This window comes from Somniosus microcephalus, unplaced genomic scaffold, assembly GCF_052327205.1.
Source record: "Somniosus microcephalus isolate GS21.2 unplaced genomic scaffold, FLI_Smic_1.0 unresolved_chr1, whole genome shotgun sequence".
Taxonomy (NCBI): domain Eukaryota; kingdom Metazoa; phylum Chordata; class Chondrichthyes; order Squaliformes; family Somniosidae; genus Somniosus; species Somniosus microcephalus.
Genome location: NW_028225179.1, coordinates 164,923,775 through 165,045,670, shown reverse-complemented (window position 1 = coordinate 165,045,670; position 121,896 = coordinate 164,923,775). Strand labels below are relative to the sequence as shown.

General features: G+C 47.5%; 1 protein-coding gene across 1 annotated transcript; it reads left to right on the top strand.

The window, feature by feature from the left end:
* Nucleotides 1–556: 556 nt before the first annotated feature.
* On the top strand, nucleotides 557–82,075 carry LOC147096471 (cytochrome P450 2K6-like). Its single transcript, XM_085975262.1, has 9 exons — nucleotides 557–792; nucleotides 22,374–22,536; nucleotides 25,175–25,324; nucleotides 42,402–42,562; nucleotides 46,897–47,070; nucleotides 64,756–64,897; nucleotides 65,226–65,410; nucleotides 73,727–73,868; nucleotides 81,135–82,075. Exons 1-9 carry the CDS (start codon nucleotides 595–597, stop codon nucleotides 81,314–81,316), a joined length of 1,497 nt encoding a protein of 498 aa, XP_085831388.1. The 5' UTR covers nucleotides 557–594; the 3' UTR covers nucleotides 81,317–82,075.
* Nucleotides 82,076–121,896: the final 39,821 nt, after the last annotated feature.

Genomic DNA, 121,896 nt, shown 5'->3' with positions numbered 1-121,896 from the left:
CCTAGAAGGACAAGGCCAGCAGGCAATGTTCCCTGTATGCGGCCCATTCAAAGTCCGTGAATGAGTTTTCTTTTTCAGTTTAAAAGCCAGCTCACCGGCTGCATGGGACGTCTTACAAAAGTGGGGCCACTTCAAGTTAACCCGCAATGTTTAGACCAGGTAGTTGTGGAAGAAAATTCTCCTGATTCAATTGTACATGTTATGTAATGCCACAGAAACCATTTGCTGGTCAATAGCAAATACAAGGGGTAATTTCAACAGTCTACTTTGCCACTGAGAGTCTCAGCTCCAGATCTCAAAAAATTTGGCATATACGTCCTGTGATTTTCCAACCATCAGGTGCGCAATCAAATTCCCGACATGTGGGAATAGCTTTCCACCGGCCACATGGACTCGTAGAATTGGCCCTATAATTATTGTTCAGTCTTGTTGTCAGTTGTACAGCGAGGTGTGAGTGAAAGAGTTAACAAGTGAGCAGTGCAGGAGAAGGAGGCGGATCCTGCTCTTCAAATAGTTGTGACCACTGAACTGAGCTGGCAAAGAGCTAAAGGGTAGTTGCAGGGTTTGTTGAAGTTGCAGGTTAGTCTGTTCACAATGAATCTGTTGAACATATTCCCTTTGGGCTCCACCTCACTGCTACTGCTAATCGTTTTGGCTTTCCTTGTGATTGTCTTCATCAATGGGTCGAACACAAAATCTTCATTGAACTTGCCTCCTTCTCCAACTCCTCTTCCATTGATCGGCAACCTGCACCAACTGGACCTGAAGAATTTTTACAGATCTCTGGTGAAGGTAAGAGAGAAAGGATTATCATTCACCGAAGATTGGTGCAAGTGTCTGAGTAACACAGAATAAATATATACTGTAACCCAAAATATTCACTGAAGATTGCTGCGAGTCTGAGTAACAGAGTAAATATATAACCCATAATATTCACTGAAGATTGGTGTGACAGGTTGAGCGACAGAGTAAAAATATAACCCATAATATAGAGGTGCCATTATACTACTAGGTGTATTCTATAGGCCACCAACTAGTGGGAAGGATATAGAGGAGCAAATTTGCAAGGAAATTACAGAGAGGTGCAAGAACTATAGATTAGTGATAATGGGGGATTTCAACTATCCAATATAAACTGGGATAGTAATAGTGTATTTGGCAGAGAGGGGAAAAATTCTAAAGTGTGTTCAGGAGAACTTTCTTGATCAGTACATTTGTGGCCCAATGAGGAAGGAGGCATTGCTGAATCTGGTTCTGGGGAATGAGGTGGGTCAAGTGGAGTTATTGTCAGTAGGGGAACATTTAGGGAATAGTGATCATAGTATCATAAGGAATAATGTTTTCATTTCAGATTTCCAGCATCTGCAGTATTTTGCTTTTGTAATACAGGAAACTTTCGATTTACCAACACCTAAATAACCGGAAATCTCGGTTAACCGGCAAAATTCAGGAGTAGGTTCAGGTAACTTTTATTACTTGCCTTCCTCCGTTTGTTGCTGTGCAAGGGTGTGGCTGCAGCTGTTGCTAAGCTACAGAGATGCTTGCAACTTGTGGCCATTGTTCTGAAGCTGTTGCTAAGCAGGGTTTGTTGCTTTATACGGAGCTCTCAGCTCCGTATCTTTTACTATAGCTTTCGGTTATCCGGAATTTTTGATGAGCCGGCACCACGTCGGTCCTGTCCGTGCCTGATAAAAAAAAGTTTCCTGTAGTATCATAAAAGGACAGGGAGCAATCTAGAGTCAAAATACTTAATTGGAGGAGGGCCAATTTCAGTGGGTTGAGAACGGATCTGGCCCGGGTAAATTGGAATCAAAGATTGGCAGGCAAAACTGTCATTGAACAATGGGCTGCCTTAAAAGAGGAAATGGTTCGGCTACAGTTGAGATACATTCCCATGAGGGGGAAAGGTAGGGCAACCAAAGTCAGAGATCCCTGCATGACAAAAGAGATAGCGAGTAAGATAAATCAGAAAAAAAGGGCATATGACAGATGTCAGGTTGAGAATTCAAGTGAGAACCAGGCTGAATACAGAAAGTTCAGTGGGGAAGTGAAGAAGAAAATAAGAGGGGCAAACAGGAAGTATGAGAATAGACTGGCAGGTAACATAAAAGGGAATCCAAACATCTTCTACATGCATATAAATAGTAAACGGGTAGTAAGGGGAGGGGTGGGGCAGATTAGGGACCAAAAAGGAGACCTACCCATGGAGGCAGAGGGCACTGAATACTAAATGAGTACTTTGCATCTGTCTTTACCAAGGAAGAAGATGCTGCCAAAGTCGTAGTGAAAGAGGAGGTAGTTGAGATATTGGAAGGGATAAAAATTGATAAAGAGGTACTAGAAAGGCTAGCTGTACTTAAAGTAGATAAGTCACTAGGATGCTGAGGGAAGTAAAGGTGTAAATTGCAGAGGTACTGGCCATAATCTTCCAATCCTCCTTGGATACAGGGGTGGTGTGAGAGGACTGGAAAATTGCAAATGTTACACCCTTGTTCAAAAAAGGGTGCAAGGACAAACCCAACAATTACAGGCCAGTCAGCTTAACCTTGGTGAAAAGAAAGAAAGACTTGCATTTATATCGCGCCTTTCACGACCACCGGACATCCCAAAGCACTTTACAGCCAATGAAGTACTTTTGAAGTGTAGTCACTATTGTAATGTAGGAAACGTGGCAGCCAATTTGCGTACAGCAAGCTCCGACAAACAGCAATGTGATGTTAGGGAAATGAGTAAAAAACATACAATAATAATCCTGGGCGATTTCAACTACCCTGTTATTAATTAGACAGAAGTGGTAGGTAAAGAAGCTAAGCGAATGGAGTTCCTACAATGTGTACAGGACTCCTTTCTAACCCAATATGTAAAAAGCCCAACAAGGGAGGATTCACTATTGGATCTAGTAATGGGGAATGAACCAGAGCAGATAAGAGAAGTAAAAGTAGGGGAACATCGAGGTCACCATCCTGACTTGGACCTGTATCGCCGTTCCTTCACTGTCGCTGGGCCAAAATCCTGGAACCCCCTTCCTAACAGAATTGTGGGTGTACCTACACCATATGGACTGCAGCGGTTCAAGAAGGCGGCTCACCACCATCTTCTCAAGGGCAATTAGGGATGGGCACTAAATGCAGGCCTAGCCAGCCAGCGACGCCCACATCCCATCAATGAATAAAATTTTTTTTTTTTTTAAATAATGATCATAATATAATATGCTTTAAAATAATAATTGAGAAGGACATAAGTATGATGAAGACCAGGGTAATAGATTAGAGAAAAGTTGATTTTGAGGGGCTGAGAATAGAACTTGGTAAGATAAAATGGACAACGATATTGGCAAACAATGACATAGAACAGCAATGGAAAACATTTAAAATGGTGTTCAACAGAGTCCAGGAAAAATATATTCTGCTAAAAAACAAGAACAAGCTAAATACTAATGAGACACCATGGATGAATAAAGCCATAAGGGAAAAATTGAGGGTAAGGAACGAGGCATACATTAAGTCCATGGACAGCAGGTGAGAGCATGATAAGGGAAAATACAAAGAGATTAGGAAAGAAATCAAAAAAACAATTAGGAAGGCAAAGAGGGACTGTGAAATTAAATTATCAAGGACATAAAACAAAATAGTAAAATATTTTACAGGCACATCAATACAAAAAGGAAGGCCGGGATGGGAATAGGGCCACTAAGGGATGGACAGGATAATACCACAGGCAGTGATAGAGAGATGGCAGAAATATTAAATAATTACGTTGCCTCAGCATTTACCAGGGAGATAGAACAGGTGGACATGACATTGGATCATGAAATTAGTCATGAAGTAACTGCATTTAAAATAAAAAGAGGAGGTATATTAAATAAACTAATCAAACTCAAAGAGGAAAAAAACCCTGGATTACATCTGTGCATTTTAACAGAATCTAGGGAAGAGATAGGCATTACTACACATATTTAATAATTCATTAGAAAAAGGTGTAGTGCCACAGGACTGGCGGATAGCTAACGTCATACTTATATTTAAGAAGGGAGATAGAACATGTTCAGGGAACTATAGGCCAGCCAGCTTAACATTGGTGGTAGGAGAAATAATGGAATCCCTACTAAAGGAGAAAATAGAAGAACATCCAGAAGCCAAAACTATAATAATGGATAGTCAACATGGATTTCAAAAGGGAAAGTCTTGCTTGACCAACCTCATTGAATTTTTTGAAGAGGTAACAGAGAGAATAGACAAGAGTAATGCAGTAGATGTAAGTTATCTAGATTTCCAAAAGGCCTTCGATAAGGTACCACATAATAGACTAATGAATAAGGTCAGTGAATGTGGAGTCGGGGACAAGTAGCAGAATGGACAGCTAGCTGGCTTCAGGAGAGAAAGCAGAGAGTAGGGGTAAAGGGTAGCTTTTCACAGTGGCAGAAGGTGGGAAATGGTGTTCCACAAGGATCAGTGCTGGAACCACTGTTGTTCACATTTTACATCAATGATTTAGACGTTGGAATCAAAAGCACAATTTCTAAATTTGCGGATGACACCAAATTTGGGGGGGGGTAGTTAATACTGAGGAGGACTGCAACAAATCACAGGAAGGTATTAATAAACTTGCATAATAGGCATATAATTCACAAATGAAATAAAACACAGATAAATGTGAGGTATTACATTTTGGTAGGAAGAATAGGGAGGTCACTTATTACTTGGAGGGTGCGAGTCTGGGTGGGGTAGAGGAACAAAGGGACCTCGGAGTACAAATACACAAATCACTAAAAGCAGCGACACAGGTTAACAAGGCCATGAAAAAAGCAATCCAGGCATTAGGGTTTATTTCTAGAAGGATAGAATTGAAAAGTAGTGAAGTTATGCTAAACTTGCATCGAACCCTGGTTAGACCACACTTGGAGTACTGCGTACAATTCTGGTCACCATGTTATAAAAAGGATGTAGAGGCAGTGGAGAGGGTGCAGAGAAGATTTACAAGGATGATAACAGAAATGCGAGTGTATACATATCAGGAAAGGATGAACGGGCTGGGTCTCTTTTTGCTTGAAAAAAGGCTGAGGGGTGACCTAATAGAGGTCTTTAAAATTATATAAGGTTTTGATAGAGTGGATACAGAGGGCTGGATTTTGTCATTGGTGGCCTCTGATGTCAGGCGGGATAATTTAGCGATTTTGCCCTAATTGGGCACTTGATTCCCAGCGAGTGCGCACCCCTGGCCCAATGAGTCTTTTGGCCCAGAAACTCGCCTCTGATGACGTCATTTATGCAGCTGCATTTAAAAACTGCAAGCAGCCTTGGTTCATTTTCTGCCTTAGAACTTATATTAGCGATTCTTCTAATGGTTTTGTGCCCCCGATATGTCTACTTCAAGGTCAAAGGCCGCACCCCGGTTTGATGAGGACTCCCTCCGAGCTCTGGTGGAGGGAGCCAGAGCTCAGAAGGAGGTGTTGTTTCCTTCCTCTGGGAGGAAAAAAACCTCCCCAGCAGACCAAAGCTGTGTGGCTGCAAGTGGCTCAGTAGGTCAGTTCAAGATCAATGTACAGCAGAACCTGGCTGCAGTGCCGAAAGTGGTTTAATGACCTTCTCCACACAGGAAAAGTGAGTATAACATCACCATGACCATCAATCTGCTCCCCATCGCCCCTCATGACCAGCACTCTGCATTGTCAACCTCCTCCTCCACATCCCACTTTACCCTTACATCCCTTGCACCCATAACCATCCCTCTCTATGTACACATTCACTTAACTATTCGACTATGTTGCCCTCACACTCCCTATCACTGCTATGCTATGACAACAACTTACAACACACGGGGGGGCCCTTGGTCTTGGGACCTCACTCCATCTTTGTGTCCTTCTAAGCATCTATGCTATGGACTCTCTACACTCACTCCATCATTCTCACTCAAGCTTCTCTTGTGTCCCTCATTGCAGGAAAAGAGAGCCCACAATAAGAGGGAAAGGGCGAAGACAGGAGGAGGGCCACCCTCAATAGCCCAGCTCACCAGCGCTGAGGAGGTGGCCCTAAAGATCGTGGGAGCCGAGGAGGATGTGCAAGTGGGAGACGGACAGACGGGCGCATCAGAGCAAGCTGGTGACAGAATAGTTTTGCATCTCACATATTGACATTGCATGAGTGACTGATATTGCTTCTGATGCTCAAACAGATTGATTTATGATCATCTGCACAATTCTGTGTGCATGCAACGTTTATATCACATGTCCAACTCATTCCTTTACTCCCACACAGGACCATCGACATCCCCCCTCCCCACTGTCCAGGAAGAACAGCCTGAGCCAGAAGGCTCCTCAGAGGAAGCTGCAACCTCTGAGGGCGCAGCGTCAGCAGAATTAAGCGCACCCAGCACCAGCGCAGACACTCACACCTCGGTGGGACCTTCGCGGGATAGAGTAGTGTTGTCACCTGGTGTATCACAGCTCATAAGTGAACATCAGCAGATGGTGGAGACAGGGACAGCAGTGGAGAGTCCTCGTCGGAGACCGCTGGGCGCTCCCAGCTCGGCTCAGCTGCATGTCGACCCTGTGCCTCCGAGTCCATCCAGGAGAGCGGTGATGGAACTCCAGGAACAGGTGCAGGAGTCACTGGCAGGTTTTGTCTACAGGGTCGCTGCAAGTGTGGAAAGGATGGAGGAGTCCATTGCTAACATGAGCCTTTGTGGAGGCATTGGCACATGAATGCATCACCACGGAAAGGATGGCAACCTCCATGGAAAGGATGGCTACGGTAGAGGAGAGGATGGCTACGGCCATGGAGGAGCTAAGTCGCCATAGACAGCGGCTTCCTATCACCCTGATCACCATCATGACAAATCCAAGTCGCCCTGAGCCCTCAAATTGGAACTTCCATTTGCGAAATGACACAGCCCAGAACTTCAACAGTTTGCCATCACTTCATTTTATAACATTCACTAAAAGGATGGCATGTAACAATTAAACACAATAAAACACCCAAGTGACTACCCTTGTGACTACTTGTGCTTTATCTTCCTCTTACGCGTGCTCCTACGTGGTGCTTCCCCTGTAGCTTCAGCAGATGTAGAGGCCCCTTGCTCACTTTCATGCTGCTCCTGTCTCGACACCTTTGGTGGGCATCCTCTGGGGTTGCGAGCCTGTGAGGGCTCGCCAACAGTCTGCTGCTCCTACGGCTGTGCAGGGGATGAGACGCCCATCTCAGTTGGGTGAGGATTCTGGTGGGGCTCTGACCGAGGGCTCCGCAGTGGCATGGTCGTGTGAGTGCTTGGAGAGGAGCCCCCACTTCCTTGTTGTCTACCACCAACATCCCTCATGGGTCAGCCCCACTTTAGAGCTAGCAAGTGGCTTGACAGCACCTTGCTGCACTTCAGGGGCGGACCCGTTTCTGCACTGGCAGTCCTACTCCACAGGACTTCCGTGAAGCTCTGGTTTCAATAGCTGTCCATCGCTCCTCCAGAGATGTCAGTCTATTCTGAACAATCACCTGTTCACTAAAACAGACCTGGTCATTTATCTCACTGCTATTTGTGCAAATTGGCTGCTGTGTTTCCCTACATTACAAAAGCGACTATACTTCCAAAGTACTTCATTGGCCGTGAAGTGCTTTTGGACAGCCAGAGGAGGTTAAAGGTGTTATAGAAATGCAAATGATTTCATGTTTTTTTCTTTAATCCTGTGGTTCTGATTCAAAATAAACCTTTTCTCTCCACATTAATGATGTTTTATCAACTACTCATCGCCCAATATAACTTGATCGAGTTTTTTGATGAGGTATCAGAGAGGGTTGATGAAGGCAATGCAGTTGACGTGGTGTACATGGACTTCCAAAAGGTGTTTGATAAAGTGCCACATAATAGGCTTGCCAGCAAAGTTGAAGCCCATTAAATAAAAGGGACAGTGGCAGTATGGATACGAAATTGGCTAAGTGACAGGAAACAGAGAGTAGTGGTGAACGGTTGCTTTTTGGACTGGAGGAAGGTACACAATGGTGTTCCCCAGGGGTCAGAACTAGGACCACTGCTTTTCTTGATATATATTAATGACTTGGACTTGGGCACTATTTCAAAATTTGCAGAGGACACAAAACTTGGAAGTATAGTGAACAGTGAGGAGGACAGTGATAGACTTCAAGAGGACATGGACAGGCTGGTGGAATGGGCGGACATGTGGCAGATGACGTTTAATGCAGAAAAGTGTGAAGTGATGCAATTTGGTAGGAAGAATGAGGAGAGGCAATATAAACTAAAGGGTACACTTCTAAAGGGGGTGCAGGAACAGAGAGACCTGGGGGTATATGTGTACAAATCATTGAAGGTGGCAGGGCAGGTTTAGAAAGTGGTTAAAAAAGCAAATGGGATCCTGGGCTTCATAAATAGAGGTATAGAATACAAAAGCAAGGACTTATGATGAACCTTTCTAAAACACTGGTTCGGCCACAACTGGGGTATTGTGTCCAATTCTGGGCACTGCACTTTAGGAAGGATGTGAAGGCTTTAGAGAGAGTGCAGAAAAGATTTACAAGAATGGTTCCAGGGATGAGGGACTTCAGTTATGTGGCTAGATTGGAGAAACTGGGGTTGTTCTCCTTAGAGCAGAGAAGATTCAAAATTTCTTCCAAAATTCTATACATTCTGTAATGGTTCCTGCAGATTGGAGGATAGCAAATGTAACCCTGCTATTTAAGAAAGGAGGGAGAGAGAAAACGGGGAACTACAGACCTGTTAGCCTCACATCAGTAGTTGGGAAAATGCAGGAATCTGTTATAAAGGATGCAATAACTGGGCACTTAGAAACTAATAGTAAGAGTGGGCAGATTCAACATGGATTTATGAAAGGGAAATCCTGTTTGACAAACCTATTGGAGTTCTTTGAGGATGTAACTAGTGGAGTAGACAAAGGGGAACTGGTAGATGTGGTGTATTTGGATTTTCAGAAGGCCTTCGATAAGGTCTCACACAAGAGGTTGGTGAACAAAATTAGGGCACATGGAATTGGGGGTAATATTCTAGCATGGATTGAGAATTGGTTAACAGACAGAAAACAAAGAGTAGGCATAAATGGGTCTTTTTCAGGATGGCAGGCTGTGACTAGTGGGGTACCACAAGGATTGGTGCTTGGGCCCCAGCTATTCACAATCTATATCAATGATTTGGATGAGGGGACTAAATGTAACATTTCCAAATTTGCTGATGACACAAAGCTAGGTGGCAGTGTCAGTTGTGAAGAGGATGTGAAGAGGCTTCAAGGAGATCTCGACAGGCTCAGTGAGTGGGTGAGAACATGGCAGATGGAATATAATGTGGATAAATGTGAAGTTATCCACTTTCGTAGAAAAAACAGAAAGGCAGAGTATTTCCTAAATGGTGAAAGATTGGGGAATGCAGATGCTCAAAGGGACCTGGGTGTCCTTGTACACGAGTCACTGAAAGTGAATGTGCAGGTACAGCAAGCCATTAGGAAGGCAAATGGTATGCTGGCCTTCATTACAAGAGGATTTGAGTACAGGAGTAAAGAAGTCTTACTCCAATTATATAGGGCCTTGGTGAGAACACACCTGGAGTACTGTGTACAATTTTGGTCTCCTTACCTAAGGAAGGATATACATGCCATAGAGGGAGTGCAACGAAGGTTCACGAGATTGATTCCTGGGATGGCGGGGCTGTCGTATGAGAAGAGATTGAGTAAACTAGGCATGTATTCTCTTGAATTCAGAAGAATGAGAGGGTATCTCATTGAAACATACAAAATTATTACAGGGCTTGATAGGGTGGATGCTGGGAGAATGTTTCCCTTGGCTGGGGAGTCTAGAACCAGGGGCCACAGCCTCAGGATAAAGGGTAGGCCATTCAGGACTGAGATGAGAAGAAATTTCTTCACACAGAGGGTGGTGAATCTTTGGAATTCTCTACCCCAGAGGGCTGTGGAGGCTCAGTCATTGGGTGTATTCAAAACAGAAGTCGATAGATTTCTGACTAGTAAGGGCATCAAGGGATATGGCGATAGGGCCATGATCTCATTGAATGGTGGAGCAGGCTCGAAGGGCTGAATGACCTACTCCTGATCCTAGTTCTTATGTTCTTAAGATTGAGAGGAGATGCGATAGAGGTGTTTAAAATCATAAGGGGTCTAGACAGAGTAGATAGAGAGAAACTGTTCCCATTGGCAGAAGGGTTGAGAACCAGAGGACGCAGGTTTAAGGCAGAAGATCCAAAGGCGACACGAGGAAAAACTTTTTTTACGCAACAAGTGGTTATGATCTGGAATGCACTGCCTGAAAGGGTGGTGGACGCAGATTCAATCGTTGCTTTTAAAAGGGAATTAGATAAATACCTGAAGGAAAAAACTTTGCAGGGCTATGGGGAATGAGCTGAAGTGCTCTTGCAGAGAGCTGGCATGGGCTTGACGGGCCAAATGGCCTCCTACTGTGCTGTAACAATTGTATGATTCTATTCATTGAAACTTTCTGAGAGTCTGAGTGACATAGTAAATTTATATAACCCAAAATATTCACTGAGGATTGGTGTGAGACTCTGATTAACACAGAATAAATATACAAACCATAATATTCACTGAAGATTGCTAAGAGTCTCAGTAACTCAGAGTAACTCTATAACCCATAACATTCACTGAAGATTGGTGTGAGAGTCTGAGTAACACAGAATAAATAAATGACCCATAATATTCACTGGAGGCTGGTGTGAGACTGTAAATGAACAAATATATAACCCATAATGTTTACTGAAGATAGTCATGAGAGTCTGAGTAACAGAGTAAGAATATAACCCATAATATTCACTGAAGATTTGTGAGAGCCTGAGTAACAGTGTAAATATATAACCCATAATATTCACTGAGGAGTGCTGAGCATCTCAGTAATGCAGAGTAAATATATAACCCATAATATATGCATAGACACACCATATTCTTAGATCATAGAAACATAGAAACATAGAAGATAGGAGCAGGAGTAGGCCATTCGGCCCTTCGAGCCTGCTCCGCCATTCAACGAGATCATGGCTGATCATCCAAACCCTAGCACCCGGTCCCTACACCGACAGCCATCCCACACAAGCCCTATCCCCGTAACCCCAGATCATATTGTTCAGGCTAAAGAAACTAAAAGGAATTTATTTACAAGAATTAGGATTACACAGAAAAAGACATATCAAAATACTGATAATGCCAGTATTTATCAAACAACAAAGGTTAAACCAGTCCATAAACTGTATGAAATGTAAATCTCGTAACTTTCATCAACCTCCTGATAAGCTATCTGTATGTAGGTGAGGCAATGTTCCTGATTTCAATATCACATCTGGGCCAACTGTTAACTGAAATGAAGATGTGGCAAAAAGCCTGCTGATTGTAATCTAACCCTAGTAACTTCTGAACACAGAGCTGTTAGTCAATCAAATTGGGAGGCACAAACGTACATCTTGCATATAGAATTACTTGACAAAAAAATGTCTACATCCCATCTGGGCCTCACATATCCATGAGCGCTTTCCTCAGTATGTGAATGAAACTGGCAAGGCTGAATTTATTGTCAAATTTTAAACATTCCTCAGATGGTGGGTTTTCTTCTTGAATGTCCCTGTAGTGATAGAGCTTCCACAATGATAAATGCACTTTCCTTTTGGGAGTCCAGTCTGACATGCACTTCTGCTTGGAGTTCTGTCTGCTACATGCATTTCCCCTACACCTACCCAGTGCATTTTGTCCACCTGGGCCTTGTACACTAGTGGGTGTTGCTTGGCATCATATTAGTTGCCTTTGCCCTTTGGACAAACCCCCAGTCAGGTCTTCCCGTTGACAATGGCTGTACAAGCCTATAGTATTATTGTCTAGTAAGTGCAACCACCCCACCAATGACCTTGGTCTGCTCCCAATGAATGTGCCAACTACATGATCCCTGCAGTCTCTCCTTGAGCAGGCAAGACAGACAAGGCTATTGCGTTGAGCATAGGGAGCACATAAATGAAATTTACTGACAACACAAAAAATTGGTGGTTAAACATACAGGCCTAGAAATTAGGTATAGCCCCGCCAGGTCTTTAGCGCCCGAAATTTAGCGCTCGGCCGGATTCCCGTAGCGCCCACCTGAAATTCAGTTGCGCCGCCCCAACACGGAGGCGGGCGCTATTGGAGGGTTTGGCCGCCTCGTTTGGGGCGAAGAATGTCAGTTTCAGGCGTCCAGCTGCCGCTGCGGCACCCGATGCGGTGCGGCAGGCTGGGGTACTGCAGGCCTCCTCCTTCTCTTAAGGAGGAGCTGCCTGCAGCCGTGAGATCGCCGCTGGATTCCCCCGGCAAATGAGCCCGGCACCACGGAGAAGTGCCGGGCTCGCGGGAGTGACACACCAATGCCGCGGGGGGGTGGTGCAGGAGTCCGGGGAGGGAGGTGCGGCCAGGCGGCCACCGGGAAAGCGGCCGGCCGCCCCTCCACCTTTATGCGCCGGCCTCTCGGAGCTGCAAGGCACCGTTTTGCAAACGCTGTTTGCGGCCGCCACGGGAGAGGCGGCCGCAACTGAATTTGGCGGTCGGACCGGAATTGCATTGGAACCGGGGCGCTGCGCACACCAATGACGTCATCGGTGCCGGCGCAGCGCTACCGGCTAACGTCGATGTTATGGACCAACTGAATTTCGGGCACGAAAAAACTTCCGGCGCAAACCACTCTATAGCCCATAAGTGGGCGCAAACGCGACTGAATTTCTAGGCCACAGTATGGAGGAGTGTAAACTACTTCAGAAATGCATACAAAGGTTAGTGATAGGTACAACTTAATGTGGAGAAATGTGAGGTAATACATTTGGGGGAAAAAGCAAAGAATGGAAATTTATGGAAAGATGCTCATGAGGATGGATGAGCAGAGAGACCTACAGCTACAAACACATTTGGCGCAAAGTTCCTTGGGGCCTCTCCCACTCCGCCAACTGTAACTTTGGCAGAATTTCGGTGAAAACTCTGTTAATGTGCGATTATTTCCCAAAAATATGAGTGCCGATAGATGAAGCCGTAAAAAACATTGCAGGTTTTATGAATAATGGTATATAATGCAAGAGTAAAGACGTTAGGCCATGAAGTGAATATTGAGTGCAATTTTGGGGGTGCCATTATGGAAATGACACTAAAGCCATGGAGAGCGTATATTGCGAATTTCCCCAGGATGATGCCAGGGAGGAAAAATTATAGTTAAGAGGAGCGACTTGAGATACTGGAACCATTTCACCATTTCAATTGGAGCAGAGAATGCAAAGCAGAGATCGAAGGAAGGTTTTTAAATTATGAAGAACTTTGAATAGGTAAACAGGGAAAGACTATTTCCACGGATTGGGAAGTTAGTGATGAGGGGTCCACAATTTAACATTGTCACTATGGGAGAGAGGAGAATTGTTTTTTTAAATTCGTTTATTGGATATGGGTGTCGCTGGCAAGGCCAGCATTTATTGCCCATCCCTAATTGCCGTTGAGAAGGTGGTGGCGAGCCACCTTCTTGAATCGCTGCAGTCCGTGTGAAGGTACTCCCACAGTGCTGTTAGGGAGGGAGTTCCAGGATTTTGACCCAGCGACGATGAAGGATCGGCAATATACTTCTAAGTCAGGATGGTGTGTGACTTGGAGGGGAACTTGGAGGTGGTGGTGTTCCCATGCGTCTGCTGCCCTTGTCCTTCTAGGTGGAAGAGGTCGCGGGTTTGGGAGGTGCTGCTGAAGAAGCCTTGGCGAGTTGCTGCAGTGCATCTGGTAGATGGTACACACTGCAGCCATGGTACGCCGGTGGTGGAGGGAGTGAATGTTTAGGGTGGTGGATGGGGTGCCAATCAAGTGGGCTGCTTTGTCCTGGATGGTGTCGAGCTTCTTGAGTGTTGTTGGAGCTGCACTCATCCAGGCAAGTGGAGAGTATTCCATCATACTTCTTATTTGTGCCTTGTAGATGGTGGAAAGGCTTTGGGGAGTCAGGAGGTGAGACACTCGCCACAGAATACCCAGCCTCTGACCTGCTCTTGTTGCCACAGTATTTATGTGGCTGGTCCAGTTAAGTTCCTGGTCAATGGTGACCCCCAGGATGTTGATGGTGGGGGATTCGACGATGGTAATGCCGTTGAATGTCATGGGGAGGTGGTTAGACACTCGTTTGTTGGAGACAGTCATTGCCTGGCACTTCTGTGGCGCGAATGTTACCTGCCACTTATCAGCCCAAGCCTGAACGTCGTCCAGGTCTTGTTGCAAGCGGGCATAGAGTCATAGAGTCATAGAGTTTTACAGCACAGAAAGAGGCCCTTCGGCCCATCGTGTCTGCGCCGCCCATCCATCCCTGTCCAGTCTAATCCCATTTTCCAGCATTTGGTCCATAGCCTTGTATGCAATGGCATTTCAAGTGCTCATCCAAATGCTTCTTGAATGTTGTGAGGGTTCCTGCCTCTACCACCCTTTCAGGCATTGAGTTCCACATTCCAACCACCCTCTGGGTGAAAAAGTTCCTCCTCAAATCCCCTCTAAATCTCCTGCCCCTTACCCTGAATCTATGCCCCCTTGTTATTGACCCCCCTACTAAGGGGAAAAGTTCCTCTTTGTCTACCCTATCTATGCCCCTCATCATTTTGTACACCTCAATCAGGTCCCCCCTCAGCCTTCTTTGCTCCAAGGAAAACAACCCCAGCCTGTCCAGCCTCTCTTCATAGCTGAGGCGCTCCATCCCAGGTAACATCCTGGTGAATCTTCTCTGCACCCTCTCCAAAGCAATCACATCCTTCCTATAGTGAGGCGACCAGAACTGCACACAGTACTCCAGCTGTGGCCTCACCAGCGTTTTGTACAGTTCCATCATAACCTCCCTGCTCTTATATTCTATGCCTCGGCTAATGAAGGCAAGTATCCCATATGCCTTTTTAACCACCTTATCTACCTGTTCCGCTGCCTTCAGGGATCTATGTACATGTACACCAAGGTCCCTCTGACCCTCTGTACTTCCTAGGGTCCTACCACTCATTGTGTATTCCCTTGCCTTATTTGTCCGTCCAAAATGCATCACCTCGCACTTTTCAGGGTTAAATTCCATTTGCCACTTTTCCGCCCATCTGACCAACCCGTTTATATCATCCTATAGCCTGAGGCTTTCCTCCTCACAATTTACCACCCCACCAATTTTCGTGTCATCTGCGAACTTACTGATCATACCTTTTACATTCTCATCCAAATCATTTATGTAGATCACAAACAACAAGGGACCCAGCACCGATCCCTGAGGTACCCCACTGGACACAGGCTTCCAGTCACAAAAGCAACCTTCGACCATCACCCTCTGCCTCCTGCCACTCAGCCAGTTTAGGATCCAACGCGCCAAGGCACCCTGGATCCCATGGGCTCTTACCTTCTTGACCAGTCTCCTATGCGGGACTTTGTCAAAAGCTTTACTGAAGTCCATGTAAACCACATCCACAGCATTTCCCTCATCCACCCCCCTAGTCACCCCCTCGAAAAATTCAATCAGATTTGTCAGACATGATTTACCCTTGACAAAGCCATGCTGACTATCCCCGATTAATCCTTGCCTCTCCAAGTGGAGACTAATTTTGTCCCTCAGAATTTTTTCCAATAATTTCCCTACCACAGATGTTAGGCTCACTGGCCTGTAATTCCCTGGTTTATCCCTGCTACCCTTCTTGAATAATGGTACTACGTTAGCTGTTCTCCAGTCCTCTGGTACATCCCCTGTGGCCAGAGAGGTTCTGAAAATTTGTGTCAGAGCCCCTGCAATCTCCTCCTTTGCCTCCCACAGCAGCCTGGGATACATCTCGTCTAGGCCTGGGGATTTATCCACTTTTTGGCCTGCTAAAACCGCTAGCACCTCCTCCCTCTCGATGCTAATATGTTCAAGTATGTCACAGCCCCCTTGCCCGATTTCTATGTCTGCATCGTCTTTCTCCATAGTGAACACAGATGCAAAAAATTCATTTAAAACCCCGCCTACATCATCTGGCTCTACACACAGATTGCCACTTTGGTCCCTAATGGGCCCTACCCTTTCCCTGGTTATCCTCTTGCCCTTAATATACTTATAAAACATCTTAGGATTTTCCTTTATTTTGCTCGCCAGTGTTATTTCATGGCCCCTCCTCGCCCTCCTAATTTCTTTTTTAAGTATGCCCCTGCATTTTTTATACTCCTCTAGGGCTTCTTCCGTCTTTAGTCTTTTGTAACTGCCAAAAGCCCCCCTTTTATTTCTAATGCATTTTTGTATATCCCTTGTCATCCAAGGTTCCCTTTGCTTGTTGGTCCCACCCTTGACCTTTACAGGAACATGTTGGCGTTGTACTCTCTCTATTTCCCTTCTGAAAGTCTCCCACTGTTTTGATGCGGATTTTCCTATAAGTAGCTGCTCCCAGTCCAATTTGGCCAGATCCTGCCTTATCATATTAAAATCGACCTTCCCCCAATTTAGAACCCTTATTTCCGGGCCGTCTTTGTCTTTTTCCATGACCACCTTAAATCTCACCGAATTGTGGTCACTGTCGCCAAAATGCTCTCCTACTGACACTTCCACCACTTGCCCGGCTACATTCCCCAGAATTAGGTCCAGTACCGCCCCCTCTCTTGTAGGACTTTCTACATGTTGGCTCAAAAAGCTCTCCTGGATGCACTTTAAGAATTCTGCACCCTCTAAGCCTTTCACACTCTGACTATCCCAATTTATATTGGGGAAGTTGAAATCCCCCACTATTATTACCCTATTATTTTCGCACTTTTCTGAGATTTGCCTACATATCTGTTCCTCTATCTCCCCCTGACTGTTTGGGGGCCTATAGTACACTCCCAGCAAAGTGCTTGCCCCCTTTTTGTTTTTAAGTTCTACCCATATGGCCTCATTAGAGGAACCCGCTAATATATCATCCCTCCTTACAGCAGTAATTGACTCCTTAATTAATATTGCAACACCCCCTCCCCTTTTACACCCCCCTCTGTCTCGCCTGAAGATTCTATACCCCGGAATATTGAGCTGCCAGTCCTGACCCTCCCTCAACCATGTCTCCGTGATAGCAACAATATCGTACTCCCATGTGTTCAACAACAACTTCAGTTCATCCACCTTATTTGCAAGACTCCTTGCATTAAAATAAATGCCTTCCAGCCCTGCCATATTCTCTTTTGCCTTCACATATTTGCTTTGCCTTCCCAGCTGACTTGTTTTTCCCTCTGTATTTGGCTGTAAATCACCCCCTACTATAGCTCCACTCTGTACCCCATCCCCCTGCCAAGTTAGTTTAAACCCCCCCCAGCAGTGCTAGCAAACCTCCCCGCAAGGATATTGGTTCCCCTCTGGTTCAGGTGTAAACCGTCCGACTTGTACAAGTCCCACCTTTCCCAGAAGCAGACCCAGTGATCCAGGAAACTAAAGCCCTCCCCCCTGCACCATCCCTTTAGCCACGCATTCATCTGTTCTATCTTCCTATTTCTATACTTACTAGCACGTGGCACTGGGAGTAATCCAGAGATTACAACCCTTGAGGTCCTGCTCTTTAATCCTTCACCTAGCTCCCTAAATTCTTGCTGCAGGACCTCATCCCTCTTTTTACCTATGTCGTTGGTACCAATGTGGACCACGACCACTGGCTGTTCACCCTCCCCCTCCAGAATGCCCTGCAGCCGCTCAGTGACATCCTTGACCCTGGCACCAGGGAGGCAACAAACCATCCTGGATTCACGTCTACGGCCACAGAAACGCCTATCTGTTCCCCTTACTATAGAATCCCCTACCACTATTGCTCTCCCACTCTTTTTCCCCCCTTCCTGGGCAGCAGGAGCACCGCCAGTGCCAGGAAGTTGGCTGCTGCTGCCTTCCCCTGGTGAGTCATCCCCCTCAACAGTATCCAAAGCGGTATACTTGTTTGAAAGGGGGATGTCCGCAGGGGTTCCCTGCACTACCGGCCTGCCTTTGTTGCTCCGCCTGATGGTCACCCCCTGTGCTGCCCTACAATGGACTGCTTCATTGTCTGAGGAGTTGTGAATGTTGCTGAACACTGTGCAGTCATCAGCGAATATCCAAATTTCTGACCTTATGTTGGAGGGAAGGTCATTGATGAAGCAGCTGAAGATGGTTGGGCCTAGGACACTGCCCTGAGGAACTCCTGCAGCGGTGTCCTGGGGCTGTGATGATTGATCTTCAACCACCACAACACAAATGTTAGGAGCAATTTCTTTACACTGAGGACTGATGCAACAGGGAATACTTTGCCACAGGGAATGGTTGAGACAGAGACCATTGCAACTTTCAAAGGAAATTAGATAAATTGTTTGTAGCAAATGTAAATGTTAATGGAGAGAGAGTGAGCAATGAGATTTGTTTTGGATTGATACAGATTTATAGAGAGAGAGCGGAACAGTGTGATTAATTTTGGAATGCCATAACACAGACATGATTGGCCAAATATCCTCCTTCTGGTCTGTAAATTTCTATGATCCTATGAGGGGTGAGTGGTGTTTGTCCATTATCTACCTCAGTCAATAGAGGAACATTGAGTGGCCAGAGCAAAGGTCCATAACAGCACAGCCAATTATTCTGTCCATTAACTTAAATTCAGACAGGCTCCATTAGGAAAATGTACTCCTCCCCACCCATCGCCCTGTATTTTCCATTCCAAAATGATCCCAAAGCTCCAGCACTGGAATAGGGAAATATGCCCACACTAAGAAATTTTGCACTGTCTGAGGCTGAAGCACAGTTTGCCACCTTGGTGTCATATCTGACCCTGAAATGAGCGTCCGATCACATATCTGCGGCATAACTAAGACTGCCTATTTCCACCTCCGTAACACCGTCTCCACCTCGCCTCAGCTGATCTGCTGCTGAAACATTCATCCATGCCTTTGTTACCTCGAGACCTGATTAGTTCAAAACACTCCTGGCTGGCCTCCCACGTTCTACCTTACGTAAACTTGAGGTCATCCAAAACTCGGCTGCCCATCGCACCAAGTCCTGTTCACCCATCACCCCTGTGCGCGCGGACCTACATTGGCTCCTGGTTAAGCAACACCTCAATTTAAAAATTCTCATCCTTGTTTTCAAATCCCTCCATGGCCTCGCCCCTCCCTATCTCTGTAATCTCCTCCAGCCCCGCAACCTCCCGAGATAACTGCGCTCCTCTAATTCTGCCCTCTTGAGCATCCCTGATGATAATCGCTCAACCATTGGCGGCCGTGCCCTCTGTTGCCTGGGCCCTAAGCTCTGGAATTCCCTCCCTAAACCTCTCCGCCTCTCTACCTCTCTTTCCTCCTTTAAGACGCTCCTTAAAACCTACCTCTTTGACCAAGTTTTTGGTCATCTGCCCTAATTTCTCCTTATGTGGCTCGGTGTCAATTTTTGTCTTATAATACTCCTGTGAAGCACCTTGGGACATTTTACTAGTTAAAGTATATATACAGGTTGTTGTAGTTGTTGTTGTAGTAGCCTTTGCTGCCTATTCTTCTTTGTCCTATTTACGGAGGTGAATTTCAGTGGAAGAACTGAGGGAACTGCAGAAAGACGGACTGAACTGAAATTCACCTACACAGTGTTTCACCATCAATTCAAAATAAACCACATATATCAGCCCTTCTTTAAATTTTGGAATACTTCCATAATTTATTCTGCAGAGTTGTTATGAGTTGGATTAACTGGTTTCTTCACCCACTGGTCTCATGGGCAATATATCTTTTTCTATCAGTTCTTGGGTATGTCAATGATGTTTCTTCCTTTCCTCTTCATCATCACTGTGCAAAGAACCCATTGTGTTGCTGGTCTTTCTCTGTTACCCCACTTCAGTTTCCTCATGTTGCTGCTGTTTATCTTTTTCATCCACCTGTGCAATCCCTTCTTTCTCATCATACTTCTGCTGAAATCTCCTTTGTCTGCTCCAAGTTTCTATTTCCCTCAGCCTTATTGGAAATAAGGGGCTAGATTTTCAGTTGCTTGCGCCAGCAGTTAGCGCCTTAAGAGAAGTGATTTTCGGGCGCTATGCGTGTAGCGCCCAGGCGCAGCGCAGTTTGCGCCCCGCCCCAAATTAAGTTGCCCGTTAGCGCCGGCGCAAAGTTTAGCGGCCGCCCGGATGCGCGCGCAGAAAATGACGTCACATCCTCGTGCAACACCCTTTGGCCGCCCCGAATCCAAACTTCAGTCGGACCGCCCCATTGTGCGGCTGGCGTCCAGAGCGTTTGTAAAATGGAACGCAACACACCCTGGGGAGTGCAAATTAAAGGGCACTCCTCCTGCACTATAAAAGGCTGTCTGCATGTGTTGTGTGGAAGGATCCAGTGTGTTGTTGTGAACGGTGTATTTATGTCCTCCTCCTCCTCCTCCTCCTCCTCCTCCTCCTCCTCCTGTTTCCCCCCCCCCCAGACTCTGCCTTTGAAAAAAACACATGCACCCTTCCCCTTTAAGAGCTCACTAGCACCAGAGTGTCTGCCGTGCGCTGCGCCCGAGCTCGGGTGTTGCGCTCTGCACCGCCGGCTTAGCGCCTAAAGATAGTAGTGGAACGCCTCTTTTAGCGCTCCACCAACCTCTTAGGGCGAAGCCACTGAATTTCCGGCAACGGGGCGCTACTTTGGGGCGGGCGCTAACTTCGGGCGGGCGCTAAGGTTAGCGCCCCAAAACTGTCTATACTGAAAATCTAGCCCAAGCTGTTTTAGCCTTTTAAAGTGCTTTGAAGTGATGCACTCCCTCTTCCCTCATCCTCGCTTTCCTGCCCCCACTGGCGTGCTCTTTCATCAGCTTGCTGCTCAGTCAATTCTGGCAATGTTTCGGCTTCCAGTTTCAGCACCATGCAATCAGTTTCTGAGCTTGTGTTCCTGTCAACCGTTGCTTGTTTTTAGTATTTTACTTTACCTTAAACTTTACACAGTCTTGGGATGATATTTATCCCAGTTTATCTGCCAGTGATTGGGATGGTTCAGGTCATCTTCACACAAATTTATTCATGTTTGCAGCCAAATGCGTTTTTCATACGCAGACCTGTGTCTGCTATGATCTACAGCTTACACTCTTACCTGTAAGAGTGAACTTGTGTAGTCTGCTGTAAGCTTAACAACCAGCCTTTTGCTGAAGTAGTCCACACCAGAAGATTGCAAAGGCCTGCCCACCATGTTTTTCTGATAGGCATAAAAACACCACATTGTCAGATCACGTTATTCAGGTTCAAACTAAGAGTCAATTTGAATTCTTGAATTAGCATTACATACAGGAATCTCTTTGGTATCCGGCACCGACAGGACCGGCGTGTTGCCGGTTAATCAAAAATTCCGGATGACGGAGAGGGTTATCTACCGAGGCTATTTTTAACAAAGAAAAATTTTAAAAATCAAGAAATGTGCAGTATACAGTAATTGGGTACTCACCTGCAGAACGTGGTGTTAAATGGATGGTGGAAGATGCTTGATTAAGTACAGTACTGCCAATTGAGGGTAATGCAATGCAATGACTGCCAGCAGCGTGGGAGACACACAGTACCCCTGTAAAATGGTGGATCAGAAGAGACTACCGGCAGCGCGGGAGACACACAGTACCCCTGTGAAATGGCGGATCAGAAGAGACTACCGGCAGCACGGGAGAGTCAGACTCCTGTTACAGGGGTATTGAGGTGTTCCGACTCCCGACAGCGCCAAGAAGCCGAGTAGTGGCAGTTTGGAGAACTACCCCCACTGACTAACTCGGCCACCGCGGGAGACTCGGACTCGGCAACATTGCCGGTTATTGAGGTGTTGTTTTCGGAGTGAGAATTTTGCCGGTTAATAGAGAATTCCAGTTATTTAGGTGCCGTTTCAACGAGAGTTTCCTGTAGAAGGTAAATAATAATAATGCTTGTTCTTATAAAAAAAAGATGCTTCCATTCCCTCCGCTCTCCTCTTACGTATTCAGAAAATGAAGCAGTAAATACGAGAAGCACGTCAGTGCTAGAGGAATGGGGGTTCATGCAGGGAAATATGGAGGGTGAAGATCATGGATTTAAGGGTGATAGAATTGGGGCCAGGGTGCGATATGAAGATCAGTTCAAGAATGTTAAATTTGATTCTCTAGGGTACAGGGAACCAGTAGAAGCTTGGTAAGGGAAAATGTGATGGGGAGGGGAGGGACTTAGCATGGGTGAGAATATGGGCTCCGTTCCATTGCTCAGTGAACAACAGTGCAATGAGCAAAGATTAGTTTTCTCTCTGTCAGTGCAATGGCCCGGCACAGCATCAGTTTCATTTTGTTTTGAAAGCACTCCCTTCATTTTATGTTGCCCGCACAATTAACACAGAATATATTGCATGCCCACCTGATGTGCATCCTCCATATAAATTAACTAGGAAATCTCCCAATGTACAAAGAATATTAAAAATGTATTCAATTTTTCCACTTTGTGTTTAGCTGGCAAACAAATATGGCAGCATATATACAGCTTTTTTGGGATCGCAGAAAATCGTGGTACTGGCAGGATTTGGGACGGTGAAGGATGCACTGATTGACCAGGCTGATATATTTGCTGGAAGATACGTTACACCAATCAATGAAGCAACCACTGAAAAATTGGGTAGGTCCATGATATTTTGGTTCACTCTTCAATTTGTATTTTATTGTGCCTTCCCCTAACTTGTCATCGTTCTACTTTTACTTTTTTCCATTGCATTGTCCAGGGGCTCTGCACAGTGGTAATCATAACCTCCATTCTGATGCAGCCATTTACTGTACATGTTGGCCCTGAACTTCGGGTCTCCACGGGTGAGTCCGCACGGGGTACTCACCCGTAGGCCCAATGGAAGTCCCGGTTTCGTGCATGCACTGCGCACTGCGCACTGCGCTGGAAACCGGCACTTCCATTCCCCTGAAAGCAGGGGTTCAGAGGTCGAACGCGTGCGCGGGAGAGGCAGCACGTGCGCATCGAACTTACATTTTTTTTTACAGGTTTTCCCGGGAGGGTAAGTCTGCAGAAGTTAGACATGTAAAAAGCAGTCGCAAGGCCTGCTTTTTACAAGGTAAGTGGTGAATTAATTAAAATTAAAACATTTTTTCCACAGGTTTATTATTTTTAAATACTTTAAAGAAAGGTAAGTTTATTTCTAGCCCCGTTAGAAAATAAAATTATTTTTTCAAAAATTTAAATTGTTTAAAATAGTTATTTCATGTAATTTATAGTTTATTTAAAAAATGTGTTTTTTTTAAAATGTATTTGAAGATTTAGTGATGTTTTGGGGCCCGTAATATTTCTAAGTTTTGACAGCACTTCCTGTCAAACTTATGAATGGAGCATTCCCTGCTCCGATTGGCTCCCCATGGCCCACGTGATCCCAGGGGACGCATCGAACTAACTGCGCCCCTGGGATACGCAAGCACCGCGCGCTGGCAGTTGGAGCAGGCCCAGGATCGGAATCCCACGCGGGCCCACAGCACAACGGCCGGTGCGCTAGGTAAGTGCAGGTCGGGGGCTTGCACCCGCGGGAAGCCCCCGACCCGAATTTCTGGGCCTTAGTTTATACTGATTAACATGTCCTCTAAAATATGAGGTAGAATAATGTCAGAGAAACACATTCAGCAATAATATGCGAATATCCCACAGTAATTTCATGGCCAATGCTCTTATTTCAGGATTTTTAAACAGTAATGTATCACCACTGAACCAGGAGCTCATTGCATTAAGGCCTTGTCTATAACCATATTTGCACAGAATAACTCATACAATGTTTATAACCTATAAATGACGGTTTCTGATAATAACTTACAAATGTTTAACACGCTGGACTGACTTTCCTTAATACACTCAGATGATATTCCTTCATGTGCTTGTATGATATCCCGCAACAAAGTTACATGATAATGCTTAACGTGTTCCTCTGGCATTCCCTAAAACACTCACATAGGCCTAGAAATTGGCCTGAGGCGCCCAAGCGGCGCAAAGTTCGCTTGTGCGCTGGAATTTGCGCCGCGCTCGCCGCATTAGCGATCGCCGCAAATTCAGTTGAAGTGCCCCTAGAGGGAGACGGGGCGCGGCTCGAGGCGCTCCGCGTCCCTCTTAGGGCGCTGGAAGTGAATTTCGCAGCGCTACATGCCGCAGCGCCACACGCTGCGGCACGGCACGCTGCGGTACTGCAGGCCTCCCTCCCCCTGTTAAGGGGGAGCCCCGATCGCGAGTGCCGGCAAAAGAGCCCGGCACCAAGGAGAAGTGCCGGGCTCTCGGGAAACAGCTGGCAATGCCACGGGGGGGGGGCGACCAGGAGGCCGGGGACGGAGGTGCTGGCAGGCGGCCGCCGAAAAAGCGGCCGCCCCGCACCGCCACCTTAACTTGCGCCTCTGCCGGCGCAGCAAGGCCCATGAACCGGGCGCGGGTAGCGAACGGCGCTACAGCGGCGTTCGCTACCAAATATCGCGATCGGGGCGCGAATGGGGCGCTGTGCACACCGATGATGTCATCGGTGGTGGCGCAGCGCAAAAGGCTAATGCCACCATTAACGCCCCTGCTGAATATCGCGGGAGGCGCAGCCAGTGGCGCTACAGCCACTGACTGCCTCTTTAGGCGCTAACAGGTGGCGCTACTCACCCAATTTTTCCCCCATAGTGTTTATTAATATATTTTGCATAACTCATTAAAACTCAGAATACATTCCTAAATACCAAGGGATGAAATTGCTTATTGCTGACAGATGACAGTACTTAATGCGCTCATGTCATTATTTGTAATGTTCTGATGGCATTCCTTAACATGTTGGGATGGCATTCCTTACATGCTAGGATAGCAATCCTTAATATGCTGGGATAGTTTTGCTTAACTTGCTAGGGTAGTTTGTTATATTCCTTAATATGCTGGGATCACATTTCTTAACATACTAGGATATCATTCCTTAATATGCTGGGATAGCATTCCTTAATGTGCTGGGATAGCTTTGCTTAATTTGCTAGGATAGTTTCTTATATTCCTTAAATGCTAGGATCACATTTGTTAACATACTAGGATATCATCCCTTAACATGCTATGAAAGCATTCCTTAGATGCAGGAATGTCATTCCTTAATATACTGGGATGAAATTCCTTAACATACTGGAATAACATTCCTTAATATATGGTGGACTGAGATGTTAGTTTCTGATAATCACAGAATAGGTTTGTCGTTTGATCTCTAACGTGTCGGTTGTTGCCAGAGCAACCAGATTAACCATTATTTTTGGTACAATTGTAGGTATGGTTTTCTCTGAGGGTGAAATGTGGAGACAACTGCGCAGATTCACATTATCAACTCTTCGTGATTTCGGAATGGGCAAGAAATCAATTGAAGAGAAAATAATCGAGGAAGCAGTATTCCTGGTCAATACATTTAAATCTTACAATTGTGAGTTTAATCTCTTTAATTGGTTGCATCGCAATTTACACATCCACATGTTTCAAATCTCACTCATCAGGGTTGTGCTTTGTTTGATTTACATTACCAGGAATATTACAAAGGGCCAAGAGAGAAGGTGAGATGAAGCACGAAGTAGAGGTTAGGTGGTGCAAACTGGGCTTTAAAGACCAGGAGGGGGAAAAGACTACAGAAGACCAAGAATTCAAAGTTTTAAGGCCCTGGGAAAAGATGAAATTGGACATGGGAGGGACAGGAAAATCAGGTGGAATCGCTTTTGCCGTCCATTGTACCACACGCCCAATATTCTGTTCTATTGAAATCAAAGGAACTGAATATCGGGCGGGGCATATAACAGGCGACCAATGCAATATTGTTTGTTTGGCATCACCACCCTTGTCCAATTTCACCACCAATAAATTGGAGTGGGACAGGGGACCCTGAGTCTGGATTTTAACACAGAGATGGTGCAAGGAAGAGAGGGATCTTTAGGCTGGACTATTTGGAGCATAAGAAGGCAGATATGAGGAACAGTAAGCACAGTTATGAAAATAAAATGGAGAGACATACGTAAGATTGTAGGAGTACATAAAAGATACAACACACAAACAGGCCATTCAGCCCAACCAGTCCATGTCATTGTTTACCCTGCATGCAAGCAAATACTTTTAATCACATTTACCCGATCTGTTCCCATATCCTTTCAACCCTTTTCCTTTATCCACATATCCAATCTAATCTTGAATGTCATCATTTAGAAAGGCACGGATTAATCAAGGACAGTCAGTATGGATTTGTTAAGGGAAGGTCGTGTCTGACTAACTTGATTGAATTTTTTGAGGAGGTAACAAGGAGGGTCCATGAGGGTAGTGCATTTGACGTAGTCTACCTGGATTCTAGCAAGGCTTCTGATAAGGTCCCACTTGGCAGACTGATCAGAAAAGTAAAAGCCCATGGGATCCGAGGGAAAGTGTCAAGTTGGATCCAAAATTGACTCAGTGGCAGGAAGCAAAGGATAATAGTCGACGGGTGTTTTTGTGACTGGAAGGCTGTTTCCAGTGGGGTTCCGCAGGGCTCAGTACTAGGTCCGTTGCTTTTTGTGGTATATATCAATGATTTAGACTTCAATGTAGGGGGCATGATTAAGAAGTTTGCAGATTATACAAAAATTGGCCGTGTGGTTGATAGTGAGGAAGAACGCTTTAGGCTGCAGGAATCTATCAGTGGACTGGTCAGGTGAGCAGAAAAGTGGCAAAAAGAATTCAATCCAGAGACGTGTGAGGTAATGCATTTGGGGAGGGCTAACAAGGCAAGGGAATACACTATAAATGGTAGGACACTGAGTAGCGTAGAGGAACAGTGGGACCTTGGAGTGCATGTCCGCAGATCCCTGAAGGTAGCAGGACAGGTAGATAAGGTGGTTAAGAAGGCATATGGGATACTTTATACTTTATTTGCCAAGGCATAGAAGAAAAGAGCAGGAATGTAGTGTTTGAACTGTATAAAACACTAGTTAGGCCACAGCTAGAGTACTGTGTAAATACTGGTCACCTGGGGGGCGATTTTCCCACTGGAGGCGAGTTTCGGTTTGGGTGGGTTTAAAACCCGCCTCCACTGATAGTTTTCAAAAAATTGCGATTTTTTTTCCCCTGATTGGCCACTTGATTTCAGAGGTGTGGGATGCCCTTGGTCAATTAGTGTTTGGGGACTGAAGCCCGCCTCTGCTGACATCACTTTTCCAGTCTGATTTTATGGCTTCTTGCTGCCTTGGCTCATTCCACAGGATTTCTGCCTAGGCTGCACCACCTGCAACATATTCTGAGAAACCACTATGTCCAATTTCAAGGCAAGGGCCTCCCCGAAGCTCTCGGATGAGGCGCTGCAAATGTTGTTTGAGGGGGTGACAGCTAGCAGGGAGCTGCTCTTCCACTCATCTCGGAGGAAGAGGCCTCCCAAAGAAACCAAGGCTGTGTGGGTACAGCTGGCAAGGGATATAACTTCCAGATCTGTGTGCAGTTTGGGAGAATGTTTCTGTGTATTGATGAAATGCCATCCCTGTTGGAAAGCATTAAAATGGTTTGATGCCAAAATGTTGGCGTTATGACATCTGTTCTTTCATCTTAAGCAGCTCCACATTGAGGGCTCCGCCACACTTGCGTTGTCAGGTTGGTGGCCTGAGTGAAAGGAAACCAGAGAGTCATGTTCATTGTCAATTATGTCTTAGGATGGAGCCAAAGATATGTGCCAACTTGGGCAACCTATGCGAATCTGGCCAGGATAAGTTCATCCCTTGCATCCCGGGCAGCCATGTGCTCGCGTGCTGCCGCTGCTGCTGGTCGATACACCGGCACTCTGACCTCCTCCTGATCCACTTCCTCCTCCTGCTCCTCCTCCTGCTCCTCCTCCTCCTCCTCCTCCAGATTCCCCTCCTCCTCCTCAGCCTCCTCCTCCTCATCTGATGAGGGCTGGAACTGAGCCACTTGCTCCTCAGGAAGCTGCAAGCCACAACATTGTGCGATGTTGTGCAGTGCACAGCAAACCACGACCATTCTGGAGACCCTGTATGGTGTCTACTACAGGACTCCACCTGATCGGTCAAGGCAACAGAAGCGCATCTTCAACAACCCAATGGTTTGCTCGATGATGGACCTGGTCGAAGTGTGGCTGGTGTTGTAGCGCTCTTCTGCCTCGTTCGCTGGCCTCCTGATCGGCGTCATTAGCCACTTCTTCAGGGGATAGCCTTTGTCACCAAGGAGCCATCCGTTAAGTTGGTTTGGCAGATTGAAAAGCGGAGGAACACTAGAGTGCTGTAGGATGAAAGAGTCATGGGAACAATCACAGAACTTGGCATAAACATGCAAGAACTCCTTCTTGTGGTTGCACACCAGCTGTACATTGAGGGAGTGGAAGCCCTTGAGGTTGACAAAGATAGCTGGGTTGTGATGGGGTGTCCTAAGGGCCACATGTGTGCAATCTATGATGCCCTGCACCATTGGCATGCCTGCCATATTTGCAAAGCCAACCGAACAGGCGGTTATACTTGCTTGATCCCTTGAGAACTGGATGTAATTGTGGGCCTTAGCAAAAAGGGCATCGGTAACCTACGTGATGCAACTGTGGGCGGCTGACTGGGAGATGCCGCTGATGTCTGCTGATGATCCCTGGAAGGAGCCTGAGGCAAAGAAGTTGAGTGCGGTGGTGACTTTGACAGCCACTGGTAAGGGGTGTCCACCCATTCCTCTGGGCACTAGGTCTTGCTGCAGCAGGCCGCAGATCTCTCGGACAACCTCTCGCGAAGTCTCAGCCTCCTTTGGCAGTGCTGCTCACTCATGTTGAGGTAGCTCATCCTCTGTCTGTAAACCCTCTGTCGGGGGTATCTCCTGCGGCGAGGTGCCTCGATGCGCTGGTGCCTTCTGCCCTGTGCAGCTTCAGGTGGCTAAGCAGGAGGTTGGGGCTCCTGCTGCTGTTGCTGCTGAGCTGCCTGAGCAGGAGGTTGGGGCTCCTGCTGCTGTTGCTCCTGAGCTGCCTGAGCAGGAGGTTGGGGCTCCTGCTGCTGTTGCTGCTGAGCTGCCTGAGCAGGAGGTTGGGGCTCCTGCTGCTGTTGCTCCTGAGCTGCCTGGTTCTGCTGCTGCCTTGGATGCTCCTCATCCTCATCTGAGGTCCATGGAGAAAGAAAACGAATGGTTCCAATGCTGCTTTCAGATGCCGCCATTGGGGAAGCGCTCATTGCAAGCGGGGAAAGGGTCTTCCAAGGAAGTCCCACAGTTGATAGATTCAAGCTGCAGCACCTCCGACTTCGGAAGGCCTTCTAAAAGTGCTGAAAGACCTTTTAAAGCAAAGATCTGGCACCTGCAAGTAATCCCTGATGAAATAAATGATGTATCGTTGGACCTGCAGCTGTGAGGAGATCACCCACGAGTCAACCCACCAGGTTTAGCTGGCATGGTTTAGGAAGGTTGTGGAACATGCCGAAATGCTCGAAAAATCACGAGGGCCACTCAAAATAGGCTGAGAGAGGCCCTTAACAAGCATTTAATCATCTTAACTAGTGCTATGGCCAGCTGGAGACGGGACTGTTTCCCGTCCTCCAAAACTGGCCCTGGCAAAATCCTGTGGAGGCGGGTCCCGAACCCGCCCTGATTGTTTCTCATTTTCCCGCCTCCAAACCCACCTCCTCGCCCCCCTAGAGTCATAGGGGGAAAAATTCGGTTGGTTTGCGCCTCCCATTAGTGCCTTAAGAAACATAGAAAGATAGAAACATAGAAGATAGGAGCAGGAGGAGGCCATTTGGCCCCTCGAGCCTGCTCCGCCATTCAATGAGATCATGGCTGATCATTCAAATTCAGTACCCTGTCCCTGCTTTCTCCCCATACCCCTTGATCCCTTTAGCCTTAAGAAATATATCCAACTCCTTCTTGAATATATTTAATGAACTGGCCTCCACCGCCCTCTGTGGCAGAGAATTCCACAGGTTCACCACTCTCTGGGTGAAGAAATTCCTCCTCATTTCAGTCCTAAATGGCTTACCCCTTATCCTTAGACTATGACCCCTGGTTCTGGACTCCCCGGCCATCAGAAACATCCTTCCTGCATCTAGTCTGTCCAGACCTGACAGAATTTTATAGGTTTCAATGAGATCCCCTCTCAATCTTCTAAACTCCAATGAGTATAAGCCCAATCGACACAATCTCGCCTCGTACGTCATTCCTGCCATCCCAGGTATCAGCCTGGTGAATCTTCGCTGCACTCCTTCCATGGCAAGAACGTCCTTCCTCAGGTAAGGCGACCAAAACTGCACACAATACTCAAGGTGTGGTCTCACCAAGGCCCTGTACAACTGTAGCACGATATCCTTGTTCCTGTACTCAAACCCTCTTGCTACGAAGGCCAACATACCATTTGTCTTCCTAACTGCCTGCTGCACCTGCATGCTTACCTTCAGCGACTGGTGCACAAGAACACCCAGGTCTCTTTGCACTTCCCCTTCTCCCAATCTATTGCCATTCAAATAATAATCTGCCTTCCTGTTTTTGCCACCAAAGTGGATAACCTCACATTTATCCACATTATAGTGCATTTGCCATGTTTCTGCCCAATCACCCAACCTGTCCAAATCGTACTGGAGTTTCACGACATCCTCCTCACAGCTTACCCTCCCACCCAGCTTTATGTCGTCTGCAAATTTGGAGATATTACATCCAATTCCCTCGTCCAGATCATTAATATATATTGTGAACAGCTGGGGTCCTAGGACCGATCCTTGCGGTACCCCACTAGTCACTGCCTGCCGCTCGGAAAATGACCCGTTTATTCCAACTCTTTGCTTTCTAGCCACCAACCAGTTCTCTATCCAAGTCAATACCTTGCCCCCAATCCCATGTGCCTTAATTTTGCACGCAAATCTCTTATGTGGGACCTTATCGAAAGCCTTCTGAAAGTCCAAATACACCACATCCACTGGTTCTCCCTTATCTATTTTACCAGTTACATCCTCAAAAAATTCCAGATTAGTCAAGCATGATTTACCTTTTGTAAATCCATGTTGACTTTGTCCGATCCTGTCACTGCTTTCCAAGTGCTCTGCTATTACATCTTTTATAATGGACTCTAGCATTTTCCCCACTACCGATGTCAGGCTTACCAGTCTATAATTCCCCGCTTTTTCTCTACCACCTTTTTTGAATAGTGGGGTAACATTAGCTACCCTCCAATCCATGGGTACTGTTCCAGAGTCTATCGAGTTCTGGAAGATGACCAGCAATGCATCTACTATTTCTAGGGCCACTTCCTTAAGTACCCTGGGATGTAGATTATCAGGCCCTGGGGATTTCCCGAACACCATTTCCCTACAAATACTGATTTCTTTCAGTTCCACCCTTTCATCAGACCCTATGTTCCCCGGCATCTCTGGGAGGTTATTTGTGTCCTCCTTTGTGAAGACAAAACCAAAATATGTATTTAGTTGGTCTGCCATTTCTTTGTTCCCCATTATAAATTCCCCTGATTCTGACTGCAAGGGACCTACGCTTGACTTCACCAATCTTTTTCTCTTCACATATCTATAAAAGCTTTTACAGTCAGTTTTTATGTTCCCTGAAAGCTTACTCTCATATTCTATTTTCCCTTTCTTAATTAATCCCTTTGTTCTCCTTTGTTGAATCCTAAACTGCTCCCAATCCTCAGGATTATTGCTTTTTCTGGCCAATTTATATGTCCTCTCCTTGGACCTTATGCTATCCCTAACTTCCCTTGTTAGCCACGGTTGAGTCACCTTTTTTGTTTTATTTAAGAGTACGCTAATGGGGCGCAAAGCAACTAGCACGTGTGCGTGGCGATGTTTGCGCCGCTCACAAAATTAACTGGACATTTTGCGGCGGTGCTAAACACTACCGCCATGATCTCCTGCGCCTGCAGATCGTGACGTCAGTCGAGTGTGCAACGCCCCGGACCGGATATTGAGTGGCGCCCCCTGTCTTACCACCTGCCACTAGCAATGACAGGTTGAGGGGAGCGTTTTGCAGTCTGGGAAGGGACTGGGGGAACGCTATTTAAAGGCGACCGCTTCCTACCTTTTTTTGTTGGCGAAATTTTTGCACCACGCATTCCTCGTGAGAGAGAGAGACTGCAGGAGATGTTCAAAGCTGTGTTGAGGAGTTTTGGGTACTGAGCAGCACTTTGCAGGTTCTTTCTGACTTGATCTTCCTAGCATCGATTTAGAAGAGAATATGGGGGCTGCACTCTGAGCTCTTTCCCTGGGCCTCTCCATGGTTCTTTCTAACAGATTTGATATACAGGTCTCTCCAGGCCGAGATTCAAGGCTGCAATGAGTAGGGTGTGGATGGAGAGCAAGATCGACCCTCCCCTTTAAGAACTGGCAGGTGGCGCCAGTGCGTCTGTGTTCCATTGCTGACTGACATCACATGAGCTTCGCCAGCGCTCTGAGGTAGCGCCTCGCTCCTCGGCCTTTGCGCCTTAAGACAGATGTGTAGCGGCTGATTTAGCGCTCCAATCACCTCCAGGGGCGATAGAAGCCAAGTTTGCAGTCGGAGGCGATAATTAGCGCCAGGTGCTAATCTTTGCGCCCGGCCGATAATTGCGCCCAAATGGGGCGATACTGAATTTCTCCCCCATAGAGTTATACAGCACAGAAAGAGACCCTTCGGCCCATCGTGTCCGCGCCGGCCATCAAACCCTATCTATTCTAAGCCCATTTTCCAGCACTTGGTCCCTAGCCTTGTATGCTATGGCGTTTCAAGTGCTCATCTAAAATGCTTCTTGAATGTTGTGAGGGTTCCTGCCTCTACCACCCTTTCAGGCAGTGAGTTCCAGATTCCAACCACCCTCTGGGTAAAAAAGTTTTTCCTCAAATCCCCTCTAAAACTCCTGCCCCTTACCTTGAAACTATGCCCCCTGGTTATTGACCCCTCTACTAAGGGGAAAAGTTCCTTTCTATCTACCCTATCTATGCCCCTCATAATTTTGTACACCTCAATCAGGTCCCCCCTCAGCCTTCTCTGCTCTAAGGAAAACAACCCCAGCCTGTCCAGTCTTTCTTCATAGCTGAAGAGCTCCAGCCCAGGTAACATCCTGGTGAATCTCCTCTGCACCCTCTCCAAAGCAATCACATCCTTCCTATAGTGTGACGACCTGAACTGCACACAGTATTCCAGCTGTGGCCTAACTAGCATTTTGTACAGCTCCATCATAACTTCCCTGCTCTTATATTCTATGCCTCGGCTAATGAAGGCAAGTATCCCATATGCCTTCTTAACCATCTTATCTACCTGTCCTGCTGCCTTCAGGGATCTATGTACATGCACACCAAGGTCCCTCTGACCTTCCTATGGTCCTACCATTCATTGTGTATTCCCTTGCCTTGTTAGTTCTCCCAAAATGCATCACCTCACACTTTTCAGGGTTAAATTCCATTTGCCACTGTTCTGCCCATCTGACCAGCCCGTCTATATCATCCTGTAGCCTGAGGCATACCTCCTCGCTATTTACCACTCCACCAATTTTCGTGTCATCTGCGAAATTATTGATCATACCTCCTACATTCATATCTAAATCATTAATGTACACTACAAACAGAAAGGGACCCAGCACTGATCCCTGCGGTACACCACTGGACACAGGCTTCCAGTCACAAAAACAACCTTCGACCATCACCCTCCTGCTACTAAGCCAATTTTGGATCCAATGTGCCAAATTGCTCTGGATCCCATGGGCTGTTACCTTCTTGACCAGTCTCCCATGCGGGACTTTGTCAAAAGCCTTACTGAAGTCCATGTAGACTACATCAACTGCACTACCCTCATCCACACACCTAGTCACCCCTTCAAAAAATTCAATCAAATTGGTTAGACATTATCTCCCCCTGACAAAGCTATGCTGACTATCCTTGATTAATCCTTGCCTCTCCAAGTGGAGACTAATTCTGTCCCTCAGAATGTTTTCCAATAATTTCCCTACCACTGATGTTAGGCTCACTGGCCTGTAATTCCCTGGTTTATCCCTACTACCCTTCTTGAATAATGGTACTACATTAGCTGTCCTCCGGTCCTCTGGTACCTCCCCTGTGGCCAGAGAGGTTCTGAAAATTTGTGTCAGAGCCCCTTCAATCTCCTCCCTAGCCTCACAGAGCAGCCTGGGATACGTCTCGTCAGGGCCTCGGGATTTATCCACTTTTAAGCCCGCTAAAACTGCTAGTACCTCCTTCCTCTCAATGCTAATTTGTTCAAGTATATCACAATCCCCCTGCCTGATTTCTATGCCTACATCGTCCTTCTCCATTGTGAACACAGATGCAAAATATTCATTTAAAACCCCACCTACATCTTCCGGCTCTACACACAGATTGCTGCTTTGGTCCCTAATGGGCCCTACTCTTTCCCTGGCTATCCTCTTGCCCTTATTATACTTATAAAGCACCTTGGGATTTTCCTTTATTTTGCCCGCCAGTGTTTTTTCATGCCCCCTCTTCGCTCTCCTAATTTCTTTTTAAATTACACCCCTGCACTTTCTATACTCCTCTAGGGCTTCCACTGTTTTTAGTCCTTTGTATCTGCCAAAAGCCTCCCTTTTTTTCCTAATCCATTCTCGTATATCCCTTGACATCCAGGGTTCCCTGGGCTTGTTGGTCCCACCCTTGACTTTTATGGGAACATGTTGCCATTGTACTCTCTCTATTTCCTTTCTGAATGACTACCACTGCTCTGATGTGGATTTTCCTACAAGTAGCTGATCCCAGTTCACTTTGGCCAGATCCTGCCTTATCATATTAAAATCGGCCTTCCCCCAATTTAGAACCTTTATTTACGGTCCATCTTTGTCCTTTTCCATGACTACCTTAAATCTCACCAAATTATGGTCACTGTCACCAAAATGCGCTCCTACTGACACTTCTACCACTTGCCTGGCTACATTCCCTAGAATTAGATCCAGTACCGCCCCCTCTCTTGTAGGACTTTCTACATGCTGGCTCAAAAAGCTCTCCTGGATGTACTTTAAGAATTTTGCACCCTCTAAGCTTTTCACACTCTGACTATCCCAGTTAATATTGGGGAAGTTGAAATCCCCTACTATTATTACCCTATTATTTCTACACTTCTCTGAGATTTGCCTATATATCTGTTCCTCTATCTTCCCCTGACTGTTTGGGGGCCTATAGTACACTCCCAGCAAAGTGCTTGCTCCCTTTTTGTTTTTAAGTTCTACCCATATGGCCTCATTAGAGGAACCTGCTAAGATATCATCCCTCCTTACTGCAGTAATTGACTCCTTGATTAATACTGCGACTCCCCCTCCTCTTTTACACCCCCCCCGCCTCTGTCTCGCCTGAAGATTCTATACCTTGGAATATTGAGCTGCCAGCCCTGCCCCTCCCTCAACCATGCCTCTGTGATAGCAACAATATCATACTCCCATATGTTCATCAACACCTTCCATTCATCTGCCTTACTCGCAAGACACCTTGCTTTAAAATAAATGCCATCCAGTCTTGCCATACTCCCTTGTGCCGTTACATATTTGCTCTGCCTTCCAGATTGACTTGTTTTTTCCTCTTTATTTGGCTGTGCATCACCCCCTACTATAGCTCCACTCCGTATCCCATCACCCTGCCAAGTTAGTTTAAACCCCCCCCAGCAGCACTAGCAAACCTCCCCGCAAGGATGTTGGTCCTGTTCCGGTTCAGGTGCAACCCGTCTGACTTGTACAGGTCCCACCTTCCCCAGAAACAGACCCAGTGATCCAGGAAACTAAAGACCTCCCTCCTCCACCAACTCTTTAGCCACGCATTCATCTGCTCTATACTCCTATTTCTATACTCACTGGCATGTGGCACCGGGAGTAATCCAGAGATTACAACCTGCTTTGAGGTCCTCCTTTTTAATCTGCTACCTAGCTCCCGGAATTCTTGTTGCAGGACCTCATCTCTCTTTCTACCTATGTCATTGGTACCAATGTGAACCACGACCTCTGACTTTTCGCTCTCCCCCTTCAGAATGCCCTGCAGCCGTTCAGTGACATCCTTGACCCTGGCACCAGGGAGGCAACATACCATCCTGGAGTCACATCTGCAGCCGCAGAAACGTCTGTCTGGACCCCTCACTATTGAGTCTCCTACCACTATTGCCCTTCCACTCTTACTCCTCCCTCCTTGAGCAGCTGAGCCACCCACAGTGCCGTGAACTTGGCTCTGGCTGCACTCCCCAGAGGAACCGTCACTTTCACCGTTTTCCAACGCAGAAAAACGGTTGTTGACTGAGATGCACTCTGGGGCTTTCCTGACTACCTGCCTGCCCCCCTTCTTCTGACTGGTGGTCTCCCATTCCCTCTCTGACTGCACTTTCTTATGCTACGGGGTGACCACGTCTAAAAACGTGCTATCCACGTAACTCTCAGCCTCGCGGATACACCGCAATGCCTCCTGCTGACACTCGAGCTCCGAAAACCGGATCTCAAGTTGGCCAAACCGTTGGCACTTACGGCACATGTGGTCATCCTGACTGCAAGAAGCCTCTAGGAATTCCCTGATTACAGGAAAGATGTGATTGCATTATACAGGGTACAGAGGAGATTTACGAGGATGTTGCCAGGACTGGGGAACTGGATTGGATAGGCTGGGATTGTTTTCTTTGGAACAGAGGAGGCTGAGGGGAGACTAATCATCATCATAATCATAATGAACTTTATTGTCATTGTTAGTGCACAAGTGCAGTACAACGAAATGTAGGCTTGCGGCTCCTGAGAGTGTACATTTAGATTAAGACATTTAAACATTCAACATACATTTGGCTTGTAATACATTAACATAAACATAGCCATAATAAAGTGCATTGGCAGATGTGCAGGCTTTAGAGTTTATTTGTGGAGTTCAGTAGGATGACGGCCCTGGGAAAGAAGCTGTTCCTGAATCTGGTCGTTCGGGTGCGAATGCATCTGTAGCGTCTCCCAGATGGCAGGAGGGCGAACAGACTGTGGCTGGGGTGGGTAGGGTCTTTGATGATGGACCGTGACCTCCGTAAACAGCGTTTCTGGTATATGTGCTCTATGGTCGGTAGCCGGGTGCCGGTAATGCGTTGGGCAGTTTTGACTACCCGCTGCAGGGCTTTCCGGTCATAGTAGCTACAGCTGCCATACCATACTGTGATACAGTTCGTCAGGATGCTCTCTATTGTGCAGCGGTAAAAGTTAGAGAGGATCAGGGGTGACGGGTTACATCCCTTCAGCCTCCTTAGGAAATATAGGCGCTGCTGGGCCTTCTTCACCAGAGAGGAGGTATTGAGGGACCAGGAGAGGTCTTCCGTGATGTGGACTCCGAGGAACTAATTGAGGTGTATAAAATTATGAGAGGCCTAGATAGCGTGGATAGGAAGGACCTATTTCCCTTAGCAGAGAGGTCAATAACCAGGCGGCAGAGATTTAAAGTAATTGGTAGAAGGATTAGAAGGCAGTTGAGGAGAACCTTTTTCACGCAGAGGATGGTATGGGTCTGGAACTCACTGCCTGAAAGAGTGGTAAAAGCAGAAATCTTCATTGCATTTAAAAAGTACTTGGATATGCACTTGAAGTGCCATAATCTACAGGGCTACGGACCAAGAGCTGGAAAGAGCTAGGATTAGGCTGGATAGCTCTTTGACGGCCGTAAATTTCGATGATTCTGTGACTTGCTATCGCATAACACCTTTGGCACCGGAAATATAATTGAAATATTTAGCAGAACTGGGTGCACCTGTAAGAAACCCATCTCCTCAAATGTTAGTGGAGATTAACTCCAATGCCATAAACTCTGAATTCCTTTGAAATGAATTGATGGATTCTGCTTTGGTTTACGGTTGAGAATTTCACATTCTAACCACTGCTCAGTTGGATTTCCAACAGGTCCTCTTGGTGATCAGAAGGTAGGAAATGACCTTAGCAGTGAAAGTGCAGATGTGCACTGCATTCAACTTGTTTAAAAGGAGGACATCACTTCTCTGGGGCAAGTAGCACAGAATGAGGAGTAGGGAAGCACCACCCCACCCACCGACCACCAACCCCCCCCGCCCGCCCCCGCTCACTTACATTATATCAAAGCTCCTAAAAAAGAAAAAAAGTCTTTCATTTATACAGTGCCGGTCACGACCGTAGGATGTCCCAAAGCACTGTACAGCCAATGAAGTTCTTTTGAAGTGTAGTCACTGTTATAATGTAGGAAACGCAGCACAGCAAGGTTCCCAGAAACAGCAATCTGATAATGACCAGATTATCTGGTTTATAGTGATGTTGATTGAGGGATATATATTGGCCAGGACACCATGCATTTCTTGAAAATAGTGCCCTGGGATCTTTTACGTCCACCTGAGAGAGCAGACGGTGCCTCAGTTTAACGTTTAATCCAAAAGATGGCACCTCCAACAGTGCAGCCCTCCCTATGGCGACAGTGACCATAATTCGGTGAGATTTAAGGTGGTCATGGAAAAAGACAAAGACGGCCCGGAAATAAGGGTTCTAAATTGGGGGAAGGCCGATTTTAATATGATAAGGCAGGATCTGGCCAAAGTGGACTGGGAGCAGCTACTTATAGGAAAATCCACATCAAAAAAGTGGGAGACTTTCAGAAGGGAAATAGAGAGAGTACAACGCCAACATGTTCCTGTAAAGGTCAAGGGTGGGACCAACAAGCAAAGGGAACCTTGGATGACAAGGGATATACAAAAATGCATTAGAAATAAAAGGGGGGCTTTTGGCAGTTACAAAAGACTAAAGACGGAAGAAGCCCTAGAGGAGTATAAAAAGTGCAGGGGCATACTTAAAAAAGAAATTAGGAGGGCGAGGAGGGGCCATGAAATAACACTGGCGAGCAAAATAAAGGAAAATCCTAAGATGTTTTATAAGTATATTAAGGGCAAGAGGATAACCAGGGAAAGGGTAGGGCCCATTAGGGACCAAAGTGGCAATCTGTGTGTAGAGCCAGATGATGTAGGGGGGGTTTTAAATGAATTTTTTGCATCTGTGTTCACTATGGAGAAAGACGATGCGGACATAGAAATCGGGCAAGGGGACTGTGACATACTTGAACATATTAGCATCGGGAGGGAGGAGGTGCTAGCGGTTTTAGCAGGCCAAAAAGTGGATAAATCCCCAGGCCCGGACGAGATGTATCCCAGGCTGCTGTGGGAGGCAAAGGAGGAGATTGCAGGGGCTCTGACACAAATTTTCAGAACCTCTCTGGCCACAGGGGATGTACCAGAGGACTGGAGAACAGCTAACGTAGTACCATTATACAAGAAGGGTAGCAGGGATAAACCAGGGAATTACAGGCCAGTGAGCCTAACATCTGTGGTAGGGAAATTATTGGAAAAAATTCTGAGGGACAAAATTAGTCTCCACTTGGAGAGGCAAGGATTAATCGGGGATAGTCAGCATGGCTTTGTCAAGGGTAAATCATGTCTGACAAATCTGATTGAATTTTTCGAGGGGGTGACTAGGGGGGTGGACGAGGGAAATGCTGTGGATGTGGTTTACATGGACTTCAGTAAAGCTTTTGACAAAGTCCCGCATAGGAGACTGGTCAAGAAGGTAAGAGCCCATGGGATCCAGGGTGCCTTGGCGCGTTGGATCCTAAACTGGCTGAGTGGCAGGAGGCAGAGGGTGATGGTCGAAGGTTGCTTTTGTGACTGGAAGCCTGTGTCCAGTGGGGTACCTCAGGGATCGGTGCTGGGTCCCTTGTTGTTTGTGATCTACATAAATGATTTGGATGAGAATGTAAAAGGTATGATCAGTAAGTTCGCAGATGACACGAAAATTGGTGGGGTGGTAAATTGCGAGGAGGAAAGCCTCAGGCTACAGGACGATATAAACGGGTTGGTCAGATGGGCGGAAAAGTGGCAAATGGAATTTAACCCTGAAAACTGCGAGGTGATGCATTTTGGACGGACAAATAAGGCAAGGGAATACACAATGAGTGGTAGGACCCTAGGAAGTACAGAGGGTCAGAGGGACCTTGGTGTACATGTACATAGATCCCTGAAGGCAGCGGAACAGGTAGATAAGGTGGTTAAAAAGGCATATGGGATACTTGCCTTCATTCGCCGAGGCATAGAATATAAGAGCAGGGAGGTTATGATGGAGCTGTACAAAACGCTGGTGAGGCCACAGCTGGAGTACTGTGTGCAGTTCTGGTCACCTCACTATAGGAAGGATGTGATTGCTTTGGAGAGGGTGCAGAGAAGATTCACCAGGATGTTACCTGGGATGGAGCGCCTCAGCTATGAAGAAAGACTAAACAGGCTGGGGTTGTTTTCCTTGGAGCAAAGAAGGCTGAGGGGGGACCTGATTGAGGTGTACAAAATGATGAGGGGCATAGATAGGGTAGACAAAGAGGAACTTTTCCCCTTAGTAGGGGGGTCAATAACAAGGGTGCATAGATTCAGGGTAAGGGGCAGGAGATTTAGAGGGGATTTGAGGAGGAACTTTTTCACCCAGAGGGTGGTTGGAATGTGGAACTCAATGCCTGAAAGGGTGGTAGAGGCAGGAACCCTCACAACATTCAAGAAGCATTTGGATGAGCACTTGAAATGCCATTGCATACAAGGCTATGGACCAAATGCTGGAAAATGGGATTAGACTGGACAGGGATGGATGGGCGGCGCAGACACGATGGGCCGAAGGGCCTCTTTCTGTGCTGTAAAACTCTATGGCCTAGAAATTGGGTTTTGGCGCAGCAACGGCTTTAGCGCCGGAAGTTAGTGCCGGAGCTAAGTCGCGCTGGTCGGGCCAAAAATTCACTACTTCTGCGCCCAAACGGCTGCCGGCGCTGCTGAAAGCTGTTAGCGCCTGAAAACTGGCGCTATGCGCTGAATTTCGGCGCTATTCCGGCGCTGCGGCGCCCGCTGCGGTGCGGCAGGTTCGGGAAGTGCAGGCCTCCTCCTTCCCTTAAGGAGGACCTGCCTGCACCCGGCCGCGGCCCGCGATAATCTTATTAAAAATGAGCCCGGCACCTCGGACAAGTGCCGGGCTTGCTTCTGTTCCGGGGGGCGGGGGGGGGAAGTCCGGGGAGGGAGCTGCGGCCAGGCGGGCGGCGGGAAAGCGGCCGGCCGCCGCGGGGCCTTTAATGCGCCGGCGCAAACTTGTGCAAGGCACCTCTGCCAGAACGTTGCTTGCGGCTGCCACGGGCGAGGCGGCCGCAAGTCAATTTCCCAGTCCGGGCGGGTTACCATGGCAACCGGGACGCTGCGCACACCGATGACGTCATCGGTGCCGGCGCAGCGTTACCGGTCTACCACGGCAGAAGGGCCCCAGGCAATTTAGGCGCCGGCGCCAATTGCAGCGCTAGGCCCTCTAGCGCCACAAAATCGGCGCTAAGGGCACTGAATTTCTAGGCCTATGACTCTATGACTCTATGACTCAGTACTGCACTGCCCTGGAGTGACAGCCTAGATTTTTGTGCTCAAGTCTTTGGAATGAGTCTTGAACCCACAATCTTCTGACTCAGAGGCGAGGGTGCTACCAACTGACCCACAGCTGTCACGGCAAGATTGCTAAGCCCCTCTGTGGAGAGTTTTGAACGGCAGCCACACGACCACATGGCGAACTTGGGGACTGGGTCGCCGCAAGACCTACTTCCAGACTTTCTGACCCTGCACACGGGCTGCATCCATAGCATCCCATAATGTCACAGCACAGAACCAGGCTGCGTAGCCAGTATTGCTAACCATCAGCCAGTGGGGGTGAAATTCAACTTCAGCGGATCAGCTGCCCGTTATACACCCCATCCTATTTACCTTTCGATTGATGGGTGTATAATGGGCGGCTGATCCACAAGTTGTATAATCTATTTCACCAGGCTGATACCTGGGATGTCAGGAATGACGTATGAGGAGAGATTGGGTCAATTGGGCTTGTACTCGTTGGAGTTTAGAAGAATGAGAGGGGATCTCATTGAAACTTATAAAATTCTAACAGGACTAGACAGAATAGATGCAGGAAGGATGTTCCCGATGGTCGGGGAGTCCAGAACAGTCTAAGGATAAGGGGTAAGCCATTTAGGACAGAGATGAGGAGGAATTTCTTCATCCGGAGAGTGGTGAACCTGTGGAATTCTCTACCACAGAAGGCAGTAGAGGCCAATTCATTAAATATATTCAAGAAGGAGTTGGATATATTTCTTAAGGCTAAAGGGATCAAGGGATATGGGGAGAAGGCAGGGACAGGGTACTGAATTTGGATGATCAGCCATGATCGCATTGAATAGCGGAGCAGGTTCGAGGGGCCGAATGGCCTACTGCTGCTCCTATCTTCTATGTTTCTGTAGTAACCTGGGAGGTTATGAGTAACCTGATCCACCAGGTGGTGCTGTGGCAATTGCTCTCCTGAGTTAAGTCTGATCTGTACTGTGGTACTCCTTGTTTATGCTGCCTCATGGCAGAAGCTTTTATGTGCAAGGGTTGATTAAACCATGCTAAGGAGTTAACCTGCGTCTGTCTCCATCTATTGCCAGCTCAAGATACCACAGTTTCTATGTTTGTCCCAGAACTGATTGAAGCTCAGAATCATTTATTTCAAAACCTCCTCTTGTTTCCAGGTCAGCCTTTCCAGCCAAACAGTGACATGGACACTGCCACTGCTAATGTCATAGCCATTATGTTGTTTCGGCAACGATTTGATTCTGAAGATGAAACACTCAAGAGATTTATGAAACTTGTGCATCAAAATAACAACATCAATGGGAGCCGAATGGTTCAGGTATGTCTCATTGTGTCATCATTTTCTGGGACACAAGAGTCATAGATAGAGTCATAGAGTTATACAGCACAGAAAGAGGCCCTTTGGCCCATCGTGTCCGCGCCGGCCATCAAGCCCTGTCTATTCTAATCCCATTTTCCAGCATTTGGTCTGTAGCCTTGTACGCTATGGCATTTCAAGTGCGCATCCAAATGCTTCTTAAATGTTGTGAGGGTTCCTGCCTCTACCACCCTTTCAGGCAGTGAGTTCCAGATTCCAACCACCCTCTGAATGAAAATGTTTTTCCTCAAATCCCCTCTAAACCTCCTGCCCCTTACCTTGAATCTATGCCCCCTTGTTACTGACCCCTCTACTAAGGGGAAACGTTCCTTTCTATCCACCCTATCTATGCCCCTCATAATTTTGTATACCTCAATCAGGTCCCCCCCCAGCCTTCTCTGCTCCAAGGAAAACAACCCCAGCCTGTCCAGTCTTTCTTCATAGCTGAAGCGCTCCAGCCCAGGTAACATCCTGGTGAATCTCCTCTGCACTCTCTCCAAAGCAATCACATCCTTCCTATAGTGTGGTGACCAGACCTGCACACAGTACTCCAGCTGTGGCCTCACCAGCGTTTTGTACAGCTCCATCATAACCTCCCTGCTCTTATATTCTATGCCTCGGCTAATGAAGGCAAGTATCCCATATGCCTTTTTAACCACCTTATCCACCTGTTCTGCTGCCTTCAGGGATCTATGTACATGCACACCAAGGTCCCTCTGATCCTCTGTCTTTCCTAGGGTTTTACCATTCATTGTGTGTTCCCTTGCCTTGTTAGTCCGTCCTGAACAACTAATTGTTCCAAACTGATACTAATTGAAACTCTGGAAATTTAACAATGACATTTACATCAAAGTCTAAGAAAAGACAAAGGAATTCAGTCCAGCTCTGGTCCCACATGGGATTCAGGACCTTATTCTAATAGGATAATACAATGGGATTCAGGACCATATTTTAATAGGATAATACAGTGGAATTCAGGACCTTATTCTAATAGGATAATACAATGGGATTCAGCACGTTATTCTAATAGGATAATACAATGGGGTTCAGGACCTTATTCAAATAGGATAATGGGCCAGAAATTCAGGTCCCCATGGGTGAGTACGCGCTGGGTACTCACGCGTAGGCCCAACAAAAGTGCCGGTTTCGTGCATGCACTGCGCATGCACGGGAAACCGGAACTTCCGTTCCCTTAAAGGAAGGGGTTCACGTGTCGAACGTGTGCGCCGGAGAGGCAGCGCGTGCGCCTGGAGCTTCCGTTTCTTTTGCCAGTTTCTCCGGGAGGGTAAGTCTCCAGCAGTTACACTTGTAAAAAGCAATCGCAAGGCCTGCTTTTAACAAGGTAAGTGGTGAATTAAGTAAAATTAAAACATTTTTTCCACAGGTTTATTATTTTTAAATACTTTAAAGAAAGGTAAGTTTATTTTTAGCCCCGTTAGAAAATGTAATTAATGTTTTCAAAAATTAAAATTATTGTTTAAAATAGTTATTTTATGTAATTTATAGTTATTTTAAAAATGTGATTAAAAAAAAAATTATTTGAAGTTTTAGTGATGTTTTGGGGCTGAATTGTATTCATCGTTTTGACAGCTCTTCCTGTCAAATCTATGAATACAGATTCCCTGCTACCATTGGCTCTCCATGGCCCACGTGATCCCAGGGCACGCTTCGAACTAACTGCGCCCCTGGGATACGCAAGCACTGCGCGCCGGCAGTTGGAGCAGGCCCAGGATCGGAATCCCACGCGGGCCCACAGCTCAACGGCCGGCGCGCTAGGTAAGTGCGGGTCGGAGGCTTGCACCCGCGGGAAGCCCCCCGACCCGAATTTCTGGGCCAATACAATGGGATTCAGCACCTTATTCAAATAGGATAATACAATGGGATTCAGGACCTTATCAAATAGGATAATACAATGGGATTCAGGACCTTATTCTAATAGGATAATACAATGGGATTCAGGACCTTATTCTAATAGGATAATACAATGGGGTTCAGGACCTTATTCTAATAGGATAATACAATGGGATTCAGGACCTTATTCTAATAGGATAATACAATGGGATTCAGGACCTTATCAAATAGGATAATACAATGGGATTCAGGACCTTATTCTAATAGGATAATACAATGGGATTCAGGACCTTATTCTAATAGGATAATACAATGGGATTCAGGACCTTATTCTAATAGGATAATACAATGGGATTCAGGACCTTATTCTAATAGGATAATACAATGGGGTTCAGGACCTTATTCTAATAGGATAACACAATGGGATTCAGGACCTTATCAAATAGGATAATACAATGGGATTCAGGACCTTATTCTAATAGGATAATACAATGGGATTCAGGACCTTATTCTAATAGGATAATACAATGGGATTCAGGACCCTATTCTAATAGGATATTACAATGGGGTTCAGGACCTTATTCTAATAGGATAATACAATGGGATTCAGGACCTTATTCTAATAGGATAATACAATGGGGTTCAGGACCTTATTCTAATTGGATAATACAATGGGGTTCAGGACCTTATTCTAATAGGATAATACAATGGGATTCAGGACCTTATTCTAATAGGATAATACAATGGGATTCAGGACCTTATTCTAATAGGATAATACAATGGGATTCAGGACCTTATTCTAATACGATAATAAAGTGGGGTTCAGGACCTTATTCTAATAGGATAATACAATGGGATTCAGGACCTTATTCTAATAGGATAATACAATGGGGTTCAGGACCTTATTCTAATTGGATAATACAATGGGGTTCAGGACCTTATTCTAATAGGATAATACAATGGGATTCAGGACCTTATTCTAATAGGATAATACAATGGGGTTCAGGACCTTATTCTAATACGATAATAAAGTGGGGTTCAGAACCTTATCAAATAGGATAATACAATGGGATTCAGGACATTATTCAAATAGGATAATACAGTGATATTCAGGAACTTATTCTAATAGGATAATAAAATGGGATTCAGGACCTTATTCTAATAGGATAATAAAATGGGATTCAGGACCTTATTCTAATCGGATAATACAGTGGAATTCAGGACCCTATTCAAATAGGATAATACAGTGGGGTTCAGGACCTTATTCTAATACGATAATACAATAGGATGCAGCAACTGATTCTAATAAGCTAATATAATGGGATTCAGCATCTTATTCTAATAGGATAATACAATGGGATTCTGCACCTTATTCTAATAGGATAATACAGTGGGATTCAGGACCTTATTCTAATAAGCTAATATAATGGGGTTCAGGACCTTATTCTAATACGATAATACAATGGGATGCAGCAACTGATTCTAATAAGCTAATATAATGGGATTCAGCATCTTATTCTAATAGGATAATACAATGGGATTCTGCACCTTATTCTAATAGGATAATACAGTGGGATTCAGGACCTTATTCTAATAAGCTAATATAATGGGGTTCAGGACCTTATTCTAATACGATAATACAATGGGATTCTGCACCTTATTCAAATAGGATAATACAGTGGGATTCAGGACCTTATTCTAATAGGATAATACAATGAGTTTCAACAACTTATTAAAATAGGATAATACAATGAAGGACCTTATTCAAACAGGGTAATATAATGGGGTTCAGGACCTTATTCTAATAGGATAATATAATGGGATTCAGGACCTTATTGTAATGCAGTGACATAAATAGTAAAATGATAGTGATATTCTTGTGGAAGCAGAGGGCATAGCTCAGCTACTAAATGAACAACTTATTTCAATACAGCAATATGATAAAATAGAGCCTCTATCAGCAGTTCAGCCATCTGAAGGGATAGGGGCTAGAAATTCGTCTCGGGTGGTAGAGCAAAGCAAGCAGTTTCACACCAGACTGCCCAATATTCAGTTCCATTGAAGTCGGGGCGTATAACAAGTGCAATACCACCCGCTTTACGCTATCGCCCAAGGCAAATTTTTACTCCGTAGTTTCCTCATGCAGTACAAAAGCACAGCAGAGAAAAAGAAACCAGTTACCGTTTGGGTTCAGTAGAGGGAGCACAGAAATTATGGTTGAATTTTCGACAATTTTTGTCTATAAGAGATCATTAATTTTTACCTTTAAATAATTCTGGAGTTTGATTTGGAGTTTCTCTGAATGCTGTGGGAAACTCTGCACCAACTCATTCCTTTGAGAGGCAACATCAAGTTTAACTTTAGCAACCGAAACATAGAATTGTGAATGACCGTGAAATAGTGCGGCTGGTTTACTAATTGAAATACTTGGTTGCATTTTGCAGATAACTAATGCATTTCCGTTTCTGAAATTTCTACCTGGATACCACAAGAAAGTCATTGAACAGTCAAAAGAACTGAAGTCACTTTTGACAACTGTAATTGCAAAGATTCGCGAAGAGCTGACTGAAAATGACACGAGGAATTATGTTGAGGCTTATCTGGTCAAACAGCAAGAGGTACCATGGTTATTCAGACCCTCCTTTGTAAAACAGTACTGAATGATTTATGGGATCCCTTTACATTGCACATGTGTGAGTGTCTGTAACTGGAATCGGCAGCCCTTTGTGCACTCACTTCACAAAGAAACGTGAAACCGTTGCTCAAATATTATAGGGTGTTAGTTATCCCCCATTGTTTACCCATTTCTTAAACATCTCCCATTATATAAAAACTGTTAATATGCAATTTTTCCCAATTTCCAGCACTTGTATTGATCTTATTGCAGGTTCTATAAGACACTACAATAATGTACCCGCATTATTCAATGCTCCTATCCTATACAAACATCTCACCTTGTCTCCTGTGCAGAACACCATGGACCAGTATATTTAGGTAACATTTAAAGGGCGATTTTAACTTCGCCCGTTCAGTGGAAACCATTTAAATTGCCCGTGAGACTCACCCGTTGATGCCCTACACCAATCCTGCAGGCTACAATATTAAATGCTATTGTAACCAGTGGCCTGAGCGAGAAGTGGTCTTCTTGCCAGTTCCACCCAGCAGAATGAGGAGCCAGGGCCAGAAAAGGCCAAAATTGATGACTTTTGACTCTCCCTTTGGGGCCAGGAGGAGTAGGAGAACCCCACTGGGCCCCACAAGGAACGTTTAGGGCCTAGAAATTGGTTTTCCCCTGAAATCGCATGCGGCGATCGCGATCCGCTGGCAACCCGCTCCCGCTCAGAGGACTGCAGGAAGCACACAAACTTCGTGCTGCCTGCTGATTAGCATGATTGCAGCATTCAGCCCAGCGCTGAATGCGCTATTGAATGGCTGAATGCTCAGCAGGGGTCCCAAATTTGTGTGAGGTTAGCACCAATTAAAGCTAGCCTGCACTACTTAAAGGCAGTCTGCACCTCTTAAAGAGGAATGACGTATGAGGAGAGATTGGATCGATTGGGCTTATACTTGCTGGAGTTTAGAAGAATGAGAGGGGATCTCATTGAAACTTATAAAATTCTGACAGGACTGGACAGACTAGATGCAGGAAGGATGTTCCCGATGGTCGGGGAGTCCAGAACCAGGGGTCACAGTCTAAGGATAAGGGGTAAGCCATTTGGGACAGAAAAGAGGAGGAATTTCTTCACCCAGAGAGTGGTGAACCTGTGGAATTCTCTACCACACAGGGTGGTGGAGGCCAATTCATTAAATATATTCAAGAAGGAGTTGGATATATTTCTTAAGGCTAAAGGGATCAAGGGGTATGGGGAGAAAGCAGGGACTGGGTACTGAATTTGGATGATCAGCCATGATCGCATTGAATGGCAGAGCAGGCTCGAGGGGCCGAATGGCCTACTCCTGCTCCTATCTTCTATGTTTCTATGTTTCTATGTTTCATTCTGCCTGCAGCAGCTCATTGAACTGGCTCGTGAAAAGAGTGGGGAAAATCTATCAATAATGGCACAACAGGGGACAGAGGGTGCACCAAGATTCTCCGATGCAGCACTGGAGGCCTTGGTGCAGGAGGTCAATTTGAGGAGAGAGGTCCTCTTTCCACAGGGGGTCAAGTGGCCCTGCAGGCAACAGACAAAAGTGCAATGGGAGCAGGTAGTCAATGTGGTGAATGCCAGCAGTGTTCCCCTGAGGATGTGGACTCAGTGCAGGAAGTAGTCACGGTCAAGGTCAGTGAATTCATCTTCAAATGCCATTTCCCACCATCTGCACCACTAGCCTCACACACTGCTCAATGCACCACACCCCCATCATTCACCTACCAACAATCTCTACCAAACACGACTCATACCTCACATTCACAGCTTCACCTCACCCTCACACACTTACCATTGCGGCAAGCCTCACACCCACATCTCACAGCTTGCACACACTGCCAGCTATTCAACTATGGCAGGCACATCAACCAAACACATTGTACCACACTCACTGACACACTTCCCTTTCTCTTACAGGAAAAGGTGGCGCAGAACCAGTGCCAGTAGAACCTAATTGGCGAGGGACAGGCTCACCTGCATCACCTCACCCCCTTGGAGGAGATGGTGCTGGCCATTCTTGGGAGGGGTATGGCTGAGCCCGTGGCCAGCGGCAGGACTGAAAGAGTACAAGATGTCAGTATCCTCATTCGTTATCCTCCTTCTCAATTCCCACTTCCCCCTCATCCCACAATCTCTTTTGATTTACAAGCTTCACATGGTGTAAGCATGCACCTCTTGCTTTCCCCCTCCCTTCACCACAACCCTAGACTTGTGCCTGTCTCATTTTAGATACCCAAGAAATCCAACCAGCCCAGCCAGTGGTTGTACAAGAAGTTTTTTTTTGTTCATTCCTGAGATGTGGGCATCGCTGTTAAGGCCAGCATTTATTGCCCATCCATAATTGCCCTTGAGAAGGTGGTGGTGAGCCACCTTCTTGAACCGTTGCAGTCAGTGTGGTGAAGATACGCCCACAGTGCTATTAGGAAGGGAGTTCCAGGATTTTGACCCAGCGACAATGAAGGATCGGCGATATACTTCAAACTCAGGATGGTGTGTGGCTTGGAAGGGAACTTGAAGGTGGTGGTGTTCCCATGCACCTGCTGCCCTTGTCCTTCTAGGTGGAAGAGGTCGCGGGTTTGGGAGGTGCTGCCGAAGAAGCCTTGGCGAGTTGCTGCAGTGCATCTTGTAGATGATACACACTGCAGCCACGGTACGCCGGTGGTGGAGGGAGTGAATATTTAAGGTGGTGGATGAGGTGCCAATCAAGCGGGCTGCTTTGTCCTGGATAGTGTCGAGCTTCTTGAATGTGATTGGAGCTGCACTCATCCAGGCAAGTGGAGAGTATTCCATCACACTCCTTACTTGTGCCTTGTAGATGGTGGAAAGTCTTTGGGGCGTGGGAGAGGAGAGTGATGAAGAAGAAACACAGTCACTCGATCTGACACTCACAGCCACCAACTCAGATACTGGCACTGTGTGGAGTTTAGAGGGTAGCTTAGAGGTGTGATCTGCACGCGGTGAGTCACTGGGCAAGAGTGGGCTGCGGCCAGGGCAGGGGAAAGGGTAGCGCAGGTGCCAGTTCCCCGGCGGGTGAGGTCACACATGACTTGTGCTGCAGAGGACTCAGATGGGGACTTCGATGGGGTGGCATACCGAAGAACACTGATGGGAATGCATAACAAAATGCAGGGTGCATTGGTCGGCCTGCCAGAAAGCCTGAGTGCAATATCAAGGAGCATGGGGGAGTCCGGCACCAACCTTGCACAGGGCTTTGCGCAGAGCTTGGAGCCCATCCTTTCCATATGGAAGGGGTGGGCAGATCCATTAGTGCGCTTGTGGAACCAACCGTCATGCAGCGTCTGCTGGCTGATGTCTCAAGCTTCCATTGCAGCACAATCAGAAGAAGGTTAAGAAGGCAAATGGTATGTTGGCCTTCGTAGCGAGAGGGTTTGAGTACAGGAACAAGGATGTCTTGCTGCAGTTGTACAGGGCCTTAGTGAGACCACATCTTGAGTATTGTGTGCAGTTTTGGTCGCCTTATCTGAGGAAGGATGTTCTTGCCATGGAGGGAGTGCAGCGAAGATTCACCAGGCTGATACCTGGGATGGCAGGAATGACGTATGAGGAGAGATTGGGTCGATTGGGCTTATACTCACTGGAGTTTAGAAGAATGAGAGGGGATCTCATTGAAACTTATAAAATTCTGACAGGACTGGACAGACTAGATGCAGGAAGGATGGCCTAGAAATTCAGTCGCGTTTGCGCCCACTTATTGGCTATAGAGTGGTTTGCGCCGGAAGTTTTTTAGCACCCAAAATTCAGTTGGTCCCTAACATCGGCGTTAGCCGGTAGCACTGCGCCGGCACCGATGACGTCATCGGTGTGCGCAGCGCCCCGGTTCCAATGCTATTCCGTGCCGATGGCCAAATTCAGTTGCGGCCGCCTCGCCCGTAGCGGCTGCAAACAGCGTTTGAAAAACGGTGCCTTGCAGCTCCGAGAGGCCGGCGCATAAAGGTGGAGGGGCGGCCGGCCGCTTTCCCAGCAGCCGCCTGGTCGCACCTCCCTCCCCGGACTCCTGCACCACCCCCCCGCGGCATTGGTGTCTGACTCCTGCGAGCCCGGCACTTCTCCGTGGTGCCGGGCTCATTTGCCGGGGGAATCCAGCGGCGATCTCACGGCTGCAGGCAGCTCCTCCTTAAGAGGAGGAGGCCTGCAGTACCCCAGCCTGCCGCACCGCATCGGGTGCCGCAGCGGCAGCTGGACGCCTGAAACTGACTTTCATCGCCCCAAACGAGGCGGCCAAACCCTGCAATAGCGCCCGCCTCCGTCTTGGGGCGGCGCAACTGAATTTCAGGCGGGCGCTACGGAAATCCGGGCGAGTGCAAAATTTCGGGCACTAAAGACCTGGCGCGGCGATACCGAATTTTTAGCCCGATGTTCCCAATGGTCGGGGAGTCCAGAACCAGGGGTCACAGACTAAGGATAAGGGGTAAGCCATTTAGGACAGAAATGAGGAGGAATTTCTTCACCCAGAGAATGGTGAACCTGTGGAATTCTCTACCACAGAAGGCAGTAGAGGCCAATTCATTAAATATATTCAAGAAGGAGTTGGATATATTTCTTAAGGCTAAAGGGATCAAGGGGTATGGGGAGAAAGCAGGGACAGGGTACTGAATTTGGGTGATCAGCCATGATCGCATTGAATGGCGGAGTAGGCTCGAGGGGCCAAATGGCCTACTCCTGCTCCTATCTTCTATGTTTCTATGTAAGCCACCCTACGTCTGAGTGCTGCAGTGGAAGCACAGACTGAAGTAATGCAAGCTCAGCTTGCTGCCATGCAAGCTCAGACTGCTGCCCATCGTGGCTGAGTTTACCAGTGTGCAAAGGGGCTTGCACGGTGTCACAGCATTCCAGCAATCTGTCCTCCAACAGGTGGCTAAGAATGCTGAGGCACCGCCCCAGGGGAGTGGCAGTGGCTCCGTAGTGGACGAACCTGCTGTCCTCTCTCAGGATGACTGCATTTGTCAGCCAACTAGTCCAGACTGCTGCCGCCCATGCTGTGGTGGTGCAGTCCACAGGTGGGCCTTCTAGGCCCAGAGGTGCTCAAGGTCCTCCTGCAAGGCCATCTGCAGTCACCCCCACAGGAAGGCAGATTATTATCTGAATGGCAATAGATTGGGAGAAGGGGAAGTGCAACGAGACCTGGGTGTCCTTGTGCAGCAGTCGCTGAAGGTAAGCATGCAGGTGCAGCAGGCTGTTAAGAAGGCAAATGGTATGTTGGCCTTCATAGCGAGAGGGTTTGAGTACAGGAACAAGGATGTCTTGCTGCAGTTGTACAGGGCCTTGGTGAGACCACACCTTGAATATTGTGTGCAGTTTTGGTCGCCTTATCTGAGGAAGGATGTTCTTGCCATGGAAGGAGTTCAGCGAACATTCACCAGACTGATACCTGGGATGGCAGGAATGACGTATGAGGAGAGATCGGGTCGATTGGGCTTGTACTCACTGGAGTTTAGAAGAATGAGAGGGGATCTCATTGAAACTTATAAAATTCTGACAGGACTAGACAGACTAGATGCAGGAAGGATGTTCCCGATGGTCGGGGAGTCCAGAACCAGGGGTCACAGACTAAGGATAAGGGGTAAGCCATTTAGGACAGAAATGAGGAGGAATTTCTTCACCCAGAGAGTGGTGAACCTGTGGAATTCTCTACCACAGAAGGCAGTAGAGGCCAATTCATTAAATATATTCAAGAAGGAGTTAGATATATTTCTTAAGGCTAAAGGGATCAAGGGGTATGGGGAGAAAGCAGGGACCGGGTACTGAATTTGGATGATCAGCCATGATCTCATTAAATGGTGGAGTAGGCTCGAGGGCCGAATGGCCTACTCCTGCTCCTATCTTCTATGTTTCTATGTAAGCCACCCTACGTCTGAGTGCTGCAGTGGAAGCACAGACTGAAGTAATGCAAGCTCAGCTTGCTGCCATGCAAGCTCAGACTGCTGCCCATCGTGGCTGAGTTTACCAGTGTGCAAAGGGGCTTGCACGGTGTCACAGCATTCCAGCAATCTGTCCTCCAACAGATGGCTAAGAATGCTGAGGCGCCGCCCCAGGGGAGTGGCAGTGGCTCCGTAGTGGACGAACCTGCTGTCCTCTCTCAGGATGACTGCATTTGTCAGCCAACCAGTCCAGACTGCTGCCGCCCATGCTGTGGTGGTGCAGTCCACAGGTGGGCCTTCTGGGCCCAGAGGTGCTCAAGCCCCATCTGCAGTCACCCCCACTGAAAGTAAGCAGCCTTGCACCAGTCATGCTGCAGCCATTGGGATAACACTTCATAGTAGCACTACGACAGGCAAAGGCGCACTGAAGACAGGCACTAAGGGAATGCACAAGAATGATTGGTTGACTTTGTTAGGTTATATTGGGTGGATTAATGGATAAAGTTGAATTGGAATGTTTCTCTTGTGGTGGATTTTATTTCAGCATTGTGACCAAGAGGACACTGTGTTCATCAGTAACAGGGAAGGTAAGGTGTGGGACTATTGTTGAATGGGGAATTGAGGTTGCATTCACTCGCAGTCGGATCAGTCGATTGCAGTCAGCCCGAGTAGAAAGGGGCTGTTTGGGTTGCCTCCTCCCTACCACTTCCTCCTCCCTCCTCTTCCTCCTCCTCTTCCGCTTCCTCCTCAGCTGGGCGCTGTATGCCTGGTGGCAAGAGCTGGTCTTTCACGATGGCAAGATTGTGGCGCATACAGCAGGCCATGCCGAATCTTGAGAAGGGTTCTGGTGAGTACTGCAGGGCTCCTCCAGAGTGGTCCATGCAGCGGGAGCATTGTTTAAGGACACCAATGGTCTGCTGTATCAGATTCCATGAAGCAGTATGGCTCTCATTGTGCGTATGCTGCCAACGCGTAGTTGGATTGCAAAGTGGAGTCACGAGCCAGGTGGTCAGCGGATAGCCCTTGTTGCCTTGTGGCCCAGCAGCCAGCCTCTGTTTTTTCTTGGTGGCTCAAAGACTGCGGGAACAGTGAACCGGTGCAGAATGAAAGCATCATAACTGCTGCCAGGATACCAGACATTCACCATCATGATGTGCTGAGCATGGTCCAACTGCACATTCAGCGAGTGGTAACCTTTGCGGCACATCTCAACATTTAGATACGGTGCCCACAAAGCCCAAACAATGGGTGCTACGCAATCGACTTTCTAGGCCTTAATTGCTCCAGCCCTGGGCTACCCCCAACCCGAGTTAAAATCGTAGAGCTTTGCTGTTGCTCGAACTGCTAGACTGTGCACTCTATTCAGTCAAAGCCACGTCTTTCTCAAGCTGATATACATTGGCCCAGAAATTCGGGTCGGGGGCTTCCCTTGCGCGCCGGCCGTTGAGCTGAGGGCCCCCGTGGAATTCCAATCCGGGGCCTGGTCCAGCTGCCGGCGCGCAGTGCTTGCGTATCCCAGGGGCGCAATTAGTTCGATGCATCCCCTGGGATCACGTGGGCCATGTGGAGCCAATCGGAGCAGGGAATGCTCCATTCATAAGTTTGACAGGAAGAGCTGTCAAAACGTATAAATACTACGGCCCCAAAACATCACTAAATCTTCAAATAAATTTTAAAAAAACATCACATTTTTTAAATAAACTATAAATTACATGAAATAACTATTTTGAACAATAATTTAAATTTTTGAAAAAGATAATTTTATTTTCTAACGGGGCTAAAATTAAACTTACCTTGCTTTAAAGTATTTTAAAATAATAAACCTGTGGAAAAAATGTATAATTTTAATTAATTCACCACTTACCTTGTAAAAAGCAGGCCTTATGCCTGCTTTTTAAATGTGTAATTCCTGCAGGGTTAACCTCGCGTGGAAACCTGCAATAAAAAAACGCAAGTTTGATGCGCAGGTGCAGCCTCTCCTGTGCACGTGTTTAAACTCTGAACCCCTGCTTTCAGGGGAACGGAAGTGCCGGTTTCCCGCGCATGCGCAGTGCATGCAGGAAACCGGTGTATAGATTTCTTTGTGGGTTCAATGATGAGACATTTATGAAAGAGAATGAGTTTTAATCTAAAGTCTGTTCAACTCTTTATACAGCATTCAGGAGACACCATTATGCTAGTGATGCATCTAGAACGAAACTGAAACTAAACCCAAACTGCTTGTCTCTCACATGACCTCTGCTGGTCAGGCATAAGTAATCAATACCTGCAAACATGCTATTAAGGCATCATAATCGAACAGGCAAATACCATCTCTATTTGCTGATATCATTACATCTCCTTTCCTTAAAACAAAAGTATTTTACTTTTAACTAACAACATGTTTTCTTTGTACTAATCTGCATTTTAACTGTAACACTTAATGAACTTACATTATCATTATCATGATCAAGGTTTTTTAACCTTGCTTTGTGTGTTCACATGAAATATGTAAATACACTAGAACTTGAAGAAAGAATAAGATAACATTACTTCCTTCTATAACAATAGTCCTTAAATTTGCTCAATGAGTCTCTCAGGAGGCTTCACGTGTCTTGAGGATTTTCTGATTGATTGTCCTTGAATCTGAGTTGTTGCCTCAGATGATGTGTTCTCAGCTGTGGGATCAGGTTGTTCAACAGTATCAGTCTCTCGACCTGCTGTGGCTGGTCCCATGAGAAGATCTCGACGATTTCTTCTCAGAACAGCACCCTCATCTGTCTGAATGGTGTATGATCTTGGTTGAACTTCACTCAGGACAGTTCCCTTCTGAGTCCATGTGTTTGTTTTGTCTTTCAACCTTACTTGGTCACCAGTGTGGAGTTCAGGTAGGTTTTGTGTTCCTCTGTCATAGTAGTACTTTTGCTTTTCTTTCTGTTGTTCTTTGAACTTCCTCACTTTCTCCCCCTCTTTTGTTTTCAGGAGGTTCTCCGGGATGGGTAGGTTTGACCTTAGCCGACGTCCCATCAGGAGTTGGGCTGGTGACATACCACACTCGAGCAGCATTGTGCGGTATACAAGCATGCTCTGGTAGAAGTCAGTTCCACTGTCTTTTGCCTTGTACTTCAGTCTTTTCACTGTGTTTGCGGGCTCTCCTGGGTCAACAGCTCTGGACAACGTGTCTGCTGTATACATCAGCTTACCCAGTGTGTACGCAACATTCAGTTCATCATAGACTGTCTCTCTTTCGCTTTCCACAACGAGGACTCTCTTTACCAGGTTCAGTCTCTCACAGGCTTTTAAACCTAGTATGGCTTGCACATCCTTTGGCACCACGATTAATGCTAGCGTGTGCTCTCTGTTCTTGTGTGTCACTTTGACAATGCATCTTCCTTTCACTGGTATATCAGTACCTGAGTATCCTGTCACTTTCACTTTTATTCCATGTATCTTTGGTCTGGGTCTAATTTTCTTAAAATCAGTCTCTGATATCACATTAACTTGTGCTCCAGTATCCAATTTAAATGGAATGTGTATGTCATTCACTTTTAGTGTCAACATCCAGTCTCTTTCTTCTTCTTTGTTTTCAGACACAACATCTACATTGAACTCCTCTATCTCGCTTTCATCTACTGCATGGACCTTGCTTTGTTGCATTTGGTTCTTACAGCAATGGGCATAATGGTTGTTCTTGTTGCAACTATTGCATGTTTTACCATATGCTGGACACTTTTTTGGTGGATGCTGTGTACCGCATCGACTACATGACTTTCGATTGTCCCTTTCATTTTCGTTCGCTGGCCACGCCTCTTTTTTCACATTGGCGCTCTTTTTGTTAAACGGTTTGTGTCCGTTCTTACTCACTGCATCCACGTTGCAGCTATTGTCACTGAACAGCTCCTTTGCCTGCAACTTCACAGTCTCTGTAGCCCTACACAGTGCTATGGCTTTTCCCAGGTCTAGATCTTGCTCTCTTAGCAGTCTTTCCCTTAGACCATTATCTGGAATACCACACACCAGTCTGTCTTTTATCAGCAAGTCTGTCAGTCCCCCAAATTCACACGATTTGCTTCTGTTTATCAGTTCAGTCACATACTGATCAATAGTCTCACCCGTTTTCTGTACACATGTGAAAAATCTGTGCCTCTCAAACGTCACGTTACGTTTAGGTATGCAGTAGGCCTCAAACTGTTCCATTATTTTATCTAGCTTCATTTTGTCTCCATCAACAGCGAATGTGAAGTTATTATATACCTCCAGCGCTTCATTACCCACGACATGTAAGAACACTGACGATTTCTTATTATCACTTTTCTCGTCAGCTCCGATTGCCGCTAAATACAACTCTACACGTTGTTTGAATCTCCTCCAATTTTCAGCCACATTACCTGTCAACTGAAGCGTCGCCGGTGGGTGTAAACCTTCCATTTTTTCACTTCGTTAGCTATTCTCTAATGGTAAGCAACGATGTTCTCTTTTGGCTTGCTAATTTGTGGAGAGCTGATTTAACTTCAGATATTTTCTCTTCATCTCTTTCAATCACTTCTGACACCATGTATAGATTTCTTTGTGGGTTCAATGATGAGACATTTATGAAAGAGAATGAGTTTTAATCTAAAGTCTGTTCAACTCTTTATACAGCATTCAGGAGACACCATTATGCTAGTGATGCATCTAGAACGAAACTGAAACTAAACCCAAACTGCTTGTCTTTCACATGACCTCTGCTGGTCAGGCATAAGTAATCAATACCTGCAAACATGCTATTAAGGCATCATAATCGAACAGGCAAATACCATCTCTATTTGCTGATATCATTACAACCGGCACTTCCATTGGGCCTACGGGTGAGTACCCCGTGCGTACTCACCCGTGGAGACCCGAATTTCTGGGCCAATGTGTACTATTCCACAAGTATCTATTATTACTGGCATGTGCATCTTAAGATACACTTTGATGTGAACTAATGCTACCTATGCTTCTCTAGGTGTTTTTTCAATTGATTCTCGGCATGTGGGTGTCGCTAGCAAGGCCGGCATTTATTGCCCATCCCTAGTTGCCCTGGTATGATACAGCAGAGCGTCATAGAATCAGAGATTGGTACAGCACAGAAGGGGCCATTCTACCCATCGTGCCTGTGCCAGCTCTTTGCTAGAACCATCCAATTACTTCGCCTTCCCTGCCCTTTTCCCGTAGACCTTTAACTTTTTCCCTTCAAGTAGTGATTGAATTCTCTTTTGAATTTTACTATTGAATCTGCTTCCACCACCCTTTCAGGCAGTGCATTCCAGATCACAACAACTCGCTGTGTAAAAAAAAATGCTTCCTCATGTCGCCTCTGGTTCTTTTGCTAATCACGTTAAATCTGTGTCCTCTGGTTACCGACCCTTCGTCCAACTGAAGCACTTCCTCCAAAACCGTTCATGATTTTGAGCACCTCAATCAAATCTCCTCTTAACCTTCCCAGCTCTAAGGAGAACAACCCCAGCTTCTCCAGTCTCTTTACATAACTGAAGTACCTAGTATTCTAGTAAATCTCTGCTGCACCCTCTCCAAGGCCTTGACATCCTTCCTAAAGTGTGGGGCCCAGAATTGAACACAATACTCCAACTGAGGCCTAACCAGTGTTTTATGAAGGTTTAACATAACTACCTTGCTTTTGTATACTATGGCCATGATTTTAATTCAGCTGAGAGGGCGGGTTTGGAAGCGGGTCGCAGCGAAAATTGGAAAAACTGCCGGCAGGATGCGAACCAGCCTCCATCCTGCCTCCACGCTTTTTTCGCAAGTGTCGGGTCAGCCGCTGCCAAACTGACCAGACACCAAACAGCGAGAAGGCACTTAAGGAGTTAACAACTTGTTAACTGCCTTTCTAATCCTATTTTAATAGGGGTTTCCGATTTTGGTGCATTTTGCCCCTGTTCCCCGTCTTCCGAGAAACACGCCAGCTGCAATGAGTCAGGCTTCTCGAGGTCATGAATTGTTGTCAGTTGCTACAGCAGCTTAAAAGCGCTCCTGCAACATGGCTGACATTAAAATGCCACAACTTTGTTGGTTGATTTTTGGCAAAGATTTTGCCACTCTACTGAACTTGTGAGTTGTACAGAGCCTTGGTGAGACCACATCTTGAGTATTGTGTGCAGTTTTGGTCGCCTTATCTGAGGAAGGATGTTCTTGCCATGGAGGGAGTGCAGCGAAGATTCACCAGGCTGATACCTGGGATGGCAGGAATGACGTATGAGGAGAGATTGGGTCGATTGGGCTTGTACTCGCTGGAGTTTAGAAGAATGAGAGGGGATCTCATTGAAACTTATAAAATTCTGACAGGACTAGACAGACTAGATGCAGGGAGGATGTTCCCGATGGTCGGGGAGTCCAGAACCAGCGGTCACAGACTAAGGATAAGGGGTAAGCCATTTAGGACAGAGATGAGGAGGAATTTCTTCACCCAGAGAGTGGTGAACCTGTGGAATTCTCTACCACAGAAGGCAATTGAGGCCAATTCATTAAATATATTCAAGAAGGAGTTGGGTATATTTCTTAAGGCTAAAGGGATCAAGGGATATGGGGAGAAAGCAGGGACAGGGTACTGAATTTGGATGATCAGCCATGATCGCATTGAATGGCGGAGCAGGCTCGAGGGGCCGAATGGCCTACTCCTGCTCCTATCTTCTATGTTTCTATGTTTCTATGTGAGTGTTCAAGCTGAGAGCCATCTGCAGTGTCACCTGTTTGGAATATCCTCAGGCCACTTTGACTGTGTGCTTCAAGCTTCTTTCCTGAACTGAAATCTATAGCAACAATATGGGAACCATTTACACGCCTCTCATCCTGGTCATCAGATTTTGAGGAAGAGCAGCTGTGGCAACAGCACAACCAGCCACAACAGCAGCACCAGCACCAGGAGTGCCAACCTCCTCCTCACCCACCTGGTGCTGCACAGGGCAGAGGGCTTCAGTGCAGGGCTGCACCTCGCCGCAGGAGATACCCACAACACAGGGTTTACAGGCCGAGGATCAGCTTCCTCAGCATGACTGAGCAGCAGTGCCAAAGGAGGCTGAGATTTTCGAGAGACGTAGTCGCTGACATCTGAGCAATGCTGCACCAACACCTGGAGCGTGTGGACACTCCTTACCAATGGCTGTCAAAATCACCACCGCTATAAACTTCTTTGCTTTGGGCTCCTTCCTTCCAGGGATCAGCTGCAGGCATCAGTGGCACCTCCCAGTCGGCCGCACACATCTGCATCACGCAGGTCACCGATGCTCCCTTTGCAAAGTCGTACAATTACATCCACTTCTCCTCAGTGTGACCGCGCGTGCTGTTGGCTTAGCAAATATGGCAGGCTTTCCAATGGTGCAGGGCGTCATAGACTGCACACATGTAGCCATTAGGGCCCCCATCACAACCCAGCTGTATTTGTTAACCACAAGGGATTTCACTCCCCGAATGTCCAGCTGGTGTGTAACCACAGGAAGATCATCATGCATGTTTGTACAAAGTACCCTGGCAGTTGCCATGACTCCTTCATCCTGCGGTAATCTACTGTGCCGTAGCTCTTGCGGGTCCGGATGTGGCCAATGCAACCACATTGCTGGCTGTCAGACAAGGGATGCACTCATTGATGCCAGATTCGCGTAAGCTTACGCTTCAAACACAGGTGGATGGCAGATGGAGATGAAGATATGGTTGAGATTCTTAACACACCATACATCATCTGTCCAATAAACGGTGCTTTCTGATCACTGTCACCACCATCATTATAAATGAAATTAGCCATGAGCCCTCACTGTGCAACTTCCATTTCCCAGAACACACAGACCAGAACCTCAACTCTTTGCCATCACTTTTGTTTAATGACATCACAAAAGGAGGACACTCGATAATTTACAGCACAATATAACACCCATGTGACTACCCTTGTGACTATTTGTGTGTTAACTTCCTCTTATGCGAGCTTCTACGTGGTGCTTCCCCTGTGGCTTCAGCAGACGTAGAGGCACCTTTGATGCTGCGTCTGTTTAGACGCCTTTGGCGGGCGTCCTCTGGGTTTGGGAGCCTGGGAGATCACCTCCACAGTCTGCTCTTCCTGTGGCTGTGCAGGGGCTGAAACATAGAAACATAGAAGATAGGAGCAGGAGTAGGCCATTCGGCCCTTCGAGCCTGCCCCGCCATTCAATGAGATCATGGCTGATCATCCAAATTCAGTACCCTGTCCCTGCCTTCTCCCCATATCCCTTGATCCCTTTAGCCTTAAGAAATATATCCAACTCTTTCTTGAATATATTTAATGAACTGGCCTCCACTGCCCTCTGTGGCAGAGAATTCCACAGGTTCACCACTCTCTGGGTGAAGAAATTCCTCCTCATTTCAGTCCTAAATGTCCTACCCCTTATCCTTAGATTATGACCCCTGGTCCTGGACTCCCCAACCATCGGGAACATCCTTCCAGCATCTAGTCTGTCTAGGCCTGACAGAATTTTATAGGTTTCGATGAGATCCCCTCTCAATCTTCTAAACTCCAGTGAGTATAAGCCCAATCGATACAATCTCTCCTCATATGTCATTCCTGGCATCCCAGGTATCAGCCTGGTGAATCTTCGCTGCGCTCCTTCCATGGCAAGAACGTCCTTCCTCAGATAAGGCGACCAAAACTGCACACAATACTCAAGGTGCGGTCTCACCAAGGCCCTGTACAACTGCAGCAAGACATCCTGAGACGGCCATCTCAGTTTGGTGTGGAGCGTGGGGCTCTGACCGAGGGCTCCGCAGTGGCATGGTTGTGTGAGTGCTTGGAGAGGAGCCCACACTTCCATGTTGCCTGCCACCAACATCCCTCTCATGGGTCAGCCGTAATTCAGTGCTAGCAAGTGGCTGGAGAGCACCTTTCTGCACATCAGCGAGGCCATGAGGAACCGTCTCTGTACTGACAGTCCTCATAACAAGGACATCCATGAAGCTCTGGTGTCTCTCCTCAATAGATGCCCATCTCTCTTCCATTGCAGACAATCTATTTTGAAGAGTCACCATGTTTGTCCTCCATGGCAGTTGCCACCCACTCCACGGCAGAACATTCATGTGCCATTGCCTCCACATGTTAGAGATGGACTCCTCCATTCGCTGCACACTCGCAGTTACCCTGGATGCAAACCCTGTCAGAGACTCCTGCACTTGTTCCTAGAGTTCCAGCACCGCTCTCTTTCTGGATGGCCCCAGAGGCACAGCGTCTGCATGCAGCTGGGCAGAGCTAGGAGAGTCCTGCGACCTCCGACCAGGACTCTCCACTGCTGTCGCTGTCTCCACCATCTGCTGATGCTCACTTGGGAGCTGTGATACACCAGGTGACAACTCTACTCTATGTCGCGAAGGACCCACCGAGGTGTGCGTTGCTGCGCTAGTGCTGGGTGCGCTGAGTTCCGGTGACGCTGCTCCCTCAGAGGCTCCAGGTTCCTCTGACGAGTGGTCCGGCTCTTCCTCCTGGACAGTGGGGAGGGTGGCTCTCGATGGTCCTGTGAGAGAGTAAAGGCATGAGTTAGACATCAGATTTTCAGGTAGTAGACACATTCTTTTGTGCAGATGATCAGAAGCCAATCTCTATGAACATCACATGCCATTGCAGTCAATCATGAATTTTAAATGCGAGGGATGAAAAAGCATTCTGTCACCAGCTTCCTCAACTGCGTCTGTCTCTCCGTCCCCCACTTCCAGCTTCTCGCCACCTCCCACGATGTCGTGAGCAGCCTCCTCAGCGTTTGTTAATGTGGCCAGGGATGGTGGGCCTCCTCCTGTCTGTGTTCTCTGCCTCTTATTGTGGGCTAGCTTCTCCTGCAAGGAGGGACACAAGTGGAGTTTCAGCGAGAGTAATGGAGTGAGTGCGATGAATCCAAAACCTAGAACCTTAGAGGAAGACCAAGATGAGGTTGCAAGAGGAAGCTGCCTCCCTGTGCGTTGTCAGTTGTTGTCATTGCAAAACAGTGAGAGCGCGTGTGAGGGCTGCATAGTAGGATGGTGAAGTGATTCAGTACAGAGGGAGAGATAGAGAGGTGAGGGTGCAAGGGAAGTAAGGAGCAGGTTGACAATGCAGAGTGCTGGTGATGAGAAGTGAAGGGAAGCATGTTGAAGGTAAGTGTGATGTGATACTCACTTTTGATGTTTGCAGGAGATCATTGAATTTTCAGCACTGCAGCCAGGTGCGTGAATATAGTGACCTTGCGCTTACCTCCTCAGCAATCTCCAGCCAGGCAGCCTTTGTCTGCTGAGGAGGATCCTCCGGCCATCGGGAGGGCACAGAATCACCCTGCGTTGTCTTACTCCCAGCACAAGAGCTTGCAGGGAGTCCTCACTGAATCGGGGAGCAGCCTTAGATTTTGCAGCACTCATGTTCACCTTGGCCCATTCAAGCTGCAGCAGGAACGAGAAATGAGAGGCTGAAGCTACATGGAGCCCTTAAAAACAAGTGCAGCAATAGCCTCATCAGTGCAGACCAACAGACCCGCTCCCAGTCATTGCAGCACGCATGACGGGACTAATTGGTCCAATTAAATCAAAATGGGACACTGGGAGCGTCTGAAACCGGCAGCGGGTCCGAAACCCGCCCACAAGGCAACCCCGACTCCATCCCGCCTCTTCCATTAAAATCGAGGCCTATTCCTCCATTAACAAAGCCAAGGATCCCGTATGCTTCTTTAACCGCCTTCTCAACTTGTCCTGCCACCTTCATAGATTTGTGTACATACACCCCCAGGTCTCTCTGTTCCTGCACCCCCTTTAAAGTTGTACCATTGTGGTGATTATTTCCTATGTTTAATAAGAAGTATTGTGATTGGTGAATGGGGTGGTTGTTCTCTGTGTTAGTAAGAAGTATTGTAATTGGTTGTTTGTTTCTACCTTGAGATATATGCTGTAAACTCATTGGTAGTGGATGTCAGGTGATTTGTGGTGGCCATCTTAAATTCAGTTCTCTCCAGTCATGGTTGGAGACTGGTGTTGAAAGATGTGCTACTGGATTTTTAAAGTTAATAAAGCCTAGATTAGAAAGGCAAATCTACTCTTTATTTCAACCATTTAGTTCATTGCTTCTCTTCATACTTCCTACCAAAATGTATGACTTTACACTTTTCTGTGTTAAATTTCATTTGCCGCCTGTCTGCCCATTTCACCAGTCTGTCTGTGTCCTCCTGAAGTCTGTTACTACCCTCCTCATTGTTTATTACATTTCCAAGTTTTGTATCATCTGCAAACTGTGAAATTACGCCCTTTATACCCAAGTCCAGGTCATTAATGTATTCCAAATAGAGCAGTGGTCCTAACAACAACCCCTGGGGAGCTCCACTGTATAAACTCTCTGTTCCTTCCTGACACAATCTTCTTGATTTTACCCAAATCACTACCCTGCTCTACAGCCAAGGCTTTTCTCTTCAGATGTATAAATTTACCCTTATCTGAACCCTCCCTCCTCCTTGTGCTGGGTTTATCCCACTCCCCTTTTTGAACAAGGGTGTAGCACTTGCAGTCCTCTAGTCCTCTGGCACCACTCCCATATCCAAGGAGGATGTCTTTCTAGGCTGCTTCGGAGGGCAGTTAAGAGTCAACCAGGTTGGTGTGGGAGTCATATGTGGAGTCACATGTAGGCCAGACCAGGTAAGGACAGCAGGTTTCCTCCCCCAAAGGTCATTAGTGAACCAGTTGGGTTTTTAGGACAATCCAATATTTTCAGGGTCGCTTTAACTGATTCCAGCTGCATAAAAGGACAGTTCTGTTGAAATCTAATTATTCACCTTTCAATTCTCGTCTGTAGGAAGCAGGAAATCCAGGATCTTATTTCCACGACAAAAATTTGTTAATGGTGGTATTAGAACTGTTTGGTGCTGGAATAGATACCACTTCTACCAGCCTTCGCTGGGGTCTCCTCCTCATGGTGAAATACCCAGAGATTCAGAGTAAGTATTCAACAAATTTCACTTCATTTAATTATTTAAACACTCACTTCAAAATCGAGGAGGAAAGTTATGGATTAGGGTAATTTTAATTCCCGAACAGGTTATCCAGTAGGACGAGAGGGTGGGACAAGAGGATGAGGGGTTGAGGTACAGATTAGCCATAATCTAACTGAATGGAGGATCAGGCTAGAGGGGCTGAATGGCCTCCTCCTGTACCTATGTCGCCGTGGGAAGGAACCAGGCTCCTGGGGTAAAGGCCTCGTCACCTTTTCTTTACTATTGTTTAGGTTGTAATATAACAATTTAGTGCTACTGGTTTGCCTTTTAGAGAGAGTTCAGGAAGAAATCGATAGGGTGATTGGAACTGACCGCTCTCCGAGAATGGAAGATCGACAGAACCTGCCCTATACCAACGCTGTTATACACGAGGTCCTGAGATTTGCTTGTGTCATTCCAGTGATTAGCCGTGCAAATATTGTCGAAACACACCTCAGAGGATATTTCATTCCCAAGGTAAACAAGCCGGTCGAGAGAATAAAAGGGTGCGATGGATGTTTGTTAACGGTTTGTAACTCTCTGCGCTTAAGGGGGTTTTCAGTTTAATTATCTTTCCATCCAGCTGTGATAAACCCTTACTTATGAGGGTAAAATTGGAAACAATCTCGGACATCATCAAAATGACTGACACTTAACTCATCTATCTATAATGGCCCAGAAATTCGGGTCCCAACGCGTGAGCAATGGGTACTCATGCGTAAGCCCAACGAAAGTGCCGGTTTCGTGCATGACTGCGCATGCGCGGGAAACCAGAACTTCCGTTCCCTTGAAAGAAGGGGTTGACAGGTGGAACACGTGCGCCGGAGAGGCAGCGCGTGCGCATCGAACTTACTTTTTTTTGCAGGGTTCTCTGCCTGCTTTTAACAAGGTAAGTGGTGAATTAATTAAAATTAAAACATTTTTTCCACAGGTTTATTATTTTTAAATACTTTAAAGAAAGGTAAGTTTATTTTTAGCCCCGTTAGAAAATGTAATTAATTTTTTCCAAAATTTAAATTATTGTTTAAAATAGTTATTTCATGTAATTTATAGGTACGTTAAAAATGGGATTAAAAAAAAAAATTATTTGAACTTTTAGCTATGTTTTGGGGCTTATAGTATTTATAGGTTTGACAGCTCTTCCTGTCAAACTTATGAATGAAGCATTCCCTGCTACCATTGGCTCTCCATGGCCCACGTGATCCCAGGGGATGCATCGAACTAACCGCGCCCCTGGGATACGCAAGCACTGCGCGCCGGCAGTTGGAGGAGGCCCAGGATCGGAATCCCACGCGGGCCCACAGCTCAACGGCCGGCGCGCATGGTAAGTGCAGGTCGGAGGCTTGCACCCGCGGGAAGCCTCGGACCCGAATTTCTGGGCCATTAATATATTAAGGGGGAAAAATTGAGTCGCGCTAACTTTGCCGGGGAGTTACTTTTAGCGCCCCAGAAAAATTAGCGCCACAGCGGCCGAAATTGAGTGGTAGCACCCCAAGAGGGAAACAAAGCGCTACTGGAAACGCCCCACCTCCCTCTTGGGGTGCTGCGAGGGAATATTGCGGCGCTACGTGCCTCAGCGCCACGCGCTGCGGCACGTTGCGCCACGGTATTGCAGGCCTTCCTCTCCTTAAACGGGAGGGGCCTTGCGCAGCGCGACCCGGGGCCCAGCTGGGCCACCGGGGATCAGGAGTGCTGGCAAAAGAGCCCAGCACTCAAGAGAAGTGCCGGACTCATGGAGCGCAGCCGGCACTCCCCCGGGGTGGGTCAGGAGGCCAGGGACGGTAGCAGAGGCAGCTGCTGGCGGGCGGCCAGCAACAAAAATGGCCGCCTGCACTCCGCCTTTAAATAGCACCACCCCGGCCGCAGGTAGGACCCCCATACCCCGTCGGACATAGCGTCCAGCGGTAAGTCAGGGGGCGCTACCGAATTCGTGGCCGGGGCGCGAGCAGGGCGTTGTGCACGGCAATGACGTTTACCGCCACCGCTAACCTCCCGCTGAATTCTGTGGGAGGCATTGGCGGCACCGCGCCCAGGCGCAAGTTGCCTTGCGCCCCGTTAGCGCCCGCTAACGGGAGGGGCAAAGCAACCAAATTTTCCCCCCTAAAACTCTTCCATCATCATGCACTTCCTGTCTATAAAACCTTACTTCCCGTCATATTTTTAGGCCGTATCTAGACCTATTAATCCTGCACGTGACAGGCCCGATGCCTGCTGCATTCAGTGTAAACCAATTTCCGGTTTGGGTCTTGAAACAAGTGTGAGGCCCCTTTTTAGTACATTCAAGGAGCCTAAATCTTATTTCAGGTGGCTGCCAGGTATGCCTCTGAAGGGGAACCAGTAGATGTCATGTATTTGGATTTCCTGAAGGCATTCGATAAGGTGCCACATAAAAGGTTACTGCACAAGATAAGAGCTCATGGGGTTGGGGGTAATATATTAGCATGGATGGATAGAGGATTGGCTAACTGACAGAAAACAGAGAGTCGGGATAAATGGGTCATTTTCAGGTTGGCAAACTGTAACTAGTGGGGTACCGCAGGGATCAGTGCTGGGGCCTCAACTATTTACAATCTATATTAATGACTTGGATGAAGGGACCGAGTGTAATGTAGCCAAATTTGCTGATGATACAAAGATAGGTGGGAAAGCAAATCCCTCCAAAGGGATATAGATAGGCTAAGTGAGTGGGCAAAAATCTGGCAGCATTATGGAGTATAATGTGGGAAAATGCGAGGTTATCCACTTTGGTAGGAAAAATAATAAAGCAAATTATTATTTAAATGGTGAGAGATTACAAAATGCTGAAGTACAGAGGGATGTAGGGGACCTTGTACATGAATCACAAAAAGTTAGCATGCAGGTACAGCAAGTAATTAGGAAGTCAACTGGAATGTTGGCCTTTATTGCAAAGGGAATGGAGTATAAAAGTAGGGAAGTCCTGTTACAACTGTACAGGACATTGGTGAGACCACACCTGGAGTACTGCGTACAGTTTTGGTCTCCTTATTTAAGGAAGGATATACTTGCATTGGAGGCAGTTCAGAGAAGGTTCACGGGGTTGATTCCGGAGATGAAGGGGTTGTCTTATGAGGAAAGGTTGAGCAGGTTGGGCCTATACTCATTGGGGTTTAGAAGAACGAGAGGGGATCTTATTGAAACTTATAAGAATCTGATGGGGCTCGACAGGGTAGATGCAGAGAGGATGTTTCCCCTCGTGGGGGAATCTAGAACTAGGGGGGCATAATTTCAGAATAAGGGGGCACCCATTTAAAACGGAAATGAGGAAAAATGTCTTCTCTCAGAGGGTCGTGAATCTTTGGAATTCTCTTCCCCAGAGAGCTGTGGAGGCTGGGTCATTGAATATATTTAAGGTGGAGATAGACAGATTTTTGAATGGTAAGGGAGTCAAGGGTTATGGGGAGCGGGCAGGGAAGTGGAGTTGAGGCCAAGATCAGATCAGCCATGATCTTATTGAATGGCGGAGCAGGCTCGAGGGACCAAATGACCCACTCCTGCTCCTACGTCTTATGTTCTTGTGTAAGCTTAGTTGTGTGCATGTCTGCATTTGTATGTCTGTATGTAAGTATGTTTGCATGTGTGTGTGGGTAAGTGTGCATGTGTCTGTGTATTTTTTATGTAAGTGTATTTGCGTAAGTACGTGTGTATGTGTATGTGTGTTTCTATGTCTGTGTGAGAATTTGTGTCAGTTAATGGAAATTTTCAGCTTGTAATTTAAAGTGTATGGAAGATACAAAATTACAGACAAGAAATGACCAGCTGGTCCATTAAGTCTGTCCCAAACAGTCATGACACACAACTAAGCTCTCAGTATACCCCAGCACTCGGAGTCTCCTGGGAGAGATTGCAAAACAAATTTTAAAATAGGCCAATTCAGGGGTAAAAAAATCTGGGAAATCGCTCTCCAATCCCATATGTTGATCAAATCGAGTTCTGGGGATGGCAGTGCGTGTGGCGCACCCCGCCTACCTTTTGTACACAGGGTCTCATCCAGCTCCTATTTTGAACAGTTGCTGCAAATCTGCATGAGCCGGCTACTCATAACCCCTCGTCATAAAGACAAATCTCCAACATCTATCCTAGCCCTGTGCTTGGACAGCTTATACTCATGACCACTCGTTTTCCCCAGCCTATCTAGTTCAGAGAGACACATAGATGGAAAGAGACAGACAGAGAGAGAAAGACAGACAGAGAGAGACAGGGAGAAAGAGAGACAGACAAAGAGAGAGAGAGAGAGAGCCAGAGTGAGACAAAGGGGGGACAGAGAGAGAGGGAGACTGAGGCAGAGATACTGAGGCAGAGAGATAGATAGAGTGCCAGAAAACAGAGAAAGACACAGAGAGAGAAAGACAGACAGAGAGAGAGACAGGGAAACAGAGATAGAGAGATAAAGAAGGCAGAGAGTGACAGAGACAGAGAGATTATAGAATGGGTACAGCACAGAAGGAGGCCATTCGGCCAGTCGAGCCCGTGCCGGAACTCTGCAAGAGCGTATCAGCTAGACCCACTCCCCCGCCCTTTCCCCATAGCCCTGTAAATTTTTTTCCTTCAGGTACTTATCTAATTCCCTTTTGAAAGCCACGATTGAATCTGCCTCCACCACCCTTTCAGGCAGTTCATTCCAGATCCTAACCACTCGCTGTGTAAAAATGTTTTCCCTCATGTCGCCTTTGGTTCTTCTGCCAATCACCTTAAATCTGTGCCCTCTGATTTTCAATCCTTCTGCCAATGGGAACAGTTTCTCTCTATCTGCTCTGTCTAGACCCCTCATGATTTTGAACACCTCTATCGCATCTCCTCTCAACCTTCTCTGCTCCAAGGAGAACAACCCCAGCTTTTCCAGTCTATCCACGTAACTGAAGTCCCTCATCCCTGGAATCATTCTTGTAAATCTTTTCTGCACCCTCTCTAAGGTCATCACATCCTTCCTAAAGTGCGGTGCCCAGAATTGGACACAGTACTCCAGTTGAGGCCAAAGCAGTGTTTTATAAAGGTTCATCTGTGTGGAGTTTGCACATTCTCCCCGTGTTTGCGTGGGTTTCCTCCGGGTGCTCCGGTTTCCTCCCACAGTCCAAAGATGTGCGGGTTAGGTTGATTGGCCATGATAAAAAAAAAAAATTTTTTAATTGACCCTTAGTGTTAGGGGGGATTAAATACGTGGGGTTACGGGGTTATGGGGATAGGGCTTGGGTGGGATGGCTGTCGGTGTAGGGACCGGGTGCTAGGGTTTGGATGATCAGCCATGATCTCGTTGAATGGCGGAGCAGGCTCGAAGGGCCGAATGGCCTACTCCTGCTCCTATCTTCTATGTTTCTATCATAACTTCCTTGCTTTTGTACTCTATGGGCTCGAATTTATCAATGGGGACGTGATGGAGGCGGGACTCCCACTTTTTGGGTTGTAGTCCCGCCTCCATTGACTTGTGGCCAACCCACGCTATTTTCCCTTGATTGACCTTGTTAAGCCCGCCCAGCGGGCTCAGCAGGCCAATTAAGGGACACCTGGTTACTGGTGACATCAGTGATTGACATTTCATCTGTCAAGAGCTTTTGACAGATGAAAAATCAGTGTTTGACAGCTCTGTGAAGCTGTCAAACACTGACAATCTGTCTTCTAACTTGAGTCCTTCTACTCAGACTCAGTTAGAGATCTCTCCAGACCAAAAAGCAGAATGCTGCAGCTTTTGACAGTTCAGCGGCCATTCTGCTTTCTGTGCCGGTGAACTGAGGGGCTCCCGAGACCTGAAGGAAGGAAGCCTACAGGAGAAAGTAAAGGTAAGTAAAACTTATTAAAACACTTTACACTTACCTCACACACTTACCTCTGCACACATGCACCCATCACTCACTTGCACAACAGACATCTCGACCCCTCCAACCCCTTCAGACCGACGGTCCGCCTCGCTAACTTGGCATGGTTCGGAGCCGTCGGGAAGCCCACACTTCAGTACTAAAAATAGGGATTAGGCAGAAAAGTGCTTGTTAACTACCTGTTAACAGGCAGTTAATTGGCACTAATCCCCTTCCCGCCTCGGGGAGACGGCTCCCAGCACAGGTCGGATACCCGCCTCCTGGGACATTGGCACGGAGGCGGGTTGGGGGCGGGATGGGTTCCTGCCCCCTGATTCTGCAATTTTCCCACCACTCCCGCCTCCAAACCCGCCTCCACGGGGCTTGGAAATTCGAGCCCTATGCCTCTATCTATGAAGCCCAGGATCCCGTATGCTTTTTTAACCGCTTTTGCAACCTACCCTGCCAACTTCAACGATTTCTGCACTTGACCCACCTCATTCCCCAGAACCAGATCCAGCAATGCCTCCATCCTCGTTGGGCTGGAAACAAACTGATCAAGAAAGTTCTCCTGGACACACTTCAGAAATTCTTCCCCCTCTCTGCCCTTTACACTATTACTATCCCAGTCTATATTAGGATAGTTGAAGTCTCCCATTATCACTACTCTATAGTTCTTGCACCTCTCTGTAATTTCCCTGCAAATTTGCTCCTCTATATCCTTCCTACTAGTTGGTGGCCTATAGAATACACCTAGTAGTGTAATGGCACCCCTATTGTTTCTTAACTCTAGCAAATCGATTCTGTCCTTGACCCCTCCAGGACATCCTTTCTCTCCAGCACTGTAACATTCTCCTTAACCAATACTGCCACCCCACCTCCTTTCTTTCCTTCCCTATCTTTTCTAAATATCTAGGAATATTTAGTTTCCAATTCTGTCCTTTTTTGAGCCAGGTCTCCGTTATCACCACAACATCATATTCCCATGTGGCTATTTGCACCTGCAGCTCACCAACCTTATTTACCACGCTTTGTGCATTTACACACATGCATGGTAAACCTATCTTAGACCATCTTGTATTCTCTCTTAGAGTGACCCCACCTAATACCGTACTATTTCTTACTCTAGTGCTAGCTGTCTCTCCCAATCCTTTGTGCACCTTGTTTCCCCTTTCTAATGCTACATCCTGGTGCCCATCCCCCTGCCAAATTAGTTTAAACCCTCCCCAACTGCACTAGCAACCCCCCCCACCCTGCCCCCATGAGGACATTGGTGCCGGCTCTGTTGAGGTACAACCCGTCTGGCCTGTCAGGTCCCATCTCCCCCAGAACCTACCCAATGTCCCAGGAATCTAAAGCCTTCCCTCCTGCACCATCTCTCCAGCCATGCATTCATCTGCTCTATTCTATTTCTATATACTCACTAGCTCGTGGCACCAGGAGTAAGCCAGAGATTACTACCTTTGAGGTCCTGCTTTTTAATCTCTTTCCTAGCTCCCTAAAATCTGCTTGCAGGACCTCATCCCTCTTTCTACCAATATCGTTGATACCAATATGGACCATGACCTCTGGCTGTTCACCCTCCCCCCTCAGAATATTATGCAGCCGCTCAGTAACATCCTTGACCCTGGCACCAGGGAGGTAACATACCATCCTGGAATCACATCTGCAGCTGCAGAAATGCCTGTCTGTTCCCCATACTATTGAATCTCCTATCACTATTGCTTTCCCGATCTATCTCATCCCCCCCCCTGTACAGCTGAGCCAGCCATGGTGCTGTGCACTTGGCTCTGGCTGTACTCCCCAGATTAATCATCGCCCTCCCTAGTATGCAGTACTGGTTAGAGAGTGAGATGCACTCAGGAGGCTCCTGTACTACCTGCCTGGTCCTCCTTGTCTGTCCGACGGTCACCCATTCCCTCACTGCCAGCACTCTCTGACACTGCGGGGTGACCACCTCCTGAAACGTGCTATCCATGTAACTCTCAGCCTCACAGATGCATCGCAGTGATACCAACTGCTGCTCAAGCTCCGAAACCTAAAGCTTGAGCTCCTCCAGCTGATGACACTTCCTGCACATGTGGTTGTTCAGGAAGCGTCCTGGAGTTCCCACATGGCACAAGATGTGCATTCCACAGGACTGAGGTGCCCTGCCATGCATCTACTTAATAGAAACATAGAAGATAGGAGCAGGAGTAGGCCATTCGGCCCCTCGAGCCTGCTCCGCCATTCAATGTGATCATGGCTGATCATCCAAATTCAGTACCCTGTCCCTGCTTTCTCCCCATATCCCTTGATCCCTTTAGCCTTAAGAAATATATCCAACTCCTTCTTGAATATATTTAATGAATTGGCCTCTACTGCCTTCTGTGGTAGAGAATTCCACAGGTTCACCACTCTCTGGGTGAAGAAATTCCTCCTCATTTCTGTCCTAAATGGCTTACCCCTTATCCTTAGACTGTGACCCCTGGTTCTGGACTCCCCGACCATCAGGAACATCCTTCCTGCATCTAGTCTGTCCAGTCCTGTCAGAATTTTATAAGTTTCAATGAGATCCCCTCTCATTCTTCTAAACTAATGGGCTATTACAGAGACTGAGACAGTCAGTGATAGAGACAGATAGAGTAACAGAGAGAGGCAGAGACAGAGACAGACAGAGCGATAGAGACAGTGCGAGGTGCTGAGAGAGAGAGAGAAAGTGAGATGAATACAAAAGACACAGAACTCTTGTGGGTGTGTTATGATGTTGATGTTTCCGAACACGCATGAAGTTGAAATCCCACAAAGGAGGATATAGTCAGCAAAGTTCATCAACAGAAAACACCAGCTTTTGGGACAAAGCTGAACTTTGAGAAATAAGTGATCTGAAAAGTTTTCTGATCCACCAGGGTGACAAGACTGAATGACTTGGTTTGGTCGCATGAACGTCTCGATGGTAAATTGAACACATGAATTGTTGCTGATCCAGTTTGTCATTCTGTTGCAGAGAACTCACATCGCAACTTTGCTTTGGTCGGTGCTGCGGGATAAAACTCAGTGGGAGAAGGCGGATGAGTTCGACCCGTCCCACTTTCTGAACAGTGAGGCGAAATTTGTTAAGAGAGAGGCCTTCCTGCCTTTCGGCGCAGGTACTAAATGGCCCTGGAAATGTGTTATTGTTCTTACTTTTGAGCGATTTTGTTGATTAGACGGACCAACACTTCTCTACTGTCACTCATAATGGCCGTAGATCTATGACTGTTGTTCCTCCTGCCATGTCTGGTGATGGGACATTGGAACAGAATCAATCCTCAAGAATTAGCTGAACTGAGCGGCCAAATGAGCTCCTTCTGTGCTGTATGATACTATGATAACATGACAAGTCAATGGCCTGGTGGGGATGGTGGTCCACTGTGGACAAGCAGCAAGTATTTCTAAGTCTTGGCTGCTGTTTATCTGAATGTAAATGGGATTTGTGCATTCCTATCAACTTTTCAGCTGTGGGATTTCCAGCAGCTTGGTGTTGAGACTTTTAACAACAAGAACATGCATTTATATAGCATCGTTAGTATAGTCGAACTTCCTAAGGCAGTTCACAGGAGCATAATCAGACAGAAATTGACACCAGGTCAAAGGAGGAGATATTAGAAACATAGAAGATAGGAGCAGGAGTAGGCCATTCGGCCCCTCGAGCCTGCTCCGCCATTCAATGAGATCATGGCTGATCATCCAAATTCAGTACCCTGTCCCTGCCTTCTCCCCATATCCCTTGATCCCTTTAGCCTTAAGAAATATATCTAACTCCTTCTTGAATATATTTAATGAATTGGCCTCTACTGCCTTCTTTGGTAGAGAATTCCACAGGCTCACCACTCTCTGGGTGAAGAAATTCCTCCTCATCTCTGTCCTAAATGGCTTACCCCTTATCTTTAGACTGTGACCCCTGGTTCTGGACTCCCCGGCCATCGGGAACATCCTTCCTGCATCTAGTCTGTCCAGTCCTGTTAGAATTTTGTAAGTTTCAATGAGATCCCCTCTCATTCTTCTAAACTCCAGCGAGTATAAGCCCAATCGACCCAATCTCTCCTCATACGTCATTCCTGCCATCCCAGGTATCAGTCTGGTGAATCTTCGCTGCACTCCCTCCATGGCAAGAACATCCTTCCTCAGATAAGGCGACCAAAACTGCACACAATACTCAAGGTGTGGTCTCACCAAGGCCCTGTACAACTGCAGCAAGACATCCTTGTTCCTGTACTCGAACCCTCTCGATACGAAGGCCAACATACCATTTGCCTTCTTAACCACCTGCTGCACCTGCATGCTTACCTTCAGCGACTGGTGCACAAGGATGCCCAGGTCTCGTTGCACTTCCCCTTCTCCCAATCTATTGCCGTTCAGATAATAATCTGCTTTCCTGTTTTTGCCACCAATGTGGATAACCTCGCATTTATCCACATTATACTGCATCTGCCATGCATCTGCCCAATCACCCAACCTGTCCAAATCATACTGGAGTTTCTCGGCATCCTCCTCAAAGGACACACACGCCCACCCAGCTTTGTGTCGTCTGCAAACTTGGAGATTGTAGTGTATTTAACCGTTCCACCTTTAAGAGAACTATTTTAGGTGTTGCACTACTTTATCTTGGCTGCTGTATACTGTAATACCAGTGGTGACCACACCGGTATATAAGTGCTGTGTAATGAGTTATTGGGCAGATCCGCCCTGACCTTCGAATAGTAAAGTCCTGTTAAAGTTTACTCTTGTGGTCTGTATAGTCATTCGCTATATAACACACAGACTTTGCAGTGGCGACGAGTTCGATCTTACCCTGCGGCAGCGATACATCCGAAGCAGTTAACGGGCGTCGAGAAGAAGCATCCGCCCTCGTCATTCTGCTGAGAGAAGACTCGAGTCTGCAGAGCAAGGAAGAAGGAAGAATTCTGACACGAAGCGTTCCATCAGCAACAGGCAGTGATCGTCCCTTCTATCACGGTGGTGAGTGAGCCGATCAGCCACGAGAAGCAAGTCGGCCACGTTGACTGTGAGTAAGGGAGAAAATAATAAAAAAAATGGAGGATATAAGGGTGGAGAACTCGACCACGACCGGGGAAAGGAGCCGGACAGAAGTCGGGGCCAGAGGCGCTGAGACTGGGGCAGCGTAGGGCACGGCAGCCGCGGTGCAGGCAAATGCAGCCGGGGTGAGAGACTGGGCTACAAGCGGGAACGCAGCCGGTGTGAGAGACCGGGCTACAAGCGGGAACGCAGCCGGTGTGAGAGACCGGGCTACAAGCGGGAACGCAGCCGGTGTGAGAGACCGGGCACAAGCGGGCTGGGAGACGCAACAGCGTCGAGAGACAGCTCGACCGCGACAGGGGAAAAAGGCCGGGCACCTACCGAGGCCGCGAGGCGCTGTGACTGGGATCGTAAGGCGCGGGAGGTAATAATAAATAAAAAAAACCCGCGGAGAACTCAGCCGCAGCCGGGGGAGGAAAGGACCGGACTGCGAGAAGGGCTGGGAGGCGCGATTGAAAACCGCTGAGGGAGAGACAGAGCCCGAGCGAGCGGGAGAGACAGAGCCGAGAGAGTGAGCGAGACCGTGCGAGCGAGGGGGACCGAGCGAGCGAGGGAGAACGGGACCGAGCGAGATTCCGCCCAGCGGCTTACAGCAGCTTTCCGTAAAGGACCAAGAGCTGGAACTGTCCGCCGTCAACTGGTTGTCCCCAGCGCCCGGTTGCCCCTGTCGAGAAAGGGAACAAGGAACGCAATCAGCTGTTCTCGCGCTTTCAGAATAAACTGAAGCCGGCGCGCAGGCTGCGAACCCCGAAAGCCAGCGGTCGTCGCCCGAGGGCAAAGCTTTACCCCTCCCGCCAGAGGAAGAAACGCGGGAAGCCGCCATTTAGGCGGGGAAGAAGACAAGCGCGGGAAACCGCCATTCTCGGAGGCGGGGAAGAAGGTAAGCGCGGGAAACCGCCATTTTTGAAAAAAAAAGTTAAAGAAAAATTTCGTTGTTGTTTCTCAGAAAGATTGTGAAGATGCCTAAGCGTGGTAACATCAACGATTTCGATTCCGATGTGGAAGATTGGGCCACGTATGTAGAACGCATCGAGATATATTGTAAGGCCAATAAAATAGCAAATGATGATAAAGCTCTAACCTTACTAAACTCAATGGGTGCGAAGACATACGGGCTATTGAAGCATCTTCTATCACCAGCTAAACCAGCGGATCAGACTTTCGCTAATATTGTTGCTGTCCTGAAGGATCATTTGAACCCCACACCGCTGATGTTAGCGGAACGATTCAAATTTTATGCGAGAACGCAACTGAAAGAGGAAAGCAACGCGGAGTACTTGGTTGAACTGCGTAGACTAGCGAAATACTGTCAGTTTGGGGAAAATCTGACAGAGGCATTGAGAGACAAGTTCGTGTGCGGGTTGTCGAAGGAAGGAACACAAAAGCGACTGCTCGAAGAGAACGATCTTACACTTGATAAGGCTGTCCTTATTGCAGCATCGCACGAAGCCGCAGCGAGAGGCATTGCGGAAATGCAGCTGAAGGCAGCGGTACTCAGCGTGGATCAAATGACTTCGGGTACAACGAAATGTTATCGTTGTGGGAAGACAACACACGACCAGAACCAATGCTGGTTTAAAAACCAGGAATGTAGAAAATGTGGCAAGCTTGGTCACATAGCTAAAGTATGCCGGTCAGGAAAGAAGACCAGCAACAAAAAAAAGTCACCGCAGGAAAAGTGCAGCAAGGTACACAAGGTGGCTGAGAAGAGTTCGGATGAACAGAATTCGGATTCAGACTCCAACAGCCAGGAACTGGGTAGTCTGAGAATTTACAATGTGAGTAAGGAAGCTGATCTGCAAACTATCTGGGTCACGCTCAAAATAGCCGGAGTCCAAGTGAAAATGGAATTGGACACAGGATCAGCCCTAACAGTCATAAACCGAAGGGACTACAAGCGGCTATTCTCACATATTCCCTTGAGAGATACCAAGATTGTATTGCAGACATACACGGGGCGAAGAGTATACCCCATCGGAAAGATAAAAGTCAAGGTGAGACACAAGGGCAAAGAACACCAAGGAATGGACTTATATGTACTACCTGAGGGAGGTCCACCACTTCTGGGATGGGAGTGGATCAGGAAAATAAATATGGACTGGCACTTCCTAAAAGCCATAAAGAGTGAGAACTCGGTGAAGACAATCAGCTCAGACTCTGGAACTGATGATGGTAAGACCAGCCCATGTGCAAAAGACAAGTCTAAAATGGACTTGCAGACTAATGTTGGAAAAACGAAGGAGTGCATAAATGCTTATGCTTCAGAGGAGAACAAAGTTTCAGAACAGAATTCCACTGAACAACAACAACATAGTTTGACAGAGAATTCTGAGTCTGTCCAGTCTACAGACATGCACATTTCTGAGGAACACCGGGCTCGAACTCAACTCCATTTCAAACTACAACAGCAATTAGAACAAATGATTCGCCGTCTTGAGCAAGAGATGAATGCAACGAAAAAGTTCTTTGACACAGAGTGGGAGAATCTGGAAAGACAACAGAAGCAGCTGATGGAGAAAATGGAGCAGGAGCACACAAACCGTCTGCGCGAGGAGGCCAAACGAATCAAAGCTGATTTGGTTTCTGAAGGTGCGTGCTCTAATCTGGTGGAGCAAGATGTTCAGCAACTGAAGGCGCTTGTTAGCAGGTTACAGGCAGAAAAGGCTGATTTGGTTGCCATGAATTCCGAGCTCCTACTGAAGTTGGGTGCAGCATCACCGGACGATTCATTTGTTGAAATTCGAATGGTGGAGGCTGCGGATGATGGCGAATTAAAAGCAGCAAAGGAGCCCCAGTGCAAGGTTACAAACAGCCCTGCAGCTTATACGTCAAAAACACATGACAACGATACTGGGAAACGTCTGATGTCAGAAGAGTTAACGGTCAGCCAACTCCTTCATATGCTGAGGGACAAGACTCTGAAATGGGAAAAACTTGAACACGAGCTTCAATCTTCAAAGGAAAGGGGTTCGGAGCTCTCAAAAGTTATTGAAATAGCTGAGGTTGCAACACAGACTGAGAAGATTGCAGCAGAGCAGCCCTTGGATGCCAAAAGTACACTGACTCACGTCAATGTAGAACAACAGAATGCTGAAACAGCTGCTCCAGTAGAGGGATTGAATAGTACGGTCAATCAATCTCCGAATGAAGTTGAAGTATTGAAATCACGAATGAGGTCATTAGTAAAAGACTTGCAGGAAGCCCAGAAAAAGCTGGATGAAGCTGAACACATGAAGAAGTCTCTTCAGGAGAGATGTCTGGATTTGGAACAAAAGCTGGCTAACGTCCAGCTGGGCATGGAGGAAATAGAAGACCCTCTCGCTGGCCTAGCTCAGGACGACACCGATTATTACCATGACCTGTTGGACGACACCGAATATAATGATGACCTGTTCTGCCCAGCTTGTGGGGAAATCTTCCAAAGTGCAAAAACCATGAAGAATCACGAAAAGTCTAAGAAACACCGGGAGATGGTGGCGCTACTACGGCAACAGGAGGAAGAGGAGGAGGAACTGTGCATGCGGCTGGCAGTGGAGCCCAGAGAGTCTCTGTGCATGCGGCTGGCAGTGGAGCCCAGAGAGTCTCCAAGAAGCAGGAAAGGAAAAGACGAAGCAGAAGAAGATGACCCATCTGAACCATTATCACCTCTACCAGGTCACGCACGTGGTCCCTCCGAACTGAGTCAAATCAGTTTGGAAGTAGAAAAACTTCCCAAGGTACTCAAGCTTTTAGAAGTCAGCAATGCTGGTTCAGAAGTTACGAAAGTTCAAGCTGTTAAGTCCAGTGAAGGACTATTGGATGAGTCACCCCAGCAACGTGAACCGACTACACCACCGGGAACTGCTACACCACCGAGGCGTTGTCCGGACCGAGTCAGGAAGCGCAGGAAGCGCCTCCGCAGAGACTGAATCTGTGAACTGTTTTCCGCAGAGACTGAATCTGTGAACTGTTTCCCGCAGAGACTACATCTGTGAACTGTTTTTACATGAAGTTGGATATATGTTATGATGTTATGTTTAATGGGGAATAGGTATATTGTAAGCTAAAAAGGGAGGATTGTAGTGTATGTAACCGTTCCACCTTTAAGAGAACTATTTTAGGTGTTGCACTACTTTATCTTGGCTGCTGTATACTGTAATACCGGTGGTGACCACACCGGGATATAAGTGCTGTGTAATGAGTTATTGGGCAGATCCGCCCTGACCTTCGAATAGTAAAGTCCTGTTAAAGTTTACTCTTGTGGTCTGTGTAGTCATTCGCTATATAACACACAGACTTTACAGAGATATTACATCTAGTTCCCTCGTCTAGATCATTAATATATATTGTGAATAGCTGGAGTCCTAGCACCGATCCCTGCGGTACCCCACTAGTCACTGCCTGCCACTCGGAAAAAGACCTGTTTATTCCAACTCTTTGCTTCCTGTCTGCGAACCAGTTATCTATCCAAGTCAGTACCTTGCCCCCAATCCCATGTGCCTTAACTTTATACGCTAATCTCTTATGCGGGACCTTATCGAAAGCATTCTGAAAGTCCAAATACACCACATCCACCGGTTCTCCCTTATCTACTCTACCAGTTACATCGTCAAAAAATTCCAGTAGATCCGTCAAGCACGATTTACCTTTTGTAAATCCATGTTGACTTTGTCCGATCCTGTCACTGTTTTCCAAGTGCTCTGCTATTACATCTTTTATAATGGACTCTAGCATTTTCCCCACTACCAATGTCAGGCTTACCGGTCTATAATTCACCGTTTTCTCTCTACCACCTTTTTTGAACAGTGGGCTAACATGAGCCACCCTCCAATCCATGGGAACTGTTCCAGAGTCTATAGGACAGGTGACCAACAGCTTGCTCAAATAGGTAGGTTTTAGGGAGTGTCTTAAAGGAGGGGAGAGAGGTGAAGAGGACACTGATTGACTCTTGCTGTAAAAACTGTATTCTATTCATTCGGAGATTACACGTCAAATAGACCGATTTTATTGGTTTACAAGTGCTTTCATCTCACTAAAGTGCTTTGGATTCTGCCTTCCAAAAGATAGGAGCGATGCATATGGTGACACGTGCACAATTGAGGTAGCCAGTAAACACAATGAGGGAGCTTACTGTTCCAGCCATGGGACACGATTGTGTAATTGAGTAGAAAAGCATTTTCCAGAGCATTGCGGATGAGGAGTCCGCTTAAAGGAGAGGCGGGTGGCGTTGAGACTATCTCGAGGAAATATTAATTGCCAACTGATAGTGGTAGAATATGCATTTATGAACAATATTTTATTTTGTAATACTGAATATTTACGCCATCACTTAAAGGCTCTCTTTATTTATTTCCCAGGTCGTAGGGTTTGTGCTGGGGAGAATCTGGCCAAGATGGAGCTCTTCCTGTTTTTTACAGCTTTGCTACAGAAGTTTAAGTTCCAGGCACCAGCCAATGTGACTGATCTGGACATCACGCCTGTCACTGGAAGAGTACTGGCACCCAAACCCTATAAGCTGTGTGCTATACCCCGGGGATAGGAAGCCTGGTGGAACAATTGGACCTCCCGATATTTTGCTGCTCGGGGGCAGTCCCACTGAAGACACTTGCTTTGATATATCAGCTCATTTAGTGCTAAAGAGAGGTAGCTGCTTGTAAACGCTTCAGTCATTTGCAAAAATAGTTTGTGAGGAAATGCTTATCTCGTGTGCCTCCTGATACTGTGAATCCTGATCTCATGCCAGGGAGATACACATTGAACTAATATGCTGCAGTCATGCTGTGCATTTAAATAAATGGGTTAATGCCTTGGTTAGATCAGCTGAGCAAGGAATTCCATCTGAACATCTGTTACTGTAATTGTATATTGTGATTTCAATTCAGCTTCCGAAGAGGGAAGAATTGCTCTAGTCACATTATAAATGTAGCAAGGGGATTTCCTCGAGTCAATGACTGCAACCAAATTGTAATCGTGTTCTTCCTTCCCTGTTTCTAGTTTCACTGGAAATGTCAATTTAACGAACCAATTTATGAAATTTCTCCTTGGGAACAGGAGAAGGCCATCCGGCCCCTCGTGCCTCTCTCAGAATGAACTGGGATGGGGAGAACGTCAGCATGAACTGGGGGGAGAAAGTCAGCATGAATTGTGGGGGGGGGGGGCGTTTCAGCAGGAACTGGTGGGGAAGAGAGTCAGTATGAACTGGGAGAGAGAGTGTCAGCATGAACTGGAGGAGAGAGTCAACATGAACTGGGGGAAGAGAGTCAACATGAACTGGGGGAAGAGAGTCAACATGAACTGGGGGAAGAGAGTCAACATGAACTGGGGGGAGAGAGTCAACATGAACTGGGGGGAGAGAGTCAACATGAACTGGGGGAAGAGAGTCAACATGAACTGGGGGAAGAGAGTCAACATGAACTGGGGGAAGAGAGTCAACATGAACTGGGGGAAGAGAGTCAACATGAACTGGGGGAAGAGAGTCAACATGAACTGGGGGGAGAGAGTCAGCATGAACTGGGGGAAGAGAGTCAACATGAACTGGGGGAAGAGAGTCAACATGAACTGGGGGAAGAGAGTCAACATGAACTGGGGGAAGAGAGTCAACATGAACTGGGGGAAGAGAGTCAACATGAACTGGGGGGAGAGAGCATGAACTGGGGGAAGAGAGTCAACATGAACTGGGGGAGAGAGTCAACATGAACTGGGGGGAGAGAGTCAACATGAACTGGGGGGAGAGAGTCAACATGAACTGGGGGGAGAGTGTCAGCATGAACTGGGGGAAGAGAGTCAACATGAACTGTGGGGGAGAGAGTCAACATGAACTGGGGGAGAGAGTCAACATGAACTGGGGGAAGAGAGTCAACATGAACTGGGGGAAGAGAGTCAACATGAACTGGGGGAGAGAGTCAACATGAACTGGGGGGAGAGAGTCAACATGAACTGGGGGGAGAGAGTCAACATGAACTGGGGGGAGAGTGTCAGCATGAACTGGGGGAAGAGAGTCAACATGAACTGTGGGGGAGAGAGTCAACATGAACTGGGGGAAGAGAGTCAACATGAACTGGGGGAAGAGAGTCAACATGAACTGGGGGAAGAGAGTCAACATGAACTGGGGGAAGAGAGTCAACATGAACTGGGGGAAGAGAGTCAACATGAACTGGGGGGAGAGAGTCAGCATGAACTGGGGGGAGAGAGTCAACATGAACTGGGGGGAAGAGAGTCAACATGAACTGGGGGGAGAGAGTCAACATAAACTGGGGGGAGAGTGTCAGCATGAACTGGGGGAAGAGAGTCAACATGAACTGTGGGGGAGAGAGTCAACATGAACTGGGGGGAGAGTGTCAGCATGAACTGGGGGAAGAGAGTCAACATGAACTGTGGGGGAGAGAGTCAACATGAACTGGGGGAAGAGAGTCAACATGAACTGGGGGAAGAGAGTCAACATGAACTGGGGGAAGAGAGTCAACATGAACTGGGGGAAGAGAGTCAACATGAACTGGGGGATGAGAGTCAACATGAACTGGGGGGAGAGAGTCAACATGAACTGGGGGGAGAGAGTCAACATGAACTGGGGGAAGAGAGTCAACATGAACTGTGGGGGAGAGAGTCAACATGAACTGGGGGGAGAGAGTCAACATGAACTGGGGGGAGAGTGTCAGCATGAACTGGGGGAAGAGAGTCAACATGAACTGTGGGGGAGAGAGTCAACATGAACTGTGGGGGAAGAGAGTCAACATGAACTGGGGGAAGAGAGTCAACATGAACTGGGGGGAGAGAGTCAACATGAACTGGGGGGAAGAGAGTCAACATGAACTGGGGGAAGAGAGTCAACATGAACTGGGGGGAGAGAGTCAACATGAACTGGGGGAAGAGAGTCAACATGAACTGGGGGGAGAGAGTCAACATGAACTGGGGGAGAGAGTCAGCATGAACTGGGGGAAGAGAGTCAACATGAACTGGGGGAGAGAGTCAGCATGAACTGGGGGAAGAGAGTCAACATGAACTGGGGGAGAGAGTCAGCATGAACTGGGGGAAGAGAGTCAACATGAACTGGGGGGAGAGAGTCAACATGAACTGGGGGGAGAGAGTCAACATGAACTGGGGGGAGAGAGTCAACATGAACTGGGGGAAGAGAGTCAACATGAACTGGGGGGAGAGAGTCAACATGAACTGGGGGGAGAGAGTCAACATGAACTGGGGGGAGAGAGTCAACATGAACTGGGGGGAGAGTGTCAGCATGAACTGGGGGGAGAGTGTCAACATGAACTGGGGGAAGAGAGTCAACATGAACTGGGGGAAGAGAGTCAACATGAACTGGGGGACGAGAGTCAACATGAACTGGGGGGGAGAGAGTCAACATGAACTGGGGGGAGAGAGTCAACATGAACTGGGGGGAGAGAGTCAACATGAACTGGGGGAAGAGAGTCAACATGAACTGGGGGAAGAGAGTCGACATGAACTGGGGGAAGAGAGTCAACATGAACTGGGGGGAGAGAGTCAACATGAACTGGGGGAAGAGAGTCAACATGAACTGGGGGAAGAGAGTCAACATGAACTGGGGGAAGAGAGTCAGCATGAACTGGGGGAAGAGAGTCAACATGAACTGGGGGAGAGTGTCAGCATGAACTGGGGGAAGAGAGTCAACATGAACTGGGGGAAGAGAGTCAACATGAACTGGGGGGAGAGAGTCAACATGAACTGGGGGAAGAGAGTCAACATGAACTGGGGGAAGAGAGTCAACATGAACTGGGGGAAGAGAGTCAACATGAACTGGGGGAGAGTGTCAGCATGAACTGGGGGGGAGAGAGTCAACATGAACTGGGGGGAGAGAGTCAACATGAACTGGGGGAAGAGAGTCAACATGAACTGGGGGACGAGAGTCAACATGAACTGGGGGGAGAGAGTCAACATGAACTGGGGGGAGAGAGTCAACATGAACTGGGGGGAGAGAGTCAACATGAACTGGGGGAAGAGAGTCAACATGAACTGGGGGGAGAGTGTCAGCATGAACTGGGGGGGAGAGAGTCAACATGAACTGGGGGGAGAGAGTCAACATGAACTGGGGGGAGAGAGTCAACATGAACTGGGGGAAGAGAGTCAACATGAACTGGGGGAAGAGAGTCAACATGAACTGGGGGACGAGAGTCAACATGAACTGGGGGAAGAGAGTCAACATGAACTGGGGGAGAGAGTCAACATGAACTGGGGGAGAGAGTCAGCATGAACTGGGGGAGAGAGTCAGCATGAACTGGGGGAAGAGAGTCAACATGAACTGCGGATAGAGTGTCAGCATGAACTGTGGGGGAAGAGTCAGCATGAACTGGGGGAGAGAGTCAGCATGAACTGTGGGGGAAGAGTCAGCATGAACTGGGGGAGAGAGTCAGCATGAACTGTGGGGGAAGAGTCAGCATGAACTGGGGGAGGGAGAGTGTCAGCATGAACTGGGGGTGGAAGACTGTTAGCATGAACTGGGGGGCAGTGAGTCAGGCATGAACTGGGGGGAGAGTGTCAGCATGAACTGGGGGTGGAAGACTGTTAGCATGAACTGGGGGGCAGTGAGTCAGGCATGAACTGGGGGGAGAGTGTCAGCATGAACTGGGGGAAAGAGTCAGCATGAACTGCGGGAAAGAGTCAGCATGAACTGCGGGAGAGAGTGTCAGCATGAACTGGGGGAGAGAGTGTCAGCATGAACTGGGGGAGAGTGTCAGCATGAACTGGGGGAGAGAGTGTCAGCATGAACTGGGGGAGAGAGCGTCAGCATGAACTGGGGGAGAGAGTGTCAGCATGAACTGGGGGAGAGAGTGTCAGCATGAACTGGGGGAGAGAGTGTCAGCATGAATTGGGGGGGAGTGTCAGCATGTACTGGGGGAGAGAGTGTCAGCATGAACTGGGGGAGAGAGTGTCAGCATGAACAGGGGGGGAGAGAGTGTCAGCATGAACTGGGGGGGGAGTGTCAGCATGAACTGGGGGGGGAGAGAGTGTCAGCATGAACTGGGGGAGAGAGTGTCAGCATGAACTGGGGGGGGAGTGTCAGCATGAACTGGGGAGAGAGTGTCAGCATGAACAGGGGGGGAGAGAGTGTCAGCATGAACTGGGGAGAGAGTGTCAGCATGAACAGCGGGGGGAGAGAGTGTCAGCATGAACTGGGGGAGAGAGTGTCAGCATGAACTGGGGGGGGAGTGTCAGCATGAACTGGGGAGAGAGTGTCAGCATGAACAGGGGGGGAGAGAGTGTCAGCATGAACTGGGGGGGGAGTGTCAGCATGAACTGGGGGAGAGTGTCAGCATGAACTGGGGGGTCAGTGAATGTTAGCATGAACTGGGGGCGGGGAAGCTAGTTGTCTTTATGATGGAGAGTTTATGAGGTGGAAGATCAGATAAGGGAACCCTTCCTCACCCTGCTGCTAACTAAAACTTTAACGCTCTGCTTTTCTCTCTGTGCTGTTTTAAGTAATCCAGTTAATGAGTTTGCATAACTGTCCAGCAGCTCTGTTTGAAACTATTTTTCAACTAGTTTAATTAAACTAGTTAGCCACTCTGGTACTCTTGTGTAGATAAGTATTTGGCACAAAGGTGTTAGCCTGTGCTATGTTGGTTCTGAAATCAAGCTGTTGTTTTTGATAATTACGTTACAAATATATTATCCTTGCCTCTGAAGAACTAGTGAGATAAAGCAGTCAAACTGTGTCAGTCCTCAATAGATCTGAGGTGAGGTATGAGTTTAATAATACCTGATCGAGTGTGAGACTGTTATATAGGCCTGTCCATGATGAAAGATCATTGAACTATGGAACTTTACTCCGACTGCAGACACCAGCATCCTTTAAGTAGTTCGGCCTTATATGAGCTAAGTTGCTCGCTCAGGATATGTGTAAACACCAGCATTTACTGGCTTGCTAATTCGGGTGTGCAAATAAGTGTTGTTTTGTGGCAAAAACTGTAGCTTATTCCCGATATCAAGGGAATGGATTGAAACAAGATTGTTTTCGGTTGAAGGGCAGCTGAACTGTAGCCGATTGGTGACAGCAGAGGAACGCAGGAATGGCTCCCGGTTTATCCTTGAGAAAGAGATAACCGGTAATGAAATTGGCAAGCGTTGAGTATTAAATGGCCTGAGCTGGGCACTGTGTATTAGAACAGGTCCAGGGAAGAGGGGGCCCCCCACGCCTCACATATTCTCCAGGTCAACCTTGATCTGTTTCAAATAAATTCTGTTGCATTAAACTTCTCTGTGAGTGTGTTTATTTCTGGAGTCTGATTAACAGAATACTCAAACAAGGACTAGGACAATGAAACAGTCAAATATTAGGGATCACACATCAAGCCTCCAGACACAAGCATCAACCCTAATCTATTTTTCTGCTGGAGAACACCACTGTATAATTCCCTCAAGTCTGAAAAACAACTATTCACCACTGCTCTCTGCTTTCTATCCCTTAGCCAATTTTATATTCATGCTGCCATGGTCCCTTTAATCCTTCGCCAGTTGTTACCTCTAGACTCGGCTATTCCAATGCTGTCCTGGCTGGCCTCCCATCTTGCACCCTCCATTAACATAAGCTTGTGGCGTACCGACCACAGAAAGGACACAATCCACTTTTCGGTCCGTAGACTATAAATCAGGCATCATGCCTTTAAGAAGGATCACACCTTTAAGAAACTCGATCTGCAACATAGTTAAGCCCAGAGCGGGGGAGGAGCAGTCGAAGCTGTGGACTGATGAAAGGCAGTCGGACTTGGTGTAGGCTCTGATGCCATTTTGTGTTCAACATGCAGTCTCAACAATTAAACCTTTTCTGTTGAACCTCTCCGAGTTCAGAGTTTTTTGCTAGGAATACGTAGACTCCTACAAGCTCATCTAAAACTCTGCTGCCTGCATCCTCAGTCACACCAAATCCCGTGCACCCATCCCCCCTGTGCTCGCTGATCTACATAGGGTCCCGATCCAGCAACACCTCAAATTTAAAATACTTATCCTTGTGTTCAATTCCCTCCCTGGTCTCGGCCCTCCCCATCTGTGTAACTACTTCCAACCCGACAACTCTCCGAGAAAACTGTGTTCCTCCAATTCTGTCCTCTTGTGCATCCACGATTTTCTTCGCTCCACCATTGGAGGCCGTGCCTTCAGCTGCCTAGGCTCTAAGCTCTTAAATTCCCTCACTGAACCTCTCCGCCTCGCTACCTCTCTTTCCTCCTTTGAGACGCTCCTTAAAACCTACCTCTTTGACCAAGCTTTTGGTCATCTGCCTTAATTTCCCCTTATGTGGCTCGGTGTCAAATTTCATTTTATAATACTCCTGCGAAGCACATTGGGACGTTTTACTATGTTAAAGGCGCTATATAAATACAAGTTGTTGTTGAGACGCTCCTTAAAACCTGCCTCTTTGACCAAGCTTTTGGGTCACTTGTCCTAACATCTCCTTATGTGGCTAAGTGTCAAGTTCTGTTTGATAATTCTCCTGTGAAGCACTATGGGAAGTTTTACTACATTAAAGGCGCTATATAAAGTAAGTTGTTGTGTGCACATTGTTAGAAATCAGGGCTGATCAAAATGTATATGGTTATGCGGATAAAACTGAGACGCGAGTAATGCTGTGTTTACATGATTGTATTAGAACTAGAAACAGAAAGTCTCTCAGACTAGTCTTAGAATAATTAGATAGATGCATAGAATCTGCTTGTGTTTTGAGTCTCTGTGGATTTGCTGATGATACAAAGATAGGTGGGAAAGCAAGTTGTGAAGGGATCTGCAAAGGGATATAGGCAGGCTGAGTGAGTGGCCAAACATTTGGCAGATGGAGTATAATGTGGGAAAGGGTGAGGTTACCCACTTTGGTAAGAAAAATAAAAAAGCTAATTATTATTTAAATGAAGAGAGATTACAAAATGCTGCAGTACAGAGGGACATGGGGGTCCTTGTGCATGAAACACAATGGGGGGAAAATTTGGTTGCTTTGCGCCTCCCGTCAGCGCCCTATGAGGTGCTGCGCCGCTGACAATGATGTCATCGCCGTGCGCAGCCGCGATCTTCGGTAGCGCCCCCTGATTTACCGCCGGACGCTATGTCCGATGGGGTCAGGAGGGCCTACCTGCGGCCGGGGCGGCACTAATTAAAGGCGAGATGCTGGGCGGCCATTTTTGTTGCTGGTCGCCTGCCAGCACCTGCCCCCATTGCCGTCCCCAGCCTCCTGAACAGCCGCCCTGTGGAGAGCCGGCTGCGCTCCATGAGCCCGGCACTTCTCTTGAGTGCCGGGCTCTTTTGCTAGCACTCCGATCCCTGGTGGCCCAGCTGGGCCCCGGGTTGCACTGCGCAAGGCCCCTCCCCTTTAAGAAGCAGCGCCATATTCCCTCGCAGCGCCTCAAGAGGGAGGCGGGGCGCTTCCGGTACCATCCACCACCTTAAACATTCACTCCCTCCACCACCGGCGTACCGTGGCTGCAGTGTGCACCATCTACAAGATGCACTGCAGCAACTCGCCAAGGCTTCTTCGGCAGCACCTCCCAAACCCGCGACCTCTTCCACCTAGAAGGACAAGGGCAGCAGGCGCATGGGAACACCACCACCTCCAAGTGCCCCTCCAAGTCACACACCATCCTGACTTAGAAGTATATCACCGATCCTTCATCGTCGCTGGGTCAAAATCTTGGAACTCCCTGCCTAACAACACTGTGGGAGTACCTTCACCACACGGACTGCAGCGGTTCAAGATGGCGGCTCACCACCACCTTCTCAAGGGCAATTAGGGATGGGCAATAAATGCTGGCCTTGCCAGTGACGCCCACATCCCATAAAAACAAATTAAAAAAAAGATTATTCCAATCAGGTCACACTGCAGATGGCTGTCAGCTTGAACAGTCACAAGGTCAGTAGAGTTGCAAAATCTTATCCCAAACCTCCAACAACAAAGTTGTGGCATTTTGAATGTCAGCCATGTTGCAGGAGCGCTTCTAAGCGACTGCAGCAAATGACAGCAAATCATGTCCTCAAGAAACCCGAGTCATTGCAGCTGGCGTGTTTCTTGGAAGACAGGAAACAGGAGCCAAAAGCACCAAAATCAGAATCGCAGGTTAAAATAGGATTGGCAAGGCACTTAACAGGCTGTTAACTGCCTTAACTGCCTATCCCCCTGCTCTGCGTCGGGTCAGTTCGGGAGCAGCTGACCCGACACTTACAAAATTAGCGTGGGGGCGAATTGGAAGGGGGATTCGCAGCCAACCGGCACTTTTTATGATTTTCGCTACCGACCCGCCTCCAAACCTGCCCTCTGAGGTCCATTAAAATTGAGCCCTGAGTATTCCATCGCTGAGGGACATATGTGTAAAGTCCGCGCCTCAATAATACACAGACTTCGGGAGAACAGTTTAACAGGTACTTTACTGAACAGGAGGGCAACATCAGACTGAAATACGGAAGCCTGCTAGGGCCTTTTATACAGGGGTGGTCACTGCCGGTACTGCAGTCTAAAACCAGTTCTTCCCTTAAAGGTACATACACAACAATTCCTCCCCTTTTAGATAAACAGTACATAACATTCATTTAACAACTAAATAATAACTAATTACAACTTTCTGGATATTATATACATCAACTGAAATAATCATTATAAGTTCAGTCTTTGAGGAGGCTTCCTGATCCTGACTGGATAGCGCCTTTCTCGAGTATCCTGTTCTTGCGGCGGAGCTGATTCTGGTTCATTGCCATTGGTTGGTTCGTCAGCTTCCAATACCACTGCTTCTGAGGTAGACGCAATCTGTACTTCGGGTTGATTACCAGGTGCACCTTCTTGTGGTACGGGTTTGGCTTGCTCCTGTGACTCTAGAATCTGGTCAGCATGGCGTCTCACGATGCTCTCTCCAACGTCCACTGTGTACATTAGTGGTCCCTGCTGTGTGCATATCGTTCCTGGCTCCCATTTTTCTGTTCGGTAGTCGCGGGCCAAGACTGGTTGCCCTATCTTGAAGCTCCGGGTTGGCTTCTCATTTATGTGCTGGAATTGCTTATCCTCAACATCTCGTCTTATGTTTGGTTTGAGCAAATCCAGGCGACATCTTAGCCTTCGGTTGAAGAACAGTACAGCTGGAGCTTGGTTGGTTACTGCATGTGTCGCATTCCGGTAAGCAAACAAGAAACTATCCACCTTGTGTTGTAGTGGTATGTCGTCATTAGACATTGCCTTTATGGCCTTTTTAAAGGTCTGAACAAACCTCTCAGCCAATCCATTTGTGGCTGGATTGTAAAGTCTGTAGGTATTATGGCGAATTAATACACAGACTACAAGAGTAACTTTAACAGGACTTTACTATTCGAAGGTCAGGGTGAATCTGCCCAATAAATCCTGACACAGCACTTATATACCGGTGTGGTCACCGTCGGTATTACAGTATACAGCAGCCAAGATAAAGTAGTGCCACACCTAAAATAGTTCTCTTAAAGGTGAACGGTTACATACGATAGTTCTCTTAAAGGTAGAACAGTTACATACACTACAATCCTCCCTTTTTAGCTTACAACATACTTATTCCCCATTAAACATAACATCATAACATATATCCAACTTCATGTTAAAACAGTTCACAGATGTAGTCTCTGCGGAAACAGTTCACAGATTCAGTCTCTGCGGGAAACAGTTCATAGATTCAGTCTCTGCGGAAAACAGTTCACAGATTCAATCTCGGTGGATGTGCCTTCCGTGCTTCTTGACTCGGTCCTGACAACACCTCAGTGGTGTAGCAGTTCCCTGTGGTGTAGTCGGTTCACGTTGCTGGAGTGACTCATCCAATAGTCCTTCACTGGACTTAACAGCTTGAACTTCCGTCCTTCTGAACCAGCATTGTTGGCTTGTAAAAACTTGAGTACCTTGGGAAGTTTTTCTACTTCCAAACTGATTTGGCTCCGTTCGAAGGGACCCCGTGCGTGATCTAGTAGTGATGATGATGGTCCAGATGATCATCATCTTCTGCTTCGTCTTTTCCTTTTCTGCTTCTTGGAGACTCTCTGGGCTCCACTGTCAGCTGCCAGCTGCATGCACAGTTCCTCCTTCTCGTCCTCCTTTTTCCGTAGTAGCGCCACCATCTCCCGATGTTCCTTAGACTTTTTGTGATTCTTCATGGTTTCTGCACTTTGGGAGTTTTCATCACAAGCTGGGCAGAACAGGTCATCGTAATATTCGATGTCGTCCAACAGGTCATGGTAATATTCGGTGTCATCTTGAGCTAGGCCAGTGAGAGGGTCTTCTATTTCCTCCATACCCAGCTGGACATTAGCCAGCTTTTGTTCCAAATCCAGACATCTTTCCTGAAGAGACTTCTTCAGGCGTTCAGCTTCATCCAGCTTTTTCTGGGCTTCCTGCAAGTCTTTTACTAATGACGTCATTTGTGATTTCAATACTTCAACTTCATTCGGAGATTGGTTGATCGGACTGTTCAATCCCTCTACTGCAGCAGCTGTTTCAACCTTCTGTTGTTCAACATTGACGTGAGTCAGCGTACTTTTGGCATCCAAGGGTTGCTCTGCTGCCATCTTCTCAGTCTGTGTTGCAACCTCAGCTATTTCAATAACTTTTGGGAGCTCCAAACCCCTCTCCTTTGAAGATTTAAACTCCTGTTCAATTTGTTCCCATTTCAGAGTCTTGTCCTTCAGCATATGAAGGAGTTGGCTGACCGTTAACTCCAAACCCCTCTCCTTTGAAGATTTAAACTCATGTTCAATTTGTTCCCATTTCAGAGTCTTGTCCTTCAGCATATGAAAGAGTTGGCTGACCGTTAACTCTTCTGACCTCATACGTTTCCCAGTAGCTGCAGGGCTGTTTATAACCTTGCCCTGGGGCTCCTTTGCTGTTTCTACTTCGCCATCATCCGCAGCCTCCACCATTCGAATTTCCCCACTTGAATCGTCCGGTGATGCTGCACCCAACTTCAGTAGGAGCTCGGAGTTCATGGCGACCAAATCAGTCTTTTCTGCCTGCAATCCGCTAACAAGCACTTTCAGTTGCTGAACCTCTTGCTCCACCAGATTAAAGCACACACCTTCTGAAACCGAATCAGCTTTGATTCGTTTGGCCTCCTTGCCCCGACGGTTTGTGTGCTCCTGCTCCTTTTTCTCCATCAGCTGTTTCTGTTGTCTTTCCAGGTTCTCCCACTCTGTGTCACAGAACTTTTTCATTGCTTTCATCTCTTGTTCGAGACGGCAACTCAATTGTTCTAATTGCTGTTGTAATTTGAAATGGAGTTGAGTTCGAGCCCGGTGTTCCTCAGAATTGTGCATATCTGTAAACTGGACAGACTCAGAATTCTCTGTCAAACTATGTTGTTGTTGTTCAGTGGAATTCTGTTCTGAAACTTTGTTCTCCTCTGAAGCATAAGCATTTATGCACTCCTTCGTTTTTCCAACCTTAGTCAGCAAGTCCCTTTTAAACTTGTCTTTCGCACCTGGGCTGGTCTTATCGTCATCCGTTTCAGAGTCTGAGCTGATTGTCTTCACCGAGTTCTCACTCATTATTGCTTTTAAATAGTGCCATTCCATGTTTATTTCCCAGATCCACTCCCGTCCCAGAAGTGGTGGACCTCCCTCAGGTAGTACATATAAATACATTCCTTGGTGTTCTTTGCCCCTGTCTCTCACCTTGACTTTTATCTTCCCCATGGGGTATACTTTCTGCCCCGTGTATGTCTGCAATACGATCTTGGTATCTCTCAAGGGTATGTGTGAGAATAGCCGGTTGTAATCCCTTCGATTTATGACTGATAGGGCTGATCCTGTGTCCAATTCCATTTTCACTTGGACTCCGGCTATTTTTAGCATGACCCAGATAGTTTGCAGGTCAGCTTCCTTACTCACATTGTGAATTCTCAGACTACCCAGTTCCTGAACGGTTGGGTCTGAATCCGAATTCTGTTCATCTGAACTCTTCTCAGCCACCTTGTGTACCTTATTGTACTTTTCCTGCGGTGACTTTTTTTTGTTGTTGTTGGTCTTCTTTCCTGACCGGCATACCTTAGCTATGTGACCAAGTTTGCCACATTTTCTACATTCCTGGTTTTTAAACCAGCATTGGTTCTGGTCGTGTGTTGTCTTCCCACAACGATAACATTTCGATGTACCCGAAGTGATTTGATCCACACTGAGTACCGCTGCCTTCAGCTGCATTTCCGCTGTGCCTCTCGCTGCGGCTTCGTGTGATGCTGCAATAAGGACAGCCTTATCAAGTGTGAGATCGTTCTCTTCTAGCAGGCGCTTTTGTGTTCCTTCCTTCGACAACCCGCACACGAACTTGTCTCTCAATGCCTCTGTCAGATTTTCCCCAAACTGGCAGTATTTCGCTAGTCTACGCAGTTGGACCAAGTATTCCGCGTTGCTTTCCTCTTTCCGTTGCATTCTCGCATAGAATTTGAATCGTTCCGCCAACATCAGTGGTGTGGGGTTCAAATGATCCTTCAGGACAGCAACAATATTAGCGAAAGTCTGATCCGCCGGTTTAGCTGGTGATAGAAGATGCTTCAATAGCCCGTATGTCTTTGCCCCCATTGCGTTTAATAAGGTGAGAGCTTTATCATCATCTGCTATCTTATTGGCCTCACAATATATCTCGATACGTTCTACGTACGTGGCCCAATCTTCCACCTCGGAATCGAAGTTGTTGATGTTACCATGCTTAGGCATCTTCACTATCTCTCACTATCTTTCTGCGAAACAAACACGAAATTTTTCTTTAACTTTTTTTTTCAAAATGGCGGTTTCCCGCGCTTGTCTTCTTCCCCGCCTACTGGCGGCTTCCCGCGTTTCTTCCCCTGGCGGGAGGGGTAAGCTTTTCCCTCGGGCGACGACCGCTGGCTTTCGGGGTTCGCAGCCTGCGCGTCAGCTTCAGTGCGTTCCTTGTTCCCTTTTCTCGGCAGGGCAACCGGCGCTGGGTACAACCCGTTGACGGCGAACAGTTTCAGCCGCTGGGCTGGATCTCGCTCAGTCTCCCTCGCTCGGGCTCTGTTGTTCCCTTTTCTCGGCAGGGCAACTGGCACTGGGTACAACCCGTTGACGGCGAACAGTTTCAGCCGCTGGCTGGATCTCGCTCAGTCTCCCTCGCTCGGGCTCTGTCTCTCCCGCTCGCTCGGGCTCTGTCTCTCCCTCAGCGGCTTCCAATCGCGCCTCCCAGCCCTCTCGCAGTCCGGTGCTTTCCTCCCCGGCTGCGGCTGAGTTCTCCGTGATTTATTTATTTTTATATCTTCCCGCGCCTTACGATCCCGGTCGCAGTGCTTCATGGCCTCGGTCGCTGCCCGGCCTTTTTCACTCCAATCGCGCCTCCCAGCCCTCTCGCAGTCCGGTGCTTTCCTCCCCGGCTGCGGCTGAGTTCCCCGCGGTTTATTTATTTTTATATCTTCCCGCGCCTTACGATCCCGGTCGCAGCGCCTCGTGGCCTCGGTAGCTGCCCGGCCTTTTTCGCCGGTCGCGGTCTAGCTGTCTCACGACGCCGTTGCGTCTCCCAGCCCGCTTGTACCGTGGCTTCCGTGCTCCACGCTGCCCCAGTCTCAGCGCCTCTGGGCCCGACTTCTGTCCGGCTCCTTTCCCCCGACCGTGGTCGAGTTCACCGCCCTTATCCTCCGTTTATTTTTTTACTTTCCCTTTACTCACAGTCACCGTGGCCGACTTGCTTCTCGTGCTGATCGGCTCACTCACCACCGTGGCAGAAGGGACAATCAGTGCCTGTTGCTGATGGAAGGCTTCGTGTCTGAATTCTTCCTTCTTCCTTGCTCTGCAGACTCGAGTTTTCTCTCAGCAGAACGACGAGGGCGGGTGCCTCTTCTCGACGCTCGTTAACTGCTTCGGAAGTATTGTTGCCGCAGGGTAAGATCGAACTCGTCGCCACTGTAAAGTCTGTAGGTATTATGGCGAATTAATACACAGACTACAAGAGTAACTTTAACAGGACTTTACTATTCGAAGGTCAGGGCGAATCTGCCCAATAAATCCTGACACAGCACTTATATACCGGTGTGGTCACTGTCGGTATTACAGTATACAGCAGCCAAGATAAAGTAGTGCCACACCTAAAATAGTTCTCTTAAAGGTGAACGGTTACATACAATAGTTCTCTTAAAGGTAGAACAGTTACATACACTACATGGATGATATGGGGCAGATGTGTAATGTTTCACCCCATTATTCTTCAGGAACCTCCGGAAATCCTCAGACACAAACTGTGGCCCATTGTCGGAGCAAATCTGTTCTGGCAACCCATTCCTGGCGAAGATGGTCCTTAGGACTGCAATAGTTTTCTCCGTGGTGGTGGAGGACATTTTAATGACCTCTGGCCATTTCGAATGGGCGTCCACAGCGATTAGAAACATTGAGTCCATAAATGGACCAGCAAAACCAATGTGTACCCATTGCCATGGAGATGAGGGCCACTCCCATGGATGTAGCGGGGCCTGTGGTGGAGCGTTTTGGACCTTCTGGCATCCTGTGCATCTCTTGGTCATATCCTCGATTTCTTTATCGATTCCCGGCCAGGATGAAATGATTAGACAACTCCGTTTTAACTGTGTCATAGCTTTTCAGTTGATCAGCCGTAATATTCCTGCACCGGACGATCGCTTCAGCCTCCGCTCCCATGGAATACAATAGCTTGTTGACCTGTTTTTCCTGTGACTGTTTATCAAGGCCTGAAGCCTGTCTGAAGCGTTCAAATCTGCTGAGCCACAACGGCCACTCTTCTGGCCATGTAAAATCAAATTCGGAGGGGGGAGAAATCTGAAAGAATGCAGGACTTTGAGTGGCCATGATAGTAAGCAACGTGGGGCAAGTACACTTTTTTTTTTCAGTCTCTCTTGTTTATCTCCATCCTGGCTTAACTAGCTACTATGCTACACCCGTATCGTAAACTTTCACTCACCGGGAGCTGACTGGTTTCACCGGGAAAGTTAGTTCCATTGACGTGGACAGTCTTTAACATGGGTATTTCGGGTACTTGCCACTTCTGTCACCATGTAATGTGCTCAACACACGGACATGGGATGTATTCCTTCAGCCATCAATGCAAGGCTTCTTTATTCCTTTTCTTTCTCTGTTTACTCTCCGTCGCCCCCTCCCGGGGCAGAGGGTAACTATCACCACATTTCTGACAAGACGGGAAACAGGAGCCAAAGGCACGAAAATGGGCAACCTCTATCATAATAGGATTAACAAAGCAGTTAACAGGCTCTTAACTGCCTCAACTACTTGTCCCACAGGTTGGAGTCGGGTCACTTTGGGAGCGGCTGACCCGACGCTCACGGAAGCTGTGTGGGGGCGGGATGGAGGAGAGTTGGGTGTCTGAAGCCATTTTTTCCCGATTTTCGCAGATGACCCGCCTCCAAACCCGCCTCCTCAGGGCTATTAAAATCGAGCCCTTTGTGTCCTCCTCACAACTTGCTTTCCCACCTATCTTTGTATCATCAGCAAATTTGGCTGCAGCACAGGCGTTTCTCGGTAATGGGCAGTGCAGTGAGTATTGAGTGTACATAATTCTATATGCACTGCACCTCAGGGGATTCATCCACCGGCAGCTGGTAGGGAGCCCTGGAGAGGACGTCGGCAGTTGCTAGGCTCTTCCCTGGCACATGTGATGTAGTGAAGTGAAAGTGCATGAGTCGCATCCGAAAGCGCTGAATGCGGGGGGACAACTCGCCCAGGTTTTTAGATCCCAATAGTGTAAGGAGGGGCTTGTGATCTGTTTCGACCTGGAATGTCATGCCTATTAGGAAGTCTCTATAGCGCTCACACGCCCATGTAATGGCCAGGGCCTCTTTTTCAATCTGCGCAAACGCTGCTCTGTTTTTGAAAGGGCTCGTGAAGCATAGGCTACAGGGCGCCAGTCAGTGTCAGGTCTCTTTTGTAAAAGGACTGCACCCAAGCCAAACGATGAGGCATCAGCTGACACTTTAGTGAGTGCATTGGGGTCATACAGTGCAAGGCCTGGCGGGGTGGTTAGCTCCGTCTTTATCTCAGTGAAAGCTTGGGACTGCTGGGGTCCCCAATACCATGATGTCTGCCTGTTGAGGAGATCCCGGAGTGGCTTGGTTTTATCGGCTAGATGGGGTATGTATTTGCCCAAGTGATTGACCAGGCCCATGAAGCGGCGTATTTCAGATACATTCCTTGGCGCGGCCATGTGTGCGAGGGCCTTGACTTTGTCAGGATCTGCACTGACACCGGTCCCATCGATGACCTGGCCGAGAAATTTCACCTGCATTTTGGCGAATTCACATTTGGAGTTAAGAGTAAGTCCAGCTTACTGTAGTTTACTGAGAATTGCAAAAAGTCGCTGATCGTGTTGTTCTTGGGTTGCGCCAAACACCAACACATCATCCATTTGGCATAAGACACCATCATGTCCCTCAAGGAGGCGGGACATGCGACGCTGGAAATGCTGAGGGGTGGAGGATATTCCAAAGGGCAGTCTGTGGAAACAGTAACGTCCGAATGGCGTGATGAACATGGTGAGACGTTTTGACTCCTCTGACAAGGGTATTTGCCAGAAACCAGATTGAGCGTCAAGCTTTGTAAAAACCTTTGCATCTTTCAGCTGCCCCAGAGTGTGCTCTGCGCAGGGTAAGAGATGCAGCTCTCTACAGACATTTTCATTGAGTTTTGTTAGGTCTATGCAGATTCTGCTTTTTTCGTTGGGTTTTGGGACTACAACCATTCCGGAGCACCAGGCTGTGGGTTCCTCAACTCTTGCAATTATCCCCAGTTGCTCCATGTGGGTGAGTTCCTCCTTAACTTTGGACATAAGGGGGAGCGAGACACGTCGGGGTGTAGAGAGAGCAAAAGGTTTAGCATCCAGCTTGAGGCGAATGTGATACTCCTCTTGCAGTCACCCAATGCCTTGAAACAGTCTGGGGAACCGCTGTCTGACCTCCCGTTCGAGGTCCGTAGATACTGTCTCTGCTACTTGTGGGTCCAACCTGGACACCAGACACAGGGAAATGATGGCGGGGCGACCGAGGAGCGCTGTTCGTAGACCGCGTACCACATATACGTCCTGTTTTGTAGACCGTGGACCACGGGTCAGGGTAGCTGAAAATTTTCCTCTGACATTCAACGGGACTTGACCAGGCCCCTGAAGAATCTTAGTGGTGCTCTGAAGAGCCTCTTGACCTAGGTCGTTGTAGAGGCACTCTGGGATGACAGTGACATCAGCCCCTGTATCGATTTTGAATTCAGTCATGTGACCACACAGGCTTAGGGTGATGGTCCACGGCTGGTCCTGCCTGGATCGGCAAACTGCAGTAAAATGCCCCTTTTTCTGGCAATTCCTGCAGCTAACATCTTTGGCTGGACAGATTTGTCTATTGTGTGTACTCCGGCCACACCATCTGCAACTCTGCTTTTGTGGTTGGAAATGTGTTCCAGTTTGAGTTCCAGTGCGAGGCCTCTGTACATATTCATGTGAGTCAGTTTGTCTTGATTTGGTAGAAAAATGTTTTTGGGGGGGCTGATTGTCGGGGGGCACTTATGGTTTCAATGGACTCCTCCTCCTCATTACTATCTTTCTGAAGCATTGATTGCTGTTTCTTTATTGCTTCACTTTGGAAAACCTGTGTTTTTGCTTTGTCAACTGTGAGGTCTGGATCCATCTGTAATTTTTCAGAGAGTTTAAGATCCCTTAGTCCAACAACCAATCTGTCACGAATTAGTTCGTCCCGCATAGCTCCATATTCACAGTGTTCTATGAGCTCATATAGCACTTTGATGAAGCTATCACCCGATTCCCCTCTCTTCTGCACGCGCCTATGGAATCTTGCGCGTTTGAATATCAAATTCCTCCGTGGGATGAAATGATTAGACAACTCCGTTTTAACTGTGTCATAGCTTTTCAGTTGATCAGCCGTAATATTCCTGCACCGGACGATCGCTTCAGCCTCCGCTCCCATGGAATATAATAGCTTGTTGACCTGTTTTTCCTGTGACTGTTTATCAAGGCCTAAAGCCTGTCTGAAGCGTTCAAATCTGCTGAGCCACAACGGCCACTCTTCTGGCCGTGTAAAATCAAATTCAGAGGGGGGAGAAATCTGAAAGAATGCAGGACTTTGAGTGGCCATGATAGTAAGCAACGTGGGGCAAGTACACTTTTTTTTTTCAGTCTCTCTTGTTTATCTCCGTCCTGGCTTAACTAGCTACTATGCTACACCCGTATCGTAAACTTTCACTCACCGGGAGCTGACTGGTTTCACCGGGAAAGTTAGTTCCATTGACGCGGACAGTCTTTAACATGGGTATTTCGGGTACTTGCCACTTCTGTCACCATGTAATGTACTCAACACACGGACATGGGATGTATTCCTTCAGCCATCAATGCAAGGCTTCTTTATTCCTTTTCTTTCTCTGTTTACTCTCCGTCGCCCCCTCCCGGGGCAGAGGGTAACTATCACCACATTTCTGACAAGACGGGAAACAGGAGCCAAAGGCACGAAAATGGGCAACCTCTATCAAAATAGGATTAGCAAGGCAGTTAACAGGCTCTTAACTGCCTTAACTACTTGTCCCACCGGTTGGAGTCGGGTCACTTTGGGAGCGGCTGACCCGACGCTCACGGAAGCTGTGTGGGGGCGGGATGGAGGAGAGTTGGGTGTCTGAAGCCATTTTTCCCCGATTTTCGCAGATGACCCGCCTCTAAACCCGCCTCCTCAGGGCTATTAAAATCGAGCCCTTTGTGTCCTCCTCACAACTTGCTTTCCCACCTATCTTTGTATCATCAGCAAATTTGGCTGCAGTACACTCAGTCCCTTCATCCAAGTCATTAATATAGATTGTAAATTGTTGAGGCCCCAGCACTGATCTCTGTGGCACCCCACTAGTTACAGTTTGCCAACCTGAAAATGACCCATTTATCCCAATTTATCTGTTTTCTGTTAGTTGGCCAATTCTCTATCCATGCTAATATATTACCCCCAATACCATGAGCTCTTATCTTGTGCAGTAACCTTTTATGTGGCACCTTATCGAATGTCTTTTGGAAATCCAAATACACTACATCTACTGGTACCACTTTATCCACCTTGCTCGTTATATCCTCAAAGAACTCAAATAAATTTGTCAAACACGATTTCCCTTTCATAAAACCATGTTGACTCTGCTTGATTGTCTTATGATTATCTAAATGTCCTGCTACCATTCCCTTAATAATGGATTGCAGCATTTTCCCAATGACAGATGTTAGGCTAACTGGCCTATAGTTTCCTGCTTTCTGGCTCCCTCCTTTCTTAAATATGGGTGTTACATTTGCAGTTTTCCAATCCACTGGGACCTTTCCAGAGTCGAGTGAATTTTGGAAGATTACAACCAATGCATCCACTATCTTTGCAGCCACTTCTTTTAAGGCCCTAGGATGCAGGCCATCAGGTCCAGGGGACTTGTTGGCCTTTAGTCCCATTAGTTTGCCTAGTACAGGAAACTTTCGATTTACTGGCACCTAAATAACCGGAAATCTCGGTTAACCGGCAAAATTCAGGAGTAGGTTCAGGTAACTTTTATTACTTGCCTTCCTCCATTTGTTGCTGTGCAAGGGTGTGGCTGCAGCTGTTGCTAAGCTACAGAGACGCTTGCAACTTGTGGCCATTGTTCTGCAGCTGTTGCTAAGCAACAGGGTTTGTTGCTTTATACGGAGCTCTCAGCTCCGTATCTTTTACTATAGCTTTCAGTTATCTGGAATTTTTGATGAACTGGCACCACGTCGGTCCCGTCGGTGCCAGATAAAAAAAAGTTTCCTGTACTTTATCTCTAGTGATAGTGATTGTTTTAAGTGCTCTTGCAGAGAGCCGGCATGGTCTCGACAGGCCGAAAGGCCTCTTTCTGTGCTGTAACCATTCTATGATTCCTTTCTCTGAGAGGATTTAAAATAAACTCACAGACAATTGTACTCAGATCTGTTACATATTTCAACCAAGTGATATCTACTCCAGGACTGAAATTGACATTGCTTTATTCAGACTTGGTGGCTCCTATTTCCAGGTCAGCCCTTCGATCTAACTGTTAAGCTGAATTATGCCACAGCGAATGTTATCTGCTCACAAGTGTTTGGGGGGAGTTTTTGGGGGCGAGATTTTGATTATGAAGAGGAAACATTTACCTGTATTAACATGTTAAAAATGCAGAGTGAAAACGTCAAGCTGTTTAGGAACCCAATGATTCAGGTAAGCTGGATAGGTGTGGATATTTTATAGATCAGAAAGGGTGCACTCGAGCAAATGTAACTGCAAAGGACAAACTGGAATTATCAAATCAAATCAAATCAAATCAACTTTTATTGTCATTGTTAGTGCACAAGTGCAGTACAACGAAATGTAGGCTTGCGGCTCCCGAGAGTGTACATTTGGATTAAGACATTTAAACATTCAACATACATTTGGCTTGTAGTATATTAACATAAATATGACCATAATAAAGTGCATTGGCAGATGTGAGGCTTTAGAGTTTATTTGTGGAGTTCAGTAGGATGACAGCCCTGGGAAAGAAGCTGTTCCTAAATCTGGTCGTACGGGTGCGAATGCATCTGTAGCGTCTCCCAGATGGTAGGAGGGCGAACAGACTGTGGCTGGGGTGGGTAGGGTCTTTGATGATGGACCGTGACCTCCGTAGACAGCGTTTCTGGTATATGTGCTCTATGGTCGGTAGCTGGGTGCCGGTAATGCGTTGGGCAGTTTTGACTACCCGCTACTAATCCTGTAGTTTAAATGTGGGGGGCACATTTTCGTCGTTCCCACCTGGAGCATAAAGCATCGTCTCGGAGAGCGCAGAAAGGAATTTCTGACGGGAAGTGTCATGACTCTTACCATTCATGGAGAAATGACTCATGAAATAACACTGGGCAGCCAGCTGGTGGCGCCATCCAAGGAGTATAAATACTCGGGCGTGGGCCCAGCTTGCTCAGGATGTTTCTGTAAACAGGAACTAGTGATGTAACTAGAATGTCCTGGTTGTGAAACAGTCGATTAAAGCCTTGTTTTATACTCAAACCAACTGCTCAGTAGTCTTTTTACATCAGGAAGGATCACACTCTGATGACAGAATCAGACAAATAAGGGGCATGCAATTGCCCCTGCCAGACATTCCTACCAATCCTTCTTACCTGTGCAAGTTGTGCCCACAGAAGCTGCTGTCAATTTTGAGGGCCGGGCCTCATTAACATAGGGCTGATGGGCTGCGGGAACCGGGCAAATGAGTGTCCCAGGGCTGCCCGCAGGCTCTGGACCACTGCGGTATCAGGTGGCCCAATTTAAGCACCTAAATTAGCTGTGTGTCTGCTTCAGGCGGCCACCCAGGATGCCTATTTCGAGGAACCCATCAAAATAGCAACAGCGGGGGCGGAGCGGTAAGTACTTCCCCCCTGATTTTTGGGGTGCTCCGGTACTTTTTCTGCCAGGAGGGAGGCCTCTAAATCACCCCCCATTATCGTTTGTATTTACAAAGAGAAGCCACTGGACCAATCTAATATTTTTAGTAACATCTAATTTTGCACCTCATTGGATAAAATTCCAAAGAGATTGTCTGGTTGGGTCAGTAACAGAAATACCTCCTTTCATTTACAGCTTTGATGCCCCAGTCCCAACTAAAACAATTACCCTCTCTCACCCTGACCATTCCCCCTGGTATGGCTCTCATTTTCGCTCCCTTAAGTACAAGGGACGCAGACTCCAACGGATATGCCGGACAACTGGTTTAGCCATTCACCGCCAGATCTGGCTGGACCACATAAAGCACTAACGGGCCCTGCTCTCATCTGCCAAAATTGCTCACTATTCCAGAATCATTCTGGAATGCAAAGATAAACCCCGGCTCCTATTCTCCACTGCTAACCGTCTTCTTAAACCCCTCTCCCCTCTCTCCTCCACCCTCACCTCCGACAACAAATGTGAGGAGCTCATGGACTTCTTTGTCTCTAAGATTGAGACCATTCATTCAACTGCCTCTGCCACTTCCCTTCCTTCCCCTAGCCCACTGGGCCAAACTTCCTCTAAGGTTCCCCCCTGACCTAGCCCTGAACTCACATCTTCCTCCAGTTTCTCTCCGCTCTCCCTTCATGACCTCTCCGCGCTCATCTTGTCCATGAGACCCACCTCCTGCTCCCTCGACCCTATTCCCACCAAACTGTTGACCACCCAACTTCCTTTACTGGCTCCCATGTTAGCTGATATTTTAACGGTTCTCCTCAGGTACTGTCCCTCTCTCCCTCAAATCTGCCGTCATTACCCCTCGCCTCAAAAAACCAAACCTTGATCCCTCCGTCCTTGCAAACTACTGCCCCATCTCCAACCTCCCTTTCCTCTCCAAAGTCCTTGAACGTGTTGTTGCCTCCCAAATCCGTGCCCATCTTTCCCGCAATTCCATGTTTGAATCCCTCCAATCAGGTTTCCACCCTTGCCACAGCACCGAAACAGCTCTCAAAGTCACAAATGACATCCTTTGTGACTGTGACAAAGATGAACTATCCATCCTCGTCCTTCTTGACTTGTCTGCAGCCTTTGACATGGTTGACCACTCCATCCATCTCCAACGCCTCTCCACCGTTGTACAGCTGGGTGGGACTGCACTCGCCTGGTTCCATTCTTATCTATCTAATCGTAACCAGAGAATCACCTGCAATGGCTTCTCTTCCCGCTCCTGCATCATTACTTCTGGTGTCCCCCAAGGATCTATCCTTGGCCCCCCTCCTATTTCTCATCTGCATGATGCCCCTTGGCGACATTATCTGAAAACACGGCGTCAGTTTCCACATGTACGCTGACGACACCCAGCTCTACCTCACTACTTCTTCTCTCGATCCCGCCGGTGTCTAAATTGTCAGACTGCTTGTCCGACATACAGTTCTGGATGAGCAAAAATGTTCTCCAATTAAATATTCGGAAAACCAAAGCCATTGTTTTCGGTCCCCGCCACAAACTCCGTTCCCCAGCCACTGACTCCATCCCTCTCCCTAACATCTGTCTGACGCTGAACCACACTGTTCACAAACTTGGTGTCATATTTAACCCTGAAATGAGCTTCCAACCACATATTCGCGGCATAACAAAGACCGCCTACTTCCACCTCCGTAACATCGCCCATCTCTGCCCTTGCCTCAGTGTAATGTCCGCGTATAAATGATACACGAACTGCAGAAGTTGGTTATAACAGGTGTTTACTGAATAGAGGATAACTTGGAACTACTGTACAAAATTACTACACGGGTTTATATACAGGTGTGGTCACTACTGGTACTGCAGTATACAGGGGCTGTAAAATATAGTTCCTTCTTAAAGGTACATACACTACAATTCCTCCCCTTTTAGATAAACAGTACACAACATTCAATTAACAATTAAGCAACGTATTTACAATTACAGTTACTATTTACATCAGCTGAAGTTAACCAATTATAAATTCAGTCTTTGAGGAGACTTCCTGATTCTGTCTGGATAACGCCTCTTTGGAGTATCAGGTTCTTCTAGCGGAGTTGATTCTGGCTCATTGTCATTGTTTGGTTCGTCTGTTTCCAATATCACCGATTCTGAGGTAGATGCAATTGGTACTTCGGTTTCATCACCAGGTGTATATGATCGTGGTATAGATTTGACGTGTTCCAGTGACTCTAGAATCTGGTCAGCATGGCGTCTCACGATGCTCTCTCCAACGTCCACTGTATACATTAGCGGTCCCTGCCGTGTGCAGATTGTTCCTGGCTGCCATTTCTCTGTGCGGTAGTCACGGGCCAAAACTGGTTGACCTATCTTGAAACTCCTGGTTGGCCTTTCATTCATGTGTTGAAATTGCCTGTTCTCCACATCTCGCCTGATGTTTGGCTTAATCAAATCCAAGCGGCATCTTAGTCTTCGATTGAAGAACATCATGGCTGGAGCTTGGCTGGTAACCGCATGTGTTGCATTCCGGTAGGCAAACAAGAAGTTATCCACCTTGTGTTGTAGGGGTATGTCTTCACTATACATTGCCTTGATAGCCTTTTTAAATGTTTGAACAAACCTCTCAGCCAATCCATTGGTGGCTGGATGATATGGGGCGGATGTATAATGCTTAACACCATTGTTCTTTAAGAACCTTCGGAATTCCTCGGACACAAACTGTGGTCCATTGTCGGAGCAAATCTGTTCAGGCAGCCCATTTCTGGTGAATATGGTCCGTAGGACTGTAATAGTTTTCTCTGTGGTGGTTGAGGACATTTTGATTACCTCTGGCCACTTTGAATGTGCATCCACCGCAATTAAAAACATCGAGTCCATAAATGGACCAGCAAAATCAATGTGTACCCTTTGCCATGGAGATGAGGGCCACTCCCATGGATGTAGAGGGGCTTGTGGTGGAGCGTTTTGGACCTTCTGGCATCCTGTACAGCTCTTGGTCATCTCTTCAATTTCTTTATCGATTCCCGGCCACCACACAAACGCTCTGGCTAGGTTCTTCATTTTTACCCCTCCCAGATGACCCTCATGAAGCTCATTGAGCACTCTATCTCTCAACTTGGGTGGAATTACTACTCTGGATCCACACATCAAGGTTCCCCGGCACACTGACAGCTGTTCTCTCCTTGGCGAGAATGCTGGCAACAGTGAGTCACCATGTGCTGGCCATCCCTTCACTGTTAAATCATAGAGAGTGTCGGGTCATTTCGTGTTTCCTTCTCTATGCTTGCATTTGTAACAGGTAGACATTCGACTATGGTCGAGTGGAATATCTCCACAGGATCCACTGCAGGTGCTTCTTCCACTGTAGGCAACGGTAGGCGCGACAATCCATCAGCGTTCCCATGCTGTTTCGTGCCCTTGTATTCTATATCATATTGATGTGCCCTTAGGAAAAGGGACCATCTCTGTAGCCGTTGTGCTGTCATTACCGGGACGCCCTTCTTAGGGTTGAAAATGGAGACAAGAGGTTGATGATCAGTTAGTAGGGTGAATTTCTGCCCGTGCAGGTAGTGATTGAACTTCTTCACCCCCCACACCAGGCTGAGGGCCTCCCTGTCAATCTGGGCGTAGTTACACTCGGCTGAGGTTAACAAGCATGACGCAAAGGCCTATTGGTCTCTCTGAACCATCAAGGAATTTATGTGACAGTACCGCTCCAACGCCGTAGGGAGACGCATCACATGCCAGTCGAATCGGTAGTGATGGGTTGTAGTGGGCCAATACTTCTCTTGAAGTGATCAGGCATTTACACTTCTGAAAGGCACGCTTACATTCATCGCTCCATTCCATGCTACTCCAGTTTGTAGCAGGGCGTTCAGTGGGTGCAGAATTGTAGACAAATTCAGCAAAAATGTATGGTAGTAATTCACCAACCCGAGGAATGACCTCAGTTGCGATACATTTTCTGGTGCTGGAGCCTTGACTACAGCTTCAATCTTGTCAGGGGACTTATGTAACCCCTCTTCATCAATCACGTGGCCACAATACGAGATTTGTTTCTTAAAAAACTCGCACTTGGGGCGATTGGCTCGTAGCCCATGCTCTCGTAATCTAGTGAGCACCTACTCCAGATTGGCAAGGTGTTCACTGTCATTTTCACCCATCACTAGGATGTCGTCCAAGTAACACTGAGTCCCCGGAATCCCTTGCAGGACTTGTTCCATCACCCTCTGCCAAATAGCCGGAGCTGATGCTACCCCGAATACCAGTCGATTATACTGGTAAAGACCTTTGTGAGTGTTTATCGTGAGATATTTCCTAGAGGATTCTTCTACCTCCATTTGTAAATATGCTTGTGCCAGATCAATCTTTGTAAAATGTTTCCCTCCAGATAGTGAGGCGAGAATATCTTCTATCCTCGGAAGAGGATATTGCACTGTGTGAAGGACTGGGTTCACAGTCACTTTGAAGTCCCCACAGATGCAAACCTTCTTTGGCTCCTCGGACTTACTGTTCAACGTTTTCTTCATAACAGGAATGATTGGGTGTGGCCCACTCGCTCCAGTCTACTTTGGATAGCACACCTGCATGCTCCAGATTCTCCAGCTCTACTTCGACGGCTGGGCGAATTGCATACGGTACCGGTCTTGCTTTGAAAAACTTGGGAATTGCATTCTCTTCTATCTTTATTGTGGCAGTTACGCCTTTTAGTGTTCCCAGTCCTTGTTGGAACACCTCTTTTGCGTTAGATAAGATTTTTTACAATCGTCCAGGTGTGACGTCGTCATCCTTTTTGTCAGCCACAGTCAGCGCCTGAATGGACTGCCAGTCCAATCGTATTTTTCGGATCCATTCACGTCCCAATAATGGTGGTCCACCATCTTGTAGTATATATAGATACAATTTCTGTGTTTCCTTGCCGTTGTATTTAACAGGCACCCTTATTTTCCCTCTGGGGTATACTTTCTGCCCCGTATGTGTCTTCAAGACAATGGATGTGTCTTTCAAGGGTATGTGTGAGAATAGCCGCTCGTAGTCTCGTCGATTCATGACTGTTAGGGCTGATCCTGTGTCCAATTCCATCTTAACTTGGGACCCTGCTATCATGAGGGTGACCCAAATGGTTCGGTGATTGTCTTTTGTGATCACGTTGTGTAGTTTGAGACAGCTTAGTCTCTTGTTCCCGGAGTCACTATCGCTCTTCTGGTCTTCGGAACTGCTGTCCGTCATCTTTTGTACTTTCCTGTACTTTTCCTTAGTAGTCTTTTTGTTGTTGTTGGTCTTCTTTCCTGACCTGCAGACTCGTGCAATGTGTCCCATTTTTCCACATTGCCTGCATGTTTTGTCCTTGAACCAGCAGTCCTTCTGGTCATGGGTTGTTCTGCCGCAGCGATAACACTTTTCAAATCCCTGTGTCATTTCATGGGTGCTGTATTCCTGTGGCTTTTGCTGTATTTCCGCAGCTCCCCGTGCTGCTGCTTCGTAGGATACTGCCACGCTGAAAGCCTTATCTAGCATGAGCTCCTTTTCCGAGAGTAACCTTTTCTGGGTTCCTTCACTCAGGAGTCCACAGACAAATTTGTCCCGTAGGGTATCTGCCAGTCCTGCTCTGAACTGGCAGTGCTTTGATAGCTTGTGTAGTTCCGTAAGGTAGTCAGCATTACTTTCGTCTTTGTGCTGGTTTCTCTTATGGAACTTGAATCTTTCTGCTATCAGCAGCGGTGTAGGATTTAGATGTTCCTGTAGAATATCAACAATTTCGTCAAAACTTTTCTCCATTGGTTTGACTGGAGTGATCAGATTCCGCAATAGGCCGTACGTTCTTGCGCCCATCAAGTTTAGTAATACCGATGCCTTTTTCTCATCGGCTACTTCATTTGCCTTGCAATACACTTTGACTCTTTCCACATACGTGGTCCAGTCTTCTATTTCATTATCAAAGGCAGTGATATTGCCAGTCTTTGGCATCTTGGAGATCTAAGATGGCACTTCCCGCGCTTTGCCTTCTTCCCCAATGGATCAAAATGGCGCCTCCCACGCTTTTCCTTCTTTCCCGCTGGATTAAGATGGCGCCTCCCGCGCTTTTCTTTCTTCCCTGCTGCTGCCAACGCTGCTGCTAGCGTTTTAAGCCTTAATGGCGATGCCCTATGGTCTTCACGCGCTTCCCCCGCGCTGCTGCCAACGCCACTCTCAGCGGTCCTCGTGGCAAACTGTAGCTCCTCGCGGCTTTCTGCGCTTTTATTTCTCTTTCTTTTATTATTTTCTTGTGTTATTTACTGTTTCCATTGTTAGTGCAGAACCCTATGGGTCTCTTTCCTCCCTCTTCTCGGGTCTGTACGCTGCCCGGCTTCCTAGCACCGGCCGCGCCCTGTGTGCTCCACCCTCTCTCTCTCTCTCCTCTTCCCGACAACGCTGCTCGGCCCCGTTGCAGAGCCGCCCGATCGAGCTCTAGCCAGCTGCAGTCCGGGAAGGATCAGCGCACTACCTGCCACCAGCCCGATTAGCTGGAACACTGTAGACTGGAGAACCAAGCCCAGCTCTCGACAGCCTCTCCTGCAAATTTCCGAATTCGATGAATCACAGGGCGGTTGCCAACGGTTGACGCCCATTTTCATTTTGGTTTTCTTTCATCTGGCTTCGACCTCCAATAACTTCTCTTCAGGGATGGATCCCCGTGAGGTGGTGCAGAACTGCAGGTAAGTTCGAATCTGTGGTGTATGTGCCTTTAAGAGCAATTATGGTGTATGTGCCTTTAAGAGCCCCAGGTGTGCGTAATGCCGGTAATTGCCACTTGGGCTATATAAGCCTGTGTATTGTGTATATCCTTTAGAAACCCCCCCCCAGACTTGCTTAGTAAATACCTATGAACCAACTCCTGTCTTCAGTGTCTTTATCTACACACGGACACTACAGTGGCGACGAAGTGGAAACGGACTTACCTGCAATTCGGCAGCACCTCAAGGACATCGATTCCTCCAGCGTCCAGAAGACTCAAGGAAGTAATAGAAACTGTGGTTTCACCAGCTGGCCAAGCTGGTGGCAGGTACTGCGCTAATCCTTCCTGGGCGTCAGGCTGGAGCTCCAGCGGCGGGCTCTGCAGCTGAGACAGGCAGCGAAATCGGAGGCAAGCAATAACGGACTGGGAGGGTGCACTCGAGAGACGGCCGGCGCGGCAAGCAGGTCAGCGTTTAGACCTCCGTCGGGAACGAGTCTCCAACAGTGAATAAACGGAAACCACAGTAAAACAGCGTTGTTATCGGTAGCAGCGGCGGGAAAGCGCGGGAAGCGCCATATCGTTGCTACAGAGAGAAAAAAAAAAGCGCGGGAAGCGCCATATCTTTTTTGAAATGCCTAAATCTGGTAATATTGAGGCTTTTGATGGTGAAATAGAAGATTGGACCACATACGTGGAAAGAGTAAAGGTTTATTGCACTGCAAATGGAATAACAGATGAAAAAAAAGCTTCAGTACTTCTGAACTTAATGGGCGCGAAGACATACGGGCTGTTACGAAATGTAATCACTCCAGCCAAACCAAAGGACAAGACTTTTAAAGAAATTGTTGATACCCTGCAGGAGCATTTAAACCCAACACCGCTGCTGATAGCGGAATGATTCAAGTTCTTCAAGAGAAATCAACACAAGAATGAAAGTAACGCTGATTACCTAACCGAATTAAGAAAGCTATCAAAGTACTGCCAATTCGGAGCAGGACTATCGGATTATCTTCGAGACAAATTTGTTTGCGGTCTCTTAAGTGAAGGAACACAAAAAAGACTGCTTTCTGAAAAAGATTTAACATTGGACAAAGCTTTCAGTATGGCTGTATCATACAAAGCAGCAGCAAAAGGAGCTGCAGAGATACAACAAGAGACACAGGACTTCGGCACCCATAAAATGACACAGGAGTTCGGAAGATGTTATCGCTGCGGCAGATCCACCCATAACCAGAGGGACTGCTGGTTCAAGGGCAAAGCATGCAGGCAATGTGGTAAGATTGGACACATTGCACGGGTATGCCAATCTGGACAAAATAAATCCACTGACAGAAAACAAAAAATCAATAAAGAAAAGTACAGGAAGGTACAAATGATGACGGACAATAGCTCCGAAGACCAGAATAGCAATAGCGACTCCGGAAACAAGAGACTAAGCTGTCTCAAATTACATAATGTACTTGCCAAAGAGGATTACCAAACCATTTGGGTTACCCTCACAATAGCAGGGTCCCCAGTTAAAATGGAGCTAGATACAGGATCAGCTCTAACCGTAATAAATCGACGAGATTACGAGAGGCTATTTTCGCATATACCTCTAAAAGACACATCCATTATCTTAAAAACATATACGGGGCAGAAAGTCTACCCCAAAGGAAAAATAAGGGTGCCTGTGGTATACAACGGCAAAGAAATACAAAAGTTGTATTTATACATTCTACAAGATGGTGGTCCACCGTTGTTGGGACGTGAATGGATAAGGAAGATACGTTTAGACTGGCACTCCATTCAGGCACTGACGGTGACCAGTAAGGAAAAAAACAATAATGACATTATACCTGAACGATTAAAAGACATCTTGGCCAACGCCAAAGAAGTGTTTCAAGAGAAACTAGGAACATTGAAAGGCATCACCGCCTCAATAAAAGTGGAAGATACAGCAATTCCAAAATTTTTTAAGGCAACACCCATCGTTCCAGTCATGAAAAAAACATTGAAAAATAACTTTGAGGAACAGAAAAAAATTCGCATCTGTGGGGACTTTAAGGTGACTGTAAACCCGGTCCTTCACACGGTACAGTATCCTCTTCCGAGGATAGAAGATATTTTCGCCTCACTATCCGGAGGGAAACGTTTCACAAAAATTGACTTGGCACAGGCATATCTACAGATGGAGGTTGAGGAGACCTCTAAAAAGTATCTCACAATAAACACACACAAAGGCCTGTACCAGTACAATCGACTGGTTTTTGGAATAGCATCAGCTCCAGCTATCTGGCAAAGAGCTATGGAGCAAGTCCTGCAAGGGATTCCGGGGACTCAATGCTACCTAGACGACATCCTTATAACAGGAGAAAACGACAACGAGCACCTTGCCAATTTGGAGCAGGTGCTCACTAGGCTGAAAGAACGGGGCCTACGAGCAAATCGCCCCAAGTGCGAATTTTTCCAAAATCAGATATCATATTGTGGCCACATAATTAATAAGGAAGGGTTTCATAAGTCACCTGAAAAAAGTGAAGCAGTTATAAAAGCCCCAGCACCTGAAAATGTTTCACAATTAAGGTCATTCCTGGGATTAATAAATTACTATCATAAATTTTTACCGAACTTATCAACTATTCTACACCCTCTTAATGATCTTCTACAGACAAGAGTGATTTGGAAATGGAACGAAGGCTGTAAACGTGCCTTCCATAAATGTAAAGACTTAATCACATCCGAGAAAATTTTGGCTCATTACAACCCATCACTACCAATCAGACTGGCATGCGATGCATCCCCTTACGGCATAGGAGCGGTATTGTCCCATAGATTCCCTGATGGCTCGGAACGGCCGATAGCTTTTGCGTCACGCTCATTGAACTCAGATGAGTGTAATTATGCCCAGATAGACAGGGAAGCACTCAGCCTGGTATGGGGAGTGAAGAAATTCAACCATTACCTACACGGACAAAAATTTACCTTGCTGACTGACCATCAACCCCTCATCTCCATATTCAACCCTAAAAAAGGTGTCCCCATTATGACGGCACAAAGACTACAGAGGTGGTCCCTTTTTCTAGGGGCACACCAATACAACATTGAATACAAAGGGTCAAAACAGCATGGGAATGCTGACGGTTTATCACGCCTACCGTTGCCAACGATAGAAGAGGCACCTACAGTAGACCCAGTAGAGATATTCCACTCTACCATAGTGGAATGTCTACCGGTGACAAATTCTGCCATTGAAAGGGAGACAAGAAATGACCCTACTCTCTCACGGGTCTACGATTTAACAGTGAAGGGATGGCCAGCACATGGCGAACCACTGTTGCCAGCATTCTCGCAAAGAAGAGAACAGCTGTCAGTGTGCCGAGGAACCTTGATGTGTGGATCCAGAGTGGTGATTCCACCCAAACTCCAGGATAAAGTGCTAAAGGAGCTTCACGAGGGGCATCTGGGTGGAGTGAAAATGAAGAACCTAGCTAGGGCGTTTGTATGGTGGCCAGGTATCGATGGAGACATCGAAGACATGACCAAGAGCTGCCTAGGATGCCAGAAGGTCCAAAATGCTCCGCCACAGGCCCCTCTACATCCATGGGAGTGGCCCTCATCTCCCTGGCAAAGGGTGCACATCGACTTTGCTGGTCCATTTATGGACTCAATGTTCTTAATCGCAGTTGATGCACACTCCAAGTGGCCGGAGGTAATAAAGATGTCCTCCACCACCACGGAAAAAACCATCACAGTATTAAGGACCATATTTGCCAGGAATGGGCTGCCGGAGCAGATATGTTCTGATAATGGACCGCAATTTGTGTCCGAAGAATTCAGAAAGTTCTTAAAGAACAATGGGGTAAAGCACTACATGTCCGCCCCATACCATCCCGCCACCAATGGATTGGCTGAAAGGTTTGTCCAGACCTTCAAGAAGGCCATCAAGGCCATGGGTAATGAAGACATAAAACTTCAGCACAAGGTGGATAACTTCTTATTTGCATATAGGAATGCAACGCATATGGTTACTAACCAAACTCCCGCCATGATGTTCTACAATAGAAACCTAAGGTGCCGGCTGGATTTGGTCAAGCCCAACATCCGAAGGGACGTGGAGAACCGGCAGTTTCAGGGCATGAATGAAAGGCCAACTAGGGCCTTCCAGATAGGCCAACCGGTTTTGGCCCGGGACTACCGTACCGAGAAATGGCAGCCTGGAACTATCTGCACACGATTAGGACCACTGATGTATACCGTGGACATCGGAGACAGCATAATAAGGCGCCATGCTGACCAAATCATCAAGTCATCCGAAAAGGGACAACCTACACCACCACTCTATACATCTAACGATGAAGTAGAGATACCCATATCTACCTCCGATCCGGTGATACTGGAGCCCGATGAACCCGACACTGGCCTTCAAGCCGAATCAGCCTTGCCAGAAGAACCTACTACACCACCAGAAACTACTACACCCCCGAGGCGTTATCCGGACCGAGTCAGGAAGCCTCCTGAGAGACTAACTTATAATTAATTAATACAGCAATGTATATTATTTTGCATATAACATGTAATTAATAATTACTTAAAATATGATGTACTAGTTAGCTAGAAGGGGAGGAATTGTGGTGTATGTGCCTTTAAGAGCAATTATGGTGTATGTGCCTTTAAGAGCCCCAGGTGTGCATAATGCCGGTGATTGCCACTTGGGCTATATAAGCCTGTGTATTGTGTATATCCTTTAGAAACCCCCCCCCCAGACTTGTTTAGTAAATACCTATGAACCAACTCCTGTCTTCAGTGTCTTTATCTACACACGGACACTACAGAATCTGTTCGTCGCCAGTGTAATGTCCGCGTATAAATGATACACAAACTGCAGAAGATGGTTATAACAGGTGTTTACTGAATAGAGGACAACTTGGAACTACTGTACAAAATTACTACACGGGTTTATATACAGGTGTGGTCACTACTGGTACTGCAGTATACAGGGGTTGTAAAATATAGTTCTGTAGCGGTTCGCGTAGATCGCCACTAAATAAGAGAGTTTGACTTCGACGAACTATAAATAAGTTGTTTATTTACAGGAACAGGCTAATTACAGCAGGTAAGATAGCAGGTAAGATGGCTGACTGTAGGAGCACCGTGGTGTAGGTCTTGTCCCAGCGGGGACTCCACGAGGACTGAGTTCGCAGTCCTGTGGGGAGCGTGATGACGTCATCGCGTTTGTGTTGTGACGTCAGCACGTTGTTCGCGTTTCCCGCGCTTAGGGCGTCACGTAATGCGCGTCGTTGCGTCGCTGGCCGTTGAGGCCGAAGTCGGGAGGCCGGGCTGTGCCGGTGCTTGCCGCGGGAGCGGAAGATCGCGTCGCTCCCGTCGGCTGGCCGTTGAGGCTGAAGATGCTAGGCCGGGCTGTGCCGGCGCACGCACATCACGTTGTACGTGACGTGACGTCAGCGCGCTAGGGCGCGTCTTAAAGGGGCAATGGCCCCAACAGGTAAGTTAAAAGGGTAACGGCATCAAAAGGTAAGTTAAACATACAGTAAGGTAAGTTAAAGGGAATTATGTGTCTCAATGTAAGGGACAACCAGTGGTACCGTCACAGTTCCTTCTTAAAGGTACATACACTACACTCAGCTCATCCGCTGCTGAAACCCTCATCCATGCCTTTGTTACCTCTAGACTTGACTATTCCAACGCATTCCTGGCTGGCCTCCCACATTCCACCCTACGTAAACTTGAGGTCATCCAAAATTTGGCTGCCCGTGTCCTAACTCGCACCAAGTCCCATTCGCCCATCTCCCCTGTGCTCGCTGACCTACATTGGCTCCGGTTAAGCAGCGCCTCGATTTCAAAATTCTCATCCTTCTTTTCAAATCCCTCCATGGCCTCGCCCCTTCCTGTCTCTAATCTCCTTCAGTCCCACAACCCCCACCGAGATATCTGCGCGCCTCTAATTCTGCCCTCTTGAGGATCCCTGATTATAATCGCTCAACCATTGGTGGCCGTGCCTTCTGTTGCCTAGGCCCTAAGCTCTGGAATTCCCTGCCTAAACCTGTCCGCCTCGCTACCTCTCTTTCCTCCTTTAAGACGCTCCTTAAAACCTACCTCTTTGACCAAGCTTTTGGTCACCTGCCCTAATTTATCCTTATGTGGATCGCTGTCAAATTTTTTGTCTTAAAATACTCCTGTGCAGTGCCTTGGGACATTTTACTATGTTAAAGGCGCTATATAAATACAAGTCATTGTAGTTGTAATGTGTTGGAGAATATATATTTGCTTTTGTATTTTTTTCTACGAAACCAAGGCAGAACAGGTAACTGGTAGGATAAAGTGTAGCAACATGGGTAAAGATAGTTAGGCTCCGAAAGCAGTGTGCACCTCTGCACATAGCTTTCTGAAACACCTAGGGGTCAATTTTAACTCAGGTGTGGGGAATTGTCGGGTTCCCCGAATTTAGTGTTTCCCACACAAATCTAAATGGGTCTGTGAGATTGATGCAATTTTAACTCAATTGGCCAATTAATTTCCAACGTGTGGGAAGCCTTGACAATTGAGTATTTCCAGTCAGAAAGTCGCAGAATATGACATCATCATTGCTGCTGCTTTTAAAGTCCACAGCAAGCCTTGCTTCTTCTGCAGGCTTCCAAACTTCACCATTGAGATGGCACAGGAGCCTGCAGGAGCAACGGCCAGCGGGAGGGTAAGAGCTGCCCCCAAATTTGATGAGGCTTCACTCCAGGCATTGCTGGATGGTGCTAGGGCCCACAGGGAGGTCCTGTTCCCTTCTTCAGGGAGGAAGAGGCCTCCCAGTCAGACCAAGGCTGTGTGGCTACAGGTGGCTGGGGAAGTCAACTCCTTGGGGCTCACACGGCGCACCTGGATGCAGTGCAGGAAAAGATTCCATGACCTTCATCGCACCGGAAAAGTAAGTACTGTATGAAGTTTCCATCACCCTCAATCTGATCCCCATTGCCTTCCTCACCAGCACTCAGCTTTAGCAATCTCTTCCTCCACATCCCACTTGACACTCACATCCATGCACCCTTACCCATTCCCTCTTTCTCTATGCTCACATTCACATAACTATTCCACCATGCAGCCCTCACACTCCCTCTCACTCTGATGCTTTGAACACAACTGACAATACACAGGGAGGGCCCTTGGTCTTGCAACTTCACTCCATCTTTGTCTCCTTCTAAGTATCTATGCTATGCAATCTCTGCACTCACTCCTTCATTCTCACTCAACCTCCCTCATTGCAGGAGAAGAGAGCTCACAACAGGAGAGAGTGAGCCAGGACAGGAGGAGGGCTGCCCTCATTAGCCCAGCTCACCCCCTGGGAGGAAGCCATCCTGGAGATTGTCGGGGCTGACAGAGATGCGGAAGTTGGGGAAGGACAGACAGGTGCATCCCCGCAAGCTGGTGACAGAATAGTTTTCCATCTCTCTCATTGGCATTGCATGAGTCGCTGATAATGATTCTGAAGCTGCATCATATGGACTTATGATCATCTATAAAATGCAATGTGCATGTAACCTTGGCATCACATCTCTAACTTTTTCCTTGACTCCCCCACAGGACCATCGAGAGCCCCCGTCCCCAGTGTGCAGGAGGAAGAGCCTGAGATGCCAGACTCCTCAGAGGAATCTGCAGCCTCTGAGGGCACAGCTTCAGCAGAATTCAGCGCACCCAGCACCAGCGCAGACACTCACACCTCGGTGGGACCTTCGGGACACAGAGTAGAGTTGTCACCTGGTGTATCACAGCTCACAAGTGATCATCAGCAGATTGTGGAGACAGGGACAGCAGTGGAGAGTCCTCGTCGGAGGGCGCAGGACTCTGCCAGCTCGGCTCAGCTGCATGTCGACCCTCTGCCTCTGGGTCCATCCGTAAGGTCAGAGGTGTTGGAACTCCATGCACAGATGCAGGAGTCTCTGGCAGGTTTTGTCTCCAGGGTCGCTGCAAGTGTGGAGCGAATGCAGGAGTCCATAGCGAACATGAGCAGAGCCTTTGTGGAGTCAGTGCTGCATGAACGCATCAACACGGAAAGGATGGCTACCTACGTGGAAATGATTGCTGCCTCCGTGGTAAGGCTGGCTACCGTAGAGGAGAGGATGGCTATGGTAGGAGAGGAGGGCTACGGCCATGGAGGAGGATGGTCGCCAGGGTATGGAAAACATGGTGAGTGTTCAGAATAGAATGACATCTCTTGAGGAGTGATGGGCATCTATTGAACAGAGAAACCAGACCTTCATGGAAGTCCTTCTGAGTAGGACTGCCATTGCAGATACAGGTCCCCGTGGCCCCCCTGATGTGCAGCAAGGTGCTCTCAAGCCACTTGCAGGCACTGAGGGGGACCTGACCCATGAGAGGGAGGTTGGTGGCAGACCTCAAGGAAATGGGGGCTCCTCTCCAAGCGCTCACACTTCCATGCCACTACAGAGCCCTCGGTCAGAGCCCCGCCGGAGTCCACACCCAACTGAGATAGACATCTCAATTCCTGCACAGTCGCAGGAGCAGCAGACTGCTGATGAGCCCTCACAGGCTCGCCACCCTAGAGGGCGCCTGCCAAAGGTGTCAAGACAGGAGCAGCAGGAAAGTGAGCAAGGGGCCTCCACATCTGCTGAAGCCACAGGGGAACCACTACGTAGGAGCACGCGCAAGAGGAAAATAAAGCACAAATAGTCACAAGGGTAGTCACTTGGGTGAAATGTTGTGTATTTTATAAAAATGCAATCAGCTGTTTGTTTAGCATAAAAATTCTGATGGCAACTGCTGCAGTTCTGGCGTGTGTCATTTTGCGAATGGGGCTTTCACATTGAGGGCTTAGGATTACTTGCAGTTGTCAGGATGCTGGTCAAATAGCTCGGAATCCGCAGGGTGTGGCCATTGTCAATGCTCAGGTAAGAAGCTGCGAGGCAAAAGAGTTTGATTTACTGGGCTAAGCAAATCTGGCCAGGATGAGTGCGATCCTTGCATCCCGGGCAGCAATGTTCTCGCGTAATGCTGCCGCTGGTTGATGGGCCTCTGCAGGATGCTCGTTCTCGCCCTCCTCCTCATCATCATCATCATCATCTGAGAGGGTATGTGAGGAGCCACTTGGTCCTCAGGAATCTGCAAGCCACGACGCTGTGCCATGTTGTGGAGTGCATAGCAAACCACGACGATTCTGGAGACCCTGGCTGCTGAGTACTGTAGGGCTCCACCTGATCTATCCAGGCATCTGAAGCGCATCTTCAGCAAGCCGATGGTTTGCTCGATTATGGATCTAGTGGAAATGTGGCTGGAGTTGTAGCGCTCCTCAGCTTCGTTGGCTGGCCTCCTCAACGGCGTCATTAGCCAAGTCCTCAGGGGATAGCCCTTGTCTCCAAGCAGCCATCCGTGGAGTTGGTCTGGTGGACTGAATAGAGGAGGCACACCAGACTGGTGCAGTATGAAGGAGTCATGGCAACTGCCAGAGTACTTGGCACAAACATGCAAAATCTCCTTCTTGTGGTCACACACCAGCTTAACGTTAAGGGAGTGGAAGCCCTTGCGGTTGATAAAAATACCTGGATTGCGATGGGGTGCCCTAAGAGCCACATGTGTGCAGTCAATGATGCCCTGCACCCTTGGAAAGTCTGCCAGATGAGCTAATCCAACCGCTCGCGCCGTCACATTTGCGCGATCCCTGGTGAAATGGATGTGATTGTACGCGAGGGCAAAGAGGTGATGTAAGTGTGTGCGGTCGACTGGGAGATGCCGCTGATGTCTGCTGCTGATCCCTGGAATGAGCCTGAGGCAAAAAAGTTGAGTGCGGTGGTGACTTTGATGGCCATTGGTAAGGAGTGTCCACCTGGTCCTCTGGGCAGCAGGTCTTGCTGTATCATTGCGCAGATGTCAGTCACTACCTGTCGCGAAAGTCGGAGCCGCCTTTGGCACTGCTGCTCAGTCATGTTGAGGTAGCTGACCCTGTGTCTGTAGACCCTGTTTTGGGGTTATCTTCTGCGCCGACGGGCTTCCATGCGCTGGCCCCTTCTGGCCTGTGCTGCCTCAGGTGGGTGATGATATACCTATCAATTCATTCCATGAAAAGCGACAAGTTAAGATAGTAACTATAGGTTTTTATTGGCTAAATAACAGAGCCCACCCTCGTGGGTGATCGGTTCCAACAAGGAAGAATACTAGCCAAGCAATCACCTTTATACCTGGGCAAGCAGGTGGAGCCATGGGCGGAGTCAGCTGAGGTATGCCTAGGTATAACAGCGTGCGAGGCAAGAGGTAACCTTGTGCAGTGATAACAACAGTGTAAACAATAACAGTGGTTTACCACATTCACCCCTTGTTTAAAATTGAGTCCGGCGGGGTGAAGTGTACTACTAGTTCGTGTATGTCAGCCTATGTCAGTCTATCAGGAGGCCTCGTAAGCCTTTCTGACCGGCGCAGCAGCGGCGGCGGTGGTGCAGTATCCGATGTTAATGCTGGTGTCTGCGTGGTCGACGAAGGCCCCTGGGGTTCCGGCATGCCGCCTACAGGAGTTGGATTTGGGGGAGTGGTGGGGGATAACGGTGGTGTCTCAGGGGTGCCCGAGGGTGCGAGGTCTCGCAAGGAGACTGTGTCCTCCCGCCCGTCTGGGTATTCCACATAGGCATACTGGGGGTTGGCGTGCAGGAGGTTCACCCTCTCGACCAGGGGGTCCGTTTTATGGGTCCTCACGTGCTTCCGCAGCAGGACGGGCCCCGGAGAAGTCAGCCATGTTGGTAGCGAGGTTCCCGTAGTCGACTTCCTGGGGAAAACGAACATTTGCTCATGGGGGGTGGTGTTAATGGCAGTACAAAGCAGTGACCGGATGGAATGGAGCACTGCCGGGAGGACTTCCTGCCAGCGAGAGGTTGGGAGGCCCTTAGACTTTAGGGCTAAGAGGACGGCCTTCCAAACTGTCGCGTTCTCTCTTTCCACCTGGCTGTTCCCCCGGGGGTTGTAGCTGGTGGTCCTGCTCGCAGCAATACCTCTCGCGAGCAGGAACTGGCGAAGTTCCTCACTCATGAAGGATGAGCCCCAGTCGCTATGTATATAGTTCGGGAACCCGAACAAGGAAAAGAGGTCGTTCAGGCATTTGATGACCGTGGTACTGGTCATGTCTGGGCAGGGGATGGCGAAGGGGAAACTGGAGTACTCATCAATAATGTTGAGGAAGTACATGTGGTAAACCACTGTTACCGTTCACAACCGTTCACTATTGTTACACTGTTGTTATCGCCACACAAGGTTACCTCTTGCCACGCACACTGCTATACCTGGGCTTACCTCAGCTGACTCCGCCCATGGCTCCGCCTGCTTGCCCAGGTATAAAGGTGACCGCTTGGCTAGTATTCTCCCTTGTTGGAACCGATCGCCCACGAGGGTGGGCTCTGTTATTTAGCCAATAAAAACCTATAGTTACTATCTTAACTGGTCGCTTTTCATGGAATGAATTGAGAGGTATATCAATTTTATTGGCTAAATTTTGAAATGAGTGGATTGGAGCAGCCAAACGACCAGCCAAACGGCCAGCTACAACAGCCACAGCAGCCGGCCTGGCTGCGAACCCTCCGACCGCCGTACCTGGATCTAAACCCACAGGCAGCGAACTCAGCCCTCGACTTCGAACACTGGCTGAGCTGTTTCGAATTCTACCTGGGAGAATCCGGCGTGCCTCCGGGATCTGACCGCCCAGGTGAGCCCTAAAGTATTTGCATTCATCCGGGACCTTGCTACATACGAGGGCGCCCTCAACCTGCTGAAAGAGCAGTACCGGAGCCCTGTAAATTCTATGTATGCCAGACATCTCCTAAGATCCCGCTCGCAACAGCCAGGAGAGTCTGTAGATGAATTTTTACGGGCGCTACAAACACTCGGCAGGGACTGTGACTTTAAAGCTGTAACGGCTGCAGAAAATACTGAAGGGAATATCTGCAATGCCTTCGTGAAAGGCCTTCGGTCCGACTACTCACGGCAAAGACTGCTCGAATCAAAGGACCTCGACTTGAATACAACTGCAGCCCTCGCTCGCTCTCTGGAAGTGGCCCATCG

Coding starts and splice junctions, on each gene's coding strand:
- LOC147096471 (XM_085975262.1), top strand. CDS start 595: ATGAATCTGTTGAACATATTCCCTTTGGGCTCCACCTCACTGCTACTG. Junction 25,325..42,401: donor TACATTTAAATCTTACAATT/GTGAGTTTAATC, acceptor TCTTGTTTCCAG/GTCAGCCTTTCCAGCCAAAC. Junction 65,411..73,726: donor GAGGATATTTCATTCCCAAG/GTAAACAAGCCG, acceptor ATTCTGTTGCAG/AGAACTCACATCGCAACTTT.